This window comes from Misgurnus anguillicaudatus, chromosome 21 (genome assembly GCF_027580225.2).
Source record: "Misgurnus anguillicaudatus chromosome 21, ASM2758022v2, whole genome shotgun sequence".
Lineage (NCBI taxonomy): Eukaryota > Metazoa > Chordata > Actinopteri > Cypriniformes > Cobitidae > Misgurnus > Misgurnus anguillicaudatus.
In genome coordinates this window covers 38648935-38758963 of record NC_073357.2, presented here as the reverse complement: position 1 = coordinate 38758963, position 110029 = coordinate 38648935, and the positions used below count along the sequence as shown (strand labels likewise).

Below are 110029 nucleotides of genomic sequence, written 5' to 3'. Positions count from 1 at the left end.
GCCATTTAGTGCAAAGAGAAAGACAGAGAGAAAAAATAATTCACAGCACACTTGAGTTCCAATAACAACAAACCACCATCATTGCGAACAGTGTTTGAATTTCATCAGCTCATTTGCATTTTAAAGGACACACCCAAAACACCACATTTTTGCTCACACCTATAAAGTATCAATTTTAACATAATATATAATAAATTATCTATATGGTATTTTGAGCCAAAACTTCACATGTGTACTCTAAGGAAAACCAAAGATTTATTTTACATCTTAAAAAAGTCTTGTGACATGGCCCCTTTAAAATATGCTTGTAGTTAAAGTACATGCAGTATCTCCTCCAGGCCACCAGGTGTCTCTCCGGCGCCATTTCTGAACCCGAGAGCGAAGAGTGATCCGCGGATGTTTTTAAGTCGTTTGAGGTTACCTAGCAGTGAAATTTCATCCCTGATTACCTGTGACATACGGCCAGGTTGAAATTACTGCAAATTCAATACTTGATCAGTTGGATTGACTTGTAGATTGTCTTCAAAACGGTCGCAAAACGATGTCGGCCAGCTGTGGACGGAATCCTCCTCCTTTTCCCGACAACGAAGACCAGGAGGCTGAATTAGACCCTCGAGTCCCGGACAGCGACGAGGATGATGAAGGGGAGGACATATTTATCGGGGCGAGAGTGAGACACTTGTTTTGGAATAAATGTTTATCATAATTTAACCAAGTCGTATAAGCGTGAATATTAAGGCGTCGTTACACAAAAGATAGCGGATCGCTTAGCGAAATTTAGCAACTAATATAGACAGTCAGCCATTAATGGCTTAATTTTAATCTTTTTGCAGAGTATACCGATCACACCCACATCCGGTCCTGATGAGGGTCCTGAGGGTGATATTTTCAGTGAGGAGGGGTCTTACATCAGGACCACCACTAATGGTCTTCACTCTGACGAAGAACTGGATCTGTTTACTGGTATTTTTTTCTTCATTTTTCATGAGCAATCCATGCATAAAGACACTTGATTTAAATAATAAATTCCTCCTTTGTCTGTAAAACAGTGAGACATCCACTGATCATGTAAAGATGTCTTGTCTGCAGAAGCCACTGTAGAACTGACCCTTACCAACACCACTAGTCAAGGCAGAAGAGAGATTATTGGCCCGACTGCATCGGCATGCAACACCATACATGTGCCTAACTCCATTCACAAACCCAGTATTGTGAACAAGACCATGGAGGAGGTACTGAAACAAGAGCCGTCATGTGCCTTCAGTTGCATTAATGAATTATTTATAAAGAATCTTAATTCTAACTTCATGCTGGTACATTTTAACAGCTTGAAGAGGAAGAAAGCCAAGATCAGTTTGAGCTGAACGTTGCAGTCACCAACCCAGAAAAAATTGGTATGTGTGCATAATAAAGCCGGTCTGTATTGACCATTTTTCACTTGTTTTGTGTAGTGACTGTTTTTTTTTTTTGCTGTGTTGCAGGAGATGGCATGAATGCCTATATGTCTTACAAAGTGTCAACTCAGGTTTATCAAAAATCTCTCTTTAATCATTATTTAGGTTGTTTGATTTTTTTTAATCAACATTATGTGCTCTCTCTGTGCTTCTCTCTCTTTTCAGACTACATTGCCCATGTTTCGTAATAAGATGTTTTCTGTGCGCCGGCGTTTCAGCGATTTTCTGGGACTTTACGAGAAGCTTTCGGCAAAACACTCCTTGCTAGGCTGTGTCATCCCACCGCCACCTCAGAAGAGCGTAGTGGGTAAATGGTCTTGCTTACAAGATTTATTTTACATCTTAAAAAAGTATTGTGCCATGGCCCCTTTAAAGGAACACTCCACTTTTTTAAAAATATGCTCATTTTTCCAGCTCCCCTAGAGTTAAGCATTTGATTTTTACTGTTTTGGAATCCATTCAGCTGATCTCCAAGTCTGGCGGTACCACATAGCTTAGCATAATCCATTGAATCTGATTAGACCATTAGCATTGCACAAAAAACCCCCAAAGAGTTTTGATATTTTTCCTATTTAAAACCGACGGAAAATTAAAAGTTGTGATTTTCTAGGCAGATATGGCTACACTCTCATTCTGGCGTAATAATCAGCGACTTTGCTGATGTAACATGGCTGCAGCAGGCGTAGTGATATTTTGCAGCGCCTGAAAATAACTCCCTGCTATTGAAAGTGGGGACTATTTTTGGGCAGTGCGTAATATCATTGCACCTCCTGCAGCCATGATACGGCAGCAAAGTCCTTGATTATTACGCCAGAATGAGAGTATAGTTCCTACCCATATCTGCCTTGAAAATCACAACTTTTAATTTTCTGTCGGTTTTAAATAGGAAAAATATCGAAACTCTTTGGGGTTTTTTTTTTGCGCAATGCTAATGGTCTAATCAGATTCAATGGATTGTGCTAAGCTATGCTAAAAGTGGTACTGCCAGACCCGGAGATCAGCTGAATGGATTCCAAAACGGTAAGAATCAAATGTTTAACTCTAGGGGAGCTGGAAATGAGCTTTTTTTTTAAAGTGAAGTGTCCCTATAATCATTCTTATGGTTTGTTGTCACAGGAATGACTAAAGTGAAGGTGGGGAAGGAGGATTCCTCCTCAGCAGAGTTTGTGGAGAAGAGACGAGCAGCGCTGGAGAGGTGAACTCGTGCATTATTACAAATACACCCAGAACACTTTCACTAACACACACATGCAATTCGTTTCTCTCTGTTGATATTTACAAACTGGCTGTTTGTATTTTTTTCAGGTATCTGCAGAGGGTAGTAGTCCATCCATCTCTGCTACAAGACCCAGATGTTCGAGAGTTTTTAGAAAGAGATGAGGTGATTAAATCCATCACCTTAGACATATCAGTTTAGGAGAGATGTTCAATATTGTATTGTGTAATTGTGTGTGCGTGTGTTTTAGTTGCCCAGAGCGGTGAATACTCAGACTTTGAGTGGATCTGGCCTGTTAAAGATGATAAACAGAGCATCAGATGCAGTGAATAAGATGACTGTTAAAATTAATGAATCAGATAATGTAAGAGGATCTCAGTTCCTGCATACTCGCACTATTAGCTGGTCTGTTGCATTTTGCAGAAGTTTGACACCTGTGTGTGTGTGTGACAGTGGTTTGAGAGTAAGCTTCAGGAGGTGGAGAATGAAGAGCAGCTGTTGAGGAGGCTTCACACTGCTGTTGACTCATTAGTAAACCACAGGAAAGGTGAGAGTAAAAAGTACACTGTTTCATGCTACACTGTTTAACAAAATACTTTTTAATGACTATGCATGTTCCCTGGAATTTAACCCCTATGACCTATACGTTGCTAGTGCATTTATTATAATTTGAAAACCCCGCCCACCCATTCTGTTTTTTGTTATAAGCCAGAAATGACAAGGAGGCAGCCTCACGCAATACAAAGTCAATGGAGACGGATGGATTGTTTTCCTCCCGGTGGGCGTGGTTTAAGATTATGATGCGTTGCGCTCTATCTCTATTGACCTATTGCTAAGCCCTGCCCTCGAATGCAGATTTAATCTTACCCTGCAGTACATGTTAATCCTGATCCTGTCATCTGCGATCGTGATGACCGTAACATTAGCGTAAGTTTCTCCCGCTTGCATTGTGATCTGTAAATCCTCGCTTCCAAATTAATCTTGTTTCCCACCATATTTATATTCAAATCTTTTATGTATCCCTCTCTGGCATATTTAAGTCCCACTTGGTGGTCCTTCAGTGTCCAAAATATATCAAAAATATCCTGGGACAAGGTTTTCAAACTGACAGCTCCCATTGTAAAACAGCTAGCAACCGTGTGTTTGTCCCAGCTGGGAATGTAACTAAGGGGGCGGGGCTTAACTGAGCTACAGGAACACTACAGGATCACAGATTCGCATTATGGTTCATCGCGTTGCTCGCTCTAGATTACTCGCGGGATTTAACTTCGTGTCATGCAAATTTTTCGCTCGAGTTTAATATTTTCAATTTGGGCGAAGACGCGTTTGAGACGAATAGCGCGTGTTTTCATGGCAAACACGCCACCCATATTGCGTCATTCACATCGCCCCACGCTTGCATTCACTTTGTATGTAATCTACTCGCACAAATCGTTGAACTTGCATCTGGTGTAAACCCACAGTTAAAGTTAGGTTTAGAAGTTGTGGAAGAGTAAGAAAAGTCTTGAAGACTCTTGAAAAGTTCTTGAAATTACATTTTAATAATGTATTCATGTGCTCAGCATGTCAAAGAAAAGCAAGGGGTGGAAAATACTTCTAATGGGGCATACAAACCAAGCGCGAATTTAGCGATTTGCGTGGGTGGATTGCATACAAAGTCAATGCAAAGACGCGAATAGACAAAAACTTGCGCGGGGCGATGCAAATGACACAAATTGGCAGACACGATTTCTGCGAAAACATGCTATTCAAAAAAATTCAACTCAAAATTTGCATGACACAAAATGAAGTCCCGCGAGTGATCTAGAGCGAGGAACACGATGCTTTGCATTTGGTGTATATACCCCATAAGTCCATTGTTTTATGTAAACCCTGCTGTCTGTCTATCCCATAGAGTTGTGTAATAACACAGCGATGTTCAGTAAAAGTGTAGCGATGCTGGGCAGTGTGGAGGAGAACTCTGCGCTGTCTCGTGCACTGTCACAGCTGGCAGAGGTGGATGATAAGATGGAGCAGCTCCACCAGCAACAAGTCTTCAGTGATTTCTTCATCCTTGGAGAGCTCATGGCCGACTATGTCAGATTGCTAGGGGCTGTGAGGGTAGGAGAGCACAACCACTTATCCACATAATCCATCAGAATAAATAATATTAGTGCATATTTCATTTACATAACATGTAGACGCATTTGACAAATTCTTCATCTTTAAACTGTGCATTGAAGCTACACATTATATTGGTATGCTTGGGAATCGAACCCATAGTGTTACCATTGTTGTCAGAACCTGAAAATGTCTTGATGCATGAACGCCTTGAATTAACCTCCTTACGCTAACCTGAGCTCATAATAATTGGCTGAACATGTTTACAAAATAGAAGTGTTTGATATGATAACGTTGTTTACTTTGTGTCCCTCAGTGCTGTTTCGAGCAGAGGATGAAGGTGTGGCAGCGTCTGCAGGAGGCTCAGAGCACACTGCAGAAGAAACGGGAGGCAGAGGCCAAACTGCTCTGGGCAAACAAACCCGACAAACTGCAGCAGGCTAAAGATGACATAAATGAGGTTAAACGTCAACATTAAACAAATAAAGTAGAGGCAATGAATAAATGCTCAACATCGCATTTTATTACACAGCGCTCTGGAATTCTTGATTCTTATTGGCCAGTTGCAACATTCTGAGGTATGTTATTTACGGATAACAACAGCCGCATTTGTGTACAACGAGTCATCTAGACAGGTGCAGTTTAATACTTAAAAATAAATTAAATATAAATATGCAACTTATAACGTATATCAGATTACATTTACAAATTTAACCAAATTGCGTTTGATGTTTGTGTCTTGGCTTAGAGCCACTAGTATGTGACGTAAGCAGTAAATGGGTCTATATACTCTCTGCTTTGTTACAAGGTCCTGATCACTGACAAGATTTGTAATTCTGTCTGTGAAAGTAATTTTTGTAGATTTACTGTTTTCTACACAATATAATCTTGATATATTTAATATTGAGGGAGTAAGGTCATGTCAGAGATTGAAATCAATGCAAAATTAATGAGTAAAATCAAACTTTAATGCTAGTTTTTGAGACTTTAGCCTGGTTTTTAAAGATCGGGTCACATTCTGCGATAACCGGTTGGCTCTACATTATCCCTTTATAAATTAGACATAAAGCAGAGAGGCAGTCTTGCTAAATAAATTAAAAGCTCACATAACGCACCCTGTTTCTGCATTTCTGATGTTAATCTGGAGTACCTATAGAGTAGTATTACATCCTTTACATCTCCGAAGAGTCTTTAGTTTAATCAGATTTATAAAAAAAATTAGCGTTACAGACTCTTTCCGATAACGTACTAAAAAATGAAGAAGGAGGAGTTACTACCGCGGGAGGAGCGAGTACGAGTCATGCAACACTATACAACACTGTTTAACTTATGATTCACTACATGTTCATGTGTGTTTATATAATATGCACACGCTTATTTCCAACATAAGACAGAAGTCTTACTTTGCATGCAACTCATGACCCGGTTGGGAAAATCCAGTGCATCAAACACACACGCATAACTCCGCTGCTACCCCGGATAATAAACTATATCCATTGTTTTCATAAGGCTGACTTTCTTCTCCTTACATCCAAAAACACACTTCTTCTTTCATGCCATTGTTGAGTTTTGAAATTATACAAAGCTGTCGCGTGACGTGATGTTTGTAAGTTCTAGCGTCTCCCACTGATTGACGGGTGGGCGGAGTTTTCCGGAGGAAGTGCCCATATAAAGAAGTGATGCGTATAGAAACCCCTGAAATGTCAGCTGGACCTGTAATCGAAAAAAACATTCCGAAACTTGTACGAACCCTGCCGAAGTGCATTTGGCACAGAAATACTCTGTAACACGCCCAACTGGTTTTTTGACACTTCGCCTACGTTTAGCATGAGGAAACAACTTTATAACTGTGTTAATAAGTCAGAATGCATGAAATACCATTGAACCTTTAAAGAAAAAGATCATAAAAAGACACGAGAGATGTGCAACTAGCATAGATGCATTGGAAATTGGTTGCCAGGCAGTGACAGTAGTTAATTACTTAGTTATTGGTCATTACACACAATATTTGATCACTGGATGTTGCAATTTGACCAATCAGAATCAAGAAGCCATTTAATAATGTACAATGCATCATGCATGAACCTTAGGGCAACACAAAGCAAATCTTAAAATGTTCATATTAATAAATTGTTTTCTAATACTTATTATTATATTATAAAAGACTGGTAACAAATTTGCTGTTAACCGCCGACTGTCTTTGTATTTCTGCATAGTGGGAGTCGAAAGTCAGTCAGTATGAAAGAGATTTTGAAAGAGTCACCTGTACAGTGCGCAAAGAAGTGCTCAGGTTTGAGGTAAGATGTATTGTGTTATACTCTACGACACAAAATGTAAGGCACCACAAAAAAATAAAGTCAAATTCACAATGTTGCAAAAGCCTTGAGAGTCCATCCCTTTAATATTAAATATGCTGGAGGCTGTCGGATAGATGGCAGGGAGAAAATCATTTCAGAAATCGTTTTTTTGGTAACTGGGTGATGATCAGCATTCAGTGAAGTGTTAAATATACTGATCGATTCAAGTATACATGGAAGTCATCAATATTACGATGTTGTCTTTGCAGAAAGAGAAAACCAGAGATTTTAAACAGCACATAGTGAAATATATTGAGTCCCTGCTTCACACCCAGCATCGGGTAAGTGTGTGTGTGTGTGTGTGTTTTGCCCTATTACAGTACGTAGCCATTTGTTAATTGTACCTTATCTTCAACCAGCTTGTGAAATGCTGGGAGGCTTTCCTGCCTGAGGCCAAAGCAATCGCCTGATCAGATTGTTACCTCACACGCTCCCAACCTTTGACCTTGAGCAGACAATCAACATTTCTCTCTTTCTTTGCTCACTCTCTCAGATAACATGCATATATCATTACATAACAGTGAATTTTTTGTTTTATGATGGTAATTTCGTGCTGTGGCCCATGGTACCTTTGAAAGCTGAATGTTGAGTGTAAAAGTTAAAGGTCAAAGTAGCTTGAAGCAGGAACAGCGTGTGAGATACTGCAAGAATATTTTTTTTGTGTGCACGTATGTATGCGTGTGTGTTTAATGTTATCCATAAGGTTTTTAATGTTGCTTAGACTGTGTAGTGTTTTAAACTGCCTTTGAGTCTCATTACATTGTTGTAATGGATGTGCACAGGGACGAGACTGAACATTTAAAGTTTATAATCCATTTCAGATTTGCATCATTTACATTTTAGAAAAAGTACAAACACAGGAGATTTCAACAGGCTGATTTTGCAAAACAAAGTGTGGTACGATGTAGAAATTGAATCACACAATGAGAAGAGAAAAATTATATGAGGTAATGTCTTTTGAACTGAGTCTCAATATGTGTTTGTTGTTAATGTAAATTGGTGCTTTCTGACTGTTAATTTGATGTTCTCAAACATATGCACTGATCTGGACTGGTCCAGATGAAAGTTCACTTATAGGTGGACAAATATTTCTATTAAAAAACTATATGAAGAAGTACAATTACACTACAAAGAATTTAGTCCTTTGGGGAAATGTGTAAAAGAATTGTATTGTGAATGCTTTTAGCATATATAACATTGATACTCTGTTGATGCATTATATCATACTACCTGCATAAACCAGTATGGGTTGTTCCTGACTAATTCTCAATTTTGGAATATGTGGTTACCTCTATGCCAGACAATTTTTCCTCTACAATAAATGAAAAGCTCAGATGCAAAACACTTTAACTGTGTCTGACATGTTGTAAATTAGCATTTTAATCAGACACTTATTATGGATTCTGTCAACAAACCAGTATTTCTGAATGACCCGAGACCAGGATTTAGTGGATTTGAGGTGAAAGTATTTGACGTATGTATAATATGGGCCGAGCGCATTTTTGATGGAGGTTGCGTTTAGAGGCTTTTGCATCTGAGCTCCTAAAAATACTCTGTAAAGGTGCTGTTATGCATATGTATTATAAGTCTCCATTTTAACAGTATGTTTGTGATATATTAAAAGATGTGCATTTGTTTAACTATTGTTGTGTCAACCATCCTTTACATTCAATAAAAATAAGAAAGGACAAAAGTTGGTTGGTTATTAGATGCATTTTTTTGAAAAACAACATTACATGATTATACTAAATATGTCATTTTATTATAATTCTGGACAGAAATTTGAAGTCCATCTGAACAGTGGAGCTATGAACAGACATAGCAAGCAACAATCTAAAGTTTACTACAGACCCAATATAGTCTGACTACAAGTAATCCAATTCTAGCCAAAATAAACCTAAATTTGATTTAATGTCATTTTTGCCATAGTAACTTGTAATGTATGATATTGCATCATGCTTGCTGGGGAGAAAGTAAAAATGCAACTACTTAAAATGCAAACAATAACATTTATTCAAAATAACAGATACGTTTGGCCATTAAGACTGGAATGATTGTAATGAATGATGAGTGAAAATATTCCCCTCATACTACTTTATTTGCCATTTTTATCAAACAATATAATTTTTAATTAACTCTGATAATTATTATTTTATGGTGTCAATATTTTTCAAAATTGAGTTTAATTTTTTATTTAAGTCGAGTGGTCATGATGTTGAATGGAACAACATGATATCAGGAACATTCAGCAACAGTGTTACAGAATTTTAAACAGAGAAGGAAAGAAACGCTGTTATTTTCAAATTTACAAATATCAAACTATTCTGTCACTGTTTTTGTGAATTAACAAGAAATCATCTCATAAAAAGCATGAGCATAGTCCATTACATTATCACAATGCAAGGCCTTGATGTGTGTCTAGTAGTCCAACTTTGTGAAATCCCTTAAAATGATATCCATAACCTACCGCGAAAACATTTAATTGCACCATCTGAATGTACTGTACACCGCTCTTAACAACAGTAGAACTAATAAGCCACGCCCACAAAAAGGGCACGCCAATAGTCCTTGAGCTTCAGAGAGGACAGAAGTTCATCTGAGCTTTGCAGTCAAGTTGAAGCTCCTCCTTTATACTTTTGTAAACTTCTCGGCCAATAAAGAGAGGTGTTACTACCATGGACACTACTGCAACAATTGGTTCCCTTTTCTCTGTTTTGCAGTTGTAAGAATGTACTTAAAGCATTATCAATGTCTCCCTTAAAATAAATAAAGTTGGTTTGGGCTGAGGGAGTGAAGACTGTCTGCATTGGCTTTAAGTTTCTTTGATATGTTGGTGCTGTGTCCTCACAGGTCCTCTTCACTGTCCCAGAATTCTTCTTTGCGGAGGAGCCGGTATGATTGTCAGGAGTCACTTTCATTTATGACATGACTGTAGCCAGCCGTTGGCTCTTTTTGCCTGCACAGCAGTACTAACAGCAGTAAAACCAAGAGGAAGAGCAGACAGCCACATATTGCCAGTCCAATGATGACCTCTACAAACATATATGAAGGGGAACCATAAGAAAAAAGTATTTAGACCGCAATTTATTTGAATTATTATTTATAGAAATATATATACACACACACACACACACACACACACACTTGTCTGAAATGTTAACTATGATCTTTAAATAATTTAATCTGATGGTATATGGTTAAATGCTTGAAATTACTTTTGTAGACAAAAATATAACTGTGCCAAACAGATTAATTTCTGTTATTAGAAAACCAAAAAATTATTTTAAAGGGGACAGAGAATGAAAAACCATTTTTACCTTGTCTTTGTTAAATAATGTAGTCTACCCACATTCACAAACATACAAAAAGTGCTAAACATGCTAAACATCTCAGTCTCATAGAAATCCCTCTTTTAGAAATGTCAGCCAGAAAACAGCCCAATCTGAAAAACTGATGCTTATGACATCACAGGCATCTAACTGCCCCTCCACTTTAAAATAATTGGCTACATTTTTTGAGTGGCAGCAAAGTCAGCCAATTAGTAATGAGATTGCAAGTTAGGCCAGTAGGGGGATCCAAATAGGTGCAAAACCCCCACCCTAATAGAGCTATCTGAGAGAGGTTTTTAGGAAGCTTCTAAGGCATTACAGACCCAAACAAAAAAAAAATTGTCTACATGTCACATCACAGAACAAGGATAAATATCCCGTTCAATCATTCTATGTCACCTTTAAAATATTTTTGAAGGAAAAGCAGCCAATAATAGCACAGATTAAATGTGAACTTTTATATTTTTTAAGAACCATCCTACTATGATGCTTTTTGATAAAATGACACGAGTACGGTTTTGCCATTTCTAGGCAAAGGGTCACTTCAGATGATAAAAATTAACAGAGTTTTGATTAATTTTGGATGCTTTTAGTCACCAACATAATTCCCACAGTTACATTTGTGTTTCCATAGATTGGACGAGTTTATAACGTGTATTTATGTATGTGTATATGTATGATATATACTTGTCAATATTTGAAATGAATCAAAACTTTTATGAAAGTTATCTTAAAAGTTTGAACAATACACGCACTAGACTTATGACAACTTTGATGAACTCTTTAGATCCACTTCAAATGTTCACTAGGGTATATTAAATATATTTTAACATAAAAATGTACATATAAACACATAAGATGTAAGCAGTAGGGAGCATTTATTAATATAGACAAGTGAGTTTACCAGTGTCTGTAGTGTCTTTGCCTATCTGACACTCTCGATTCCAATCTTGAGGAATAACATCACGCGTGAGGTTCAAGAAGTCCTGAAGGGGGCAGCGCTGAGAACAACCCGGTAAAGACACGGCGTACGGCTCAGACACAGAGCTGTCATTGCGATAAAACATCTCTATTGAAAATGACCTATAAGAGACAAAAAGGCCACAGAATATTTGCTAACTTAAACGTATTTTACCATCTTGCAGAAATGTACTTTTAGGACGATGCAATTGATGTGTTACCCATTCTTCTCCTGGTGAAGTTCAATTATATGGCAGGAGGCATAAGGTGGCTGGAATCCACTGAAGACATCTAGAGCTTCCTGTAGGGCTACAACTGTCGAGTCATGCTGGTGAGGAAACAGATCACGTTACAGGAACCGCTTTCCCTGAGCATAACTTTACTTATTTTCTTAAGGTGTCATACTGACAGTAAAAGCTTAGGGTTTTTTTTTATGCTGACGTCTGTGTCAAATGACTTACTGCTGAGTATACTATCATCTTCACTTCCTGTTTTGAGCCGGGATCTGCTGCAGCTGAGATATTCTTAATGATCTGATCTAACAGCAGGCCTGTAAGATAAAGCGTATATAGTAATGTGTCAAGACAACACTTAAAATGTCACAGGATTAAACAATTGTTTTACAACAATCCTGTGGCAACATTTGTGTAATCCATCAGTCTTCAGCGCAGTTCACTTTTAGATTAAATTCCTCACTTCAAAAAATATGTGAACACCTCCCCGGGTGCTGCAGTGATAGCTGCCCACTGCTCCTGGTGAGTGTTTACGAATTTCAGTGTGTGTGTGTTCACTACTCACTGGGATGGGTTAAATGCCGAGGTCATGTACTTGAGAAGCATGTCACACTTTCACGTAATGTGTGATGCTTACAGATCAAATTCCTGATGTGCTCGCAAACAAACTGGGGCCGGTCTGATCATGTCAAACATGTTAAGATATTTATGATTTTAAATCAGGGTGATTCATCAATACTTACGTCAGGAAACAAAACGACTGCCTGAAGTGTAACTGTGTCTGTTTTAACTACTTTTAGGATGACTTGCAACATCATGTCCAGGGACAAGAGGTGAAAATAACCCTCGGCTTATTCTGGTGCATTTACAGAAATGTTTTATTAATGTACAATGTCCCTGATAACTAAACAAATAAAATAAAAATAAATAAATAAATAAATAAATAAATAATACACCCATGAAAATGCATCACAAACGTTCTGTCAAAAACAACTGCTGAGGAGAAATCACCTCAGTTTTAACCTGGTGAGCATAGAAAGCTACTAGCTTACAAGCTTGCAAATGTAAACGTTATAACTAATAATACATTTGTCACAATCTCTGTTTGTTTACATCCGTTTCCCTGTGAGCTTTCATGTGAAGTGCTCCCTCTGGCACATTAATCTTAATAGTATCTTTGTGTATAAAGTGGCTTTAGTGCTTAAAAGTGTCCTAATATTTTTTAGGGGCTACTGGATATTCCCAGGTGTCTATTTATTTTATGTTGCAGCCGCTCCCTCTGTTCCAACAACACTGTAGAACAAACTTATTTGCCTATGTTTGCTTAAAAGTGTAAAACTGTGTTACTATGAAAATGTTGTCCTTCACCTCCTTGAAGCCTGGATTTCTCCTTTCTTTTATGGACTCCAAACAGGATTTGAAAACCAAAGTTCTTTAACACCTCTAGTGTCGCCATCACATCTGGAGTAACCCAGGAAGGCGGTTTCATCCCATGCTTTGCCTGGTGACAGATTCACAGAAACAGAGAGAATTAAGAAAAACTATTGACCAAGTTTATTTATGAGAATTCATAAGACCTTTTTGAAATGCAGTAAATGGGTGCAATAGGCAGTTTTTTATATAGCAATACAGGGAAGAGCGGTTTTGCTGTGTAGTGTAATGCTGCGTTCACACCAGCTGCGGTAGAGGTGTCAAGCGCGAGTGATTTCAATGTTAAGTCAATGTGAAGACGCATTGACACACGTCTGGAGGTCTCATGGCGCGAAAATGAGCATTTAGCGCGGTGCGGTAGACGAGATTCCGCCTTGTTCGCACGAATTGAGTGTTGCCGCAAAATTTGAACTTGGGCGGAAAAACGCATTGCATTAACCAATCAGAAGCTTGCTCTAGTAATGTGAATGTGTGAATGTCTCCATGACTAGAATTTTTAGAATTTTATGCACGGCTTTGCGCGCGAATAAACCGAGTAAACTCAAACTGTTCATGCGGCAAACGAGATTTTGACGCCTCAAACGTGTCTTCACCCAAGTTGAAAATATTTAACTCAAGCGAAAAATTCGAATGACACAAATTAAATCCCGCGAGTAATCTAGAGCGAGTAACGCGATGCCCTGCGTTTGGTGTGTACGTAGCATAAGAGGACATACAAAGGATAAAGTATTGTGTTAAGAAACAAATGGAATGGAATATCAAAGAAAACATTAATGAATGAAAGAATATCAACATTGAAATGAAATGTCAGTAATGTGCAGAAGAAACTCACCTCACAAAACAATGTGTCATGAACACTCCAAACAGTCTCAACTGAGACTGAATTCAAACCGGTTTTATTTCTCACCATCTCTATAAAGTCCTGCATAAAACACAATGACATCACTATTTAATCCTAAATCACAAGACTGCATGGTGCACTGTGTATCAGTCTATCATTATAGCTGTGAACATATTATTTGCTGGAAAGATTATAAGCAGAGGCACAATGAGCTGCTACTACAGGAAAACTTCACAACTTCCCTTGTAGGTGTTGGTCATGTTAACAAAGCTGTCTGACTTAATAGTCTCATTCATGAGCTCTTGGTAGCGAGGACAGTTTTCTACTGGAAACGCGAGCAGCTGGAAAACAAAACACACTGTAACTATCTCAAGTGTTCATGGGAACAGTTTTTAAACATACAGAGACGCTTGATGCTGTACAAATATTAACACAGCAGGATACAAGGGCCAAAGATTGCTGCCGAAGGGTGGCAAGAAAGTGCGAAGAGAGCTCTCTTACCCTCTCTTCATCCTCTGGAACAGTGTGAATGGGTATTGGCTGCCACTTTAGATCTGGATTAAATATCTGAGAACCGTTAGGTGGGAACAGACCAGCCAGGTTTACTTCTGCACTCATTAGAGTCCGGTCAATATCTGTACTTCGTATATAGATCTACAATATAAAGCAAGCAGTGTTAATGTACAGAAAATGAAATCTAATAAAGTAAGCACAACAATACACAAGTCACAGGGTTCATCAATGTATCAGTTTAAACATGTTCCAATTAAAATTTGAGACAGTGACCTCATGTCGTTCGTAGTCTTCACTCAGGAATCCTGTGTAGCGTTTCCTTAAAAACTGTCCCAGTTCAAAGTGCTGCCTCATTCCCTCCTTGAATATCGAGGAGAATCAAAACACTCCGTTATCATCATGTCGAAAAGCAAGGGAACAATAGATATGTGGTAAAAAACTAATGCATTTTACTAGCATACAAGAAGCGCTACAGAATGCAAAGCAAGGACTCTGATCCTATGGTGTGATGTGAAATGAGGAGGAGTTCACCTAAAAAGCAACATAATCTTAAAATCCTAGACTTACACATCTTTAAAGAGATTTTTCATTTTTGGGTGAACTCTTTCCCTTAAAGAAACACGGCCACATTTTGGGGAATTTAGCTTATTCACAGTATCCCCCAGAGTAAGATAAGTCCATACATACCTTTCAGATCTCCGTGCGTGCTGTAACTCTGTCTGACACAGCCCCTGCTAGCTTAGCTTAGCACAAAGACTGGAAGTGAATGGCTACAGCTAGCTCCCAATAAGTAACAAAATAACCCGAAAATTTTCCTATTTATGTGTTGTGATTTGTATAGTCACACCGTGTACAAATAACAAAGTCATGTGAGACACAGCCATCTTTTAACAGTATACATACTGGGAACTATATTCTCAGAAGGCGCAGCACTTCTACTTGGGCGGAGTGATTTGCTCGCAGCACCCAAGAAGACCCCTCCGCCCAAGTAGCAGTGCTTCGCCTTCTGAGAATATAGTTCCCAGTATGTATACTGTTAAAAGATGGCTGTGACTCATATGACCTTGTTATTTTTACACGGTGTGACTATACAAATCACAACGTATAAATAGAAAAAAAATTGCATTGTTTTGTCACTTATTGGGAGCAGTTTGCTAGCTGGAGCCATTCACTTCCAGTCTTTGTGCTAAGCTAGTGGGGGCTGCGTCAGACAGAGTTACAGGACAAACGGAGATGAGAAAGGTTTGTATGGACTTATCTAACTCTGGGGGATACTGTGAATAAGCTAAATTCCCAAAATGTGGGCGTGTTCCAAACCTGTACAAATTTCTTTGTTTTGCTGAACTGAAAGAATGATATTTTGATGAATGTTTTAATCAAGCAGTTTTGGAGCACCACTGATTTCCACAGTAGTATGAAAATACTATGGTAGTCAATGGTGCCCCAAAACAGTTTGGTTACATTGCTCAAAATATCTTACTTTGCATCCAGCAGAACAAAAAAAATGAATACAGGTTTGTACAACTTTCGGGGAGTAAATGATGACAGAATTTTAATTTTAGGGTGAACTATCTCTTTAAGGTCCAAAAAAGATCACTATAGACATGCAAGTCTAGGATTGTAAGATTGTGTGTTGCTTCGATGGCCTCACCGCTAATGTAGAAGAGAGGGTGACAATTAGCTTGATTGCTGATGTTTTGGGTTTGGGATTCTTTAAGGGAGCGTTTGTTGCCCTCACACTAGACAACCAGTCGTGATGACTATAGTTTCAAAATAAATGGCTCAGACTATTGTTTAATTAGACACTCATCAAATAGCACTTAACCATTTAAACAAAAGGTATGTTTGTGTTTGGCAGCATAAAGCCCCTAGCTATGTGTGCGTTACCTGAGAGAGTTGTCCAAAACCCTGGGGCCAGGCGCTTTCCTGGTAGGGGTCAGTCGGATAGGCCTTGATTGGAGATCGGTCACCATGGCGATAGAGCTGACAGGAAGTGAAACATTTCATGAGTATGGGGGATTGAAGTCTGCTTTGTGGAGAATGAATTACTGAGCAATTCCAGTTAGGAAATTCATCTTGTCGTGGTCATACTGAATACCGCAAGTAGATCTATTTCCTTATCTCTGTCTTTTATAGAAATCAGCTGGTTTCGAAAGTCTATCACAATATATTTCTGACTTTCCAGTTCTGGATCTGTTCAAGGTGACTGCCTTTTTTATTTATAGAAAAGTAACTTAACAGCAAATCCATAAAATAAACACCTCCTTATCTGAACCTCTTTCCAAACAGAGTATGTTTAATACAGGTGCCTTAAACTATAGCCATGTTACAATTACTTTTAAGTTGACATAAACTTAACTTCACTTTTGTTTGCGATGAAACCAAAGCAGCAAGTCGACCTTTTGATCAGGTGAACCACAGACTGAGCAAGTTTAAATAAACAATGGTCAATGTTTAAGTCGAGAACAAGTGCCAAAACAATAAAGTTGTTAACCAGTAAAAGGTTGTTTGTGGCAGATTGTTAGCAGACATTATCATTCGCATAAAGGGTAGGAATAGATACAGTTTCGATCCAGATTGATACTGTAAATTAAACAAAACACTGCGAACAAAAGACGAACAACAATAGCTGACATGAACACACAATTCATTTTCACAACATCTCTACTAAACACACAGCGTTTACGCTTAAATAAACCAATCTGTTTTACATAATAAGTGTCTGTGTCCTTTCATAATCAGATGTTTCCGTCTAACCAGCTGCAGCCTAAATTCACATCAACACAATCTGGCAATCACAGTCTTTCATGGACAGATGCATACTCACCACAGTGACAAATCTAAGTGTGTTAGTTTCATTGGCAAGACTGAAACCAAAGAGAAACACCAGGATCAGAAAATGCAAATCCATACTTGGGAGCGAGAACTGCGAGAACTACAGTAAGCTCTATGAAGAATCGTTGCCTGCCTGGCCGACTTGGCAAACAGGGCAAACACAAGAAGAGCTGCACGGGTTTCCGGGTTCAGGAACGCTTCTATTGGTCAGTTTATTCTGCAGCTGTAAAAGCCGTAACGTGATTGGCTGCTTTAAAAGAGGATGGACTCGTTATAAAATTCTAATTAATGTAACAATATTTATTTGTTTTTAATGAGTACGTCATGTGAATGGGATTACGTTATAAGAATGATATTGGGTTAATAATATGCAAAACCTGTAACGTTAAAGGTTGAAAACAGTTGCTCTGTCAAGTTAGTTTTTTGCGTATATGCAAATAACACACACAAAAAGAAACAAACAATTTGGTATTTATGTGAATTGGATATAAACAGCGAAAAAACACAATATAATCATATTTTAAAAGAACAAAATCCTTAAGAGGCGGGTGGGCAAACAAAACCCCACAAATTCAAACCCCAAGATTATGCAAGAATGGAGAATGGACTCCCATCAGTCAGGATGTGGCACAGAAGTTGATTGACAGCATGCCAGGGCGAATTGCAGAGGTGTTGAAAAAGGTCAACACTACAATTGACTCTTTGCATAAACTTAATGTAATCGTAAATAAAAACATTTGCCACTTATGAAATGCTTGTAATTTTACTTCAGTTATACCATAACACCTGAAACACTGAAGCAGCAGACTTTGTAAAAATAAATATTAGTGACATTCTCAGAACTTTTGACCACGGCTGTACAATTGTGCTTCAAATGTGCACGCCAGTCAGCTGATGTGTTGATCGATGTTTTCGGTTATTGATTATTTCGGCTCTGCGCTCTGTTGCCTTTGCCTACACGCGTTTTGGCAGGAGGTTTTGAGCAGCGGCAGCATAGCGGCAGCAGTAGCAGCACACATCCAATATACATAACTATCAGGAATAAACAGGAGTAACGTTAATCATAACTATTTTTGTTACAAACCCGAAAATGAAATTATGACTAAAGAGGCAGGCAACGTCACTGCCCCAACGTAATTGTTTTAGTTTATATCCACGATTTCAAGTAGTGTTATCGGACTAAAATATTTCAAAAAAAGGTAAGTTAGGCCAAAGAAAAAAAACAGTGGTTGTTAAAATACATTTTTAATAGAAAACACTTAAGTTAATATAACCATGTGGTACATTGCATCATCTACTGTGGTTTAATAACTGCTAAATGTGACAGTTATCTTGATTCCCTTACTCTTGTAAGTTGTAAATAATATATTTGAGTGGCTTTACAGTTTTTTTACTGGTCATACGTTAATATAACAGGTGGCAAGTCGTGTACGCCACTTTATTCTTGGTGCTGCTTATAGTAAGTAAACCCAGTCTGAAGTCAAACGTGGTAGCCTACTGTCCTGTCAGATTGAAGTTAGCTCTGGTCAGAGTGTTACGCTTTATCCACGTCCACGTGTTTTATTTTCACCCTCATGTTTTAAATATGTATGTATGTGTATATATCCCATGCCCTGTCCATGTAATATAAACAGGATATACCATTATTTGCTGATGTGCCACTGCCACTAAGAAAATCTCTTTTGACACACGTGCTTGTACCGAGATTAGGTGTTACAGTAGTGGTGAGGTCGAATATACTGTGCTTGACATTGCAAGATTTCAGATTTGACTGAGATTGAATAAAATCATTCTTAACAAGAAAGTCTATTTTTTAATATATTTAGTATAAAGTAAAAAAATTGATTCTATGTGTAGGTTTGTGAGCCTTAAATGATTTTCACTTTATGAAGCATTTGGGTATTATTAGCTTTGTAATAAGGTAATTGCTTTTTTCTCCCCCAGAATGATGGCACAACAGTAGCAGTGGTGGTCTGGTGTGGGTGGGCCAGCGGATGCCTCTGTTTTGAGAGAGAAATAGTGAGGGGGGTGTAGAGATGAAGATGAGACAGAAGAACTCCGTGTGTATCCTGTCTAGTCGAGAGCGAGGATCACAAGGCCTTGGCTCACACAGAATCCTACTGGAATTTGTGGAAGAGAAGACACAGCATATGAAATGGCGGAGTCAGGTAACTATATAACACAAACAGCTCTGAAGCTGCATCTCAGGTGTATTGATTATTCTGAAAGCAATGTTTGTTACATTACGCCTGTTGTTTACCGTCATGCTGCTATGTTTTCATTACTCTCCTCACTTCAGTGTATCTTGAAATGTGTGGGGCTGCAACTGGAAACTGTTGGGGGCTGTTTTCATTTCAGCATCATTATCACAGTTAATAAACAAATGATCAGAGTTGATTTTTAGATAGTTCATGAGATATTTCTCTATGTGTCTGCTTTTTAAAGATTGTTAGATTAACAGAAACACTTTGAATATATGATTTTTTTGTCTCTGTGTATTATCTGGGGTTAGGAAAAACAGACAATAGCATTGTAAATAAACAGCAAGACTGTTATTACATTTACACTTATGCATTTGGAAGACCCTGGTACAGTTTTTCATCAGTATGTTTATTTTCTAGAGATCAACCAACCTACTATATACCTACTACACATTTGGTATAAATGTTGTATTGAGGCAAAATCACTGCTTTTAATTAATTCTTCTTTAGTGCCTTTTTGTAATGCTGCTTTTATTTGGTCTTTCAGAAAGTCGAGTTACCAGACAGCCCCCGCTCAACCTTTCTCCTGGCCTTCAGTCCAGATGGGTGAGAATATTGTGTACTCATCATTCATAGCCTTTAGTTCTCATTTGATTAAGAGCTAGTCTACTATTCAGGTGGTGTTTACGTTAAAGCATTTGCATTTTAAAAAGTTTTAAAAAGGCATTTTAGAGGGCATCAATGGTCCAAATCACGCTTTTACATTTCCTTTGGTATGTAAGTGTGTATTAGTACATGTTAACAACATGCAAAAGGTACATACCCCAAAGTAAACGATGACACAAGTTATCGTCTCCAACGTAAATGGGATTGGTGATGTAGGCAAAACAATATTATCATAATAGAGGGTATGCATTGACGTCACTTTTCCACGTGGCCACGCTGGAACTCGCCCCGTCGAGTGGCAAACGTTTAACAAAATGTCTGGTTTTCCAAGCATCTGTGCTTTATTAGGGTGTTTGTATTGGGAAAATGTTACTTCACTACATTCTAAAGCATAGAATCATACTGTGTATTCTTTAATATTGAATATTACAATTTATTTAATTACATTACATTAAAATTGTGTACTTTTACTTGAGTAAAAGTACATTAATGTACATAAATATTAAATGTTAAACAAAAACTTGTATTTATGAAATGTAATAGAGTAAAATTATGATGATATGCTTTGGATGTATGTTTTCCAATGAAAAACATGGATAAAATAAAAATACTTGAAAAAATACTTTTAAGTAGAAAGTCAAACCTCTGCTTGATGCAGTGTTGTCAGGTTTGCGGTTTTCCAATACAATTGGGCTATTTTGAAAATACAGTTGCGGGAAAAATTTCGGAACCGCGGGTTGCGTTTTTTTTGGGCTAGTTTTATAATGTGCCGCGGACGCGAAAATGTTCATCTGTAGACTTATAAAATGAATGTTCTTTATTTTCCTAATGTGCATTAATCCCATAAGCAATACCTGTCAACCCACGGACCACTGCAGCATCATGAAGTCAGTGGAAAAGTGAGTGGAGGGGCGCGTTTTGCTCTTAATATCACGTCAGAAACAAGAAATTACCTTACGTGAGGAAGTATGTATATACTGAGAGGATATTTACAGACCACGTGAACCCATCTTTGTATGATCTTTCCAAGTTAAATAAAAAAAATTAAATACAGAGATACTATGTAACAAGGGCAGAGTTCATATACTGTCTCAAAATAGCATGGTTGGGTACACTTAGATGTTCTTAAGATAATATTAAGAAGTACTAAAGTAGAATTTTTTTGTATATTTAGAACGGAATAGTGTGTGAATAGAGCACTTTAAGTGCATTAAGAAAATTTTAATCTGGAAAGTACATTAAAAGCAATAGTAACAGTCTATTTTACAGCCTTTTGTTGTAATCCCGCAGTTTTCAACTGTGATTGGACAAATGTAAAAATTGGGCTAGTTTTAATTTCTTTTGGTGGGTTTTAAGTTGTCATTGGGCTGGAAAAGTTTTTCTTGGACCTGGCAACCCTGGCTTGATGTGACCCTAGCAACTTGTAAACCCACCTGTGGTCAGTGGACGTTGGGATGAACGATCTATTTACTTCTCCTTTCTGTGTCTGTAAAATGATAAAAACGCACAACAGCTGTTTCCCATTTAGACGCGTTTTTCATGTGTTTCCGCTGATTTCTCACTGTACTCAAATTCTGCCGCTCAGTCTTTTGCCACTCAGTGGGTGTAACCGCAGGCACTTTCGCTGAAGGTGACGTCACATATTCCTCCCGCTTCAGCCTCAGCCTGTAAGTTAACTCCTGTAAGCATTGCATTGTGGTAAGGAGCGTCACATTTCCGGCTGATGTCAGAGGTATTCAGGCCAATCACAACATACAGATTAGCTGGCCAATCAGGGACACAGCGCTTTTCAAATCAGTGTGTTTTGTACAAAATCAGTGCGTTACAGGAAGAGAGGGAAACCTGGATCTACAAAAATGTACGGTATGCGGAAAAAATATATATCACACGAACACATTGTATTATATCTTATACACAAATTAACATTGTTTTTAAGCAATGAAATAGGTGCACTTTAAAATGAAAAAGATCTGTACTGGCATTTCAGAAACAATGTTTGTCCACACTATACATTACCATCAACACATGAAACCATGTGTTGACCATTCATGCACCCTGCGCACACTGTGCATGTACATAAAAGTGTAAAAGAACGTATTACTCTTATAATAGCTTATGTCTTGCGGATGTATGCAACAGGTGTGCAATATTAGCAAAAAATTCATATCTGGATAATACCTATGACAGTGCTTCCCAATCCTGGTCCCCGAGGCCCCCCTCCCAGAAAGTTTTAGATGTCTCCTTATTTAAAACACCTGATTTAACTTATCAGCCTCCTTCCAAAATGGTAAAAACACAAGTTTTTCTCTATGGCAACAAACCTTTTTATAACAGCAAACCTGGGTCGCTTTCGTGAAACACTTAACAATTACCCTTACCTAAGATAACTATTTAAGGGATTATACTGTATGCAACACCCTTAAATTATTCTTTTAGGTAAGGGAGATTTACCCCTTAAGTGTCATACTTAAGGGAAAAACTTAAGGTGCTTTATGCAAATAGGCCCTGGCTTCCTACTACAACATATTAAAGGTGGAGTGCATGATCTCTTAAAGCCAATGTTGATATTTGAAATCACCTTAAACAAACACGCCCCTACCCCAATAGAATCTGGGCCTTCTTTTGATAGACCCGCCCCACACATACGCAACCCAGGCAAAGATGTCGGTTAGTAGTAGTGTTTTGGTACTCGCCCCGATTCCCTTTTCCAAAGTGTTTTTCAAAAATCATGCACCCCGCATTTAATATGATTAACATTGATGTTATTAACCAAACAGGAAGGCCTTTATGATTTAAAACCGAAGTATTCAAGTGAACATAAGCTTACTTGAAGCAAAAAATAACACTGTAATACAAGTCAGCAAATTTCCATCAATGATAAATGCAAACTATAGCCTACATAATGGCATATTGCTTTAATGTAGCAAGTTCCCCTTTCACTTTTCATAGACATGAAAAAAGTTCACTATTTTGGGCAAAAGCACTGTTGCAAACTGAATAAAATTACTTTCACTTTGAAAATGATGCACTGTCACGTTAAAGCCAGCTGTTTGTTTACTTAAGACTCCGTCTACGTTCGACTACACTGCAGCTCTGTTTACACCACCAGCAACATTGTTGCTGTAAAGGTACATTCACATTATAAGTGGCTTTGTCGTTGTGTGTCACTTGACTCTTTCAAAGAGGTCTTTAGGAGGCGTTTCTAAATCTGGTTGTCATAAACAAATGAGTAACATCCACTCTAGTAACGTACGAAAGACAGATGACGTGAACTCCACTGCTTCGCTCTTATTGGTAGTTTCTTCAGAAAGTCACTCATCATTTGCATAAAGTTAAACTTTTCTTAACTTTGTCGCGCGACTGGACACGCCCCATCCGGTCGCCAACGGTCATTGTTGCTCGTGTCGCTGGATAACAACAAGATTCCATTGAAATAAATGAGATTGCATGCTACTGCTAGTTGCTGCTAGTCTGAATGCAGCTTAAAGGACAAGTTCGGTATTTTACACTTAAAGCCCTGTTTTCAGATTGTTTATGATGAAATAGAACGGTTTTCACTGAAATTTGGAAACGTGATGCTGGCCCGAGAATTTTCGTTTTTTGTTGAACTCCATTGACTTGTATTAGATGTGCTGTGAGGTACGGTATTACTCCGTGCCGGGAACATTGTTTGTATTCTTGCAATTGGCAAAGGCGGATTATCGCCACCAACTGTGCTGGAGTGTCTATTATTCAAGCTCTCAACGGAAGAATATACAGGTGTGAGGCGTTTGGAAAAATAGATCCACACGTTTACAACGAATGGTAAAACACCTGTTGGAAAGCATCTTTTGCAGCGATTTTTGTGTGAGCATATCAGTGAACACCCCTGACCACTCGGTGAGTTTCACGTCTTTGTAAACGAAAGTTTAATGCATTTTAGGAAGGATTGTTCCAGTGCACCTATACAGCCATTATGGGGGGTGGGGGGGGGGTGATACAACAGAAACCGAAAATTCTTGGGCCAGCAGCATATGTCGAAATTTCAGTCAAAACCGTTCTATTTCATCATAAACAATCTGAAAACAGGGCTTTAAGTGTAAAATACCGAACTTGTTATTTTAACAGACATCAGAAGCCTGTCCTATAAAAACTAGGGCTGTCACTTTTCGTTCGAAAATCGATTGCACAATCGATCGGACCAACCAAAAAACGTTTCGAAAACGAAAAAAGGCAATCGATTTTAACCAAATATGTTCACTATTAATTTTAAAAGAATTAAAAAGTTACAAATATAGAGTAACAAAATTCACAAACAAGCAGAAAAAGAAAATAAAGAATTCCGAAAGTGCAGTAGGTGTGCGAAAGCTAGACAGAAAATACCCAGCAATTTTACGCACCTATAGTTTCACGCTTTCAATCGCTGCATCTAGTGTTTTGCAAAGAAAATGGAGGACAACGTCAGTAAACCTGTGCAACACCAGACAGCGTCGAAATTGTGACCTTACAGAAGATGAATGATGAGTTATGACAAGGAGCCACCCTTGCGAGCTGACAGCGACCCGCTTTTGAGATGGAAGATTGGCAGTACGAAATACGCAGCTGGCAACGAAGTACCCGAGTTTGCCTGGGACATCAGTGCGGTCGGAGTGCGTCTTCTCAACAGATGGACATAGTGAATGAAAAGCGCTCTGCTCTTGACCCCTAAAATGTTGATCGACTTGTTTTCCTGACCAATAATTTGTAATGGCCCTAGTCTTTTTGCGCATTTCATTATGCCTGCCTAGTGCCGCCTAAGTGTCGGTTACGTTTAATAAAATACACAGCATGTTCTCAACTTCAAGTAAGTCTATTTAAAGTTTCATTTTCGAACAGTTGTTTGAAATGGATCGAATCATTATTTAAAATAAATTTTGAATTGCCTAAATCATAAAAGCAGCCGGCTGAACCTGCAGTAATGTTTTTCATTTATGGCAGCAGTCCACTCTTTTAGAGAATGTTGCACTACTGTTGCTGTTTTTTGTTCTGCACGAAACTTAATGACAATGAATAAGAAATATTGCTGACTTCAATGCTGACTACATTTGTCTGTTATTTGGCGTTAAATGGAAACGTCTTTTTTAGACATGGAAAATCGATTTTACAATCGATTCAATTAACACTTATATATTACTAATCGAAAATGATTTTTTCACAAAAGTGACAGCCCTAATAAAAACCTATGCGTTTTTCATTTTACTGTATGTCTCTACATAGGACTTTAATGGCCTCCACCCATGTGAACCACAACATCTACATAACAGAGGTTAAGACAGGGAAGTGTGTTCACTCTCTCGTGGGTCACCGGCGTACGCCGTGGTGCTTGACTTTTCACCCTAGTATTGCTGGACTTCTTGCCTCTGGTTGCTTGGACGGAGAGGTCAGAATCTGGGACCTACATGTAAGTCTGGACCTAATATTAGAATCAGTATTTTGTCAGCCTGTACACTTTGCTTTACAGTGCAGCATATGTTCTTACTGTACTGGCAAATATTATTTTTAAATTGTGTGATTCTGTTGCAGGGAGGCAGTGAGAGTTGGTTCACAGAAAGCAATTCGGCGATCGCATCTCTTGCTTTTCATCCAACCGCTCAGCTTCTGCTCATTGCCACCAACAATGAAGTGCATCTGTGGGATTGGAGTCGAAAAGAGCCCTTCACTGTTGTGAAGACTGCCAGCGAGACGGAGAGAGTCAGGTATAATTTACATCATAATTACATCTCATTCCATTACATTCTATACATATCTGTCACTTGAAAGTGGACATTTATTAGACATTTACTGTAGATAACGCTGCATTGGTAAAGTTTAACCAGTTAGTGCATTTGACTGTTTTTAATAGCTACTCTCTGTTAATATTAAAAAATATTACATTTTTTGCAGATTGGTGAGATTTGATCCATTGGGTCACAACCTTCTAACTGCCATTGTGAATCCTTCAAATCAACTGGCGAATCTAGACATTAATTTACCTAGTTAAGTGTTGCTATTTTAGTAGCGAGCCATTGCTAACGCTTTTTGTGCTTTGTTTTGGTTTGCTTTAGAATGATGATGATCATGAGATTTCAATGGACAGTCTAGAGACGCCTCATTTCCGCCAACAATCCTCCCATCCAACCCTGCCTGTTAGACGCATCTTGCACAATTTCTTGCATTTCCTCACTTCCCGTAACTCTACGCCCCAGAGCGGAGGCACTCTTGGTGCTGCCACTGATGAGATCTCTGATTCGTCTGGACTCTCTTCTGAGCGTTACACGGTTTTGAGGGATCGTTACCGAATGCCATACCATAGCTGTGTCCAGTCACTTGGAATGGTTTGTTTCTGTAGCCGCTGCTCGACAACGGGAGTTTCGTCTCTACCTGACGAGGACCCTGCAGACCCTGCCTCCCAGGACAGCCATTCACATGCATCCACTTTTTCTTCTGCACGCACAGAGCCACGTTTACCACGATTTCCAGCTGAATCTCGTTCTTCTCATCGACCCTCCACATTCTCACACCTGTCTTCCAGCTCTGGGAGAAGGAGTGTAGTAGGAATGGGAACTGGCCTATCTTTTCAGCAGCAGGTGCTAGGCCGGGAAGGTAGAGGGCGTTTGCCTGAGGCAGACTGGACTAGCAGTTTTTCTAATGGGCAAGGAAGTAGTATGCCTCCACCTAGATCCAGCAATTCCTCCAATAGCCTGCTTTCTGTCCTGCGACAGCAAGGGGATTCTACTCAGTCACCTGTTTACACGTCTCCTACCCATAGATGGGGTTTTCCTTTACCAGGGGCAGAGTCTCATAATAGTAGCAGTTCATCAGGGACTAGTATTAGCAGGCACCACCCACCAGAGGATGAGGATAATAGCAATTTGCCTTCCACACACAATGTCCTTCGGTGTAATCGTAACCACAATATGGAGTATGAGCGCAGGCATGACCAAGTGCAGCACCTCGAGGGCATAAATGGGGAGGGCGGTACTCAGGACCAGAGGACTCAGGAAATGCTAAATAACAACATGGACCCAGAGCAACCAGGCCCATCTTATTACCAGCCAGTCTACAGTAGGGAAAACACATCCCCCAGTCACCTGAACCGCTGTAGAGTCTGTCACAATCCCTTCACCTACAATCAAGGTACTCAACCGGGGGAGAGAACTAGTCAGGCTACTTCTGCTGGTAGAACCCCAGCCTGGCAAAGTACTAGTCCTGCCTATCACAACTCAACCTCTCAGTCTGATCTTCACCCTTCTGAACGGAGATCCATGGAGCCCCGCAGTGATGTCCCAGAATCAGGTGTGCCCTTTTCCCACAGTACTGCTACCAGTCAGTCAGAAGAGCAAGAAGTTGGGCTTGTCTTCAACCAGGAAACAGGCCAAGTGGAGAGTTTTTACAGACAATCTGCCAACTCTGACTCAACGAATGTATCACAAGAAGCCTTAAACCAGGAAATGCCTGAAGACGAACCTGATCATGATTATCTAAGCAGGTGATGTTCCAAATGTCTAAAGCATGGGTCTTTAACAGGGGGTCCAGGGACCCTTGGGGGTCCATATTGATATTACTGGTGGTCCTCCAAATAATGTTTGAATGCAAAATTATTTCAAGTTCAAGCATAAAGCACAATGCATAAAGAGCATAACGTTCCCATAATAAAATCTATTAAATTAAGTTTAAATTATATATTTTTTGTAACATAACCATCATTACAAAGTTAAAAAATAACAAATAAAAGTCTTGGGTAAGGTGGCCAACAGGGGTCAATGCACGCAGGGTTTCCCGCAGAAATTTTGTTAGTTAAGGTGGTAGGGTTGGGTGGGTGGTAGGAGCAGAGGGCGTGGCAATTAAATGGGCGGGGCGTATGCGTCTGATGAAAATTAAAATATTTATTAAAATAAATAAATAAAATATTTCTTTTTAAAACACTCAAATAAAACATTTTGAAGAAACTATGACACAAAATTAACACATACTAGATTATTAATGAATTCAATGTTTTTACCTCTAACAGGAATAGCTGTGTGATGGACGAACGATGATAGATAGCGCAAAAATTGTAAAAACTGATTATTTCCCACTATTAATTACATTATCTTAAAGGAGTGTAACTACTGTAGCATGTAAATAATGCACATAAATAAAGTGAGCAAGAGCGCTTAACAATTATATCGAGTCAGGCACGTGCAACCTAGCCAGCAGGTTGCTCAAACAACAAAATCACCAACTGTAGACTTATACAATAACAGGCTTAAATAAACCCAAAACATAAGTCCACTTACAGTTCTCCCGGACACGTGTTTTATCAACTGGCTATCCTCCAGACATGGTAAATGGTATATGGAATGCATTTATATAGTGCTTTTAACAGACCTATGGCCATCCAAAGCGCTTTACAATTAGCCTCACATTCACCCATTCACACGCACATTCATACACCGACGGCGGTGTCAGCCATGCAAGGCGCCATCCAGCTCGTCGGGAGCAGCTGGGGTTAGGTGTCTTGCTCAAGGACACTTCGACACTTGGTCCGGTGGAGCCGGGGATTGAACCACCAACCTTCCGGTTTGTAGACAACCTACATGAACCACTGAGCCACTGCCGCCACTGCGACGGAGCACGTCTTATCTCGGCCGTGTGGTGCGCGTGCACGCTCGCGGTGTGAAGCCCGTCTGCGCTATTCTCTGAGATGTTTTATCAACTGGCTAGTTATCCTCCAGACAGTGACGGTCCGGACCACGTCTTTCTCATTTTGGCCGAGTGGCGCGCGTCCCCGCTCGCGGTTTGATGCGCGTACGCCCTATTCTCCGAGATGCACCTGACGGCCTTTTGTGCAGCACATTTTTTTTTTTTGGGATGATCTAGTTAAAGGTAGGGTAACACATTTTAAAAAATTGCTAACGGTAGCCGCCTAGCAATGAAATCCCGATCCCACCCTCAAGTCAAACCGCCATCCAAAGTCACGCCTCTTCCAAAACACATGAACACGCACAGATCAGACGGTCACATCTCATGTCTCATTCAGCAGTGAGACAACTTTGCAGTACAAAGTCGAATAACACTTCCAAAATAACCAAACAACTGGTTTACATCAGAATTAGTTTAAGCACACGTTCGGTTGTGTAGACGTAGTAACTATATCGTTACGCTAATCCGTAAACGAACACAAATTTCATAAGCAACACAATGTTTCATCAAAGTAGAATATCTGAATCCATCTCAATACAAACATATCGCGTACCTACCTTACCAAAATAAACTGTGCAACGACTCTTTCAGACCCTTTGCGTCCTGCAGCTGTTTGCATCTCGTGGTAAAGCAGTAAAGTTACCGATGTTCATTTGGGTTTTTGCTCTTGCTGATCCAGGCAGTTTTTGCTGTTGTTGTTATAAAAGATGCCTTTAGTTTTGTGCCTCCTGTGTAGGTTGTCAATTTAGCAAAAAAGTTTGCTGTTCTCACTGTTTACAGGCAGTAGGTGAGCGCACGTGAACGCGCCGATGACGTATGGTGTCTGCGTGGACTCGCTGCGCGGTGGGCATTCAAATTATGCTTATGTATGAGGGACAAAAATGGAAACGTCCGTTCGGACCGAAATCTATGATTTGTTGAACATTTTTTGGTCCTACGCCTTTCACAGATGACATAAATTTCTACAAATACATTTAAACAACTTAACAGTGATTGCTATCAGGATGTAAGGAGACTTTTAACCAGCATAACAAAAAATGTTTCAGGATCAAATCTGTTACCCTACCTTTAAGGCGGTAGGGTTTCCAAGCTTAGGCGGGCCGCCTTAAATGAAATATGCTGCGGGAAACCCTGATGCATGGCAACGAAAGAAAACACATTCAAATTGAAAAAAAAACACACCAGCAAATCAAGAGAACATCTTCATCAGTTTGACAACGCATGCGCTGCAGATACTTGGAACAAGTATTTTTCTTACAACGCAAACAAATACAGAAAAGCGTTGCAAATTCTCACAACACAAACAAATACAGAAACGTGCTGCAAGCAGAACAAATGACAATGGAAGTGTTTCAAGGGAGTCACAAAAAGTGGCTGGGAATGCACTGGTCTGGGAAATGTTGGCCGCTTTTCAAACAAAATGAATGTTGATATGTATGTGTATGTATGTGTCGTTTCATAATATAAACAATTATACATTTGAATTTTATTCTTAGTTAATTGTAAATTGTTGTAATATGCTTATGGCTGCAAATGTAATGCTCAGTTAACTTAAATAAACCAGGCTTGATGACTTACGCAGCTTTCGGATTGAGAAAAGTCCTGAAACAATTTCCGGTGCATCACTTTTTGCAATTCCCCAAAAACACTCCCGTCGTTGTTTGTTCTGCTTGCAGTGCGTATTTGCAGTGAGTTTCTGTATTTGTTTGTTTTGTAAAAATTGTAAAGCGTTTCTGTATTTCTTTATTTTGGGAGGATTTGCCACGCTTTTCCAAATTTGTTTGTGTTGTGAGTATCTGCAGTGTTGTCAAACTGATGAAGTTGTTTTCTTGATTCGTTGGTGTTTTTTCTATTTGCGTGTGTTTTCTTTCATTGCAGTGCAGTGACCCCTGTCGGCCACCGTAGTTAAAGCCAGATTGACTAAACATGGCAAATTAGTGTGAGTGCATACTTCCAAAAAAGTGCAGATGGTAGTGATAATATCTGTGGGTTATTTACTAAAAATGTGCAAATTAAATACCACAGGCGCAACAGCTGATTACCATAATGACCAACAATGCCATAGTACACTGAAAAGAACTTGAGGAGAAAAAAATGAAGGTTTTGAAATGCTTGTTATTATGTGATGACTTCTAGTGAATCCTATTTTATTCCCTCCACCAAATTAGAAAACATGGCTTGGCAAACAATATTTTTAAATAATATGTTCCTCTGGCATTCCAAATAAACTGTTACGTGTGGAAAAAAATCCTCTGCCTTGTACCACACATGCTCTGATCTTTGCGATGCCTTCTCTTACAGCAACAATTGCAGCCATTTTAAGCGCAAAATGATTTATGACATGCTTTTTTCGACGTTAAATAATGGTGCAAATACCAGTAATATCACACACGCAAACATTAGTAAATTGCTTTGTGTGAATAATTTTAATTCTCTCCTATAAATTTTGCGAAAGTGAAACTCCTAGAAATATGCAATAAGGTCAGTTACAAAAATAACTAGACTAAACCTTTTTAGCGCTAATTATCCACTTTGTGTTTTTAGTAAATCCCAACATTTATTTAACAGCAAAATTATGGTTTGCGCTGGCACAAGCTGTTAGTAAATCTGGCTTATAATTTGATACATGTACTCCTCCTCTCTATCCATTAATTGGTCCTTGGGCTAAAAAAGGTTGAAGACCTCTAGTCTAAAGGATCATGCATTGGGCAACCAATTTTTTCTTGTTTCAAATGAAAAATATTTTATGAAAATATACTGTATGTTCCTTACCCAATCCAAAAACATAATTTGAGCTACTGCAAAAACATGGGCCTTGTTTTTGATGCTCTGCTGCTCATATAGCCAGTGAACTTAAACAGATAATGAAGAGAAGTTTCAAGTCGATGGTCACATTGATATGACAACATTCAGAAAATGTGTGAGAGATGCCACAGTAATGACATAGCTTAGGCCATTGAGGACAAGACAGGTAAGGCATCTTAGGAAAAGTGTCTCACATGAAAATAAGCTTGATCTGACCTTATGCCCCGTCTGCGTGCACTTCATTATCTCTCATAGCAAAGTGGGCAATATTAATGAGATGCTTGTCAGAATATCGACACCCTCAGAATTCTTCATAGCACAGATGAATGACTGAGGTGACAATTAGGGCTTTGACGGTTGTTATGACCACCGCGGTGGTGAAGTGCGACCCGGGGTAGTGTGCACATCACAAACTGAAAAATATCAAGTACATCCCAGCGAGATGTCTTCAAATTAGTGTGAACGCAAATGGCCACCAGACTCAGAGAGAACACTATTTCCAAGGGTAGGCGACTGATATCAGTGATGACCCGCTGGCTTGGGGGTGGAACAGTGTTGCTTTTAATCTGTATGAGTTATTTGTATGTATAATGAGAAGATATTTTGTAAAATGATGGTAACCACACAGTTGACGGTAGTCTTTGAAAAAACAAGTATTATAGAAGTCAATGGCTACCGTCAACTGTGCTCACATTTATTTAGCAAATATTTTCTTTTGTGTTCAACAGAATAAAGAAACTCATACAGGTTTAGAACAACATGGGGGTGAGAAAATGACAGAATTTTCATTTTTGGGTGAATTATCTTTTTAAACTAAAAGCCTGTTGATTAGTAACAGTCATGCTTGCACATTCACACTAGCCTCAATGATAGGTTGTTTTAAGAAGTGAGACTTTTGGGTTCTGCTGTTACGTTAACCAAGACATTTTGTGAATGTATCCTCAAGAAACCATTTCATTGGTTTCTTTGAAAGAAAACTGACTTTAAATATTGTACAGTCTTTAAAGGTAATGTCCCCGAAGTGTTCTCATATGGCAGATGTAGTCCATTAGGGGGCAGTAGTTTATCACACTGAGCATAGCTTGCACACACATCTCAAACACTTCATAGTCCACAGGCCTTTATACTCATATGGGCTTTAACTCTAACAAACAATCCTTCTAATCAGAGTCTCATGTGCACAGCTGAGCTTAAAGTGTGTTTAAAGGCCAGTGCTGTGCAATGAAACTTCACTTACACAGAATTGTGGAATAGTTTATCCTCAATTGCTGTTTTCCCATGTGTTATGCTCAAGTTCAGTGTTACACTGACTCTCAGCTTCGAATTTAGCCAAGTTTCGGGAACAATGTCAACTTCATATGCAACAAAAACCTTTACCTGAACAACCAAGAGCCATTTCTCTGCTTTAAAGGGGCCATGGCACAAGACGTTTTTTAAGATGTCAAATAAACCTTTAGTAGTGTCCCCAGAGCACATATGTGAGGTTTTAGCTGAAAATACCATATAGATAATTTATTATAGCATGTTAAAATCGCCACTTTGTAGGTGTGTGCAAAAATGTGCCGTTTTGGGTGTGTCCTTTAAAATGCAAATTAGCTGATGCAATTCAAACGCTGATCACAATGATGGTGGTTTGTTGCAATTAAAACTCAATTGTGCTTTTCTCTGCACTAAATAGCAGTGCGGTGGTTGGATAGTGCAGATTAAGGGGTTGCATTATTATAATAAGAGCTCCTTATGACATCATAAGGAGAGCCAAATTTCAACGACCTATTTTTTCATGTGCTTGTAGAGAATGGTTTACCAAAACTAAGTTACTGGGTTGATCTTTTTCACATTTTCTAGATTGTATGAAACACTGTGGACCCAATATAGCACATAAACATGGAAAAGTCAGATTTTCATGCCATGCTAGCCTGGTGCAACCAGACTCTCGTACATTCATTTCATTTGTACAGAGAGTCTGGCCATGCTCCATTGTAAAGCATTACTTCCGTTAAGGAGGGTCCTCTGTTGAAGTTTAAAACTATTGGATCTGCCCAGAGTCACTCTGAATCTGCCATAACCAATCGCTAACGTTTGGTCGTGACGTATGTCACTCAGTCTGGCGCACGACCTCAACGTCTGCGTTCTTAGCCACTCCCCGCTGTTTGCTGATTGGACCTGCAGATTTTTGCCAGAGAAAACGAAACTCTACACAGCAGTCCCAGACGTTCTTCTGAAGCGAAATGAAAATTAAGTGGAAGAACGTAGGAGGGCGGAGCCAGGCTAGTGCCATGCCCCCTTTAAAACAAATGGCAAGCAACCTCATTACTGTTAAATAAATAGCAGTTGCTTCATTAGATTAGAGAAAATCACCACAGTTAGCAAGTTCAAAACTGTGCTAATAATTATCACATGACACAAGCTCTGTACTTCTAAGGGTGTTTGGAGGCAAAATGAGCTATATTTGCTTGATCTCTGATAAAATGCAGATCTTGATCTTTAGGAGAGTCAAAAGAAGCAAACAAACCAAACTGCCTGAAAAAGAGTCTGAATCGATCCGTTTTGTTTTCTGCTGCGAGTCAAAGGGCAGAAGATGGCATTCTAATGAAACGCTGAGCACACCCACACCAGAAACACTCGCATACGCACATCACACTGAGTCATGGCCCTCGCGCAACACAACTGTCCATCTAACTTTGTACCCTGCCAGTCCAAAACAGCGTGATTTCACCTGCAGGACTCTTTCTTGTATTTCAGTGGCCTCTAGCAAACTCTCGGATATATCGGGAACAGTACAGACTTGATTTTAACAAATGCCCTGATTTAACGGGTTATTAACCGATTCCTAGCCAAGTCTGGCAAACCGCACATCATTACTTACACATTTTATTCATTTAGCCTTTGCATAGCAGTCTGTAATGAGCATACTAATGTCCTCGTGCAGTTTAATGAGATTTTTAGTGATTGTGATGCCGGTTGGCAGGGAGTGTAACCGAAGTGTTGGAAATTCGAAGTAGATTTTTTCTTAAAGATAGTCCTTACGTTTGTAGCCGGATCTGAAATCCTTGCCATTCACAAGGTGGGTGTGTATTTGAGGATGTTTACAGTAAGAGTATTATGGCTGCTGGAGTTGTCCCTTGTGTCTCTTTTATGATATGATATTTTTAGATTACGGGACCATCTACCCTGACCCTGGCAGGGGATTCCTTTCTCTGACTGTTGTTTGGTTTGCCTTTAGGGGTGAGGATCAGCAGGGACCTGGTTACAATATAATCAGGGTTCCTTGAAAGTTTGTGAATCTGGGGGAAATAATTCAAGGGGAAGTTTTGAAAATATACATACATAGATACAGGTCATTACAAGTGCTAGAATCTATTTTATGCAAGAAGTTTTCTGGAAAAAAATCCATATTATTCACTGTGTAATTTAGGATAATATCATATTTTTTTTGCCTTTTAAGCACACGTGCTAAACTGTTTGCTTTAAATGCTTATATCTTCTGTATGTGAATGTTGATTCATACCAAAATGCTTTTTTGCATAGTTGTGTTTCACACATGAAAATGTCTCGGGTTACGTATGTAACTGTTGTTCCATGAGAAGGGAACGCGACGCTTCGTCTCCCTTGCCATACTTCCTGCGTCCCTGAAACGCTGACTTTGGCAATATTTCAGATAGCAATATACATTCAGGCTCCCACATCACCCGGTCTTTGTCGTTAAGCCTCACCATTGGTTGAATTTGATATACACATTCAGACGCACTTACCCTTGGAGGCGTCCCCAAATTGTCACCGCAGTGATGCAGTGCGAGTTCCCTCGAAAGGGAACTGTAACAATGTATCTTAAAAGGTAACACAATGTAACCTTGCTCTCACTTGTAATGTGTCGCCACTTTAATCCTTGAATTTGAGGGTATTGGACCTGGAAAGTCCTTGAAAGGTCCTTGAAATTGAAGTTAACCAAGGTGCCTGGGAACTCTGTATAATGTTAATATCTGTGTCATAATGCAGTAATGTGATTGCTTTATATTAAATGTATTGTATTTTTTTTTAGTTCTGTTTGAATAGAAACAGAGTGTGCATCGACTTAAAATATGCCTTCCCACTAACTTGCTCAGAAATTGCAACCACCTCCTTAAAAGTGAAAAATAACTATTTGTTCTTGATATGAGAATATCACTACAGTGTTTTCAGCTATCCCGTCTTGTGTTTGTTGGTGTGTATAAAGGCCCGGTAATTGTGTGACTGTTGTGTAATGGTGTGTGAATTTTGAAGTCAAGCTGCTGCTTCTGGCTTTTTGTCCTGTGAGCTTGGGGTAATGAGGAACGTTGTGTATCTTGCTGCCGGACAGCAGCGTGACATTTTAGACCTGCAGGCGCCCCAGTGTCCCCATAATTCAAACACGCACACATAGCCTGTCAGCATTCTGTAACTCTGTGAGCCAGGCTTTATAATAAAGCAAGTTTGTGGCTAGTGAGTCATTGAGCTCTGAGGAATCAGCTGTGGTTCGGGATCAAGACAGATTGTTAGCACGGACTCCCACTGGTGGTGGGTACATAAACACACAGGCCGACACACACCCCTAACCTGTGAATGACCAGAATGGACTTATTTGCTCTTGAGGGCAATGTACTTGGTGAAAGAAGCCATCCTGGCAGAGGAATACTCTTAACTCCAACACATACACTCCCAGGGGTAAAAGGCCACTATACATTGTTTCGTGGGTCTTGGTGTTTCTCTGCCTGGCTTGTCTGAAACTAAATCTTAAACATATCCTCAAGCACAGGGTGATAAACAGTATTCGGATGCTGAAATGCTGGCATTAGTAAACGGGTCGTGTGTGTGTGTTTTTGTATTTAGGGTCTTTGAGATGGACTGTCAAAGTTTTGGCTGTTGTACAGTTCCTAAGGGGCTCTGAAAAGTTCTGCCAAGGTTCTGTCCCTGTAATTGTACATGCAAGTCGTTTGACTTAATAAATGCTGTTATTTTCTCATGTTACTGGTTGTGAGCACTGAGCAGTTACCATTGTCTAAGCCTGTTTTATTTAAACTTCTCTTATAAAACTAAATCTGTTTTTAAATAGCCCTTGCACAACTAACCCAAGGCAAAATGAGGCTCCAGCAGCTTTCCATAACCATAAACTGTATAAAACGGCTCATAACAGCACAAATGTCCTAAACTAATATCCCTGAAACTAAAATGAATACATTTTATGAATACATTTCCTTTTAGCTCAGTTGGTAGAGCTTTGCGTTAGCAGCACAAAGATTGTGGGTTAGATTCTTATTGAACACACTGATAGACGTACCTTGAATGCAGTGCAAGTTCATGGTTGTTTCCCCATTAATACATGCATTTTTAAAATATGCACATGTATTAGTTTGATTAATATATCACATGTAGAAAAATATTTATTATATATAATTTATATAATAATTTAATTTATTTTGATCTTTTATTGATTTATGTGATTTTTTTACTTGTTGTTCGTTGATCTTTTTCTGTTATAACTTTGAAGTTCAAGTTCATTTACTTATAAAGCACATTTAAAAACCACAGGACTGACCAAAGTGATGAACATTATAATCAAACCATAAACACAAAAACCGGAACATTAAAGGGGACATACCATGAAAATCTGACTTTTCCATGTTTACGTGCTATATTGGGTCCCTAGTGCTTCTGTTAACCTAGAAAATGTGAAAAAGATCAACCCAGTAACTTAGTTTTGGTAAACCATTCTTCACAAGCATGTGAAAAAATAGGTAATTGAAATTTGGCTCCCCTGGTGATGTCAGAAGGGGATAATACCGCCCCTTAATCTGCACTTAATCCAAACACGGCACTGTCATTTAGTACAGAGATCAACTCATTTGCATTTTAAAGGACACACCCAAAACATTTTTGCTAACACCTACAATGTGTCAATTTGAACATGCTATAATAAATTATCTATATGGTATTTTGAGCTAAAACTTCACATATGCGCTCTGGTGATACAAAAGATTTATTTGACATCTTAAAAAAGTCTTGTTAAATGTCCCCTTTAAAACATATGAATTTAAAACCAAAGAAATGACAGATAAACAACGACAATATGCAATGTTATAAGAATGGGATATTAATAGGCCGCCTTAAACAATTGTGTTTTTAAAAAGAGACTTAAAGGGGGCCATGGCATGAAAATTTGACTTTCCATGTTTTAGTGCTATAATTTGGTTCCCAGTGCTTCTGTCAACCTAGAAAATGTGAAAAAGATCAACCCAGTAGCCTAGTTTTAGTAAACCGTTCTCTACAAGCACATGAAAAAATAGGTTGTTGAAATTTGGCCCTCCTTGTGATGTCATAAGGAGATTTTATTATAATAATACCGCCCCTTAATCTACACTATCCAACCACGACACACCCATTTAGTGCAGAGAGAAGGGAGAGAGAGAAATGAAATTGAATTTCATCAGCTCATTTGCATTTTAAAGGACACACCCAAAACGGCACATTTTTGCACACACACACCTACAAAGTGGCAATTTTAACATGTTAATTAATTATCTATATGGTATTTTGAGCTAAAACTTCACATACGTAATCTGGGGATACCAAAGATTTAAAAAATTATTTTGACATGTCCCCTTTAAAACTGTATAGAGAAGGTGCCACTAATAACTGATGCCCAACCACAGAAAAAGCTTAAGAACTTGTTTAGTAAACACGCTAATACTAGTATATAGTTTGCAATATGAGTATTATATGATACTAACAATAATGAATACCTCCATGTACACCATCCTAGACCAGTGCTTCACAATCCTGGCCCTCGAGGCCCCCCTGTCAGAAAGTTTTAGATGTCTCCTTATTTAACACACCTGATTTAACTCATCAGCTTGTTAGGGAGACATGTTTACTATTTTTGAAGTAGGCTGATAACTTAAATCAGGTGTTTTAAATAAGGAGACATCTAAAACTTTCTGTCAGGGGGGCCTCGAGGATCAGGATTGGGAAGCACTGTCCGACCTAGACCATACTCATATTGTGGCTTTAAATGGATTACTATTACATTACTTACTAAGAAATGACTCTAACTATGTAACTATACCTTCAGAAGCGTTTTTAAATAAAATGTAATTAAACTGAATCTTTTAACCTTGTCCTACTCTCTTTTTTTATTTTAAAGTTGTCTTTAGCTAGACAATGTTATCCAATGAAAATCTAACATTGTTATTTCTCTGTGTTGTGTATGTGAAGGTTGCCTCCTGTAGCATATTATGCACAGCGTATGATCCAGTATCTTTCTCGCCGTGATAGCATTCGGCAACGCACCATCCGCCACCCCAACAGACCCCGACCCCACTCGTCTAATACAGACAACCTCTCCTCTGGCCCCGCCTCCAACGCAGAGAACAATGAAGTTGGCTTTGAAGAGTTTGAGTAAGTATACAAGCACAAACACATAAAGCCTGTGCTACAGGATTGTTCCTGCGTTCGGACTCACACATATTCGCTCATAAAAATCTCTATGGATTTAGTTTCCTGGTATGTTGCTTGGCAACCCAGCAAACATACAGGCCAGGCTCTGAATCCCAAAATGTTATCACTTTTGCTTTTCAACCCACCTACTATTGAGCTTGCCAACAATTTACCAGATTTGCCGCTAGCGTGTCTTCGTATAGCTTTTGATGAGCGTGCTTTTTACATTGACCTGGGATTGAAATGCTCTTTGACTGGTTCTGACTGGTTGTAGGAATGCACTGTAGTGAGCTTTTTGGCCGCTGAAATTTTTGTCAGGAAAAAGTTCCTACTTGTTGTGTTTTTTTGCAATAGATTAAATTCCGTTGCACTTCATAATATCTTACCCATTTTTCTGAAGCAGTTTTACAATGAAAAATGTTACAATTATTAAAGTAAGTAGATGCGAAGACATTGGGTTTACACATACTTAAACAAATATATAAAAAACCTACATGCATACATACAACAATGTTAATTTGAGTATATTTTATCCAGCCAAAAAATATTAATGATAACATTGTCTGCATTGTCATGTTTAGTTTCTGTAAATATAATGATTGTAAAGTGAAGCAAATATTGGAGATGCAGACAGTTTATGACAGAGACTGGTTATACGGTAGTTGATGCTTGATGAGACTTGTGATGGCAGATGGGGCACACGTGTAGGGTTTTTGGTGGACCAGGGCTGGAATAGGACAGTTGTTTTTCATTTAAACTTTTTTAAATTACCCAACCCATGAGTTTTTATTCCAAAATTTAAACAGTTAAAATTCCCTTTCCATCTCATTATCAGCAATGCTTTCTCATTTAAATGTCTCAATTATGGAGTCCCATGACACATTTTTCACATAAAAATACCATTTCATTTGTTTTCGTACTGCTTTCAGCGATTTTGTAACTTGTCCTTGTTTCAGTAAAAATGGCTCTTTTTCCCTCTCTCTAAGCTCTCCAATTGTCCATTCCATATCAGCGTTCTTTCAACTTTAAACCACGCAGCCCATATGCCCCCCTTTCTCTTTTTTTGGCACGCATTAGATGCCCTCCTCTGGGCTGATGAATAATTCCACCCGCTGGCTGAAGAGTTCAGCGTTCACTGCAGCCTGGGACCGCAGATCCATATTCATTAAAATACTTATGCAACCCATCAGTCTTTTAGTTAGCCTTCATATTAATATTTATGTCTGACACAAATTTCCTTTTATTTCTTTATTCATCATTCCAACTTTTTCATATGTAAGTGTATTAATGTCCTCATTCAGCTGAAATCTAATTGCACAAAAAGCTAGACATTTAAGCTTTAAGAACCTCATGAAATCAAAATGGGAGTTTGGTGGCTTTTAGTTTGTGTGTTAGTTCTGAAGCCATCCATTTGCTAGTTTACTCCTATAACTAGTTAGTTGAAAATATACAAGTTTGCTGTAATATTATTTACTCTGTGTGTTTGTCTATAGGGGCAATGGAAGCAGGCATAGGGCTCTTCGTAATGCACGCATGTCTGCCCCCTCCCTCGGTCGCTTTGCCCCCAGGTAGTAAATGACACACATTCTTTCCATGTGTGTTATCATTTCTAAAATATAAAACGTTCACTTGTTGTTTTATTCGTATAACACTGTTTTTCACTCCTTCTCAGGCGGTCCTTGCCTGAGTTTTTACCATATGCTGGAATCTTCCATGAGAGGGGGCAGCCAGGCCTGGCAACACACTCATCCGTCAATAGGGTTCTCGCAGGTATGTTCGCCTTCTAATGCTACAGGAGTTATCTAATATTAGATGGGCCAGGTTTGGTATAAAACTTCCCAAAAATGTTTGTATAACGTCCTGTGTCAGGTCAGTGATGAGTGCTAATTCGCCCACTCGCTGTGCTATTTTGGCTAGGAGGGCTCTCAGCAAGGCTCTTTACCAACAGTTGTATTAGCTTTCACTTGCTGTATTAAAGGGATAGTTCACCTAAAAACAAGAACTCTTTTATTCTGTTTTCATTCTAATTCTTTAGAAGACTTTAAAAATAAATAAAATAAATGTTATAAAATAAATTAAAAAGTCTACTTTTATTTTACTTCTTAAAGCTTTAAACACTCTGCCACTTCATCCAGAGTGTTGAAGTCAATTGAAAGATTATAGCAAGTATGTAAACAGTATGACTGACACAAATTTGCATTTAAAAATCCTATTTCAGTACTTAACCAGACTCTTCCAAAATCTTTTATGCAAAGTGCATTCATGATATAGATCAGTTTTTCTCAAACTTTTTCTGCCATTCCCCACTTTGGGAGTGGAGAAGGGTTCTGAGCACCACCTGTACCTAATCGCCCCAACAAATTGGTAATCAAGTAGGATTTAAGTTTAACGGTTGAAATTTATTTAATTACACCATGTTTTAAAACATTTTTTTTTGTCAGAAACGTATCCATTGTTAACCTTTATACCCGCTAACACCTATACCACCTCTCCACATTAAAGTTTTTGTTTCCGCTTTAATTAACATTCCGACGTTAAATCATTCTTGTAGGCTATGCCTACAATATTTATGTGTGCCATTTTCTTCACAGTCTGATGTTGTTAGGATTATAGGATTATATTTAAATGTGTCATTTTAAGTGTATGGTCAATAAATAAAGGAATTAATAGAGCTCACAAAAACAACCAAATTTCCTGCTGTTTATTCAGACTAAATCACACACTTTATTCTCACTGTACAAACACACAACAAATTGGCTTTCACCTTAAAACACAGTACATTCCCTAACACATACAGCGTGTAGACACGAATAGGCCTCCTGCGCCGGGGTTTGTGTGAATGGCGCGGAGCGTGCGGAAGGCTCGGCTGGCGCGGCTAGCACATTCTGCGCGAATTGAGTGTTGGCGCGGGAAACGCGCAAGTTGAAAAATCACAATTTTGGCGGATATCCGCGCCGCGTTAATCAATCAGGAGCTTGCTCTAGTAGTAACGTGATTACAGGGAGCGAGCAGAGCATAGACCGTAAAAAAATATGGACGTAGTGCCTGTGACGTCACCCATTGGTGTGTGAAGATCGTTTTTGAATCTTAAAGTAGGCGTTGGTTGCCGTCGCCATCTTGGCCAACCGTCACAGAGTCGCAGAAGCCCCTCCCATGAAGTGAATTTCCGCGTGAATGTCTTGCATGACTAGAATTTCACGCGCGAATGAAGCGAGTAAATTCAACATGTTAAATTGTCCCACTATGCGCAAATAGCGAGTTTTTGCCGCCTCTACCACGGGTGGTGTGAACGCACAGTTACACTTACATCAAAATCTGTCTGCACACTCTAGACAACTCCATTCAAACACCCAACAGTCCTGAAATACACAAGTGACACCTACCAGTACACCTGCATGCCCTCAAAACAGTTATTTTCTAAAACTGTCTCAACCAGCTGTCAGCTGCATCTGATCCTACCTCTGAACATTTCTGCTACAGATAGTCAACAACTTTCAGAAATGCAGAAGTAACAGACAGGATGAATAGAGTGTTACTTGATGTTTTGCCTTTAAATTTCTGTACTGTACAGACATTTAGGAAAAAAAACATTCTGTCTTTATTTTATAGAGATCAGTAAAAAAGTATGTAGTGACTAATATTTATCAACCAAACTTCTTTGCGCAAACATTCCCGTAACACCTGTCTAACCGCAAAGATCGTCCTCTTCACATATCCTGCACAAATTCAACACAATACACATTTCCATACAAGCATTTTGCACTTTTGCACACAAGCATTCTCTCTCTCCCACACACAGAGGCATCTTCAGCCCACACTAATTGCAGTGTGTGATGTGAAGTTCAGAAATGCCCCTCTCCAAACCCTCTCCAGCTCACACAGAAAACAGCAGCACCATTCGCTCACCTGACAAGTGCATGCAATGTTTTGCATTATGATGAATTACTGCTGTACTGAGTTACTGTTAAATCGTTCTTTGCTTTAACATTAATTCTTGGCAATTGTCATGTGCACTGAGGGTGAACTAATCATATTGAATTTTTCGTTTTTTAAATAGAGAATTATACAATAGACGGCATCCAGCAATCGGACTCGAGATTTAATTAGGATTAAAGTTCAGTTATGGATGTTTTGTGGGTGCCTATTTGATTTTAGATTTGCAGAGGGTCGTTGTGTAGCCTTGAGACAAGATTGGCCCTGTTCTGAGATGTAAGGGCTTTTATTGTGAACTCCAGGGCAAATATCCAATTTGACTGCGATTACCAGCACACGTCACTCCCTTATTCCAAGCTTTTATTTTCTCTACCTGCTCTCAGCAAACCTTATATAAGTCCCACAGATTAATCTTTTGCAAGATTCAAAATGCAGCATATATTTTACTGTCAATTTTATCTTTGTTTTTATCTTTTAGTTGTGCTCTGATGTATGAGACAGTGCAGCGTTTTAATAATAAAAATAAATCAGAGGATCATTTACAGATGGTTGTGTGCTAGACCAGGGGTCGGCATAAGTAAGTTTGGCATCAGGCCAAAAAATTGGCACTTGCCACAACATTGTACTTTAAAGGAACAGTATGTAAGAAATTTATATCTGTTAATTATAAAATGGCCCTGATATGTCACTAGACATTAAGAAATCATTTTGCCATTTAAAAGTGGAATTGCAGCCCTCAACTGATGTTTATGTTGTCATGTTGTGTATTGGCCACCAGTTATGTGATTGCAGTACCAGTTTTAGCCACAAGTTTTGTGATTGCAATATCAGTTTTGGCCATAATCCTACATACTGTTCCTTTAATAAAATGACAAAACAAAATTAATACCAGGGCATTAATAGCGCATTAATGTAAGTTCTTTTAACACAATTTCAGTTTGACCCATGGTTTAGCACATTGTTGGATAAATTGAAACACCAAAAGCTATCAAACTCTAAAATGATCTTCATTGGTACGTTTTCTAAGAGCTGTACTGTCCTAAATGCTTAACTAATACAAAGAATGCATCTCCATCCACTTGCGCATCAGAGATTTTGATTTGGTTTTTAAAACATGCAGGAAATAGAAAATAAAGTGCAGGACTTGCTTGATGTTAAAATAGTTATTAAGAGAGATAAAGTTCAAGACCTGAATGATGTTGAAAGAGTTATTAAGCGTGACAAGACTCAAAAACGATCTTCCTCGTGCTGACTGACACATCTGAAGCATGCACACAGGTGTGCGACCCCGATATATGCATACATAAACAAAATTACAGTTTTCACGCAGATATAATCTGTTATGTCTTAAGTAAATGTTTTGTTGGGGAAAAATATCTGATGTGTGACATTATATTAGATCCTTGCATAACAGCAGATCTTAAAGCTGTCTGTGTCTTAATGTCAATCAACCAATAAACATATATTGATATTGGTTTTTGAATTTGTGTGTGTGCCAAATCTATTAGTTTTACCAGTGATTTTAAAGGGACACTCCGCTTTTTTTTGAAATGCTAATTTTCCAGCTCCCCTAGAGTTAAACATTAGATTTTTACTAGGGCTGTAAAAATAAACGCGTTAATAACGCGTTAACGCAAATTAATTTTAACGGCACTAATTTTATTAACGCACGATTAACGCAACACGCAATTTCTGTTTGACCCACAGCTGGATGAATTGAGACGCAGCAAGTGACCTCCGCTGTCTAGATGAGTCGGATCTTTTCATAAAAATAAGAACATTAAGCTCTCGTCTAGCGAATCCAATGCTCTAAATGGTCATTAAACATCTAAAATGCACGTTTTCTGCACATGCTGTTTTCTTTATCTGCACATTTTCTGTGAGGTGTACCGTCCCAAATCCATATAAAGCAAAGATGCGTCTTCTTTCACTTTTTAGTTTTGTTTTAAAAAGCATTCAGAAATTATAGAAAATAGACCGCAGGACTTTCTTGATGTTAAAATAATTATTAAGAGAGATAAAGTTTGGGATCTGATTGATGTTAAAAGAGTTATTAAGAGTGACAAGGCTTAAAAGCGATGTCTGACGCAGACGTCTGAAGCGCATGCACACAAACGCGCGAGTGCGTGACACTTCGTGCTACTTATACGCATCTTCAGGAGACTGGGCTCGATATATATAGACATCTAACACAAAATTACAGGTTTAAAAATATCTGTTTTGACAAGAATTCACGCAGGTATGACCTATAATATGTTATATCTGAAGTGAATGTTTGGTTAACTGTTAAGGAAAAGTATCTGTTGTGTCATTATATGAAGCCCTTGTATTATCCTACAGTCTTAAAGTGGTCTGTCTCAATGTCAAAATTAAACAATAAAAGAAAAACATATATGTATATTGATATTGTTTTTGCTCTGCATTAACAGGTATAGTTCTGTCATGCTTTGTCAGATTCCAACAATTGTTCCAATTGTTTTGAAGTTTTTTAATAGAGAATGTTAAAATATAAATGACACATTTTTGAAAATTTGCTCATCCCAACTCAATTTGCCAGCACAGGTCACAAATGATGCAGGAGCAAACAGAAATGGAGAAAGAACAAGGTCTTCTAAAGGCAAAAACATTTATAAAACTATGGCTGATGGTTCTGTTGAAAATGTAAACAGGCTGTTGTAGACGTACATTTGCATATAGCATATATATTATCCAAATCCATGCTGATTAGAGCATTAAAAACTTAAAAAGTGTTACATTTAGGTAAATTTAGAACAGATAAAAATGTGCGATTAATTGCCGATTAATCGCGAGTTAACTCATGAAATCATGCGATTAATCGCGGTTAAATATTTTAATCTATTGACAGCCCTAATTTTTACCTTTTGGAATCCATTCAGCTGATCTCCAGGTCTGGCGCTGCCACTTTTAACCTAGCTTAGCATAGTCCATTGAATATGATTAGACCATTAGCATCGCGCTAAAAATTAACAATAGCGTTATTATATATATAGTTATTATATGTGTATATATATATATAATATTTTTCCTATTTAAAACTTGACTCTTCTGTAGTTACATCATGTACTAAGACCGACAGAAAATTAAAAGTTGCGATTTTCTAGGCAGATATAGTTAGGACTATACTCTCATTCTGGCTTAATTATCAAGGACTTTGCTGCTGTAACATGGCTGCAGGAGACGCAATGATATTACGCAGCAGCCAAATATCACTACGCCTGCTGCAGCGATGTTACCACAGCAAAGTCCTTGATTATTACGCCAGAATGAGAGTATAGTCCCTAGCCATATCTGCCTAGAAAATCGCAATTTTTTATTTTCTGTCTGTCTTAGTGTACAATGTACCTACAGAAGAGTCAAGTTTTAAATAGGAAAAATATCTTGGGTTATTTTTTAGCGTGATGCTAATGGTCTAATCAGATTCAATGGATTGTGCTAAGCTATGCTAAAAGTGCTAGCGCCAGACCCGGAGATCAGTTGAATGGATTTCAAATTGGTAAAATCAAGTGTTTAACTCTAGGGGAGCTGGAAAATGAGTATATTTTCAAAAAAGTGGAGTGTCCCTTTAAGATGCAGTGATTTTGCTTTTGAACCTTAAAAAATCTCGTTTTTGTTGACTTTTTCAATAATAATAAACATAAATTTGCATAAAGCATCCATATTTGTCCACGCCCATGTTGATTAAAGTATTAAAAACTTGAAAAGTGTTACATTAAGGTAAATATAAAACAGATAAAAATCTGTGTTTAAGTTGCGATTAATCGCAGGACAATTATGCGATTAATCTAGATGAAATATTTTAATTGATTGACAGCACTAATAATACATAAAATATCACTCTGGAGGTTTTTTCCTGACAGATCTATTTCAGAACCAGCTGCTGTAAAAAAATAATCTGGCTCTGGGCAAGGGCCAGATATTATTGCTGACGGGCCAGTTTTGGCATGCGGGCCGCCTGTTTCTCACCCCTGCACTAGACTCTTCTCTCCTTACTCAGCTGACTGCTTGAATCTGTTCCTTCTGATGTAATTCATTTCATAAATTACAATTTATGAGTATAAGACGGACTATATTATGATTATTATGATCTTAAAAGAACGTTAAGACAGCAGGCAGGTTTACCCGGTCGTAAGCCTGATGTCGCAGGTGTGTAGGTTGTCTATCATGGCAAATGAGTGATTTCATTCTCATGCCCTACTTACTGCAAAGCCCTCTGTCACTTAGTCGAGGTATCTATACTTTCAGTGATGGATGCTAAAATCTACGTAAATCCACAGAGTTTTCTGCAGATATCTGGGGGTGCGGAATTCGTGCGGGCATGAATATGATCCTTAATGTGACGCCCTCTTCCCGCAGTGAATGATATAATGATCTTCCTGCAAAAACGACATTAGTCAGAGTTAACCCTGTTATCTATATTATTGACTGTATTCATCATGTGGCAACTCTTCTGACACTCAGAACTGTGGTTGGTATCTTATTTAAAGGTCATATGGATGTCAAACAAATGTCATTGATAAACAGCTGCACAATTCCTTAGAAAGTTTACGTCTGTGTGTGTGTTTCGTAATTTATTGTTTAACTGCAGATAAGGGGCTATTGTAAAGGCAGAGCTGGGGACCTTAGGATGGAGATTGTAATGAACGAAGGTGTAGTGATGGAGAACAGGGACTCACTGTAATGTTGTCTGACCCTGATCCATTCAGTCCTGCTCCATCCAGCACTGCAGGCCTGTCGGATCCCTCAGGCTGTTATTGTCAGACTGAAACCCAGTTTTTATAGACTTTTCAGAGCATGAAAAACTGCAGCACAGACTCGTTTATCTTTAATGGAATGCTTCTTTAACCAGGCTTTCTCTCTTTACTGCTCTTTTGGGACAGAGTCGAAATGTGTTTGTGACTGTGTTTTACTGCTTGGACAATTCGGTAATTTATGTTTTGGCACGTGAAGTAAGTTCTAACCATTTTGGAAAGCTTTGATATAACCAGAAAGGATATTTATAAAGAAAGTTGCTTTTCTTGGTAATCATTTCAAATTCAGTTTTTGAAATGGACAATTATAATGACCTTATTTAGCACATGTACAGTACAAGACCTGGTTGAGCCACTCTTACAACACAGCTGAGTCTATCCTCTTATATGTGTTACAACTTTATTTCATAACAAAGAGGTGTAGGGGGATGCTGTTGAACTAGATTTGTTAGGAATGGAAAACTAGTGTAAAATTCTGTGAAGTTGTCACTCTTCCAGTTTGTCCACCTGTCTGTTTCCCCATGTATTCCCTTTTTGCCTCCCTCTCTAGACTCCATTTCCCATCATCCTCCCTGCCCCCTCATTTGTTTTATGTCTTCATCATCCTCACCTGCTAGATATCCTCCTAACCATCTCCAATACATTTATACTCTCCTGTTCCATTCAGTGTTTGTCAGGTCTCAGTCATATTTTGTGTGTGTGTGTGTGTATTCTAGGCCTGTCACGATAGCTACTTTTCATTGGTTGGTTAATTGCCCCAGAAATAATGGCGATAGTCGATAGTATTGTCTTTTTAAAACCATTTTATGTCACTGATTAGATATGACAATAAAATAGCATAATAATGCAAGTGCATCCTTCCTAAGAACACAACTTTGAGTTTTAAGAATATTAACTCTTTCACAGCCAGTGTTTTAAAAAAAAAGTTGCCAGCCAGCGCCAGCGCCTTTCATGATTTTCACCAAAGTTTAATGCCTTCCAGAAAATGTTCTTCTTTAAATATATAAACATACAATACACAATGAAAGAACAGACCCTCTGCTTTCAAACAAAAAAAAACGTTTCATCCTACCTTCAGTGGTTCTTTTGTAATCAGCTTTTGAATATGGGTAGGTTTCTGCAAAAACAACACATTTTGAGCAAAAAGCTGAGATAATTTCATTTTTGTGACGGACTTTTCATAGAGATCCCATTTAGAGCGATCTTTAAAACAGACACAGACATGCAGCCGCTTGCCATAGGGCAATACTTCCGGGTTTAAAAAGTTGCGGAAGGGCGCCACCTGGTGGATAATAGCGATATTGTGGAAAGACGGAAAATCTCGTCATTGGCAGGGAAGCGTTTTCTCTTGATTGACGAGATATCTCGTCAATGGCGGCGAAGAGTTAAGATAAAAAATATTAAATATTAATATTAAATTAGAATATAAGAAATAAAAGAATATTCTTAATATTTAAAACATAAATAAATATGATAAAATATGCATTTCAGTGTTATACAGCTAATAGTGATTGTTCAGTGTCAATCCCAGCTTCACAGGTTTTATTGATTTAGACAAGTATGTTACTCTGATCGCATCTCAGAAATGGTTTACACAAAGAAATGTATGCCATTATTTTATGTCAACTTTTTGTTGTTACCCTATCGCTAAGCCTGTGACTTTCTTATATCTGTGGAACACAACAGTCTTAGACAGCCACAGTCACAATTCATTTAAACTGTGTGGAGATGAGAGAAGTCAACTTGTTTTGAAATTTCCTTTTGTGTTCCACTGGAGAACAAAAATAGTAATATTAGCATGATACTGAGCTATTGTGAACTAAACCCACATCTTTTCAAATGCTTGGTTAGACAAATCACCTAATCAGACAGAGAACTCTTAAACAACGTTGATGGATCCATTTAGTCTCAGAAAGACTGCTCTAAAAGCTTTGAGGGCCAAATGCAAGGCTTTGCCAGATTGAAGTGTCAACATACTTGATTAGCTGTTCTATAAAAAGTTTGAAATATTATTGCCATTTTGACGTTTTACTTACTACCACAGCAGCCTCTGTGTGAAATAAGATGCAGGCTGTCAGATTTCTTGTTCATGCATTTCAAATATATTCAAATGACACAGCATTATGACTGGGCTGTTCAGCCATATCCAGACAACATTACAGCCTCATGCCAGCTGGAATGGGAATTAGTTAACAGCTGTAACAGCTTTCCTGTTCTGTGTGAAGGTGTAGACCTGACCTCTTCTGTGTTAACTGCCCATGTCTGAGCGTTGAGACTGTAATTGGTGTGGAGCAGAAGTTTAATCCGACAGTATGGTTGGAAGCTCTGATTCTGCCAAGACTCTGAAACCTGTCAAACTAATCATCCAAACTTTCAAATGATCTCCCATAGGTTTGGACAACTTGGATTAATTGTATCATTTGACACTACACTTCTGAGGTTCATGAAATAAGTGAGTCCAGACTCCAGATCTTAGGAGAAGATGACTTGAATTTAGGAGCAATTTGCTGAAACATCAGATCATTAAGATGGTGTCTTTATGACAACCATTTAGAAAATCTCTCTCTCACCCTCTCTTTTTTCACTTTATTTGCTTATTTTTAATATTTTTGTAAGAATACAGTATGTGAACCTGCAAGTTGTTTTTCTTATTAGCAACATGCTCACTAGTGGTGAACTTTTGAACCAGGTGTTTTAAGTCCCTCTCTGCATTTAGTTTTTATGTCTTAAAGTGTAAACGTAAATAACTGTGAAATGGCAAATTAATACATAAATGAGTATATCCCCCAGAGTTTCTGCAGTCTCTGTCCATCATAAACAAATTCACCTCAGGCACCCGGCGCTCCCAAATGTTTCTTTTTCTGGGGAAGTTTGTGTGCGTCTCTGAGGAAAACGGCGGCCGTGTAAAAGGTTTAGCTCGTAACTGTGCTGTGACAGATGATAAATACTTAATCCCTCAGCTTCGCTTTAGTGCGTTTTTTATATAATTGTCACTTAAGCGTAGCTAATTCTTGTAAACTCGCTCTGATTTTCATATGTTCCTCCCCAGTCCTATAAACCATCTCTAAAATAAACCTAAATTGCAGTACAATGATTAATTTATTATTTTAATGACTGTCACATTAGTGTGTTTTATGTGACAGTCTTAAACTTTTTGACGGGGTGGCATTTAAAAGCTTTTGGATCTTATCTCCTCTGTATGTTTTTCAGTTATTTGTGAATGAAAGTGAACTTTTAGCTATGCTCTCAATTTACATACACATTACTCGGATGTGTAGTATTATGCTTAAAGGGAGACTTTTTTTGAAAATATGCTCATTTTCCAGCTCTCCTGGAGTTAAACATTTGATTTTTACTGTTTTGGAATCCATTCAGCTGATCTCCAGGTATGGCGCTAGCACTTTTAGCATAGCTTAGCATAATCCATTGAATGTGATTAGACCATTAGCATCGCGCTAAAAAATAACCAAAGAGTTTTGATGTTTTTTCTATTTAAAACTTGACTCTTCTGTAGTTACATCGTTTACTAAGACCGACGGAAAATTTAAAGTTGCGATTTTCTAGGCAGATATGGCTAGGTGTATATACTATCATTCTGGCATAGTAATAAGGACTTTGCTGCCGTAACATAGCTGCAGGAGGCGCAATGATATTACGCACTGCCCAAAAATAGTCCCCTTGGTAACTTTCAAATACAGTCATATTTTCTGTCAGTCTTAGTACACGATGTAACTGCAGAAGAGTCAAGTTTTAAATAGGAAAAATATGGAAACTCTTTGGTCATTTTTGAACGCGATGCTAATGGTCTAATCAGATTCAATGGATCATGCTAAGCCATGCCAAAAGTGGTACCAGCAGACCCGGAGATCAGCCGAATGGACTCCAAAATGGTAAAAATCAAATGTTCAACTATAGGAGAGCTGGAAAATGAGCATATTTTCAAAAAAAGTGAAGTGTCCCTTTAAGTTCAGTGCAGAGTTCATAGCATTCTTGATCTGAAAGGGTCTTTTATAGCGAGACAATCTCTCCAGCTCATTAGTCTATAGCTGTTAGACCGCTCCATCTGAATGCCAGCTCACTGCACCTGGGTGTCTGTTGGCAGTAATGGGTAGACAGCAGAGTGCAAGGAGAAGCTGCATAATAGATATTTATGTCTGCATTACATCTTCTTGAGTCCAGGTCATAACAGACAAATCTAATCTCTTTGGCGGGCACAGGATCGACCCTCTCCTGGCAAATGGACCTCTAAGTGTGCTGTTTGGCCAAAGCCTGCCTTCCTTCCTTTTGTAATTATGGTGACAGGGCTGAACGTTAAAGACGACAGCCCGGCATCACCTTGTTTACCTCAGAGAAGAGTGATGTTGCAGACAGAGACCTGTATTAAATTTAATGCTCTGTGCTTTGTCTGATTTGCTAAGTGCATAGTGACCAATAGATTTTATTTTACCTTTATGGAAGTTGTGCTTGTTCAAAATAAAGTCATTGACAAAATGATAAAAACTACAAACTAGGATTGCTATTGTTTAGACAACACGCACAAGAATATTTGCAGATTTGTTTACTGTGGAAAGTTTAATAATTTGTATATTTTTATAATGATGTCTAAACTAGTGTTAGTTTGCGGGTTGCACTTTGAGACCCCTGTAAACCACAACACAATGTAAAAAGCTTGCATTAATGAGAAATGCATTAATACTGTAATCTGCTATTGTGGTCTGATATACTGCAAGGATATAAGTGCATTGTATTTATAGAAATATTGACTAGTTGTCAAGTTGTAATGTGACTAACCTTTTCAGTTGTTTTATTCTTTAAAGGTGCTGTAATCGGGGATGGTCAGTCTGCAGTAGCCAGCAACATCGCTAAAACAAACTATCGGCTGCAGTGGTGGGACTTTACCAAGTTCGAACTACCTGAGATCAGTAATGGTGAGTGGTTGAGTATTAAGGCTTTTAATATCTTACAGGTAGTCACGTTACTGTTGCAGGGTTCCCACGGGTCCTTGAAGTCCTTGAAAGTGTGTGAATCTGGGGGGATTCAAGGCCCTGGGAAGTTCTTGAAAATATACATACATAGATACAGGTCATTGAAAGTGCTTGAATCTATTTTATGAGAGAAGTTTTCTGGAAAAAAATCCATATAATTCCCTGTGTAGTAGCACAGTGGTTCTCAAACTTTTTCCCGCGGTGCATTCCTTCGCGGCCCCCCCCAAAGAAAATTTATGACAAAAACTGTTCTAAAATTTAACATTTTAATTAAACAAAACATATTAAGTTATACAAAGTAGTGCTGTTGGTTAGTAGCCTTATTTTTTTTAGATTTATTTAATTACACAGAATTCATGATAAATGAATGTATTTTATAAAATGTCATAAAACTGGGGCCCCCCTGGCACCATCTCGCGACCCCCCTGGGGGCACCGGACCCCAGTTTGAGAACCACTGGTGTAGCATAATATCATAAAAATGTTAGACTTTTTAAGCCCACATGCTAAAATAACTTCTGTATGCGAATGTTGATTCATACCCAAATGCTTTTTTGCATAGTTGTTTTTGACACATGAAAATGTCTCGGATTACGTATGTAACTGTTGTTTCCTGAGAAGGGAACGAGGCGCCATACTTCCTGCGTCCCTGTAACACCGTCTTTGGCAATATTTCAGACAGCTATATACTTCCTGGCTCCCGCATCACTCTGTCTTTGTCGTTAAGCCTCACCATTGGTTGAATTTAATATACACATTCAGACGCACTTACCACTGGAGGCGTGTCTCCTCAGTGACGCAGCTCGAGTTCCCTCGAAAGGGAACTGTAACAATGTATCTTAAAAGGTAACACAATGTAGCTCTCACTTAAAATGTGTCCCCACATTTAGTCCTTGAATTTGAGGGTATTGCACCTGGAAAGTCTTTGAAAGGATTTGAAGTTAACTAAGGTGTGGGAACCCAGAAATGTTTCACCCCAAAATATTAAATGATTCTGTCATCATTTACTCTCACTCTCATGGCATTTGGAGCTTACAAAATTCCGTTGTACGGAAAAGTGTGAGGAAATGATGATAGAATGTTGAGTGAACTATTACTTTTGTATTTGCCATGGACCCATTCACCCGGTCAGAAACACAAAATGCTTCAATACCCCACAACGTTAAGGGAGTTGTAGTGAGGGAAGAGTAACTGTTGAGAGAGAGAGCGAGAACACATCGAGCGCAAGAGTTCAGCTGATGGAGGGGAGATGCCATGGACAGAAGAGGAAATTGGCCACATGTTAGAGCCATTTTCTTTCCCCCGCCTCTCTCTTTCTTGCCATCTTTTGATGAGTGTTACTGGAAGCTCTTGGCGATTGCCCAAGGCTGATTACAAGATTGCAGAGTGATTCTTGTTATCTGTGCTTGATCTCACACCTGGCAGCACTTAGGTACTGACATCTGTTCAGCCTGTAAGAATCTTCAGTATCTCAGAAAACAAAGGTTTGCCTCCCTCAGGGCATGTACACTCGGGTAGATATACAGCAGAAAATGAGTGTTGTGAATAGAGCATGTGTGTTGAGGTGTGAAGGAAGGTAGGCTTTAAAAGTTAATCCTTATAAATTCAGCTTGACATTCCCCTTATCTCTTAGACCAGACTTACCAGTTATGTTGAGGATCTGTTGATGGATGAGGATTGAGGGTTTTACGTGTCAGTCCTGTCAAAGACCCAATAATTCTCACATGCACACATCTCCCACAGACATGGCAATAACAGCTGATAGGAGTCAAACTGCACTGGGGAAATAGTCTAAATTGCAACATGGAGGTTAGACAGAACAGATCAATGCATATTATACATGCGTAAGTACAGCCTACTGGTCTGGTTCAATCAGGTGGCTTTTGAGAGAACAGAGATTTTGGTAGAGATGTTCAAACACTCACCATTTTTAAAATCCCATTACTCTTGTTGCCTAGCAAAATCCCTGGCTTTACAGGATGTTGGGAGATTTTTGTAAGATGCTTGATGCCAAGTATACCCCAACAGCCCAAAGAAAATCGCTGTTGTTAAATCCTCAATCCTGCAATTCAGTGACAACGTCTTTGTGTTTGATATGCAGACGTAACTAAATATTTCTACTGTTGTTCTTCTGTTCCTGCATGAGAGGGGGGGGTCGGTTCAAAGGAATAGCCTGAGTAGCGATCCAAGGAATTTTCCAGTCAAATTTAAATAGTGGGGTCCCTTAATGATGCAGCAAAGGCAAACTACCTGTCATCTTTTGAGGAAGCTGTTATAAAGTTATAATTAATGCAAAATAATAATTTGCTAAATATACTCAAAATATAAATGTTTTTTTCTCACAAACGAATTGTTTTAAAGGTGCAGTATGTACATTTTAGTGGCATCTAGTGGTGAGGTTGCGAATTGCAACCAACGGCTCAGTCCACTGCTCACCTCTTGCTTTTAAAAACAAATAAGAGAATCTACGGTAGCCGCCACCAGTCAAACATGTCATCGTTGGAGACAACTTAGTAAAAAAATTTGTCCGTTAAGGGCTTCTGTAGAAAGATGGCTGCACAAAATGGCGGCTTCCATGTAAGTGGACCCTCTGTGTATGTAGATAAAACGTCTCATTCTAAGGCAATAAACACATAAGGGTTCATTATGAAAGGTCTTTATACACCCCTGATAATTTAGTTTTGTATATTATTTTGCATTTTTGTCAAGAGATCCTTCTAAAAATTACACACTGCACCTTTAAGTCATTTGGTTTATTGTGGGTGTACTTTTTGGAGCATTTAAACCCAGGCACTATTCACTGCTATAAGAAAGGTTAAGAAAAGCCTAGATATTTTTTAAAGGTGCAGTGTGAAGATTTTAGTGGCATCTAGCGGTGAGGTTATGAATTGCAACCAAAGGCTCAGTCCACAGCTCACCCCTCCCTTTCAAAGCAGATATAAGCACAGTAGCTGCCAAAGGACAAACGTATCATGAGACAACATAGTGACAAAATGTTCTCTGTAGAGCAGTTTGTCCATTTAGGGTTAATTTAAAAAAATGCAGACTTTCATGTTAGGGTGGTGTATGTGTACAGTAATGGCTTATTTTAAAGTAAAAAAACATAATGGTTCATTTTGTAAGGTCTTTATACACAACTGAAAACATAGTTATGTACATGTATATTGCATTTCTGTCAATAGATTCTCCTAAAATGTACACACTGACTGCACCTTTAATATAACTTTATTTGTGTTGAGTGTAAATTATGGGGAAATTGGTCTTGACAGTTTCAGTTGGATGTAATATCGAATTACATCAAAATTGTCTTAAAGGAATAGTTCACCCAAAAATGAAAATTCTGTCATCATTTACTCTAGGGCAGTGTTGAAAAAATTGATTCACCAATTCTGAATCGATTTTCATATTAATTTCTAAAGATCGATCCGTAACTCAGAGGATCGATTTAATAATTAATAACTTAAACTTGCTGTGTAATGGAATTAGGCTTGCCGCAATATTCGGTGATACGTGATAACCGGTGCTTCAGTCTCTCAGCGGTAAGATCACTTGCCCACCGTGACACCGCCTTTCACCATCGTTTTGATATTTTCTTGTAATTAAATCATTTTGTTCGTTAAAACAATGAACATGGTGGTCAGTAAGGTTAAGCAAGCGGTTGTTTTGAAAACTCCAGAAATGCAAATATTATCAATATGTTGCATAACTACAGTTTCAAAAACACATATCTAAATCTCAAAGATCAGATCGGATCGAATAGAATAATGATAATCGATTCAAGATCTTGAGAATCGAAATCGAATCGATCCTTGAAATTTGAATCGAAACCCAGCCCTAATTTACTCACCTTCATGTTGTTCTAAACCTATATGAGTTTTTTTTTATTTTGATGAACTCAAAAGAAGATATTTTGATAAATGATGGTAAGCACTCAGCTGCTGTAACCATTGACTTCCATAGTAGGAAAACCAATATTATAGAAGTATTGTGATAAATGATGATGAAGATATTTTGATTAATGATGGTAAGCACACTAGAGATGAAACAGTATTTACATCACTGTCATAGTGACCAAAATCACCACAATTATTGATATTATCATGGTTTTGTAAACAATTTTTAGAAATGTAAAAAAAGTACTGATGCAAATCAAATATAAAATAGATTTTAAATATAAGTGTATTTTGTTCACATAAACATCAAACAAATAACATTAATCATGGCACATTTACGTCGTGAGATAAATGTTCATCAGGTAAAACACAAGTAAATCAGATTTTCATACAAATGCAGTACAAATCAGCAATCATCTGTCCGCTTATAAGTACTACCAGCACCCCCGGGAACTTAAATGTCATTTTCGTCACTGCCCCTTTTTAGGGGAAAATAAACTAGACTTCCCAAAGACTTCTACAGAAAAAAGTAGCACAAAGCAACGTCCGTACACAGCTGGCTGGCATGAATAACTTAGATCACATAATTTAATGGAAAATGAATAGAAATCAGTATAAAGAAATATTAAGTTAACATGTACAACTAGATTTCCCTAAATTTGATTTTTTTTTTAATTGAAATTCAGTCAGTGAAGCACGGTCATCACTAACACATAGAGGCAGATGTGAATTTAATGTGTCTCACATCATTGCTTAAATTGGTTGATGCTGGACAGGGGTTTACTACCAGCACATTCGGGAACTTAAATGTCATTTTCGTCACCGCCCCTTTTTAGGGGAAAACAAACTAGACTTCCTATAGACTTCCATACAAAAAAGCGGCACAAAGCAACCTCCATATACAGCCGGCAGGCATGAATAACGTAAAAATTAAATCACATTTAACATGTCAAGGAATTATATGTCCACCCTGCCTGCAATAGAGCCTGAAAGATACATCCACAAACTTAATTTGGTCAATTTAAAAACATGTCCCTTCATTCTCCCAGCATCAAATTGGTGTAAGTTGACAACCCCACCCAGTGGTGTCTTACCCGGACATTTACTCATACCTCATCGACTCAACAGGGAAGCCAGTGAATGATTTTACTTTATATTTGAAAGTTAACATCTTTAAATGTGTATATATTATGTCTTCTTATTTAGTGTACTTAATAATAGTGCACTTTTCCGTCCAGCCATACAACTAGCCTGGCCTAGCTTTCGATAGCATCATACGTAATTTATGATATTTCCATAACAGCAAGATATGGATGATGATGGCAGGTAGCCTGAGCTAAGTAAGTAAGCGGCATGACACCTGCGCTCACAGCAATCGCGAAATAAACGGAGTAGAACGGAGCTTTGAACTCATCAGATCACATAATTTAATGGAAAATGAATAGAAATCTGTCTAAAGAAATATTAAGTAAACATGAACAACTACATTTCCCTAAATGTGAAAAAAAGTGAAGCACTGTCATCACAAACACAGAGAAGCAGATGTGAATTTAATGTGTTTGTCTTATGTCACTGCTTAAATTGGTTGATGCTGGACAGGGGTTTTCGAGCTGTAACACGATATAAAAACCATTAATCAGGTAATCTTTACATCTCTAAAGCACACAGTTGATGGTACTCATTAAATTCTGTTTTTTTTTCTTACTGTGGAAGTCAATGGTTACAATCATCTGTGTGCTTACCATCATTTATCAAAATATCTTTTTTGTGTTCTTTAGAGAATTTTCAATTTTGGGTAAAATATCCCATTAATTGTAGCCTAACGTTGTCATACTCAATTCTAGTCAGAATTTAAGTCTGATACGCTCCATTGGGCTGTGATTATGGGGCATGTTTCAACCGAACCAGGACAAAAAATGCCTCTGCACTCAATTAAATAGACCTACAACCAATCAGAGCAACCGAATGTGTGACTTATGTTGTGATGGCATCTTTATATAGCCCGCCCTGACAATTTGATTGGTCTGAACAGTTTTTGTTCGAGCATAGTTGCGCCACAACGGAGCGACTCCAGACCAAACTTCCCATCCTTAATTGTTGTGGGCGGGGCTAAGTTCGGCTGGCACCCAGGCTATATTAATTGGAGTTCTGAAGATAATAAAAAGGTTGTACAGGTGTAAAATGACATGAGGCTATTTCATGACAGAATTGTCTTTATTGGGGAAACTATCACATTATTTTTGAGTGAATTCCTTTAAATGCTTCTTGTGCTTTGAGGAGATCAATGGGAAGATTTTCATTAAAATTGAAACCAGTGGAATACCAATTCTAGTTACATTTTAATTAAGTTTTATCTCATTCAGAAGAATAAAGTCATCATTTGTTAGATGCACACAGCTTTAATGCTGATTTTTGTTTGGACCAGTTGATCAAAGACTTACTTGTTTCTAATTCGAGCAAGAAGTAAGCCAGCTGCTTTTAGATACATACAGATTCACAGTGATGTTCTTCATTTATGGTCAGAGTTCTCACATCTACAACAAACAGATGGAGCAGGCATGCCACAGCATGGCTGGAGCAAATGGGACACAGCTGCAGGAGGTAAAGCCTCACAGTGTCAGCCGAACAGCATAACTGACCTCCTGGTCAGAAACTCTCTCTTCATTAACCAGCAGGCCTCTGACGCTCCACAAAGACATGAGTGCATGTCAGTGTCCCTTCACAGCCAATATTCCCCCACCACTCTACATTGTATACTTCAGTCCTAAATGCAAGATAGCCATTATATGCATTATGGATGTAAAAGCTGACTTATTGATTTTACAGGTTCATATTATACAGCAGTCACAACAGTAGTACTTAAACAGCTCATGTTCAATGGGTGGAGGGTTTTTGTTCAAGAAAACACTTAAAATCAAAACGTTTCAATCAGACTAGTGTGGTTTGTTCGCTCCGTAGCTTTTAATTAAATTCAAGTACGATTAGGCTTTTGTGAACATGGGTGGCCTCTGTGATTATGTCGTTCTCCATAATTATTTTAATGCAGTCTGGTTTAATTGTTAGAAAAAGCATTAAATCTTCCTAGAATAGTTTTTGCACTACTTTAATTGTGTGATCTGTCTTATAAATAGCAGAATCTCTTATCTCATTAACAGTTATCTTATTACTGTTGTCTTGATATATTAATTAAGATAACGTTTTTGTTTTATACACAGAAATAGTCAATAAATGCTTTTGTTAGAAATCATGTGTGCTTGTAAAATATAGCCTGTCAGACTTTATTCTCGAAGATAACGATTATTTTTGATGGGACATGTTATGGATTTTTTGTCTCTTTATGAGGCGTAGTCTTATATGAGAGATGAAATCATTTTCTCTGTAGGTGCTTGAAGCTCTGTTTCTCTATCAAAATATGCTTGATGATAGAACGAAGTTGAGCAAATGAGAACAGTTATCTCCTTTTGATGACTACAATTTAGCTGGAGGTCTTTGACCTGCGATGTGAGGGTGGTGTCGGTTGTGCATTTTCATCCTTCATTAAACCTGCATGTCTCTTTATCTTTTACCTCTCAACCTGAGAAGAAAAATGTTGACCCAACTGCTTAATATCTACCATTTTAAAACATTGCTAGAAAGATTGCTTCTGAGCTTCTACCGGGTTCCCACGGGTTCTTGAAATCTTTGAAAGTTTGTGAATCTGGGGGAAATAATTCAAGGGGAAGTTTTTGAAAATATACATACATAGATACAGGTCATTGAAAGGGTTTGAATCTATTTTATGCAAGAAGTTTTCTGAAAAAAATCCATATTTTTCCTTGTGTGGTGTAGGATAATATCATAATATAATTTCTAGCCTTTTAAGCACACATGTTAAACTGTTCCCTTTAAATGCTTATATCTTCTGTATGTTGATTCATACCAAAATGTTTTTTGCATGGTTGTGTTTAACACATGAAAACATCTTGGGTTACGTATTTAACTGTTGTTCCCTGAGAAGGGAACGAGACACTGCGTCTCCCTTGCCATACTTCCTGCGTCCCTGTATCGCCATCTTATTTCAGATGGCGATATACTTCCTGGCTCCCGCGTTACCCTGTCTTTGTCGTTAAGCCTCCCCATTGGTTGAATTTGATATACACATTCAGACGCACTTACCCCTGGAAGCGTCCCCAAAGTGTCACCGTAGTGATGCAGCGCAAGTTCCCTCAAAAGGGAACTGTAACAACGTTTCTTAAAAGGTAACACGATGTAACCTTGCTCTCATTTGAAATGTGTTCCCACATTAAGTCCTTGAATTTGAGGGTATTGGACCTGGAAAGTCCTTGAAAGGTCCTTGAATTTGAAGATAACTAAGGTATGGGAACCCTGCTTCTAGAAGTACAGATTGTTTTAACAGCGAAAAATTGTTACAGTGGCAAGAAAAAGCATGGGAACCCCTAGGAATGAACTAGTTTTCTACAGTTATTTGCCATAAACTGTCATCTGATTCTCATCTAGGTCACAACAAACACAATGTGCATAAGCTGACAACACACAAATAATTCTAGGTTCTTGTGTCTTTTTGAAAACACCCATTAAACATTCACAGTGCTGGAGGAAAATATAAGTGAACCCTTGGATTTAATAGCTTATTGAACCTCCTTTGCCAGCAATTACTTCAAGCAAGCACTTTCAGTAGTTCTGAATCAGACCTGCACATCATTCAGAAGGAATTTTTACCCATTCACCTTTACAAAACCACTTCAACTCACACACAGTTGTAGGATGTCTGGTGTAAACCGCTCTCTTTAGGTCATTCAACCGCATCTCTATGAGGTTAAGGTCTAGGCTTTGACTACTCCAAATGGCACATTTTATTTTTCTTAAGCCGTCTGTGCTGGATTTACTCTGATGCTTAAGGTCAATGTCTTGCTGCATCAACCAACTTCTACTGAGCTTCAACTTGCGGCCAGCCACCCTGACATAAGGATATTTTGTTAAACTTTGGGATTCGTTTTTCCCTCGATCATGGCAAGTAGTCCAGGCCCTCAGGCAGCAAAGCCTGCCCAAATCATGATGTTCCCACCACCGTACTTCACGGTTGGGATGATGGTTTGGTGTTGGTAAGCTGTGCCCTTTTCGCGTTGTAGAATTTTTCCCAAACAATTCGACTTTTGTTTCATCAGTCCATAAAATATTGGGGTTTGCCAAGATGTTCTTTTGCAAACTTTAGGCTCACAGCAATGTTTTTCGGGAGAGCCTATTCAAAGACTTACTGTATGTATTAGGGGTGGCACAGTTCACAAAACCCTCGGTTCGGTTCGTATCACAGTTTTGTGGTCACGGTTCTCGGTTCAGTACGGTTCTTGTTGTTATTTTTTTCTTTTAATTTTTTAACACTCCAGAAATGTATTATCTTATTAATGTCTTAATTATCCACGTTTTAGGATAACTGTATTAAAAAGTTATATCATGTACTAATGCACAAACTGAATTTGACTTTAAGCACATTATTGGGACCATCTCTGAGGAAAGCCAGGCGAGATTTTGATACAGCAAGAGGGAAGACATTGATGATTTCAACATGCTTTTTATTTATTTGGCAAAAAATAGACTGTGTATCTACATGAACTTATGTGCCTTTTTAGCACACAAAGATAACTTGCATTTATCAAACTGCCAACTTCATTGTAGCTCTAAGATTTATCACTGAGAGGCTGCTTAAATATATGTGGACGAGAGAGAAACATAACGTTCACACCTGTAGTATTTAAATCCGTCTCTTTTGTCCACTTAAAAATAGCGCTGTTCACCGTATGTTCCCCGCAAAAGTCAGAAAAGACATAAAACAATTGTGTTCAGTACCTCAGATTAGATAAATGGGCGGAGAGAAGGCTGTCGCGTGTGGCTGTTCAAACACATTCAACCCATAGACTGCAGTTCTATCTATTGTTTGATTTCCGCTGTCATCATAGGTAAAAACATCCACACACCAAACTTATACGACGCTGGCGCATTCTCCAACTCTGGGCAGACTTGCCATTTCAACACGTAACATGACCTGCAGCACTCTATCCACACCAGTCACCTCTTCTTTCGCGCGAAAGGGACACGCTATCTGAGGTCACATACATTGCGCATGCCATGAACCGTCGAACCGTGCGACACACACACGCTCCGAACCGAGACAAGCGAACCGAACGGTTCGGATTTTTTTCATGAACCGTGCCATCCCTAGTACGTATGGTAGACTCATGAACAGAGATGTGTGCCAGTTCCAATTATGTCTTCAAGCCTTTAGCTGTTACTCGTGGGTTATTCTTTACTTCATTGAGTATTCTGTGTTTGTCCTTCTAGGAAGGGTAGCTACAGTATTAAAGGTCAACATTTATAGACAATTTCTGTAACTGTCGCCTAGGGCTGCATGACAAATCGCATGTGATTGTCATCTTGCATTATTACATCTTGCATCTCGTCAGTAAAGCCGGTTCTTTGATTAGTAATAAATCGCCATCAGCTGCTTTCAAATAGAGCAGCATTTACTACACAGAGCTGTAGTTCACTGACAAGAGGGGAAAGATTACATTCATAATCGGGGATGAATTGCTTGCTATTATGAATGTAATATTTCCCCTCTTGTAAGTGAACTACGGCTCTGTGTAGTAAATGCTGCTCCATCTGAAAGCAGCTGATGGTGATTTATTACTAATCTAGGAACCTTTCTAATCAACCTTTTTATTACTAATCAAGGCTTTACTGATGAGATGTGTGTGACAATTGCATGCAATTTATCGTGCAGCCTTACTGTCGACTGATGGATGTCTAAGCATTTGGAGATTGTTTTGTATCCCTTTTCAGCCTTATGGAGTGCAACAACTCTTGATCAGATATCTTTAGGGGTCGATCACACCAAAAGCGTTTATGGCAGTTGCATGCGCCTTTTTTATGAATGATATTCTAAGGGCAGGGAGCGTTTGCGCGCTGTTTATGTTCGCCGAGCGCCTTGCGTTTTTTTGCCGCCAGGCGCAGCACACACTTTTGAAAGAGTGCTGAGAGCGGAGAAGCGCCCGACATCATTTGCGTCTTTCCATTGTCCAATCAAATGAGGGAAGAGGCGGGCCTTACGTTGTGGTGAGGGAAGTTTACAGTTGCTTTGAAGAACCGGACTCCACTCGCTCTCTCTCTCCTGCGTGTTTGTGCACCTCTCACCCTCAAACAAGGTCAGAGCAAGCACCCTTTTTTTTAAAAGTTTCTGCTAATATGACAGTTAAAGGTATAGCGGAAGATTTCCGTTTCCGGGTGGATCATCAAGACTATTGGTCTTGGTCTATTCTGATTATATGTTGACATATAACCGTCGTACGTGCTCGCCTCTAGGTTCGCTTGCTGCACATGCACACTTTCCCGTGTATGTGTGTTGTGCTACGGTTTCAACCATTCATTGAAGCTCGCGTTCTCGCTGTGTTTTTTTTTTCAAAATGCCTGAGGGTCGCAAGAGAAAAAGTGTCTACGAATTGTATGACAAGAAGAGAAAGGACTATAAAGAAAGAAACAAGACCAGAATGTTTATGGGAGACTATTTCACACGCTGGCGTGAGCTAAAAGGACAGGTTGGGCTTCCCACGCGAAGTTTCTACTGGAAAGGTAAATTTTGTCATGCTATTTGGAGAATCCATTTAAAATCACTGCTAGTAAAAGTTGATGTAAGCTATGATTAGCGATGCTAGCCCTGGCACAAGTCACAAACTGCACAGACACGTTAAACATGCCGACAGAAACTTGTAAACAGAGCGAAGAGAAGAACTGAGCTCCTGCATGCTCTCTCTCTCTCTGTCTCGTGCACGCGTTTAACAGGCGTTCCCTCTCGGGAGTGTTGCGTGTGCATTTTTTTAAAAATATCGAGGGGCGGTTCTTTTAAATAATTCGGGAAAATCTTCCGCTATACCTTTAACAGCAAAAGAGCGCTCACGCTTCAATATTTGATTGACAAGACAGCTGACTCGGTGGTTGCTTAGCAATATAAAAAGCCACGTCACTCTGCTCTTTTTTTTAAAAAAAGAGCGTTTCCAAGTGTTTAAAGCGCTGGTGTGATTAGCCCCTTAGAGTGGTCAATTTTCAAGGCATGGTTCATAAGAGCTGAAGTTTCTGAAGGACAGCCATCTTAAAATGTTTGAGTGTCTTATTATTAATCAAAGTAGCACTAAACCACACCTTTAAACTCATTTTTATTAATTGGACTCCAGTTTGCCAGCTTCTGACACAAATTAGCTTTCATTAAAATAATTAGTCTATGGGTTCACATTATTTTCCTTCAGCACTGTGAATGTTTTATGGGTTTTTTCAAAAAAAAAAAAAAACCCACAAGAAAGTAGATTTATTTGTGTGTTGTCAACTTATGCACACTGTTGTTATGACCTAGATGAGGATCAGATCACATTTTATGGCAAATCACTGTAGAAAACCAGTTCATTATTAGGGCTTCACATACTTTTTCTTGCCATTGTATAGTATTTTAAGTTTGTGTGTCATTTTATCCATCTGTGTTTAGCTTGTTTAACTGACTTGCATGTACTGTCCATGCAGAATCCAGTTATGAGATTTTTCAGAGACGTAAATCTAAGAGTAAGTGTTATTTGGGGAATTTCATTTACCAGCAGAGACATTGGATAGATCCTCCTCATAAAGCTACAGTGCCTCTCAAAGCTCGTATTGGGGAATCGTTTATATCAGCCTTGCACAAAGCCAATAATGTCAGCACTGAGCTAGGGATTATAAATCAATGTAATTGTTACTGATTTATCATTTCAATAGCAACCTTCTCATTAATACGTAATTATGAATGGGCCAGTTGTTCTTGATGTGTTTGTAGGTAGAAATGGGGTTTCAGCAGAAGGCTGTGTTATAAATACAACTCTCTTTTTATTCAGATTCAGCTCTTCTTCTGTGTTCTAGCTTGTTACAAATGAAATCATCAGCCCGGTGTACTTTTTGTTGTATATAAAGATCACAACAGATGACCAAAGATGTTTCCAAGTTACTGAAATCAAATACATGTCTTACTTGCCTTAGAGTAAAATCACTGACTGCTGAGATCTGTTGTCTTAAACTTGGAGAGCAGCAGAAACTGGCTGTATTTTATCAGGAGAACCGAGTCATCAGTTAAGTCAAATGAATAATTTCGAGTCGATTTGAATGAAATTCTTTTAAAAATGCATATAGACATCTCTACAGTTTTCCCTTCCCTCTGCCGAATTTATTGAATTTCTTTTCATGTGTGTTTTGCTTTGCTCTCATATGGTTCTTATACTGTAAATTATACTTTATATAAGGGTTTCTGTCTACGATTGTGACGTTCGGGAAGAAAAATCCCCAGTAAAGTTCTGTCACTGCAGGGCTGATTGTGGTGTTAAGGTATGTTTTATGTTTCTGTAAAATCCAGCAGCTGAAAAGCATTTTTCATGGGCATACAACTCTAGATTTTAGCGACACATTCATAAGTATACATACACATGAATCACATCCTCCTCTAGCCTATGAATATTCAGTTTTACTGATAAATGATGAAGAGGTTTTTATGTAAAATCCATCAACATTTTGAATATGCTGACGGCTGTGAAGGAAATAATATATGCTGTCTATATCAGGCTCGTAGTGCAAGATGCTAGCAGAAGCGGCTTCATTAAATTATTGCCGCAATAGCGTGTGTACATTTAATAAAAACGAAAAGCATATTTTTACTGTCTTATCTACGTTAGCCAATATCGGGATGCTAGTGGTGCACTGGGAAAACAGCTTTATAGAAGAAAGCATAAAATGCAGGCTTTGTTGTTTTATATGAAACACTGTTGTTGCCATGTAGCATAAGCCTGCATAATTGATGATTTGGCAAATCATACAATAAATCATGAATGCATTTATCTTTAGTTTTGTGTTAGTTTTGTTTTATTTTCACTCAGCACTTTGTTAGTTTACATCCTCTAATGTATTTATGCTTGTGTTCGCTTTTCTAATGTTTGTGTGCTTGTGTGATACTAATAGGCACTTAAGTTGACATCAGTTGTCCTTTGTTCATGAGCGTGTTTGTTATAGTAACTACTACTCTGAAATCTGAAGGCCTCTTGTGTGTGTGTGTGTGTGTAAGAAAGAGACAAGTTTTGTGTGTCCAGGAATGTTTTCGTACTCGTTCGACCTTGAAACTGGGTTATTTTGGTAAGTTGTTTTCCAGAGGCGTGTTAATCCACTCTTTCTTTACATCTCTTTTCATTCCTGTCTCTCATTCTTGCTTGTTCTGTGTTTCTGGGACAAACACGAGAGACAGCATCTTAACATTCATCTTTTGCCTCAAGTCATTCTCAGGAAATCCCATCACTAATTTCTTGCGTCTGTTAAATGCTTGTTGACAATGTGCTGCAGTGTTAAACATAGACATCATGGCCTTGCATTTGACCGGGTGAATCACTGAGGATAAATCCAGTCTGGGCTCAGTGCTCATTGGATCGGCTAATGGAACGGATCCAGTGTAAATGGAACGGATTCTCTGTTCACAGCTGCTGGAGTCCAGAGCGTTATGTTTATCAGTCATGGTACATTCAAACGGAGCGTAAGCGTTAATGCTTCCCATTCACTTTTATTGGCTGACGTCATGTGTTGCGGTAATGTATTATGGATCCGTCTGCGCTACGTAAATGCCGTTGCTCGCAGCAAAAGTTGAACATTTCTCAACTTTTCAAGCGGCAACACGTGCGTCAGCCAATCAGATCGCCTTATGCAAATATACTAGGCAGAGCCAGCCAATTATGTTTATGGAAGACCGGAGCATGTGTTGCGGCCACTGTGATTAGCTGTTGGCCACGCTTCAGACAAGCCTTCCGTCAAGCGTTAACGCTTTCGCCTCGTCTGAACCGTCACACGGGGCGTAAGCGTCAAAGCTTCCCATTCACTTTTTAAGGGTGACGTCATGCGTTGCCGAACTGAATTGTGGATCCATCGGCGCCGCGTCAGTGCCGTTGCTCGCAGCAGAAGTTGAACATTTTTTTACTTTTCAAGCGACAACGCGTGCGTCAGCCAATCAGATCGCCTTATGCAAATAACCTAGGCAGAGCCAGCCAATTACGTTTATGGAAGACTGGATCATGTTACAGTTACTTCCGTCAAGCGTTAATGCTTTCGCCCTGTGTGAATGTACCGTCAGTGCTTACCACAAACCCAATATTTTGTAGAAAATATCAAAAACACAATATTAAAACACTCCTTCGCTTCTAAAGCCAGGACGTCCCTCGAAGCACCACTGGAATAGCCGTCACTTTAGACCAGCAAATCCATTACTCACATCCTGTAGGGATCTTTGTCTGCTTCAAGCCGAGAGCCACTTATCCATCTTCAGTACTAGCGTGGGTCCGACTCCCCCAGTTACACAACCTGCTCCTGTGACCCTCTTCTCTGTTTGTACTGTAAGGAAGAGGTCTTAATTTCAATTAGCCTTCATCATAGCTATAGGCAGGCTAGATTATATTTTATTTGTTTTTTGCACTTTATTAGTCTGTACTGTCAGTAAGCATACAAGTGGATTTTGCTTTTGGTAGTAGGGAAAATATTTGGGTGATGGATGAAATGCATTGTGTTGTTTATTTTCACAGCTGTGTATACACGGTGTGTTTATTACATAACTGTCTGTGAATATTTGATCTGATCATGATTTTTATAATTAGCTGAAAATGGTATGCACATGCATCACCATTGTAATAAAAGGATAATTTTAGGTAATCTTGTTATAATAGTTTTACTCTTGAAATATTTAGTATAATAAATAGTTCATAGCTTTAAATATTTAGTGTTAACATTTTTAGTAGCTATTATGTCATACATTTAATTTAGTGTAAATTCATAAATGACCTTTTAGGTAACAAATAATGAAATAATAGCTGTGATGTGAATGATGAACCCTCCTAGCCATGTGATTTCTGCTAGGTCCAGTACACACTTGTATTGTAGCAGACAGGTACTCATGCACATTCAGGACCGTAAATGATCACATTGATCACTTTATTGTTGCTCTATCACAAACTGATTTCCCTCTTCCTCCTTTCTGGCTTCTGCTGGCCTGAGGAGACATTAGTGATGGTGGATGGATGTGTTTGTGTGTATGAATGTTGAGTGAAATGCAGGTCCTGCGAGGCATCATCATCATCACTGCAGTGAATTGCTGCCCGGTTTAATTAGCACACTCTTGCTTAAATCTCCCATTTTCTGCTCTCAGGTGCTTTTGACCTCCCTCTATGAACACACGCACGCAGATAAACACACACCGGGTGATTAAAGCAAATCCATCTTTCTAAATGCCCATAATGACTTGCAGTCACCTGCCAGGACTCACCTGCTCCTGTTTAGATTGCGAATTGTTTTTTTTTTCTGAGCCATTCGCACGGTTGCTCGCTCGCACGCTCTCCAGCGAATTGACAAACACTTTAATCACGCACTCAGATCCGAAATCACAAACAGCCCTTAATTTCGGCTCCCACACACCTGATGCTTTATTCAGAGACCTCTGCTAGTGACAGACGTTGATGCATGAGACCAGAGCGTTCTGTTATTGTTTTCCTTTAATAAGTCGCTTCATCTGAAGCATTGTTTTGTGTCAGATGCCTCACCGTACAGATTTGTTTGTGTTGTGATAGGCATGTATTTGTGTTGGGAAATGGCTTGGATGCAGATTGCCATGGAAACAGTAAAGGATTGTTATGTGCATAACAGCAAATGAAAACAGAAATCTAAATTAATCGCCGCGTTGATGTGTGATTTTCAGAGCAAAAACATCATCATCAATCTCTCGCTGCCTCCTGCTCCGCAGAATGGTACAGTAGTACTAGATGTTGTTTATGTATATGTGCGCGTCTAAGGTTTATGTGGTGTGCTGAAATGAGAAGGGTACATACAGTCATCTCTCTTTCTGTTGCCACTCTGTTTTCTTATTCATTAGTGTGGGCTGAACAGATGTGGCTGTCTGTTAGTCGCTAAATCACTTTTATTGCGACTCAACTCGCTGCGATTCTGCGGCTTTTGCTAATTTAGCAAAAAGATGCTTACACAAAGTACCGTGATACGACTTGTGCACAAATAGAATTTCGGATGTGAAAGAGAAAAATTGGCAGATGCAAAGGCTGGCACGACAATCAGTTGTTGGCAGTTTTTACTAGCATATACTTATTTCCGCTTGAGAATGCAAAGTTTATTGTATAGCACACTGTAAAAATTATATCGTATAACAATTTTAACTTGTTTTTCTAAGTTATGTAAACTTATCACAAGTCAAAACTTAAAGTTAGTTTAATTGACTTGCATATTTACTGTAAGTTGTTTAAATCTTATGCTGCATTTTTATAGTGCAGATAAAATGCAGTGAAGACAAACTCTTGATTTTTAAAATCCTTATGACATAATGTTGATGATAACCTTATGATAACAATAACACAATAACATGTACACCTAAAGGATTATTAGGAACACCTGTTCATTTTTTTCATTAATGCAATTATCTAATCAACCAATCACAAGGCAGTTGCTTCAATGCATTTAGGGGTGTGGTACTGGTCAAGACAATCTCCTGAACTCCAAACTGAATGTCGGAATGGGAAAGAAAGGTGATTTAAGCTATTTTTAGCGTGACGTGGTTGTTGGTTTCAGACGGGCCGATCTGAGTATTTTGCAATCTGCTCAATTACTGGGATTTTCACGCACAACCATTTCTAGAGTTTACTAGGAATGGGGTGAAAAGGGAAAAACATCCAGTACGCACAACCTTGAGGCGGATGGGCTACAACAGCAGAAGACCCCACCGGTTACCACTCATCTCCACTACAAATAGGAAAAAGAGGCTACAGTTTGCACAAGCTCACCAAAATTGGACAGTTGAAGACTGGAAAAATGTTGCCTGGTCTGATGAGTCTCGATTTCTGTTGAGACATTCAGATGGTAGAGTCCGAATTTGGCGTAAACAGAATGAGAACATGGATCCATCATGCCTTGTTACCACTGTGCAGGTTGGTGGTTGTGGTGTAATGATGTGGGAGATGTTTTCTTGGCACACTTTAGGCCCCTTAGTTCCAATTGGGCATCGTTTAAATGCCACGGCCTACCTGAGCATTGTTTCTGACCATGTCCATCCCTTTATGACCACCATGTACCCATCCTCTGATGGTTACTTCCAGCAGGATAATGCACCATGTCACAAAGCTCGAATCATTTCAGATTGGTTTCTTGAACATGACAATGAGTTCACTGTACTAAAATGGCCCCCACAGTCACCAGATCTCAAGCTAATAGAGCATCTTTGGGATGTGGTGGAATGGGAGCTTCGTGCCCTGGATGTGCATCCCACAAATCTTCATTAACTGCAAGATGCTATCCTATCAATATGGGCCAACATTTCTAAAGAATGCTTTCAGCACTTTGTTGAATCAATGCCACGTAGAATTAAGGCAGTTCTGTAGGGGTCAAACACAGTATTTGTATGGTGTTCTTAATAATTGTTTATTTTGTCATAATTCTGATGTGGTGCATGCGATTAATTTATGATTATTATTTATATTTTTCTATTTCAGCATCTGTAAACGTGTTGGTGCCCAAATGTAAGATCTATAACGACGCAAGCTGTGATATCTCGGCAGACGGGCTGTTGCTGGCCGTCTTTATTCCCGGCAGGCCAAGAGGTTTTCCCGATGAGGGCATCTTGGCCGTCTACTCTCTTGCTCCGCACAACCTTGGAGAGATGCTTTACACAAAGCGATTCGGTGAGTGACCCCGAGTCAGAAACTACTCGACTTCGACAAGTTAGCTCGCAAACATCATTGACCTCCCCATGTCAGCTAGGTTTTAATGCACTGATTGAACCATCACAGCAAAATTATTTTAAACTTGTGCTTAATTAAACTGCATGTGTTGCGCTCTCTCACTTTCCTTATAATTGGCCGAACAGACAGCAATGATGAAGCTCTTTTAGAGGCAGTTTTAATTAGATAGTCCCCATTTAAAAGCCAAATTAGGGCAGCACTGAGACCAGGCTGCTAATGGGAACCAGTGAGGAGCTCAGTATGAGCTCTGCTTGTTTTAGATTAAAGTGATTTGAAATGCTTTTCCTGCGGGTCATCGCTGTCAGCTGTATAGGTCTCTGGGAACTATTATTCGTCCTATTCAGTAACAGCAGATTAATGAGAGCAATCAATCCAAATCTTCAATACTAAACTGCACGAACACATTTCCATCACCAGCAGTCTTTAGTTCTTTCGCTCCCATACGTGTCAAGCGAAGATGATTTCTAAAGCTAAATAGCTGCGAAATTTAATTAGGTTTAGAATGAAAAATGATATTAGTTATAATTGCCGCCTGAGCAGGTCTAGGTGCGAACTTTGCTAATTTCATGCTTTAATAAAATGGACTTACAAGCTTTCAAAACTAGTTATAGCATTTAAAGCAATTAAAAACTGACAAAAATAAATCTTTAAGATGTAAAATATATTTTCTGGATTTTTCCAGACTATAAGTTACACTTTTTCACAGTTTGGCGGGTACCGGAACTTTTAGTCAGGTGCGACTTATACGTCAAAATTATTTAATATGAACCGAGAGAAACCATTACTGTCTACAGCCGTGAGAGTCCACTCTATGCTGCTCCTGTATTTATCTAATTCAATGGATTCAGTGATGTGGAATAACTTTGGGACCTTTTTAAACTTGATTTGGCTTGTCGTGTTAATTTAGCCTATTCAGCCTTCCAGGTATGTTCTGTATGGTATTGTGTATCGTGTAAATAACTGTTAATGGGACTTATACTCCAGAGCGACTTATAGTCTGGAAAATACAGTACTTTTTCTCATTAGGCCGAAAGTATGACTTGTTTTTGTCTGGAGCTCTGTCAGCTGTGCATACCAACAGTGTATGGGGCTGTTTACACTTGGTATTAAGATGTGTTTTCGTCGATCGGATCACAAGTGGACTAGAGAGACACATCACGTTTACACCTGGTATTTAAATCCATCTCTTTTGTCCACTTTCGACTGCTTCTGTCCTGAATACTGTGATGGGGTGGTCTGTGAGACGGTGGGCGAGTCTCTCTGCTGTCATTCAAACGCGAGCGGGAGTAATAACGAGTTTATGGACGCAAACTAATATTACGTCAGAGTCCACTGCTTGTTTAGCAAGTAAACATGCTGCACAGGGTTTTGTACATGTATATATTAGAGCTTTCTCTGAATTTTCAGCTCAATTGATGAAATAGGATCGCGCAACTTTCACACACTTTCAAAAGTGAAACTGCAGAGATCAGCCGCTTTAGTTTTATCAATGAAAGGCTAAAAATAGCGCTGTTCACCGTGTGTTTGCGCCAGAAGTCAGAAAAGACGTAAAACATTGTATTTAGTATCTCAGATTAGATAAATGGGCGGAGAGAAGGCGGTCGCGTGTGGCTGTTCGAACACATTCAACCACATGTGCGTTTACAATACAAAAAACATCCGATCAAAATGGCTTTCGACTACCTCTGAATGTGGTTGAAAGTGGTCGAAAGTGGACGCGTTCAAAAGGTTTTGAACACCCTTTACACCTGGCATTAACGTCGTCCACTTGTGATCCGATCGATGAAGGCACATGTTGGTGCCAAGTGTAAACAGCCTCTATGTGTGTGTGTGTGTGTATTTATGTTTGTCACAGGCCCGAATGCTATCTCTGTTAGTTTGTCTCCGATGGGGCGTTACGTGATGGTGGGTCTGGCTTCTCACCGTATCCTACTTCATCCAATCACTGATCACATACTGGCACAGGTTTTCAGATTGCAGCAACCCCACGGAGGAGAGACATCCATGAAGGTATGTCACTAATATTTTAGCAGATTAAATATAAGAACCATTGTGTTCAGGGAGGCATTGGTTCAAATCTATATCTTGATCCTATTTCTCTGAAAGTTTTCTCTGTAATAAAAAATGGAAAATAAATATAAAGGCGAAAGTGAACACAAAAAGCTTCTTTCTATAAATGAAAGTACCACGTCATCTTTTCTAAGTAAACATTTTTCATATTTTATTTGAATAACACTTTCCAAAGCACTTTCAAAAGTGAAGACTTCAGACAGTCCACAAGAACCGTTTAGCAACTTCTTTCATAAAGTTTGATTATTGTGAGGTAGTGGTCTGCCCTATGTAGATCAGCTCTATGTACTCTCTACAGCAGAGGGGGGAGCCTTGGGTTTAGAAAAGCCTTTGAGTAGGAGCCTGACCTAGATACGCTTTCTTACAAATAGACTGAGAAAGAGAAATGGGGAAAACAGTGTATTTGTATGGAGCGAATTGCAGAAATGGAAATATCTACACGGCTGACTTTTGTTTTCGTAAGCTGTGTTCATGGTAGGATTCCGAACATGGATTAATTTGAGAGCAATGGAGCAGGAAGGCTTCGTTTTTATGCTTGTTTAGTCTCTAAACATACCACAACACCAAATCTGGCTCTACAGAGGATGGAAAGCCTTGCATTCAGCTGTTATTTGTATTTTCATAGGCTTTTGTGGGCAATTCAACATTGTTGCCTTCTGTCTCTGTGTGTTTCGTGCTTAGTTTAATACATATAATGAATATACTGGATCGTCTTAATCAGGCCAGTCACCTCGGTGCGATTCTTTGTGTCTTTGTGTTTATCAGAAAGTGTGGTGATCTTGAAGGGAGTTTGAATCCTTGTTAGTGTCTTCTGGAGTTAAACCCCCACATGCATTCACTCTCTCTTAATGGCACTCTCAGAGACAGTCTCTCAGCTCTAATGGTTATTGTATATCAGTACTAGAGGTGATGTAATGAAGTGGGCAGTGCACTAGGGTTATGTGAGATAATGAGGTGTCTGTAAGACCCACAGGCCTGTCCTCTGACTGTCAGCCTGTCTCACGCACGTGATACTAACATGAGACTTCACTTCATGGAAATTTTTCGATCTGTGGACTCCTATGGGTTTTGTTCTCTTATTGCATCATTGAAGGCAGTTCACACATCAGACTCATTTGAAGTTTCAAGAAAGTTAAGTGCTGTTGTAGAGCACCAACAAAGTATGAGTGCCCAGCAAACTGTAATTTACATTTTATGCTGTAGCAGGAGGAAAAGGAAAGTGTACACTCCAAATTTTGTTTATGACAGAGCTCCAGAATCGCCTATGCATGTGGACCTGTATTATTGCTTTCCTCAAATTAACTGGCAAATGCAGAGCTTGTATTATGTATGCAGGTTTTTGTATGCAAGATAAAGCTGTTTATTTGGAGCCATTTTCATTGAAACATTATTAATTTGCCAGCATCAGTCAAATTGGTCACTTCACATATTCATCTAGCTAAAAATAGCTCATGTGAACCTATTTACCTCCACTGTCCGAAAAAAGGTACAAAACTGTCAAAGGTTCACTATGGGTATCACACATTGAAATGTTGTACCTTTTGGGGTACAATAAGGGTGTTTTCACATCTGTAGTTTGGTTCATTTGGTCTGGACAAAAGCAAAAATTATACATTGTAACTTTTTAGCAGTTTTGGTTCCTTTTCACACCACATTGATTGCTCTGATCCGCACCAGTTGAACCGAACCAAAATTCAGTAACGTGATAAGATCCGCACCACTCATTGGCCACATGTATTTGAACGTATTTCCTAAACTGCTTCTCGATTGGTCAGAATCAACATCCGCGAAATTCCAACGGTACCCCGGAAGTAAACAAAAAGAAGGAAAATACAGCAGACACCATGGACAGATGGCTACGCGCTGTAATTATGTCTGTGGTTGTTATACATAGTTTGTATACAGCACTAGACAAACCGTTCATTTTCAGAATGAATCGCAGATGCGGCTTGAAAACAATGTTTTAAAGCACTACAAACGGCGAAGACACCAAATTTCTCCAGGTAACTGTCAACTAACACTTCCTCATTCGATAATGCACTGCGCAGCTGACTATGGCAGCTGGTCCAAAATGCGCAGTACTTTTGCAGTTAGGCGGTTAGATCTCGGATCTTGTTCTCACCACAAACTAACCGCTCTAGAGTTAGTTTGAAAGCGTACCGAGACCACCTTGAAGAGGTGTTGTTTGGTCCGCTTTTGGTGTGCACAAGAGTTTGATTGCTGCATTCTCACCTGCCCAAACGAACCGCACCAACTGAGCAATCCAACTCTGGTACGATTCAACCGAACTAAACAAGGCAGTTGTGAAAGCACCCTAACTGTATCGTTAAAGATACACAATAGATACTGAAGGTACAAAAAGGAACCCAAAAAGGAACAATATTGTATTATGTTTGTATTAGGGGTGTTACGGTTCACAAAACTCACGTTTCGGATCACATTACGGTTTATCAGGCATGAATCGGATAATTTTTCGGATCAGCAAAAAAGGGGTGAAAAAATCTAATAACAAATAAAGAAATTCCAATCCTTGTTAGTGTCTTCTGTAGCATTAGTTACAGAAACCAAATCAAATGAATAATAACAAAGCCTTTATTGTATAAATTAAATAGCAGAAGCTGCAGAAGTGATCTTCTCTTTGTCTTGGGTTGTTTGATTAACATTAATGACACAGACTTGAGGTTACTGTCTCTTTAAGATAAGCTTGGACCTGGTTTTTGACTCTAATCTGTACATAAACTTAAGACATAAACAAATGTTTTTATTAGAAAAAGAATACTGTGGATATCATTTTGTTTGTTTGCGCCCTGTCAAGAACAGAAAGATTTTATGTTCGCTTGCTTTCTTAAACGCGTCTCTCCGTGTGTCCACTTTTGAGTGCCCTTAAACACGCACGCGAACACAGATGGAGGGGGAATTCCAAACAGCGCAGCATAAACGGTCGCTTCACATAAAACCGTTACGTTGTTTTTCATTGCTCTATTTGCCAAATGTATTTTAATAGACAACATTATGAGACACAGAAGCACATCTCTCTCTAAAATTTAGACAATCAAGAGTTCTGATCTTTGACGGGATGAGCACATCAGACTGGAGCTGAACCGGACACATTCAAAGGCATGTGCATCTGTGCATACAGAAAGCTGCTCACTTTAGCATGTTTTAAGTGTTAATTGTTTAAAATCATTTAAATGTTACATATGCAAGGCTTTGAAACGTCCAAATGTTCATATTTTCCCTATTTAAATTTGCGTATTAATCATGCGAGCCAAACCGTGGGTCATGTTCTGTACAGATTACGGATCAACTGCGATCTGTCACAGCACTGTTTAGTATACGTGCAAAGGTACACTGTCAAAAATAAAGGTACGAGGCTGTCACTGGGGCAGTACCCTTTGGAAAAGGTCCTAATATGTACCATTTAGGTACAAATATGTACCTTTAAAGGTACATTTTGGCAGTTCAAAGTACTAATATGCCCTCTTTGGGTACAAAGGTGTACCTTTTTGAAAGGGTACTGTCCCAGTGACAACTATTGTACCTTTATTTCTGAGAGTGTACAAAACAAAATCTTAGGGCAGTGGTTCTTAAACTTTTCCGGTGCCCCTGTGTATGGTGTATCCCTTCATGGCCCCCCAAAGAAAATTTATGACACAGAATATTCCAAAACTTAATATATTTTTTCGCGGCCCCCCGAAAGAAAATTTATGACAAAAACAGTTTTAAAATGTAATATTTTAATTAAACAAAACCTAGTAGTGCTGTTGGTTATGGCTTATTATTTTTTAGGTTTAATTACACACAATTCATGATAAATGAATGCATTTTATAAAATGTCATAAAACTGGGGCCCCCCTGGCACCATCTCACGGGCCCCCAGTTTGAAAACCACTGCCTTAGGGTACCATCCCAGCGACAAGTTTTGTACCTTTTTCTGACAGTGTGGATATGTCTGAATATGCAACAGTATGAAAAGCTTTGATTATTTTGATTGTATATAAAAACTTGTTTTAATTCCTTTTTAAGAACACTTTTTAATTCATAACACGTCTGTATAATTATTTGTATTTACACTGTGTAAAGGTCTGTCTGCATATGTTTAGCATTGTGGCTCCAGCAGACAGTGTTTTAAGCTCAGCTCTTGTAATGCTGAAGAGAGATTATAAACTTTATTTATTTTTAGTACTGTTAAGTACATAGACTAAGTAATCCCAGTTTACTGGACATTAAAGCAAATTCCTTCCAGTTGAACATCCATTCTAATGAAAAGTTAAATAAAATCCGTGTAAAAACACTCTGACTGAAAACTACTTCAGGCTTCTGTTGTCCCAGAAAAATAGGGGATAGGTACAAAGTGCATATTACCCGCCGTATTCATTTGCCATTGCAACATCCCCACAGGGTGCTTGATTTTAGCTGTAGCCATAGCAACACCACTTTTGGCACCGTGCCTACAGATTTCATTATCTGTGATTTCTGTTTTTATGACTGTTTATTAATAGAGACACTTTTTTATATTTATTAGTTTATATATCATCTTAGATATTCTACTCTATAATTATATACTTGTGTAAATTCAATATGTTCTGTTTTTATTTGTTGACATATGGTAGTTAATTAATGAATGAATTTGTTTACCCGTGTATCTGCATCATTTGAATGACTGCTTATTAGCTCGCTTAATTATATACTGCGCTGTGTGTGAGATAAAAAATAAATAAAGGTTAGCTCAGGGCACCATGCTGTAAACAACATCTTCTACATATGTTTTTACAGTAATTTTAATGCTCTTGCAAAGTGCTGTTATGTCACTCTTCTACTATGTTTTCTAATAATACATGATGCACTTTCAGGGTAAATGAGAATTTTATAACATAATATTTTGGAGCAGTGCACTATTTAGAACCTGATTGGATCACTGTAGATGAATTAAAAATAATGTATAAGTGTTTAAAAATTATTTCTTGCTAAAATGAATGAAACTGAAATTAATTGAACTGTTTAGACTAGTCTTATATAGATTTTTCTTGTTGGACAAGTTTTTAAGACAAAGCCTTAACTTACTGGCTATGTTTATGAAACCGACCCCTGAGATGCTTTACTTCTAGTGTCTGTGTGTTTGTTGCTTTCAGACCATGCCATTTTTGAAAGTCTGAATTGTTTGCTGTTTTTGCTCCCCAGTGAGCTGAAGCGAGAGGTAAATTAGAAAAGCAGAGTAGTGTGGTCTGATTACTGAATGCTTTTAGCGTGGATGGGAAATTGCTGTCGCTTCACTCCATTTACAAACTCAATTGAAGTCTGCCAGCATTTTGTTTACTGTAAACTGTTTACTAGTTTTGCCATTTTAATATTTAGTGTATCAGCACTTGTACTCTTGTTGACTTGATTAGGAATTAAATACATTGTATGTATTTACAATGTATTTATTTTTCTTACTAATTTGTTTCTTGTTGTATTTTTTACACACATATTAAAGGAGAACGGGGCACAAGCTAACGTTTTTTGACTTTGGCTCTATCATTCAAATAATATTTAAGTTAGATTAATCATTTTTCTACACAATCAACACACACATCTCTGCTACAAATGAACACTTAAAGTTTGTTTGTGGGACCTACCGTTATTGTACAATTACACCAAAACTGACAGGAGTGCAAACATTACAACTTACCCCATAGGTGAGGTTAATTGTAACAAACAGAGGGTTTGTTGTAACACCTGCTAGAAAATTTGGTAAAACACAAATAATTCAATAAAATTCAGTCTGTATACTAAAGGTGGATATTGTTTATATATTTGCCTATAATAGATAGATATCTACACATTCATACATCTATGATCTTTCATTCAACCATCCTTGTATTATGCATCAAATCATAAATAATTTTTTTTGAAAGGGCTTCACAATTAAGACAATTTTTTTAATTGTCAGCTATTTCACCTGATATTGTATTAACAGTTATCATTATGATAACTAGTAATTAAATTGTTTTCATTTCATTATCATACTGGAGGCTTAGTTGTAACCCCGCTGTGTAAAAATGTTTTTAATTCTAGCTATCAGTTACTAAGATTGCTGACATGTTTCAAAATGGTGTTATGTTTTAGGTAACAAGACAGTAAGGTCGGATTTGGACACTTACACACCCAACTCAGAAATCAAAAAAATTAAGATGAAGAAATGTACTTTTTTGCCTCCAAAACACTCTTTGTTCAATATCTTAACCAAAACACATCAAAAATGTTCACAAATTCAAGGAGATCTTCTGACAGTAAGAGAAAAAGACAAAAGCACAGATCAGCCCTGTATAAATATGTAAAGCAGCTGCGTTACAATTAACCCCGCGTTAGTTTGTGTCCCGCTCACCCCTACACATTTATATAGTAAGAACCTAAAATGTTTAAACCCCTTCCAATCACCAGCAACTTTAAAACATTCTTGTTTCTGGATATTTTTTTCATGTCATTTCTCTTGACCTTGAACCAGCTTTATTTTCCTGAGAACCAGGAAAAAATGTTCAAGAATTTTGTATATAGACCAAAATCACTGTATGTACCAGGCTGTTAACATATTATTTTCTGCTGTAAAGTTGGGCATTTTAACATGGATGTCTATAAAAATTGACTCCCTTTTGGAGCCAGCCTCAAGCAGCCTGTCGATAAATTGCAGTTTAAGTCACTTTCGTGTTGGCTTCATCAGAGAGATCGAAATGTTGCCCCTCAGTGTGCACTTAGCAGTCAAATGGTAGGCAATTTGGATCCATGTTTTTTCTATGCATCATTTGTAACAGAATTCCCGTACTTTATTTAAAACATGTAGGAAATCAGGAAAGTTCTAATTGCAAATGATTAACTTTTATTTTTAATCCACCAAGTAACTGACAAGATGGATGACGTAAGCTCCATTAAATTGAAAATGTCTGAAAATAATCCTGAAAATTCGCTGCTCATTTGCAAGTTAAACTTTTCTAAACTTTCAACAAACACTTGTGTTGCCGAAAGTCGACAAGCTCCTATTAAAAAACTGAGTTAATGTTGTGGATTAAGACATCGTGAGTGTTAAGCCCTAAGACATCCCTACAATCTGTTGGGTCCAGATGCACGCGCACACACACACACACACACACAAAACACACAACTCTTAATCTTTCAGGGTGTGTCACTCAGATATACAGAAAGCAACAATAATTTTCTTTCCAGAAAAGACACTGTTTGAGCTGCCAGTCTTTGTGGATTTTATCCTTGTCCTAAATCTTATAGCATAAAAAGAAAGAAAAACTTTTCTGTTGGTCACTCATCTGTAGATGAATGAGACCACTATTTGCCTGGCAGACATGAGCTTGTCCTATTTTCATTTTTTCCCCTCTGTTTCTCCAGTGGAGTGTAAGTAGCGTCCCAGGGCTGACAGACAGGGACGGGTGAATGAATTGGAAAGGAGTAGTAGTTAGGGAGGGATTCGACTTCACAGTTTGGTAAATTCTCTACTGTCATATGACATGAATTCAGTCGCCCTTGAGAGGATGATGGAAGGTGAAGGTGATTGATACAGAGAGTGAAACGGCACTGTGGGACAATTTCAACAAATGTTTTGTGTGATTTGTGTGTTTTTCAGAGGGTGTTTGATGTGGTGTACCCAATGGCCCCAGACCAGAGACGACACATCAGTATAAATTCTGTTCGATGGCTACCAGAACCAGGGCTTGGACTTGCTTATGGAACCAACAAAGGAGATCTGGTCATCTGCAGACCTGTGTGAGTCACATGCACTCAAAAAAAAAAACACTATGTGGGGTTGTTGTTACCCAACTATGGGTTAAAGCAACCCTGCATTTTTTTAGGGTGTATATATGTGTAATATATATTTTGCACTAATAAACAAAAGTGCTTTCGTAAGAATTTGATTTAGAAAGATTTAAGAATCCCATAGAAAAGAGGTTTGGAAAACATAATGAGCATACGGCTTAGAAAAGAAATATACAGCTAGAAATCATTCATAATATGAAGAAATTGGATGATTGAAACTATAATAAGGCAAGCACAAGTGTGTGATGTAATTTATGTGTATGTCTACAGTGCGGTAGCACAGGGGTGTGTGTGCTTGTATAAAAGGATTTGCATGTTTGGAAATGGTCTATGTGTGAACCCCGTCTTCTAGCTGCTTTGCCCATCTGCTTTTGTTTTCTGGTTGAAAACTGCACAGTTTTATCTTTATGTAAATGAACGTCATTCATTTCCTCATCCTGAATACCTTCGTGGTTTTGTCAGTCCGTAAACCATTTTGGACAAGTTTATTCCAAGCGTTTGGTGTTTAATAGAGAAAGAGAGATGATAATTAATTCACTTCAAAGATGGTTGCTCTCCACTGTATTTGACTTTATAATTTGCAGCTTGCTTATGAATGCTTTTATTGTGTAGGTTTGTAATAATTATTATAAAGGTTACCCTGGATACAGAAAGACATTATCTTTCCGTTGTAAAAAAACATTGTCTTCCTTTATTAAACCTTGTTGTTTGCTAGGTAGAAAGGTAGAAAAATGCACCACATATAAGCCCACAAACACATTTATATTTGTGGTTTTCAGTATGTGCTTAATATTTGTGATAGTTATTTTAGTGTCTGCCAGGTCCCCAGAGAAAACTAAGGTTGTGGCCTAGAGATAAAAAATGACCAGTGGCTTGAAAATACATAATTCCTTAAAGGGATAGTTCACCCAAAAATAAACATTGTCATCTTGTTCTCACTTTCAAGTTCTTCTGAATCTGTAAAATGTTTCTTCCGGTGAATATAAAGGAAGATATTTTGAGAAATGTTTGTAATCAAGTCATTTTTGGAGCATCGTTGACTTCCATATGAAATAAAATACATGCTCCAAAACTGCTTGGTTACATTTCTCAAATATCTTCCTTTGTATTCAGCAAAAAAAAATGTAAACAGTTTTGTAAATGATTTAGAGTACATTTATTTATTTTTATTTTTTGCTGAATTATCCCTTTAAATATATAAAAATAAAATAAACTTAAATCAGCTCAAAATAGATATAAAGAACTTGCCCTTGTTTACAAAACATTGAGATCTACTGCAGGAGCTCTGAACCTTTTGCAACCAATGACTGTTTAAAACATTCAAAGGACCACCTTTTCTAAACATGACAGTATCAACGCAGAATAACAGAACATTGTGACATGCCTTTTGCATCATTAAAGTCACTAAAGGTGCAACTGTTATTGGTACCCCTGTAGATGAACGAAGCATGGCATTGCTTCCAATGGAAAAGCCAAACCATATGGTGTCATTTTGAGCAGAAAAAAAAACATTTGAAGTGGAAGATGTAGGTGGACTTTGAGGCTTAGACTTTATCTTTATTAGTATTTAAGGGTAGTACCTTTGAGATTGAGAAGTTACATCTTTAAAGGTAAAATACTAAATACTAATTATTTAAATGTACAATTTTTAGGTATATGTTCAAGTAATTTTTTTTGCCAAATTCCTAATAAAAGATATGTTTTTATTTGCATTTATTAAAGCTGACATAACACAAGACGTTTTTGCCAATCTAATGTTAATCTTGCTTATATATAGACTAGTATTTCATCATTCATATGTCCAAAGAGTCTTTAGTTTAGTCAGATTTATAAAAGAAAAAACAGCCTTTCCGATTTTTGGCGTAAAAGGTCGAACACTTGAAGGCGTGCGGTAGGCGGAGCTGAAGAGTTACGAGTACGCGCAGCTTCGGATACTACTTATGGATTTACAGCCGACATAGATGGAAAATCAAACTTTAAAAAAACTTTTTTTTTTAAAACCAGCCTTATATTATAAATATGATCCAGAATCGGATACTTAGTCAGTAATGTACGAACAGGAACAATACCAGCAACGATTACAGCAGGACGTCTCTATAAGGAAAATAATCCTTGCTTGTTTATCCGCTTTTTTAATAAAAAAGCAACATAATCCAGTTTTTAACTGCATTTGCCTGTTTCAAAAGGTGTAAATGTTGTAAATGCAGTACAAAGTGCTGTTGTTGATGTTGTTTACATTACATGCACGTATGCGCGATTGCAAACAAAACACGTGAGATTTTGAATTACTTACGCCTGTGGTTGTGACTCCCAAACTAGGTCTTTTCCGGCGTCAAACTGAGCCTTGTTTGTAAAGCAGTCCTCTCCGAAATGCAGACAGGGAACAAACAAACTCATTCGCAATTACGTTGCTGTCCGGGAAAAACGAACTGCATCCACTGTTGTCTTACGACAGGGAAAGCTAAATAAGGTTTTCTTCTATTTACATCCAAAAACACACTTCTTTTGTCGAACTATCTTGCTAAAACAAAGTCGTCCCGTGCTGTGCAATGATACCGGTGACTTCTACTCGACGGAGCAATGCTAATGCGCGTTCGTGCTCTCACTTGACGTGCAGGGCAGGCGTGCTTTTCTGGGGGTTAAGGCCCATAAAAAGAATATGGGGTCAATCAGTCGTAACGGATAACCCCATTTGAAAAAAGCTTTCCGAAAAGGAGGCTTGAGTTTGGCTCAGAAATACTCTGTGACAAGCTCAACTGCTTTTTTGACACTTTGCTTATGTTTAGCATGAGGACTACAACTCTTAAACTGTGTTAATAAGTCAGAATGCATGAAATAGCATTAAACCTCCCCTTTAACTGAAAATTGAAAAAGGAAAAACAAAAAAGATGCATATTTTGAATAGGCTTACTGCAAAGAAAACAAGTTCAAATTCATTTTTAACAACACAATGCTGACGTTTTAACATTTATTTTTTGTACAATTCGAAAGTGAATATTTGATGGAATAACCCTGATTTGATCTTTCATGTGTCCTTAAATGCTTTCAGTCGTATACATTGCTGTTGTGTTGTGGTGACTTTGTCACTCTTGAGGTTCGCTGTTGGAAGTCAACAAACACTGGATTGAAATGATAACATGTATACATGAAGATTATAAAAGGCAAAACTGAAGTGGTCTATTATCTTTTTCGGCGGATGTATTAAAAATTATTTCTACTTGTACACATGGAGTGAAATAAAATGCATCTTTATTTGACACATAAGCCAAACAACTGAAAGTATTTTGCACATTAAAAAATGATGCGAAAGGCAATGCAAGTCTGTGAGTGTTTAAAACTGACCTAGGAATAAGGATTTTGCTTCCTTTAAGGGGCTTGCACAACATAGACACAGCTGAGCGCCTTGGACAGCTATTGTAGATGCTGCCAGTGTGGGTAACACTTTATTATAATGTTCATGATTTAACATTAGTTAATGTATTAACTAACATGAACAAACCATGAGCAATACATTTGTTACAGTATTTATTCATCTTTGTTAATGTTAGTTAATAGAAATAAAGCTGTTCATTGTTTGTTCATGTTAGTTCACGGTGCATTAACTAACGTTAACCAAATTTTAATAAAGTATTAGTAATTGTTAAAATTAACTTTAATAAAGATTAATAAATGCTGCACAAGTGCAGTTCATCATTAGTTCATGTTAACTAATGTAGTTAACTAATGTTAACTAATGAACATTATAATGAAGTGTTACCCCAGTGGGTTCGACTTTTAAATATGGAACAACGCGGACATGCTGTTTGCAACCCACTTCATAGTGTTACTACATCTGAATGAACATACGTTCCATCTTACTTGACGAGATTGATGTTGCGATATTCAAACATAAATGGACTTTAAGATCATGCATCTTGAATGAGCGTAATATAAATTCATAAGAAAAATCTGATGCGAATATAACAAGATTTTTAAAAATTATTTGTCTACCACTGGTCTAGTGTGTTTTTTGATTCAGATGTATAGAAATTTCCAGAGACCTACAGATATTCTTTATTAATCCCTTTTATATTCCCTTATTCCCTTAGATATATTCCCTTAGATATTCAGAAATGGTTGCAGATTAAAATAATTGTCCTTCTTTGTTATTTTTTTGCTGTAATCTTTTTGTCGCAAAAGCAAAAAAATAAAATAATTTAATGTGCTCTGAAATAGACTTGAGGCACTTGAGAGGAGGAACAATGGTCACAGGTTGACACTTCACAGAAGGCATGAAAAAAATGCTTCCCAATTTACATAATGTCCATTATAAATAGTATGCAAGAAACTGTAACAGCACACCTCCCAAGTCATACTACAGAGGCCTGAAAAATAATTGGACTGTTAAGCCGCATAAAAAATGTATGAACGCAATTGCCTTAGATAACAAAATATCAAACTTAGTGACATTCATTTCTAAAAGACACAGAGCACAGGAAGAATTTCAAAGAGAAACATTTCAGAAAAAAAGATGTTAAGACGATGACATATTTAGTATGAGCCTGTTTACACTAAAAATTTAATCTCAGAATTTTCAATAACTATGGATCAACCATGCTGTGAGCTCCCCCAGTTCAGACAAAATGTTTTGATTATAATGGGATGTATTCAGTTTTGATGCATACACTTGCGTTCTGGGTGGAGGTGTATGAAATATGAGGGAAATTTTTATTTCAGAACCTGCCTTTTTATACTGAACAAACGTGTATTTTTCATGATGCTTCCGTATTCTTGAAAGAAAATACCCCACACATCATTTTAAAAACACATTCACAAGTCTTTTTATGAACACCAGGATGAAGGACAACATCCTTTGTGGTTTCAATAAAATAAACATCATTCGATGTTTATATGAAGATCTAAAGCACAGAGTGCAAGTTATATTTCCACTTCAATCAGCCCCAAAAGAACTAGAGTCTATTCTTCTTGAAATCTCAATATCCCCAGGCACAGAGTTCAGTTTTGACAGCAAATACCAAAGCTGTTTTGAAGAAAAGAAGTTGGCCCTACTTTACATTAGACTATTTACAGTATTAGGTTTTTGGTGTGTGTGTGTGTATAAAGTAGTTTTTGTTATTTTGTCCTCCCCTGTACATGTCAGCGTTTATAAGGATCTTATTAAAGTTTAGAGTTTCAAAACACATCCTTTACCTTTCACACATGCAGCCTTCTCTTTCTCGCTCTCTCTCTCTCAGTATCCATCAGGCTGTTACAACAGCTGTTGATGGACATTGGCGAGAGCAGAATCGATCCCACCGAAACTGGTAATTAGCCTCCAGTGAGTCCAGAAATCAACCAGGCCTCATGCTGGGAACACCCACTCGTGATGCGTTGAAAAAAGATCCATTTTAAAGCACATAAGTATTGATTGCATTCAACAAGACCATGAGCAGTGTGGGGTCTTCATAGCCCACCTCATGTGCATCAGAGACCACCAGTCGTTTCAGGCAGTGGTTAATCTACATATTGATTTCAGGAATCAAGAGGATTTACTGTAGATGTACAGTATTTAAATGTTCATCACCTTTCACATCTTCCTTTGACCTGCTTCACTTTTACACAGAAATTAGAAAAATGCTTTGCTCTCTTTTTTCAGACCCGTAGAGAGAAAGAAAAATCAGAATAGCGTAGAAGGGAAATAGGGGCAAAAAAGGAGAGCTGGACGGGCCCATTGGGACGCAAAAGATCTCTGGAAACTCTTGGGTTGAGTCAGGTGTGGCAGTATGGTTGGATGAAATGGATGTCAGCCTTAGCAACCATGGGACTGTCAGATCTATGCTAATGAGCCGCATAGATGCATCATAGGGGTCCGTGGGGAGCGGAGCGGGTTTCTTTGAGATGAGGCAAATGAGCAGTCAGCGGACTACAGCTCTGACACAGCTAAAAGAGAGAGAGGTTTATCTTGTCTGTTGTTCTTTAAGCTTGGCTTCTTGTTCTCATGTTAAACCTAAAATCTTACATGCAACACATCATTTGCCTGTATTTAAGGACATTTTTACGTTTTATAAAATAAACGCAGATGGCTGCAAATACTAACCTGTTTATTTCTTTTGCATTTTCACAGGATCTGATGTTTTGTTGGATTAGTGCAGTGTGTCCTACCTCAGAATAAAGACCTGTTTAATTCTTGTAATCTCTGCACATTTAGGAAGAAGGTCAATATATGACATTGTCCTGGATCTACACCTGAATGCACTTCACACTTTCTCTCTTTTTCGTTTTGTATACACAAAATGCAGGGAAGAACATCCAAATGGTAGCAGGTCTTCTCAACACTCTGAGACCATGTTCACCACCCATAATAGTGGAGGGAGTGGAACCACCAGCAGCAGGAGGAGTGGAGAGAGGGAAGGGTGAGTATTAACATACACTGTAAAAACTAGCAGCTGTGTTTGCCAGAAAACTTCTGTAAAAAATACAGGAAACATGTAAACAACTTTGCAGTTGAAAACTAAAAAAAATACAGTGGCATGGGTTTTTTCATTACAGCAAAGTTTTGTATATTTCACAATTCTTCTGTATTTTTTACGGCAAAGTTTTGAATACTGTACAATTCTTACTGTGTATTTCATTTACTGATATATTTGTCTGTTAATATAAATATGATTTGTATTTAATAACATACAGCTAACCACTATAACACAAAGGGTAAAATGTATAACCACATGCTAAATCAAAGTGACTTTTCCATAAATTGTTGCCGGTATGTGTGGAGATGGTGCACAGTATTATTCACACTAACACAAAACACTATGATGGTAACACGTGTGACATAAAAATAATGCTATGAACATTAATTTATCAACACAAAATTTAAGATAAAACCTTTTAATGCACATATCTGGTAACAAATATGAAATATCATCAAATGTAAAGAGTGACTAATGGAATTGTGGGAACTTCCATTTATTGTTTCCCACCATAAATTTAAGGTGACATGTATTAACTTGCAATAACCATAAATTTAACAATACTGTATTGTAAAAGTAAAGTACATGTAATCCCTTTAAATAGTATAAAGATTTTCACAATAAAATACACTCACCTAAAGGATTATTAGGAACACTATACTAATACTGTGTTTGACCCCCCTGCCTTAATTCTATGTGGCATTGATTCAACAAGGTGCTAAAAGTTAAAATGTTGGCCCATATTGATAGGATAGCATCTTGTAGTTGATGGAGATTTGTGGGATGCACATCCAGGGCACGAAACTCCCATTCCACCACATCCCAAAGATGCTCTATTAGCTTGAGATCTGGTGCCTGTGGGGGCCATTTTAGTACAGTGAACTCTTTGTCATGTTCAGGAAACCAATTTGAAATGATTCGATCTTTGTGACATGGTGCATTATCCTGCTGGAAGTAGCCATCAGAGGATGGGTAAATGGTGGTCATAAAGGGATGGACATGGTCAGAAACAATGCTCAGGTAGGCCGTGGCTTTTAAACTATGCCCAATTGTCACTAAGGGGCCCAAAGTGTGCCAAGAAAACATCTCCCACACCATTTTTCCAGTCTTTAACTGTCCAATTTTGGTGAGCTCGTGCAATATGTAGCCTCTTTTTCTTATTTGTAGTGGAGAAAAGTGGTACCCTGTGGGGTCTTCTGCTATTGTAGCCCATCCGCCTCAAGGTTGTGCGTGTTGTGGCTTCACAAATGCTTTGCTGCATACCTCGTTTGAATCGAGTGGTTATTTCAGTCAAAGTTGCTCTTCTATCCGCTTAAATCAGTCGACCCATTCTCCTCTGTCCTCTAGCATCAACAAGGCATTTTCGCCAACAGGACTGCCACATACTGGATGTTTTTTCCTTTTCACACCATTCTTTGTAAACCCTACAAATGGTTGTGCGTGAAAATCCCAGTAACTGAGCAGATTGTGAAATACTCAGACCAGCCCATCTGGCACCAACAACCATGACACGCTCAAAATTGCTCAAATCACCATTCTTTTCCATTCTGAAATTCAGTTTGGAGTTCAGGAAATTGTCTTGACCAGGACCACACCCCTAAATGCATTGAAGCAACTGCCATGGGATTGGTTGATTAGATAGTTGCATTAATGAGAAATTGATTAGGTATTCCTAATATTCCTTTAGGTTAGTGTATATGGTAATTCACATCTTCTACTTTCAAAAACTCAAAAACTTTTTGCTATAAAATTAAATGTCATGTTTTGTAAACAAATTTTTACTGTAGCTTTTTTTTTTTTACAAAAAACATTCAAACAATAATTTACCCTCCTATTGCTGTCCATCGTCCTGGCTGACAGCAGCTGCATGGCACTCAATGGGTGGGGATGATAAGAGATTGCAGTAATGAAGCCCTGCTTATTGTGTCTCATCACAATTGCATAATTTTAACTTTTCTTTTTGTTGTTTTATTTATATATTTGGGTCGTGTGGCTCAGTGAGTAGCACTGTTGCCTCACAGCAAAAATTCTCTGGTTCGAGCACGCTAGGTCAGGTGACCTTTTTGTGTGGAGTTTGTATGTGTGTCAGCGTGGGTTTACTTTGGGAATACTACGGTTTCCCCCACAGGCCAAAAACATGCAAGTTAGCAGATTGTATATGCCTGGATTAACTTGTCTGAATAAAACCTGAGTAAAACTTGTCATGAATATTACCAAAGATGCTGGAAGGGTGTAAAGAATAAATAAATAAAGAAAGATTTATATATTTATTTACAACTTTTGCTTCTCTAATGTGTGCAGCAGCTGTGCCTTACACAAGTTTATGATACAGGTTTCATCTCCCTTTAATTCATCACTCAGCTGCCCTTCTATTGCCAAATTCAGGCTCATGACAGGGGCAGGATGCTGAGAGGAAGGGCACAACCAAAGCCTGCTGGCATCATGTGATTAGACACATGCGAACTGATGATAATTGTGCCCTCTGTCATGAATCTAGCATTGCGTTTCTTTTATTTAAACATGGTCTTTTGGGTCTGACGTGAAATACAGGCTGCCACTTAAACAATAACAGCTTGACCTCCTGTATGGACCAATCACAGCAGTTCACAACCCCTGCCATTATAAAGACATGTGCTCTTATCTGTTTTATGTCCCTTGCACTTTTAATGCTTTTTATTTTTGTTTATTGCTTAGTATCAAACTTTACTTTCATTTATTTTCCAGATCATGTTAGTCATTTTTTTAAATGGCATTTTAAAAGCCGATTTTCCACATTGTTTCTGACCATTTGAATAAAACACATCATTTTTGTTGCTGTATTTTTAACTGATGACTTGTGTACAAATGGCCTTTTTTATGTGAAATAGGAAACAGCACTGTGCTGCATATTTAGTCACAACCTACTGGTTTGCTGTCAGGTAAAATATGGTTTTGTTAGTGCCCCATCTTTCAAAAACAGCCTGCTTGTGAAGTTTGCATTACAGTGTGACCGGTTTATAAAAGCAAATTTGAATTCATATGAAATATGGGTACTTCCTGAATACAGGTTTTTGAGCCATTTATATAAGCTGTCAATAGCATGTGACTAATCATTGTGGAGCTACAGGAAAATGTTATTCTGACATAGTCAGAACATTGGCAGATGGCACCACAAGAATGCACACAGTCCCAAGCCCTTCAATAGAGACTGTGATGTAAGAGACAGCATAAAGGGAAAAATATCAATTCATTTCACGTTTTTAAGAGCTTTCCAAAATATCAGTCACTGCCATAACATCACCTATAATATAATGATATATTTATGATTTATATGTTGCTTTGATGTTTTTATTTTTTGAATTGCTGTCCATGAAGAAAGATGCATTTTCCCCATAATGTAGTTACTGCATCTGCCAGAAACTGGGCTTTACTATAAAGCCAAATGTTGGCCACTTTAGTTTTGACAGATTTTTCAGTAAATGTTATAATTTTTTAATCTGGGAGGGAAAGTTATGGTATAATTAATGTTTTAATTATAATTTAAAGTTATGGTATAATTTATAGTACCAAGAACTCTCATATCAGAAGATCAGGGGAAATGTTTTTCCTCACAATATGACTGCTTTGAATCAAGGAAACTTGATTCTGATGTGAACCAGAAGTAGAATCCGATACCTGAACCTGAAAAAAATTTTACATTTGGAAAGATTGTTGCTCATCAGATTGTTTTCATCTTTTCTGTATAGATTTTGTTCCTGAATCGTTACCAAGCAATCCATAGGTCCGTGGTTCAAACTAAGGGGAACACATGTACTGATGTATACGTTAAGACATAAGAAATGGCAAGCCCGTAGGCGTGGGGGGGGGTTCGGTAGGTCCAGAATTTAAGTCGTTTTTTTCATGTAAATATTGTCATCATTGTTTTAATCAATGCTTGTGACAAATAATTCTTGGTTGCTGTATTTGTATGCTGTAAATATTTTATGTGCATCAAAAAGTGTGCTCATTAAGATATCAGCAGACAAGCTAATCCAGCACAAATTAGTGCATAAAAGGTCACCAAAATGAACCTCATAATAATTAAATACAAAAGGAGGAGAAAAACTGCAAAAAGAACCCCCCCTTCAATAGGCTGGCTATGGATCTAAAATGTATACCTTAAATGCAATGGAAGATCAAAGTGTTTGCCGAATGCAGTTTTGTACAGTATGTAAAGCGATGTATAGTTCAACCATTGATGGATGTATTGTGTGGTGTAATACTACTTTTTCCCTTGGATGCATAGCCTCATTTCCATTTTTAAATAAAAACATCTACTATATAAACACCTGCAGATGTACTGCATACTTAAATATAATTTATCCTCACGTAACAAACCTGGAAAAAAATAAAAATTTCCATATAAGAATTTCCTTGACCAGGCAGACACTTATAAACACCAAAACAGTTACAAACACACTGTAACTTGAGCAATCTGAAGCTCCTTCAGCACAGTGTAGAGTTCAAATCTCTGTCATATCAAATCAGACCAGAGTCATCTGAAAACTGTGATGTTGTTGCAACTGCTGTCACTCATCCTGCTGTGGGGATGTGTGTTGTTTCAGGACCAGCAGGACAGAGTGGGGTTCACATAGAGAGACGGGTCTGATGAACATGATTGGTCTGCAGCCACGACATCCTGCCTCCACTCTTGCATCACAGGGGACACAAACGCAGAACATGGAGTTACAGAATGCAGAGACTCAAACGGACCATGACCTTCAAAATGAACCCCGGCAGCCCAGCACTTCTCCGGGGTCACAGGTTACCAATGGTAAGAATCTCTTTATGAGTCAGACTCGGAACATCATTTACTTCTAAAGTGAAACAGCTCATGTTTGTCCCTCTGTGGGGAAAATCAAGTTTATATTTTTGTTATATGTCTATGTGGTGTTTTTAATATGTTTTAAGACAAGCCAAGTGCAAATTTAAAATCACCTTGGTTTCCAAGATCACAAACATATAACCAATCATATCAACAAAGTTGAACGCATGGATCAGAAGTTTGAATTATAGATATTATGTATGGGTGCCCCAAAAGACTCGCGCTGAAACGCTTGCCACACTGCTGCTTCAGCTCTGCCTTTGTGCTGCTCTCACATGCAGGGTGAGCTGTTAAAGGGATAGTTTGGCCAAAAATGATATTAAACTCATGATTTACTCACCCTGAAGACGTCCCAGATGCATATGTCCATCATTTTTCAGACAAACACATTTTCAGTTATTTTTGAAAATGTTTTAGATCTTTTGGCTAATCAAATGTAAAGTTACGGGGTCTACGCCCTTCAAGTCACAAAATAAATTCAATTGGCTCCACGATGATAAACAATGGCCTTCTGAAGGTACTCAGTGCCGTTTTGTTGTAGAAATATCCACATTTAAAACTTTATAAACGAAAATAACTAGCTTCCGGTAACGCCGCCATCTTAGTCGCGTCCGCATTCAAGATGCGAGCATACGTAGTTTACGGAGGTTTCTCTGCTGCTTCTCTGTGCCCCCGCCCTCTGAATTTGTCATACATCACTAAGCAAAGTGCGTACACTACGCTAATACTCTCTTCTGAATACAGAGGAGTCTAAGATGGCGGCATTATCAGAAGCAAGTTATTTTCGTTTATAAAGTTTTAAATATGGATATTTCTACAACAACACAGCACGGATTACCCTCAGAAGGCCTTTGTTTATCATCCTGGAACCGTTTGGATTTCTTTGGGGAAGAATACTGTATATGCAAATTTTTTGGACTTGAAGTAGCTGGACCTCGTAACTTTACTGTTTAGCAGCTGGAAGTAAATCATGGGTTTAATATAATTTTTGGCCGAACTATCCCTTTAACATCAGCGCTTAAAGATTAGTGTTGCAAACATGCAGTTTATGTATGCATTGTGTGAAACCAAACTTAACAATTACTGCTAAATGTAGCATCTATTTACATATAAAGAGTTTGGTTCCAAAATGCAATAAATCCATTTTGACTAATTTCAGTAAAAGAAAATTCTATACCAAGAAAGTGACAAGATAAAAAACACTATTTTCTGTTACAAACTTTCACATAGCATCGTTAGGTTATAATAACATTAAAAATTCAAATCCATAATTTGATTTTCAAAGATTTATTATAAAAACTGATTATTTTCCACAAAATGCTATAAATCTGTTGAATCAATATAAATGTGCATTCATCTTTGCCATGTTATATTCATTTAGTTGACAAGTTGTGTACACTGATTAAAAAAAATCAATATATATAATATCAAAACACTTTTTTGACAGCAATCGGCTGTAAAATGTTTTGGTTCTGCTCAATTGTTGTTGTCTTCAAGTAAAATAATGGAAAGTTTTTGATAAAATCCACTGGGGTAAATTTCTTTCCCGCCACAGAAAACCACCACAGGTTTATCAATGCCATCAAAAGTATTATTTTGTTTTTGTTTGTTTGTTGATCAGGAAGTAAAAAGTAGATGAGGAAAACTAAGATTCCGTGTGTATTCAACGTGCCACCATTGTTTACAATGCTTGGAATGGTGCGATCGATTTGTTGAGCGGATTTATTGCAGAGAAGGAGGACCGGTTTTATCGCGGAGAAAACATGACAGAATAACACGGCGAATATCAGAATTTACTTTTTAATAATGACCTGATACAATACTGATTTTGGTGGTAACTTTTTAAGTGCCGTTTATCGCATTTTGAACCAAACTCTTCTGATATATCTATGCTCCATGGTGGTGTGTAAAAGTGGAGGCAGGGACAAATTCGCATATGCATAAATCCACGTATACTATATGAGTCAAGGGGTGTAGAGTTACATTTAAGCTGAAAACATGAAAAAAATTACTGTGACAGGTAAAATGTTTATATATGCTATTATAATGCTCAAAGATGAGTTTTAACTGATAAAATAATTGATTACGGGAAGACTTTAAGATTAAATGATGAATCAATTCTTGGTTAGTTTAAATCTACTTGTATGTCAACTGGCTGCTCTTTACTGGAATAAAGTTAACAAAAGTAGATTGGATCAACATAACATTCTTTTTATCTCTCAGACAATCTCACCGTACAAAACAATTGGATTGTTTGTCCCAATTTCATTCTGTAGCCCTGGGAGAAGCAGGAAAAGGTGAATAGAGATTGCAAGAGGCATTTTGTCTTTTTATGCTAATTGTAATTACAGAGGACAGGAGAGGCTACTTCACTGGGCACCCAACAGCTAAATCACTCAAGTTAATGTGTCTGCAAAATTGCTCTTATGTTTAATGCCGGTAATATTCAAGAGAGGTACGACCAGCAAACTTACTCTACATTGCACATCTTTATACTTCTAGCAGACGTTTTTCAGTCTCTGTTACCCATTACTTCCGAAATTTCCGCTTTGCTTTATTACCCAAATTTCCCCTGTGTTGCTTTAAGCAGCATGTCAGACAGTTGAATATGCATGCCTCCATTGAGATTACAGGTATATATCACGGAGGAGTGGAGCGACAGAATCATTTTGTTCAGCTGACATTTGTATTTTTAGATTGTTGGTTTGTATCATGCTGTCTGTTTAAATGAGCAAATATATTTATAAACCTGGTTAGTGCCAAAACCTTCTGATATAATGCCTGCTGGGAGTTCTGCTTTTTTAAGTGTCTGAGCATTCATTATGTGTGTGCAATATTTAGTGGGTTCGTAATTAATTGTTATTTTTTCATGGCAAGATTATCAATGCAAGTCTGTAGTTTGATATGTGAGCTGTAGGATTCGGCACATTTCAAACTTTGGGTTTCTCTGTGTCATCCACAGTCTCTGTAAATTTAGTTTTAATTCTGATAGGTATTTTCAGGTGCTCAAGCAACATTTCAGTCTTCTTCAGTCTGCCTTAATCAGGCACAACACACTTTACATTCACAAGCAAATTTTTGTCCATCCACAGTACATTTTCTGTCAGGCTAAATCTGTAACGTACAGTACGTGTCCAGTGAGTTTTGGTGTGGGTGGTTCTGCCCACACAAGTGTTTGGACATTGATATTTGTGTACAGGGCTGTGATCAGTGCTGAACATTGCCATCCTTTGTGTGTATGACTAAATCCTCTACTGACTAGATGAAGAAAAATGGTTTGATCATCTGGTAGGAAGAGTTTCAGAGTATTAATCTGCATTTCCTGCACCTGGTATCACAGTTTGTTATGGGTGTGAAGGCTAACAGGGATCTGTGATGAAACTTTCATTAAATAGGGTCTTGTAACACGTATGCACGATCATACATAAATGTACTGTATTTTTAAAGCAACAGTTTTACCTGTGTTTTTGGAGCTTTGGTTGTTTTTACAATGTGCAATATAACGCAGTATTTTCACACAATTTACTTATCTCTATACAGCTGTTTTCACGGTCCTAAAAATGGGCTGATGTCTTGCTTGTTCTATGAAATCCCTCCTTTAGAAATACGTAAGAGTTCAGGTTTTGTAGCTGGTTTAGCCTTTGACAGCAGCTTAGCTTAGCTGGCGACTGGCGTAATCCTGTGGGCAGAGGTTAGTCAAACACTCTTATCTTGACATCATTTATCCAAAAAGAAGAGGGCTAGTAGAGCCCAAACCGGCCGTTCTCTGTAGTCCTTGAAAAGCGAATTCTGTTATAGAAAATAATTGCATGGCATTGAACTTGGAGCTTTATAATTTTGCAGGTATTAAAGCCACACAGATCCAAAATTGAAAATGACCTGTATTGCCGTGTGTCATGTATCTGTCCATCAATGTAAACAATGTGCAAAGTAGTTGAACCAAAAAGTGCACAATTAATAGAATTATTGGCTTCTAAAGTAGGGAGTCGACTCTGAATCCCTGAAACGAGTCGTTAAATGGATTGAATCTCCTGCTTGTCTTTATCCACGTAATACGAACACTTCGCATAATAATCTCCAACTACAGCACGAAAACTATGACCTGCCCACAGACACTTCAGCTAGTTAGTGTGTAAACATCATATCACGCTGTGTTTTCAGTTTGTGCCGTTTTCACGACCAAAGGATGAAGATATGATGAATCAGTGGTTAAAATTACTTTTTCAAGGAGAAAAGATACCCATATGGTTCAGTATCCACTTTATTTGGAACAACATGCGTCTCCTAACCACAACCTGTAAATTACATACTTGCTTAAATGAGTGTGAAATGTTAGTGTCTGTTGTCGCTTTTATTGCTTGGATTAAAGATGAATGATGTTTATTGATGTCAGAGTTTAAACTCTTAATATACTGTCAGAGAGTCACGTTAGCAAGTGGTTAAAGCATTAATGATGAATGATGTGGGATCACGAAAAACGGATGCTTTAAATCTCTATAAAATCATATATGAAAGGGCAGAAGTGGTGATAAAAATAGATTTTTAAAATCTTGCTTGACAAAGTTTTGCTCAGGACTTTATAAAACATTTAGTTTTGACCTAAAGAGAATTATACGTTAGCAGTTTTTAAGTTTATTAACTCAAGCTTTAAAGTTGTAGTGGAAAGAGTTTTGAAATGACAATTTGAATTCAGTAGGATAAAGGGATTAAAAGTGGGAGGGAGGATTCAGAGGATGAGCTATCAGAATACCAAGCAAATGCATCCACAATCGCCACTGCCTGAAGCGTCCTGTAAATTGATTGGCTCTGGGTTTAGTGTTGTACCAAGAGTCAAATGAATTCTACACTAAATGGAGTATTACAAAAAATGAGAAAGAGGAAGAATAGAAGCAGGAGTTTTTATTATTTGAGTTTTTAAACATAAAACATAAAAATGTTTAGTGCAATAACACTAAAACATACACTGCATTTGTGTAAAGTTTCCAAGAGATAAAGGAAGCAAATCCAGATATCCCAGAGATATTATGTCTATTATAGATATTATAACTATTATAGTTATTTATCACAATGCTTTTTTGTATAAATCCGGTACGTGGTGACTTTGTCTCTAGGCAGACTGATTGGACCAAAAAATGGTGTGTGCCCTTTCAGTTTTTTGTGCAATATACATGGGATGTTCAGTGAATGGACCATGGGCGTGCTGTCTCAGGCTAAGAAGTTTTTGTGCGTGCTTTCTGAAATGTATTTTTTGAATAAGTTTGAATGTACAGTATGTATTTTCACTGCTATCAGTTTGTAACTTTCCGTTTCAGATCCATTATGGCTGTGAGTATTTGTTTTATGGTGTATGTATAAGGTCAGACGTACATCGTCTTTGCCTGGAGCAGCACCTGTATGTTTGTGTCTCTGAGGTATCACAGGTGGCAAAAACTTGATGACTCAAAGTTTAAGGGTAGAGAAGTTCACATCTGAGTCTCCCACCTCAAGGAAAGCCATCTTCCCACACAAACAGTGCACACACCCTGCAGTGAAGATCTGTGGGCGAGGGTTAAGTGTAATAGAGTATTGTTTTAAACAGCAGTCAGTGAATAAGAGGTTTAGGGTTTGTATTAGCATCCTTTCTACTGTATATGTTAAATAATGAGTGTGCTATATTTAATCTCTTTACAACAGACATAAACTGTCCATAGACATTCTGTCTCTCATTTGCATTTGTGTGAACGTGTACTTCTCAGGTTGTTAAACTTTTTTAAATTCTTATTTTTTTTAATGTGATTTTGGATTCAAGCCAAGAAATGAAGAACTGAGCCACTCCCAAAACTTCAGAAGTCTATTTTGTTCTGGAAATGTGTGTTTGCTTTATAATTAATTATTATACTGAGTCTGAGATACTTGATTTTATCATGACATCGATACTTTCCCCCCTCTCTCAGTTTGTTGAATGATGACAGATGGTCGATTGAAACCTGATTTTGCTAACCTGTTCATTAGGTCTAAAACATGGGGAGTATTGAAAAAAATGTTCCCTTTTGAAAATTGACCTTTTTCACACACTAAAGTAAGTGTGGAGCTGTTAATTATGGAGCTGCTGATACAGCTCAGTGGTAAAGCATTAACAGTGCAAAAGTCATGAGTTCAAACCCAGGGAATACACATGCTGAAAAATAACTTATACCTTGTTAACGCACTGTAATTCGCTTTGGATAAAAGCATCTGCCAAATGCATAAATGTGATTCTCAGGTTAATGATTGCAAGATCAGTTGACAAATGATTTTATTAACAAAATGTGTTCATGCGCAGCAGCGCAGTACATAAATGTTAACTACATGCAGTTATGACAATAAACAAATTAATTGCATGTATTTACATTTTGCTATTTAGCAGACACTTGTACCTAAAGCAACTTACTGTACAAAAGTTTGAAAACAATAGAGCGATTTGTCTTAGGGAGGCAGTAATATGAGAAGCAACTTTCAGCTCACAAAGTTTCAACATGCCTTAGAGACACTAACTGTTTAGGCAACGGAAAAAGGATTAGAGGATTTTTTGTATAGACAGACCATTAATTTTGTTCCTGTCAAGGATTCATGGAAAAGATAAAATTTTAGCTGTTTTTCAATGCGGTGAGGGGTGCAACTAACTCAATAGAGTTTGAAAGATCATTCCACCAGCAAGGAATAGTGAAGGTGAATGAGCAGGAGAGTGATGATTTATTGCCCTTTTGTGAAGATACCACAAAGCCTAGTTAATTTTCTAACCGCAGGGTCAACACATCAATTTTAACAATTTCAAGATGCATATCTTGCTAATATCATACTATTGAGCAAAATATAGATTTTCATTAGTAGTGAACTAATTTAGCCTATTTGGGTTTTACAGTTTGGATGTCTTTGGTTTTGGGCAGTGTGAGCGAAAAATGTGCATGACACGAAGTTAAATCCTGCGAGTAATCTAGAGCGAGTAACGCAATGGACTCGATATGGGTGGCGCGTTTGCCACGAAAACACACGCTATTCACCTCAAACACGTCTTCACCCAAGTTGAAAATATTCAACTTGAGCGAAAAATTAGCATGAAGCGAAGTTAAATCCTGCGAGTAATCTAGAGCGAGTAACGCGATGCCCCACGATTGGTGTGTACGTAGCATTACTGTGCATTCACAGCAGCCGCGGTAGAGGTGGCAAAAACGCGCTATAGATGCTCTAAGATTTTTACTGTGGGTTCACACCAGATGCGAGTTCAACTATTTGCGTGAGTAGATTACATACAAAGTCAATGCAAAGACGCAATCAGACGTGTCCTCGTGTGGGGCGATGCGAATGACCCGATATGGGCAGCGCGTTTGCCAAGAAAACATGCGCTATTCACCTCAAATGCATCTTCGCTCAGCGAAAAATTTGCATGAAACGAAGTTAAATCCTGCGAGTAATCTAGAGCGAGTAATGTGATGCCCCATGTTTGGTGTGTACGTAGCATAACTGTGCATTCACAGCAGCCGCGGTGGAGGTGGCAAAAACGCGCTATTCGCGTGTAGTTGGATGCGCAAACATTTTTACTGTGGGTTCACACCAGACGCAAGTTCAACTATTTGCATGAGTAGATTACATACCCAGACAATGCAAAGACGCAATCAGACGTGTCCTCATGTGGGGCGATGCGAATGACCTGATATGGGCGGTGCATTTGCCACGAAAACATGCGCTATTCACCTCAAATGCATCTTCGCTCAGCGAAAAATTTGCATGAAACGAAGTTGAATCCCACGAGTAATCTAGAGCGAGTAACGCGATGCCCCACGATTGGTGTGTACGTAGCATAACTGTGCATTCACAGCAGCCGCGGTGGAGGTGGCAAAAACGCGCTATTCGCGTGTAGTTGGACGCTCTAACATTTTTACTGTGGGTTCACACCAGACGCGAGTTCAACTATTTGCATGAGTAGATTACATACCAAGACAATGCAAAGACGCGATCAGACGCGTCTTCCGTGGGGCGATGCGAATGACCTGATATGGGCGGCGCGTTTGCCACAAAAACATGCGCTATTCACCTCAAATGCGTCTTCACCCAAGTTGAAAATATTCAACTTTAAATCCCGTGAGTAATCTAGAGCAAGTAATGCCCCGCGTTTGGTGTGTATGTAAGTTTACTCCCTCACGCGTGTGAAATTCTAGTCATTTGAGACACTCACGTGAAAATTCCCGTCATGGGAGGGGCTTCTGCGACTACGCCCGCTCCCTGTAATCACGTCAATACTGGAGAAAGCTCCTGATTGGTTAACGCGGTGCCAAAATTCTGATTTTTCAACTCTCAATGCTCAATTCACGTGGAATGCGTTGCAGGATGCCTATTTGGGCATTTGCATTGACTTAACTTATGTTATTGACTTAACATGTTAATCACTCGCGCTTGCCGCCTCTTCTGCATCTAGTGTGAATGCCACATTACTAGTCTTGAGTTGTTCAAGTTTAGATTTGGAAAGGCACACTTATCTTTCTCCAAATCCAAAGACCTCATCCTCTGTGGTCAGACAGACAGACTCTAGCCTGTCTCATTATCTCACTTCTTGACACATTAGAAAGCTTCTTTATAGAGAACTCTCCCTTCAGTTGTCATCACGAGAATACCAGCCAAAGGTCAGATGACTTTTCATAATCTCTCTTTTTCTCTCAGCTCCACCGTGTCCTTTACCTTTCATGCTGAACACACAGAATTTGCATACACAAACATGTGTTTATTGTGACAGTCGTTTTTGGAAGCTTCTCTGTGTGTTATAGCTACAGTTGTTCAAATATAGTGACTCACGCTTTTAGGGGGATTTACTGTACAATCTGTCAAAACATTCACATGAAGCATTGTGGCCTCTGAAGAGTAAATCGTAACATTTTCCATTCCAGCAGTGTCTGATACTAAAAGCTTGTTTGTGTGATGCATAGAGGCCAGAACTGAGCAGTATAAATGGTGTTTGTGAAACTGACCAAATGAAAATGATGTGTATGTGCTTTAAGATGATTCTCTCTCTCACATACATTCACACTAATTTAAGAGGTGTGACAGATGCCATGCATCAGAGGAATAATGAATGTATGGCTCATCAGAGACAAATGCATTCCTTACAGAAGCCTCTGGGTGCAGTAAAAGCTTTGAAAACAGAGATGATACTTTCTTCAAACCCCATGAGAAGATGCTCTACGCTGAGTCTTTTAACTGTCCCATGTGGCCTGATATTGTCTCAGTCATTAGCTCTGTATAAATGAAAATGGCGATGTGATAATAGCGCTTTACACAGGGTCCTACCAGTTCGAGTCACAGAACTACATTAAGAGCACTGACAGATAAAGCAGGGGTTACCAAACTATTTGGGGAGAAAAATTTTGGGGGCTACCTTATAATTATAAAGTTTTTAAGAATATACAGTATGCATACCACAATTTGCACCCACATTTTTTCAACCTTGATACTTCAGGTCTATTTTGCTTTGTTTTGTAAATTTAGCTTCCATAATTTGATGCAAATGCGTACAACAGCAACACTGTCTAATTAGTAGTGAAATAAAAATAAGTATTGGGATGTTAAAATGGTTAAAAAATAAAAAATGCTCGAGTAAGACTCAAAGCGTCTTTATGCCATCTCACCAAACCGAAAGTCTGATACTTCAGACCTGTTTTTACTGATAAACAAAAACACATTTGGGAGATTCTCACGAAATCCAGAGTTAAAAGGTATCCAGCATCAGATTTTTTTTAAAGCCAATTGTTTTGCACATACGGTATAAGATTAAGGTCTGAACTTACTATAACCATTATCTTTAGAGGATTTAAAAAATATTTCCTATAGAATTATTTACATTTTTTAGATTATCCTTATAAAAATTATTTTTTAGAACCGCTTACCTGGTAGCCATCTTGAATGTCACAGTCAATTATGTCCCTTACAATACTATGCTTCTTATTTTGATACTCTTACTTTGCATTTACTTTTTTGTTTCATGACGCCTCATAAGTCTAATTTCGCGAGAATCACACATGTCAGCTTAAATTTCACTTAGGTTTCCATTCACATGGACACATTTGGCTCAAAATGTATACTTTGTACTTTTAAATGATCTGAAAAGCTCGTATACCATCAACAGTAGCACGACTGACATAGTTTAATAACTAAATATGCCCCTTTTAATAATACAGCAAAATTGTGTAATTCATAATAACATATTTTGCGTACCCCCCCTGCTAAGGATGATGGACCATCACTTTGAAAACCCCTGCCCTACAGGACATTTACAGTCATATTGTTAATGTTTGGCTCATATCTTAAAGTTCATTGAAATAGGAATATTTTAGGTTAATTTCAGCCAAATTGCTGTCAGTTACCAGACAATAACTTTGATTTGTCCCTCAGGGTGTATTACAAACTACAAATGTATTTAAATCAAACACTATTATGTGTATACTTTTGCATAGCTTTTTTACATGTTTTCTGAAAGCCGTGTGGACTGACTGATTTAAGTGGCGTCCTATTGGTGTAGCTAAACATTATTCCAAGAAAATGTGTTATTTTGGGTTGTAATATTAGGGCTGACGTGTGCAGGATTCTGCATTTTGTCCGCCTTTGAGAGCTTTTGTCCGGAAATGTATGATTTCTCAAGGTAAACTTGACATTGATTGGAATTAAATAATTGTGCACAGTTGGAGACATGCAGGCAGCACAATGAGCAATCACATTGCAAATTATTGACCCTAAAACTGGAGTGCGGTTTGGTACCATATAAGCAGGAGACTATTCAATCATGTTAAAGACACTTTGAAATGGGCAATTCAGCCTGCCAGCTAAGATAAGCTTGAATAGCAGAACTTATTTGTCACAGTTCAGTTGTGTAGCTGCCTTGATAGACTGAACAAGTAGTTATGAAATGAATTTTTCTTTTGTCATATCTTGTCACTTGTGTTATTTTAAATCGAATGTCATTTTTACAGGTAAACACACATGGTAATGCTGCTCACTTTCACCTGTCTTATATTTGTTGAGATGTTTTGCGGCATGTGTCAAAAAATACTGAGAAAATAATAACTACATAGATAAAGAAAAGTTATCTCCATCATTCATGTCTGATGTCGTTGTTTTTGTTGTGTGCTTCTAGGCAAACATCTATTTCACTATTCTTTCAACTTATGCATGCATTTAAATTGTTTTATGGAGTTAGGTGAATAAGTATCCAATAAATGTTAATGTAAAACGTAGCCATAAAAAAGGGAAATGTAGAAGTTTTAGAAATTCAATAAAATGATGGATAACAATGTTACCAAAAGGGACACACTGTATTACTGTGCTAAAATGGTGAGACTTGCAAGATTGCAGTTTCTCTACAGACATTTCCATCATGGGATTATATAAATTTGCTGTTTTAAGCAGCTTCTGAAACCATTTAAGCTTTTTCCAGGAAACCTGCACAAACAGGATTTAAATGGAATAAATCAATTCCATCAGACAGAATGAAATGTCTGCCTCCTACTTCTATTAAAGATAACAACTTATAATCATAATAATAAAATTATTTCACTGTCTTTGTTGGAAGTAATGGCCCTAAAAGGGTTTAATAAGCTGATGAATTGATAGTTGATGCTTTGTTTTTTTTATATTTCACAGACTCTCTTGATTTTGAGATCCTTTTAGATGATTCTGGCTCTGAGGTGGTACCAGAGACACCACCCCACAGTCGACCTCAGGAAGATGAAGGGTCAGATCCCACTGAAACTAGCACAGAAAGCACAGGTACTGCATCCAACACACATACTTGGCACAGATAATCAGAAAGCTCAGCACCAGTAACTAATTGACTCATTTTAAATTAGGTTCTTGGCCCCTTATCCTGGTCTTGGAAAATTTTATCACCTAAATTCATTTCTAGATAGAGATCTGTATTTAGAGCTGGGATTTGCCACATGAAGCACATTCTTAACAGCCTGTTATTTCGCATTGTTTTTGGGATTGTTCATGGTCACGGTTATTTTTGAAATAAGGAAAAGATCAATAATGTTTGTTAATGGGAGTTTTGTTTCAGGACCAGCTGCAAGAATTTGTTCTGTATAGTACCTGTTCAAATCATTAATCAGATTTTACAGTAGTAGGGAAGAGCGGTACACAACCTAACGCTTTTGACTTTGGCTCGATTATTCAAAAAATATTTAAGTTAGATTCATCTTTTTTTTTACAAAATCAACACACACCTCTCTGCTACAAATGAATACTTAAAGTTTGTTTGTGGGCCCTACCCTACCGTTATCTTACAATTACACCAAAAGTGACAGGAGTGCAAACATTACAACTTACCCAATAGGTGGGGTCAATTGTAACAAACACAGAGTTTTGGTTAAAAAAATTTGGTAAAACACGAATAATTCAATAAAATTCAGTCTGTATACTAAAGGTGGATATTGTTTATATATCTGCCTATAATATATAGATATCCACACATTCATCCATCCATAATCCTTTATTTAACCATCCTTGTATTGTGCATCAATGCATATAAATAGATTTTTTTGAAAGGGCTGCACAATTAAGACAAAAAATTATAATTGTGAGTTATTTCCCCTGATATTGTATTAGCAGTTATCATCTTGATGAATAGTATTTACATTGTTTTCATTTCATTATTATTATATACTTGAGGCTTAGTTGTAACACTGTGTTAATTAACCCCGTTGTGTAAAAATGTTTTTAATCCCAGCTATAATTTACTAGGAGTTGCTGACATGTTTCAAAATAGTGTTATGTTTTAGGTAACAAGACAGTGATTAAATTAAGGTTGGATTTGGTGACTTACACCCAACTCAGAAATCGAAAAAACATAAGATGAAGAAATTTACTTTTATGCCTCCAAAACACTCTTTATTTAATATCTTAACCAAAACACAGCAAAACTTTACAGAAATTCACAGGAGATCATCTGACAGTAAGAGAAAAAGACCAAAAGCACAGATTGCTTGGCATTGTATAAATATGTAAAGTAGCTGGGTAACAATTAACCCCGCATTAGTTTGTGCCCCGCTCACCCCTACATTATAACAGGGGGTTTTCAAACTGGGGTCTTAGGTTCCAAGGTCCCCATAAAATTCATAACTGTGTAGTCAATTATTTAAATTTGTAAACAATTTGCTGTCTTGATAATATCATAGTTACTGTCCATCTAAGGCCCTGATTTCACGAGAACGCTTAAGGGAGAAAACGTAAAAATATTTTATCAGACGTGCCTTTCATTTTTCACGGCGACTGCGTTTTTGGAGCTTAAAAACGTAAAAAAGTGAAACCACCCTCCAGAGTGGAAATCTTAAAAACGCTCTACCGTTGCGTTTGCTTCACAGTTCAGGAAAATAACAACATGGATTATTTCCATACGTCGGACCTTTAAGTTACCATAGCAGCTCTGATAAATATACAAGAGTCTTTCCAGCAGTTGTACGAAATATTCACAGCTAGGGGTGCTCTGATCAATGCCGATTCCACTAAAAATACGTGGCCGATCACTATTTTGAATCGAACAGCCGATCTTATTCACAGCTATTTCATGTACTACGGCTTTTGATCAGTAAGTCCTTATCGATCTGAAATCACTGTTAGTTTGAATCGTAAATAACTTGCATTTGAAAAAGCAACACTCGTCAAACATAATCATTGTTCATATTCTGTATTATCATGAAAATACCTGAAAAGGTTTGAAGAACAACAATATAAATATATCCTTAAGCCATTTCCTGGAGCTGCGTGTCATCATAGCTGCCTGTGTATTGTTCTTCGTCTACAGCGCATTTTGATTTTCTGCACGAAAATGCCCCCTGGCTTTTGGATGTAGCGGCATTTCACCGTAATTCATTGAGAAGCATAGCAAGCATTATCGGCTGATCGATCGGAGCATCCCTATTCACAGCCAGTATTTCTGATCAGAGAAGGTGCATTAATTACTTCTATCAAATTGTTGATGCGCCAGTTCGTCGGAAGCAAACCAGATGGCTTTGGACAAGACCTCGGAGAACAAGGAATAATGTTGTACGCAGGCGCGTGGACTTGGTGTTGTTGTGTGTCAGTGCTTCACATTGCAGCCTAGCTGCCTGGAGTGCATACTACATCAAATATCACACACTTTTGCGTCACCATATTCACGCAGATTTCCCCCCCAAAACGCTCGTATAAACGCTGAATAAAAAGTGATAATGCAACGCCACTTTTGTGTTTTCTCTTCAGATCGTTTCCGTGTAAAAGTAGCCTAACAGAGTCTAAGGGCCCTATTTTAACGATCTAAGTGCATTGTCTAAAGCGCACAGCGCAACGTCTAAATGGTCTAAGTGTCCGAATCCTCTTTTGCTAATTTAACGACGGGAAAAATGGTTTTTGCGCCGAGCGCATGGTCGAAAAGGGTTGGTCCTATTGTAATGAGAGTATTTTGGGCGTAATGTGCAATAAACCAATGAGAGTCTCAGCTCTCATCCCCTTTAAAAGCCTGTTGCGCTGGCGCTATGTCTAATCCCTATTTAGATGACGGACTTTGTAAACTGAAAAACTAAGGGGAGGAAGGAGATCCCCAGTGTAAGATTAATGTTAAATAATTGTGTTGTTTTTCACTTGTATTGAAATTGTATTTTTCACTTGTTATTTTTTATTAAAACCTTTAAAAGTTTTTTTTTCAGACCAGAACGCCCATGGGCGCAAAAGGGGGCGCAAATGCATTTGCTACTTAAACAACGTGGCGCTAAACGTGAAAATTATAATTGCGCAGGGTGGAAACTAGCGAAAGACACTTGCGTCGCGCATTGCGCCGGGTGTAAGATAGAGCCCTAAATGTTTCTTTATAAAAATATGGTTATGTATTTTAGGAAGATGATCATCGTGTGTGGGGGTCCCTGTCATCAAAAAGTTTGAAAACCCCTGCATTATAGTGCAGCACAGATCATCTGTAGAGCCACTATTCATTCATAATTCAAAAAAAGAATGTAAGAACAGCCACTGATGAGTACAAAATAATTACAAAGAAAGAAACTAAACCTTTTGATGCTGATGCAAGCACATGCAACTTGCTTTCATACAGTACTCATGCAAACTCAACTTGATTCAAAGTGCCTAAATGCTATACAGTATGAGGATCAAAGAGTTGAGTTTGCAGGAAATGTTGTTTAATAATTAACAAACTATTAATTGCACTTCTACCTTTCTCTTATATAAGGTCCCTATAAAATATGTCTTCGATGTAAACAGCACTGTAACAGCTCTTTTAAAAACATAACACCTCTTTTAAAAACATACAGTGTGTGTAAAACTTCAATGACGGTGCTAAGATATAAATCATCCACTTACACTAACTGTTTGTGTCAGCACACCCTGCATTTCATATTTTTCTTCTGGCAAACACTAAATGTCACAGCAGTGATAAAAGGCCAACCAGCATTATTACTTTGTTGTTAAATTTATTGATTCCAGAATGCAATGAAGTTGCAGTTTAGTTTTGTCTGTATCCAAGAAATGCTGAACTGCTTCAATGTACTGTACTGTACTGTACTGTTCTCCCTCCCTTTCTCTGTCTCTCTCAGGCCAGGCTGACTATGTTTCTCATATACAAAGGTTAATGGCTGATGGAGGAATGACTGCAGTTGTCCAGCGGGAGCAGAGCACCACTATGGCCTCTATGGGCAGCTTTGGCAACAACATTTTTATCAGCCACCATATCCACCGTGGCTCCCAGACAGGGGTGGATTCACAGAGCCATACCCATTTATGCCCCACCCCTGGCCCCTCCTACACTTCACCGGGGTCTTTGCGTGCAGACTACTACTTCCGAATCATTACCAACACACCAGGTCATCATACAAACACAGCTCAGGGCTCCCTCATAGAACAGGAGGGACTTCACACATTTTCCCCTATTTTCTCACCTGTGGTAGACACACATGGATCATCCGCTTCCATGGAAACAGACGGATGGATGGATGAGGAGGAGCTTCATGATCTTGCATCCCTCTCTCCATCCTTACTCTCACCCTCTCTTTCGCCCGTGAATAACAATAGCTACACCAGCAATGAGAATAGTTATTACGGAGATGAGTATGGCCGCTAAAAAGCAGGGTAGAGGTTAGAGAGCAATCATGTATTAAAACCAACACAATAGAAACTTATTTCTGAAATATTTGCACTTAACTCTTGTTTTCTTAACATGACACATTCTGATGAAGGACAGAAGATGGACATTTTTTTGGGAAAGGAGCATTGATTTCTTCTGCTCCGCTATAGCAGCAACTCTTAAAGGATTAGTCCATTTTCTTGGAAAGGATCCAGATGGTTTGCTCACCACCATGTCATCCAGAATGTTGTTGTCTTTGTTCGGTCGAGAGGAGATTGTGTTTTTTGGGGCAAGCATTTTAGGATTTTTCTCGTTTTGACGGACTTTGATGGGCCCCAACACTTAACAGTTTTTTTCAACGGAGTTTCAAAGGACTTTAAATTATCCCAAACTACGCATAAGGGTCTTATCTGGCGAAACAATTGTCATTTTTGACAAGAAAAATAAAAAATATGCACTTTTAAAACACACCTTCTTGTCTATCTCTGGTCCTGTGATGCGCCAGCGCGGCCTCGCGTAATTGCGTAATGAAGTGGAAAGGTCGCGAGTTACATATATGAAACGCACATTTTAAACAATAAACTGCCTCAAATACATGAATTAATATCATTCGACATACAACAACGTTGGAACGGTCCTCTTTCTCCACACTTGTAAACACTGGGGCGTAGTTTCACATACGTCATCCGTGACCTCTTGACTTGATGGCGTATTGCGTGGGGTCGCGCTGGCGCGTCACGGGACCGGACAAAGACAAGAAGTTGTGGTTTAGAGGTGCATGTTTTTTGTTTTTCTTGTCAAAGATGACGGTCGTTTCGCTGGATGGGACCCTTGTGCCTCGTTTGGGAACATTTAGAGTCCTTTAAAACTCTGTTGAAACTGCAGTTTTAAACTGCATTAGGACTGCATTAAAACTGTTAAGTGTTGGGGTCCATTAGAGTCCATTAAAATAAGAAAAATCCTGAATTTTTTTCCTCAAAAAACATAATTTCTTCTCGACTGAACAAAGAAAGACATCAACATTTAAGATGACATGGTGGTGAGTAAATTTTTGGTGGTGACTTTTTTTTAAGAAAATGGACTAATCCTTTAACTCAGCAAGGAATTTTGAAAATTCCACTTTGCAAAAGCTTTGCAAAAGGCTCATATGATGTGGTGCCTGTTTATCATTATGGCAGACATACAGAAAAACGTGTGTGTGTGCGCGTTATATCTTATTTAAGGTGCAGAGAGGCATCAATCATAATGTATGTGATGCTTTGATCATTGTTGTTGAAGGAAGT

General features: G+C 38.2%; 3 protein-coding genes across 4 annotated transcripts; 2 read left to right on the top strand and 1 right to left on the bottom strand.

Annotated features, from left to right (window-relative positions):
• The first annotated feature begins 341 nt into the window (after positions 1–341).
• Positions 342–8820, top strand: snx1b (sorting nexin 1b). Its single transcript, XM_055206728.2, has 15 exons — positions 342–670; positions 834–963; positions 1090–1232; positions 1328–1394; positions 1482–1525; positions 1620–1761; positions 2571–2649; positions 2760–2835; positions 2921–3034; positions 3124–3217; positions 4565–4770; positions 5087–5230; positions 6987–7067; positions 7337–7408; positions 7487–8820. Exons 1-15 carry the CDS (start codon positions 542–544, stop codon positions 7535–7537), a joined length of 1572 nt encoding a protein of 523 aa, XP_055062703.1. The 5' UTR covers positions 342–541; the 3' UTR covers positions 7538–8820.
• A 296-nt stretch (positions 8821–9116) lies between these two features.
• Positions 9117–17456, bottom strand: acp2 (acid phosphatase 2, lysosomal). Its single transcript, XM_073859094.1, has 11 exons — positions 17262–17456; positions 16322–16417; positions 14708–14794; positions 14423–14575; positions 14166–14262; positions 13913–14004; positions 13018–13150; positions 11878–11966; positions 11638–11744; positions 11361–11539; positions 9117–10159 (listed from the first exon to the last, which is right to left on the bottom strand). Exons 1-11 carry the CDS (start codon positions 17343–17345, stop codon positions 10029–10031), a joined length of 1248 nt encoding a protein of 415 aa, XP_073715195.1. The 5' UTR covers positions 17346–17456; the 3' UTR covers positions 9117–10028.
• An 814-nt stretch (positions 17457–18270) lies between these two features.
• Positions 18271–108981, top strand: ambra1a (autophagy/beclin-1 regulator 1a). 2 transcript variants are annotated; one of them, XM_055206726.2, is made up of 18 exons: positions 18271–18468; positions 19214–19437; positions 20018–20076; positions 25372–25555; positions 25678–25850; positions 26038–26104; positions 26199–27622; positions 38851–39033; positions 40566–40640; positions 40745–40842; positions 52592–52702; positions 71228–71416; positions 73332–73486; positions 81159–81298; positions 87628–87741; positions 92382–92590; positions 104285–104410; positions 108220–108981. In XM_055206726.2, exons 2-18 carry the CDS (start codon positions 19306–19308, stop codon positions 108741–108743), a joined length of 3963 nt encoding a protein of 1320 aa, XP_055062701.2. In that variant the 5' UTR covers positions 18271–18468; positions 19214–19305; the 3' UTR covers positions 108744–108981. The 2 variants fall into 2 exon arrangements, with proteins under 2 accessions (XP_055062701.2, XP_055062702.2); XM_055206727.2 differs by having other exon boundaries at positions 108251–108389.
• Positions 108982–110029: the final 1048 nt, after the last annotated feature.

What these genes read in the sequence shown, in the direction of transcription:
- ambra1a (XM_055206726.2), top strand. Translation starts at nt 19,306, where the DNA reads ATGAAGATGAGACAGAAGAACTCCGTGTGTATCCTGTCTAGTCGAGAG. An exon ending in GCTTTACACAAAGCGATTCG is followed by an intron (nt 71,417 to 73,331) that starts GTGAGTGACCCC and finishes TGTTTGTCACAG; the next exon opens with GCCCGAATGCTATCTCTGTT. An exon ending in AACTAGCACAGAAAGCACAG is followed by an intron (nt 104,411 to 108,219) that starts GTACTGCATCCA and finishes TGTCTCTCTCAG; the next exon opens with GCCAGGCTGACTATGTTTCT.
- snx1b (XM_055206728.2), top strand. Translation starts at nt 542, where the DNA reads ATGTCGGCCAGCTGTGGACGGAATCCTCCTCCTTTTCCCGACAACGAA. An exon ending in AGAACTGGATCTGTTTACTG is followed by an intron (nt 964 to 1,089) that starts GTATTTTTTTCT and finishes TCTTGTCTGCAG; the next exon opens with AAGCCACTGTAGAACTGACC. An exon ending in GATTGCTAGGGGCTGTGAGG is followed by an intron (nt 4,771 to 5,086) that starts GTAGGAGAGCAC and finishes TGTGTCCCTCAG; the next exon opens with TGCTGTTTCGAGCAGAGGAT.
- acp2 (XM_073859094.1), bottom strand. Translation starts at nt 17,345, where the DNA reads ATGGATTTGCATTTTCTGATCCTGGTGTTTCTCTTTGGTTTCAGTCTT. An exon ending in GTTTTGGACAACTCTCTCAG is followed by an intron (nt 14,795 to 16,321) that starts GTAACGCACACA and finishes TCGATATTCAAG; the next exon opens with GAGGGAATGAGGCAGCACTT. An exon ending in ATGACACATTGTTTTGTGAG is followed by an intron (nt 13,151 to 13,912) that starts GTGAGTTTCTTC and finishes ATCTGTCACCAG; the next exon opens with GCAAAGCATGGGATGAAACC.